Below are 131101 nucleotides of genomic sequence, written 5' to 3'. Positions count from 1 at the left end.
AAGAAGTAGTGTCACTAAGGACAAACCTTGCTGAAGAAAGAATGGGTGATGCTTTAACCTGGAAAAAAACTGCCTCAGGATTCTTGTTTTTATTTAGCAGAGTATCTTACACCTGTAAGAAAACCCTTCCTGGAAGGTCCTGTTGTCCCCCACGCTGGCTGTCCCGGCAGAGGATTTCAGGCATCAGACATTTCAGACAAAAACCACTTTGCTTCCCTAGGAGTTTCTACTCCCAAGCATTCATATTTACCTTCTTGATTCCTGTTGAGAAAGAGGTCAAGATAAAAAGCCTGTCGCACTGAAGCATTGCTTCCTAGACACCATGGATGCTCTCCCAGCTGCCCAGCCTTGCTTTTTATTTTCTCTCAGCCAGCTGTGTCTGTGTTCAGGGCCATGCAGTAGGAGATGGATGTACCTGGTCAGGAGTCTTAGGTTCAGTAAGAAACTTCAAGGAGCAAATTCTGTCCCCTAAGTGATCCCACTTGAGCCCAAGCCTACACAACACTCTCCAAAGGAGTTATGAACTTAATCCTCCCTAAAGACTACTCTGAAATCATCGGTATAGAATCCGGAACTTCTCCCCATGCTGTTGTTGAGGGGGTCTCAGTTCAGAGGAGAAATCTCGTTTGGGTTTCCAAACACGCTCCTTGTTTTCAGAACTGCCCCAAATGACAGGGTGAGGGGGATAACTTTATTGACAGGAAACACTCTGGCAGGCAGAGAGGGCTGATCTTCTTAATGGTGTCTTCAAATCGCCTTAATACAAATCCCCATAGAATAGTCTTTACTGGCTTTAATAGGTATGAAAGCAATAGTGCTGCAAGGAGACCAGCAGCGCTTGAGAAGCTGCATTAAAGGTGTTTAACCAGTAATAGAAAATGGTCATTTTCCTATAGAATTTGAGAAATCCTTAAGAATGTAAGAGAATTATCTTCCTCTTAAGGAATTTGAAATGTCAATTAAAATTGCTTCAGAAAGGTTATTATTTTCTGCTAAGCCCTAATGGACTTCTTAGGCTGGGCTATAAATTATCTGCCTTGTTTCTAGGAGTAAGCCAGTTCAGGCTCCTGTCCCTCTGAGCCTCACAGCTTGAGTACTTCATTCTGGAAGCATGAATATCATAATATCGATTTTGATTATCATAAAACTTTGCTGTCATTTTTTGCAGCCATCGGTTATTTGGCCTAAAAAGGTGAAAATCACAATTCTTTATTAGCCTGCTTGCTTAGAACTACCAGTCTTCAAAGCATTTGCACCTTCAAAAAATTAACGCGCTGCTATTTTCATGAGCAACTGGTGCAAGCAGAAGCTAAAGAACTGATTTGTTGATGGTATCTCACTCTGAAATTGTACTCCTTGGCAAAACATTATTTACAGTTTGGGTCAATCAACACTTTTTTGTTTTGTTTTGTTTTGTTTTATTTTCCCCCTGAAAAGAAGTCCTGGTAATTTTTTCAAAACCTTTTGGCAAAGCATTAAGCCAAGAAAGTAATTTTTCAAATTACTCGAGTTACAAAATAGCATTTTACAGTAAAGTCTCCAAGCAGGAACAGCTGCCTGGGTTTTGTCTTGACAGCTGCTCTTCACCTAAAAACAAGTAGCCTATTTGTGTTTACTTATTCATTAATATTGAAAAATAACACAATAGGATCAGATGTCTTGGCTGGCAAATGCCCTACTTTTCCTCTATGTTAGCAGTTCTGCCTCAGCATTGATGATACATGTATATTTTATGTTTAAAAAGCCCTCGCATTCACTTTATTTTTAAACCATTGACATAATTTAGCTTTCCAGATAAAATAATTAAGAGTCCAGGCAGGGAAGGTATCAGTTTAACTGGAACACAGCAACAGTCCAATTAGTTTTCCACATGCATTCTTGAAGTAAATGTTTTTTAGAACCGGTCTGGATGAGGATGAATCTTCTGGTCTAAAGCTCATATTCCAGGTCACCTGGGATCTCTGTGAAATCCCGTATTTCTCTTTTACACCAAGCTCTGAGGGGAAAGGAGGATGCTTAATTTTTTAAAAACAGAACCTTGTGAAATGAGGCTTTACCTGTAGTCTAAAGATGGATGCATTTTTTCAGATATCTGCATTTTCCAAATTAAACTCCCCAGGTTTGTCCCACATTGGGGGCTGCTTTTATCGCCGTTTCCAAACAGTGAGGTCAGACAAGGTGTCCCTCTGATGCTGTGGAGAGCACACGTGGCTCGCTTGAGGGGAAGGGGCTAGGGGAGCCTTGATGAAAGCTCATTAGGTATTTAAGTGCCTTTTATTTATTTGAAAGCTGGCTATCAGCCAAAAATGAAAACTCAAACCACTATCGAGTTACAGCATAGCCCTGAAATGTCATCAGCAAATGCTTCAAGGGAACCAGAGATGTTTCAGAAATGAAGGTCGTTGAAGGTTTGACCATGTTTTGCATTTCTGTGCTGCCATTTGGAATTCTGTGGATGGAAGGGGGTTTTATTCCTTTGAGAGGACAAGAATGATTGAGCTGTTCACAGGCTGGAGCAGCACGGAATTTAGAAACTCAAATCCTCCCCAGGTTCCAGCAACACCTGTCCTCATGAGATTTGGGGTAGAAGGGCACAAAGCTGTGAGACAAATACCAGAGAAGTTGTCCTGGCCCTGGTTTGCTTGCATTCAAAGCCCACCCTGAGATGGTCTGTGGATGTTCAGTGTGGTGGTGATGAGGGCAGCAATTGCTTGGCATGGAGAGATCCATTTTGTTCCATTGGGTTCTGCTTGGTAGCTACGGGAGCTCTCCTTGAAAATGTCATTTCATTGTCACTTGGGGGTTTAAATGCTATACTAGGTGGTGCTGGACTAAAAGGAATGTCACCAAGGGGCCTTGAGGAATGTGCTAGAATAAAAAAAATGGGGAAATAATGGGAGAAAATCTGGGAGAACCACTCTCTTCCAATCGAAAAGAAAGAGGCAGATGAAATCAGACACATTACATGTAAACAAAAGTTGCCAAAAGTGCTGGTAGAGTTCCCTATACCAGTTAAAAGCAGTAAAATTATAAAAAATATTTTGAGAAATTATTCAGCATTTAGTACACCTGTGGCTCACCAGTTGAATGTGATTTGGTTTAGCTGTGTCTGGAAGGAAGCCCTGGTAGCAAAAGCAGCACTCTATGATCATTCAAAAGGAACCCCCCAGACCCCAAATGATGACCTGGAGGGTTCCTTGGGGAGCGTTCCCCTGGGCTTTGTGCCCAGACTGACTGGTTTGGCAGCACTGATGAAGGAGATGGGGTAGAATTACCACAGATTTACGAGTAGAGAAGATGTAAGATCCTCAGCTAATGCAGGGAAAAGTAGCTTGTCCTGCTCTCTGAAAATTCCCAGAGCTGAGCTAGTGCTGTAAAAAAAGTTATAGAAATGTTCATTGGCATTATTTCAGTGTTTTAGAGTATTCAACAACACCTGCATGCGGTGCCTGAGCTGCAGTTGATTCTGTGGGAAGCTTTTAAACTTTTAAGTAGTTCAAAAGAAGGGAATCCATATTTGGGCTCGGTTTGAGTGCCAGCCTGGGAAGGAGTAGTTCGCAGTTTTATTGCAGTCACAGGCTGTAAGGGTGCTAAGTCATAACTCCTTAGGTGTTACCTTGTATATCACATGCTAATCCGTCTGACACAGCTTTCAAAGGAAATCTATTTCAACATAACCAGCCAGCCGCCTCGTGAAGCAGCTCTTCCAAAATTGCACAAAAGAGCGCGAACCCAAAAGTTGCGATGACGCGACTTCTTCATTCACTCATTGTGACGCTGCAGGAAAAATTACATAAGCCACTGACGACTTCTAAAGCGCTTTAGAAAACGAGCTTTAAAACTAACCCGGAGCGGAAAAAAAAGAACTTTCCCTGACTCGGGGAAGCCGTGACGCTCCACCCGCGGGGCTCGGCGCGGAGAGGCAGCGATGGCCGCAAACCCCGCTACGCGCGGTGCGGACGGGACGCGCCGCGCTGGGAGGGGCAGCGGGTCACGGCGTGGCGCCGGGGACGGTAGCGTCCTGCTGCGGGGCTGGGATGTGTTTGCGGTGATGTTTGGGGGGCTGTATTTCGGGGCTGTACTATGTTTAGGGGCTGTGTTTGCGGTGATGTTTGTGGGCGGGCCTGTGTTTCGCGGCTGTGCTCTGTTTCCAATGCTGTTTTGGGGCTGTGCTCTGTTTGCGGTGCTGTTTGCGGGCTGTGTTTCGCGGCTGTGCTCTGTTTGCGGTGCTGTTTCGGGGCTGTGTTTGCGGAGCCGTGCTGTGTTCGCCGTGGTGTTTCGCGGCTGTGCTCTGCGGTGCCGTTTGCGGGGCTGTGTTTCAGGGCTGTGCTCTGTTTGCGGTGATGTTTGCGGGGCTGTGTTTCAGGGCTGTGCTCTGTTTGCGGTGCTATGTTTCAGGGCTGTGCTCTGCGGTGCCGTTTGCGGGGCTGTGTTTCAGGGCTGTGCTCTGTTTGCGGTGATGTTTGCGGTGCCGTTTGCGGAGCTGTGCTCTGTTTGCGGTGATGTTTGCGGTGCCGTTTGCGGGGCTGTGTTTCAGGGCTGTGCTCTGTTTGCGGGGCTGTGTTTCAGGGCTGTGCTCTGTTTGCGGTGCCGTTTGCGGGGCTGTGTTTCAGGGCTGTGCTCTGTTTGCGGTGATGTTTGCGGTGCCGTTTGCGGGGCGGTCCCGCGGGCGCTGTTCCGGCGCGAGGCAGGTGCGGGGCGGGGCGGGGGCGCGCGCCGCGTGCGTGAAGTCACCTCCGCCGGCGGTGCGGGCGCCGCCCCCTCGCGCGCTTCCCGCGCGGCCCTTTCTGCCTTAAAAGGACAATGGGGCGCGCGCAGCCGGCGGGGGCTCGATTGAAAAGAACGGAGCCGTGGGAACAGCGCCTGCGCAGAGCGGCCGAGGGGCGGGGCCGGCCGCGGGCTCGCGCGCCCGCCCGCGCCGGCGGCAGAGCGCGGGGAGCCGGGGAGCGCGCGCAGCGGCGGGAGCGCCGCGCACCGCACGGGTGTTGGTGTGCGCAGCGCGGCACGGCGCGGCGGTGAGTGATGCCTTCCCTTTCTCCCGGGCGGGGGGGAGCGGCGGGCTCGGACTGAGTTTTGCGGCTGCTTGTTTCTTGTTGTTCGGGGTTCGTTTGTTTGTTTTGTTTGCTTTTGGTGGGTTTCCTTCTTTTAGCCGTGCTGGGGTTTATTTCTCTTTTCCCCAGCAGCCGGTGGATTCTGTTCACAAGTTACTCCCCGGAGCTTGCCCGTAGTTTTGCAGCGGCAGAAAGACTTTGCCTTCTTGAAACACTTTGACACGCGTGTTGCTTCTGCGAGCGGCGTTTCCCCTGGTTTGTTCTTTGGTTAATAGAGTTTTAAAGGATGTGAGAGCGGGGAGGAACGCCTCCCGCATTGTTGCGGACCCGTCCCTAGAACTCTGGCTTCTGCTCCCCCAGCCCCAAGTGCGATAAAATCTCCAATTCTGTAGGAGGAAAGAGTAGCCAATTCCCGATAATTTAACTCCGAAGGCAGTCCCAGGTGCGGAGCGGGCTTGGCAAACTGCTCTCTTGGCGGTGACGGGCTGCAGGGCGCCTTTCCCGGGCCGCGGCTGCCCTGGCTCGCCATGCGGGCGGCGTGGCCCCGCCGGTGCGGAGCGGAGCGGGTGCCGCAGGTGCGGCCCCGGCGCGCCCCGCAGCGCACACCTGTAGCGCCCGCGCACCAGTTGGTGCCGGCGGCGTGGCGGAGGGAAGGGGGACCCGCTGGCGCCCGCCATCTCTCCCTCCTCGTGTTTCACGTGGGGAGAGTGGGGCAGTTCTTATTGTTTCCAGTTATCAGTAGTAATTGCGGGGGGGTCCGAGTCCGTGCACGCTGGAGAAGGGCAAAACGTGGGGCCGTGGGCTGGCGGGACACGTGCCGTCGGTGGCACAGGTCGCGGCGTGGGGCCTTCCCCGTGCCGCTCCCCCCGGCCCTGTGCGCCGCGTTGCCGGCGTGGGGACGGTGCGGCGGGCGGCGATGGCGTCCTGCAGCTCCCGTAGCTCGGGGCCAGTTGCAAGCGGGTCCCGTCCCTGCTGCTGGCGTGTGCCCGCGTCCGGCGCCAACAAGTTTAACTCGGGGCTGCGGAGGGCTGTGCGGCGCGGGGCGGCCGGCGTGCCCCCGGCGCGGCACGTAGGCAGCGCCCGGCTGCAGGGAAAACAAAGGGCTCGCATGTGCTGCGGGCGCCGCGGCTCCCCGGCGCGCCGGGGGAAAGCGCTCGTCCGCGCCCGGCGGGGGCTCGGCCCCGGGGTGGCGGGCGTCGGTGGGGTGGCACTTGTCGTGCGCGGGAGGGTGTTTTTTAGGGGCCGCCGGCCGCTTTTGGAGGAGTTTGAAGGGGCGGTGAAACTTTGGATGCAGGCGCGCTCCGCACGGCTCCGCGCTGCGCGCACGGCGCCGGGGCGGGCGGGCGGAAGGGCTCCGCCGGAGCCCCGGGGCCGCTCCGGGGGTCCGCGTCGCCCCCTCGGCGGCGCGCCCGCGTTGCCGGGAGGTCTGCGACGGCCCTTTGAAGTGAAACTGTTGCCATGTTTGAATTACGTCAGGGCCGAGCCATGAGGAACCGGCGCGGGGCGGGGGGGAAGGACGCGGGGCGGCGGAGGGCGGCCGTCACCGCGCCGGAACGGGGGGTCCGGATCCTCGGCGGGGCGGCCTCGGCTCCATCCCCGCTTCCCCCCGCGCCGGATGGGGCGGCTGCTCCGCGACCGCGTGGTGGGGCGGCGTTTGCAGCGCGGGGGCCGCCTGGCAGCGCCCACCTCCGCGCTCGGGGCTTTCCTCCCCGGCGCGCCGCCTTCCCCTTCCTGTGCTCTTCCAATTTATTTTTAATTTTACTCGTCTTTCGGCGAGTTGAGCGCTCGGCGGGGCGGGGGGGCCCCGGCCACCCGCGTGTGCGCTCCCGCGGCTCCACCTGACCGGCGGGGCCGCCCGCGAAAGTAGGTCGTGTGCCCCGGGGGGGGTCTTTGTTCCCGGCCCCGGCCGCCGGCGCTAACGGGGGGAGCGGGGCCGTGCCCGGGGCCACGCGGTGCCCGGCGGGAGCGGCGCGACCCGGCTCTGCTTTTCGGGGCGTTTTTTTAGCGCCGTTACGTAGGGTTTGGTGGATTTTTGTTTTGTGCTAAAGTCGCGGTCTTGCGCCAGGGAAGTGCTCCCCCGTTGCGCTCTCACTTTGGTGAGGTAAAAGTTGCCGTCTCCTCCCGTGCCCCCCTGTCCGGACGCGTGTAGCTGAAGGGATTTAAAGGGACCTACCAAACCTGTTGTTTACTCGGGCCGTGCCCGCACGCAGTGAACTGGGCTGAATCCCGCCTGCCCCGGAGCCCCCCCAGTGGCGCTTTCCTGGCGGGAACGGCCCCTGTTCATCCTACGAAGAGCCTTGTCCCCGGCTGATGGCCCTTCCTTCGGACCTAAATTATTCAGTGAACATTACAATTGCAAAAACACTTGGGAGCTGCCCCCCGGCGCTGTGGCTGTGCAGCCGATGCAGGCTGAGGCAGCCGATGCAGGATGCTGCCCGCTGCTGTGCCCTGAACACGTGTCTGGGCTGGAGGCCGGGCCCTGCCACCGTCCCCTCGTGGCAGGGGAGCGGCAGGAGAAAGCCCAGCGTCCTGCATTGAGCCCACAACTGCAGCTGCTGTGGTTGTGCTTGAGCACAACCTGCGATGCCCTTTTTTTTTTTTTTTTTTTTTTAACTTTGGGTTTTAATTTGGTACTTAGGAAGGTGGCAGGCTGGCAGCCGTTCGCGCGAGTGTTTCACTCTTTGGACGAGGCAGTCGGTGAGGGTGATGAAAGCAAACTCCTTTACTGCTGTGTGCTTGCTTCCAAAGCTGAGACTGTTCCTGGCAGCCGTGTGTAGGGTGTGTGCACTCCCTTCTTGCCAATCCGCACACAGACAGATCGATTCACTGTGTAGTTTACAGCTTTTTAAAATAAAAGATTGCACAAACTCTGCACCATAGGGACAGACAACGGATGGAAACCTTTCTGCTGATAGCACTGGACATTCAGCTCCTTTGGTACACAGGTGAACTTCTGGTTTCTTGGAATCTGTGGTCCCTGGTAGAGAAGCAGCAAGTAACAAGTCGGGATTTTCAAACACACCCACAGGCATGCAACATCCAACTCCCACTGAAAGTAGGTGGAATGGAGTGCCAGAGCCTCTGGGAAAAATTCCTCCTCACTTCATTCTCTAAAAGGAGCTAATTGCCTATGTATTCAGTCTTCCTTTAAGAATAAAATATCACTGACTTCTTTGTAGGAGATATTAAAACAGCTGATAAATTCACAGAGGTTATTAAAATAAAGTGAGATCTGTGACGGTTTGTTGTCTCACTCATGCTGAACAGCTCTTTCTGTGTTAGCTAACTATACATTGATTCTTAACACCTGGTGCCTTGTACCTCTTTCATAAGGACATCAACGACATCCACAGGGTCCTATTTGACCATCAGCTTCATTCTTGCACCCCCTGTAGCACTTGCTTTTTAACACAAAGAAGAAGCCAGTGGGCTGGGACTTGACAATTGCCCGGGCAGGACTCCATTTCACAACTTAAGCCTTTGCATTTCTGTAGAATGTGCTCGGTCCAAAGTCCAAGTGAAATGACCAGTAATACTGGTTAAACACATGGAAATGTATCCTTTTTTAAAGAAGTCACTTCAACTGTTCTGCCAAATAATTACTGCTCCTTCTGTTCAAGTCCCCATCCAGGTATGTTACCCTCTTTAAAAACAACATAAAATAACCCAGCCAAAAAAACACAACCCAAAACATCAGTGTCTCATGATCTCGTGGCTGTGCTGGTTTTTCAGTAGCAGGTGCTTGCAGACAGCATCATAACAGCTGTGGTGACTGCACTCAGATAAGCATCGCAGGCTGAACTCCAGCACGTTTGAGAACATCCCAGTTTTCCTTGCTGGGCTCATGCTCAGGCTGAGCATGATGTTAGTTATGCAACAGGAGTTTCAGGCAGGGGGAAGTCATTTTTCAAGATGGAATGTCTGCAGGTGGGACAGGTTTGGAGGATTTTTTTTTCCTCCTTATGCAAATCTTACTGATTATTGTTTTCATGCTTTGGCCTATCCCTTCTGGAGCACTAACCACACGGCAGTTCAGAAGAACACCCACGTGGCATAGCCTTTCAGTTCTCTAGCTTAAATGAGATGGGAACTTCCTTCCCAGGGAAGATCCAACAGGTGAGTGGGCTTCTTTATGACTTGACTGCTTCTGAAAATGTAACTAGGAACAGCTTGTTCCAGCCAGGATGCCATGGAGACTCAAGCACGGGAAAGAAATGTCCAGTTTGATTTTTTTGGTAAGTGCTTAATAGTTGCTGCCAGGTGCACTGGCTATGCTGAGATTTCACTTCAGCGCTGAGCACACAACAGTAGCTGTGGACATCTACCAGCAAAAGAGTGAGTTACTTATTTTGTCAGAGGAAAGATTCCTGAAGATGTAGTTTTCACCTTTTTCTGTTTTGCTCAACTCATCAAGTGACAACTCCACAGCATGCTGTGACATTCGGATGTTCCTGGGCCGAAATAGCCAAATACAGCTTTCCTCTGAGTAAAATTGTTTTTGGATGGAGAGAGGAAGGAAAGTGGAAGGAAAATCTGAGGATACAGGGGACCAGAAGAGATGAGGGTAAAAAAATATTTTTGTAGATACTGAAGTTCTGTTTTCAGACAGCTCCAATTAGATTGGTCTCTTAACATCCTTGGAGCATTCTGGCTCTGTGAATGTTCAAATTTTTTTTGAGGGATCCAATTGTAACTTCTCTTCCAAGGGTTTTTTGCAACAGCCTGTAAACTCAGGGGAGGTATGTTTATGTTGAATCTCTGATACAGATCAGTCTCTCTGTTGATATACAATTCTCTGTCTTACAGTTGATTTTCAGTAGAGCTATTGCAGTTTATTTCAGCAGGGGGACAGGCCCAAGAATTTATTGTGAGACAAGCAACTCTGCTCCTGGCACTGTAAGACAGCTCTGGAAGCATTTTTCATGTGTGTGCATGTGCCTGGGTGTATGCTCTTGCAGATGCAAAAGCCAGAGCACCTATGTTCTTGCTATGTTAAGGCATCCGTTTTGTTCCTTTTAAAAGGAAAATCTTGTATAATTTTGGCTGCGTTTCTTAGTTCCAATGAAATGTAGGGATGACAGTTGTGAGATTTTCACTGACAGGGACCGGCTGCATCAGCATATGAAGGGTAGATGGTATTTTTCTTTAGCCCAGTTTCAGGGAGGCTGTGCCAAGGCTGTTGTGTACACAGAAAGGGAAATCAAATCGTTGTTCCCTCTGACAAAGGTGCTGGCAGTTCTGGGTTGCCCAAAGGGTGAATGATCCCAAGTCAGAGTGGGAGGAGAGGAGGATACTGAGTATTTGGACTGGCATGCCTCTGCTCTCCCTTAACTCCAGGGAGTGTTTCTCTTTCAGCTTTGCGAGAAGCAGGTGAGCATGTAGCCGGGTAATTGTCTTACAAAGGAGACATGCCTGTCCTCTAGGAATTCTGTCCTTTCTATTATAAAAGGTTTTCATTCTTCTTGGGTGATCAGAAAGAATGCAAAAGGAATCTGGAAAAGCAAATGAAAGTCGCTCAGCTTACTTTAAGATCTGAAAGAGTTCAGAAGGTCTTCCCTAACTTGAAAACTTAATGAGCATCTGAAGCAGTGCTTCCTTTTCACTTAGATCATCAAATTAAATTTTGCAAAGAAAACTAAGCACCAAATTCTAGTCCTGACAGGTAACAAAAACATGAAGCCATTTTCACACACATGCTTCTTTGTACCAGCCTTTCACAAAGGTAATAAGCAGGGTGTGGGGATTTTTTTTTTTTAAATTTCCCACAACTTTTCCTGACTTTGCCATTCTCTTTTGCAAGACAAGTTTCTGTTTTTGATGCTGCTTTTTCAAAAGTGAGAGGGGAGAAGAATGAGGAGAGCATTTTCTTAGAGACTTTTCTGAGTCCATTCAACTTGCTAAAGCAGTTTTATTATTGTCCTGCTAAAGCAGAACTTGAGAGGCTAGCAATTTCTGCAAGGAGAAGCTGTGGAGAGGGACACCAGGGAGGGAGGAGGATCTCTTTTCCCCTGGCTTGGGGAAATATTGCTTTCCAACTAGTGCAGATAAATCTTAATTTCTGCAGAATGACAGATAACGCTCTGCTAAGGTTTCCGGTTCTGTTTTTGGAGATCTGTCCCTTTCACTTCTGTGCAACTGCTGATACATTTTAATAACATGCTTAAATTTGGCAAATAATAACAAAGTTAAATAGCATTAAAAGCATGCTTAGATTTGGCAGAATTATGTTGTGTAGCGTGTCTCAAGTTTTAGGCAAGTTACTTAGCTTCTGCTTGCTGTCTTTTTTTTTATCTGTCCCAAATTTCACATGGTTAAAGTTCCACAGCTAAGATTCAGGTGTTAGGGCAGCCGGCATCCTTGCTCCCCTGTTCTAATTTGAGATCTAAATTGCAAAGCTTTCAAGTTAAACCTTTTAAAGGGCACAGTGATATTTACTTCTAAGTCCATATTAGCTATTAAGCTCTCCAGCTGACAGAATATTTAGTGTATAATGGTCAAATGGCAACTGTTTAGGATTAAATGTGTAACTGGCCTGACGCCTTCCATTTATAACTGCACGTGGATGCAGTTGTCAGAGAAATCTGTTTAACTTGTGGTTTTGCTACTAGCTCTTCCCCATTCAGGCATGATGTGTGGTAATACCATTGCTGACCATTCATCAAGTGGGAAACAGATGGCACTAGTTTCCCTCCTATTGAAGGATGGTGTTGAAAAGCTGCTCCTGTGAGAATGGCAGCAATGATGCAAGGCAAAATATTTTCAGAATATATGTGTTTTCCAATCTTTCCCAGAACATTGATTGTAAAACATGCATCTTATTCTACTATGGTATAAATACCAGCTGGTGACAGATCATCTTATCTCTGTCTGGATTGCTGGAAGAAATCGGATTAGAAAGTAAGCTGCATTGTTGATAGTTGTTTCTTGCCATGTAGCAGTAGATTTTCTTGCCACTTAAGTTTGGCATCACTGATGAACTTTGTGTGTGCAATTAGTCTTTGACACTCTAAAGAGAAGTACCAGACCACAGATTTAACATTGGAGTAGTCAAACAACATCTAAAATTGCTGCTTGGAAGTTGAAAATTCTCAGGTGAGCAGGCTGTTGCATCTCCAGAGGCTTGTTGGGCAATGTCCTCAAGAGCGTCTCTTGAAGAAGCACATCGGGTGCTAAGAAACTAAATACTCAGGGTGTTTGCCTAGATACTCTTGTTTATATCCTTGACAGGTCAGGAATATTTACCTGACTTGTCTGTGCATTCATTTGCTACACATCCAGCAGAGGCTGAAAGTAGTTCTGAGTCTAACCATCCCTCAGTGAGCCCATTCAGCAGGTCACCACTTAGAAACCTTCTTTTACTTACTAGATCTACTCCTGGCCTTCAGGTCAGTGCTGTACTAATACAGGGAGCAGTGTATCTCCTAAAAAGCCTGACACCATTTGGGTTGACTTTGCTGGATATTTGCACAAGTTAACCTTGGGAGAATGTAGCCCTAGGTGAGCTCCTTGTGCTGTAAATGTGAAGAAAGGAATTCAGCACTTCAGACCTGTGGGACACAGCATGTGCTGGGACAGGAGGGAAGGAAAGACTTATCCTCTCCATCTCTCTCCTAGGCCTGAAGGATCTCCTTGGCATTCAGCCTGAGCAAGCCCTTTGCCATCAACAGGCTCTACAAGGTCAAGACAAGCTTTATGGAGAGTTGAGTCTTCCTAAATGCTGGTGCAGTAGCAATTGTAAAGAGCCACAGCCTCAGTGAGCACCAGCTGGTCTCCTGTATGCTAGACTGAAATGCAAACTTGTACACTTTCAGCTGGAAACTGGTTCCTTAATGGATTTTGTGTCAGAGCATTAGCCAACAATATTGGATACAATTTTTGCTCTTCTCTTGTTCTCAGGAACCTGGGAAACTGCTTGTCTGTTTTGCTGTGCTCCTGTACTCTTGGTCTTCCCCTCTGGGGTGGGAGGATGTATTTTCAGCTCTGTGCAGGACTGTGGCAGGGCTTGGATGGTTCCCTAGCTTTAGCTGTGGTCCCACAGAAGTGTGCGGGATCTTTTCCTGTTGCACATGATCTCTCTGGCTGTCAGGTGAGCGTGATGCTGGGTAGGGTCGTTTTGTGGCAGCATGTTTCTGACCTCACCTGAACCTGCCTTTCAAAATATTTTATTGCCATAATGATGTGGCAAGTCCTGGCAGTGTAGGTGAAAGATTTCAGATAATTTTTCTCTGTGCCACTGGAGGGTAAAAGGATTACAGTCCTTACCTTTCTGAAGGTGGAAGATTTGGGGACAGATGCCTATGCCACAAACGTTAACCAGTAACCTGAGTTGGGTTACTGGGACTCGGTAGTACCTGGGACTGAGAAGTGACTGAGAGTTCCCCCTCACCACACTTACCCCACAAGAGATGGATTTGCTCCTCTCTTCAAAGTCCTTCCTGAGCTGCTCGGTCATCCAGTAGTTTTTTTGTTAGCTTCTTAAAGAATTCAGCAGCTTGGCCTTTGTTACGGAAGGAGAGGGAAATGCTGTGTGGTTTGCAAGGCTCAATCCTTTTAATTTTTTTAAAGCAGAGGTTCTCAGCAGTGGGAACCTATTCTCCTGGAGCTTCCTGCAGCCAGAGGCCAGTCCCCTCTGAGCCCTTGGTGTGTGGTGAGCAGCAGAGGTGGCTGCTCGCTCCTTGCAGCAGGTGGTTGAGGCAAACCTTGCACCAGGGTCTGTTCAAGAGAGAACATCTTGGAACAGCCCTGCCTGTGTTATGAGACAGATGCTGTGTGGCCTGTGAGGACTTGCTGTGTGTCCAGGCCCAGTGCCAGGAGAGCAGCGGCTTTGCTGGGTTGTTGGTTTGGGGTTTTGGAGCGCTGTGGGAACCCTGCTTGCTCTGACAGCGTCTCATGCAGTGTCAGACCGTGCCTGACAGGAACGGGGAACAACCAACTTAGGGGAGAACTGGTTTGGTGGGGGTCAGCACGTGTTGAAAGGCTCTTTGTCATGGAGGCAGTAGCTTGAAAGTTTCTGCCTGGAAAACGGCTCCACTCTATGATACCTGCTCTGATGGCAGATCCCAGCCTTGGTGTACTGAAAGGAACAGGCAGATCTCTGAGAGCAGGAGGGCGTGCTCTGGGCTGGCGCCAAGTTTGCAGAGCTGGTGGTAACAAAGCAGCAACTTCCCTGTAGCTGGAGTTCATCTTTATTGGCCAGGATGTGTGGTAGGCACATCTGAGATGCGCCCCAGGGTCTGCTCCCTGGCCCTTTCTTTCCTAGCTAGGTTTCCTTCCCATGGAAAGCAGGGTGGGGAAGAACCGAGCATGTGCTGACATGGAGCTGGGCTGCTCACCCAGGCCCTGAGAACAGAGAAGTGCTCCGGGGTCCTGCAGCGCAGACAGGGCCATTGAGGGCTGGGTGGGACTCCCCCACCCTGCTGCTTTCAGAGCAGCTTTTCAGGTATGTCTGCCCCGCAGCCTGCGGGTACGACTGCAGCTCATTCAAAGTGACTCCTACTCACTCTCAGCAGAGTTTGCCAGGGGTGTTTCCAAGCAGCGCTGGTGGTGGTGATGATGAAGTAGTTCAGTGACCCAGAGTTCAGCTGCCAGCTCCTTATCCGGGGCTTGGGCAGGTTGACACGGCCTGTCCTGCAGCCTGCTTTGCCACATGCACGGGGCTTTCACTGGCCAGGCTGGCTGCTTTCACATGTCTGGGTCGTGCTGCTGCAGATGTGCCCTTGGAGGTTTGTGCAGTAAATGAGCTTGTTATGGGTCCTGCTGGCTATTGCTTAATAGTCCAGCTGTTAATTATATAATTTTTTTAACAACTGTATTCTAGGTGCCTTTGTTCGTCTGAGGCAGTGTGGGATAAAAAAAAAACCTATGCCCTAATCTAGCAGTTTTTTTTCTTTCATTGTCTGACAGTGATAATTAACATCAGTTTCTGTTTGTTTTCACAGGGTACAGCTGGGAGGAAAAGATGTTTGGCTTTCACAAACCGAAGATGTACCGGAGTATAGAGGGCTGCTGTATTTGCAGAGCTAAATCTTCGAGTTCTCGTTTCACTGACAGCAAACGTTATGAAAAGGATTTCCAGAACTGTTTTGGGTAAGATTCCCGCCTTAGTCAGCAGCTCTGGCATTGATCTTTAAGCTTCAAAGGTGATGTACTGTCCTTCTTGCTCTGAAAGCCTGAAAGATTAGGTTAGCAGAGGGGAGTGGGGGGAAGAGGCTGCCTTCAGCTTCCTCCCAGCTTTCCTGGCACACCAGGAGGGGCTCTGCTGCTGTGTCAGGTACCATTTGATTTTCAGTCTGCTGGGGGAGAGCTGGTAATTCATAGCAACAAAGGATCAGGCTCATGTCTCTCCCACCTCACAGCACATGCAGGGATTTTAGACTTCCTCAGACTGCATTTCTTGCTGGTTCCACAGAGGTGTGAACACCTACATAAAATAATGAACTCTACAGATCCGTGGGGACTTTCAGTGGCTCTGAGGATCCCAGAACGTTAGATAAAACTTGATGAGTAAATATTTAGCAGTTTCAGCAGGTTTTATGCAGAGTACCCTATTACAAATATTGGTGTCTTTGTTCAAATAGGACATAGCAATGTATTATTAAAACTTTTCATTGGAAAACTATTCTCTTAGAAAGCGATTCGCTTTCCACTTAGGTAATTTTACTTGAAAACATTGAGCTTTCTTGTACCAGTTACTGTGATCTTTCAACTTTTTTGGAATACTTTTGAAGAGCTTTGAAATTTTGTGTAAAATTCACAAATTTTCCCCACTTTTTCTAGAAACACTCTTTTCACTTAGTGAACTTTAGAGTGCTTTGTATTTACCTTGGATTTTTTTTGTACACAAGTCTGGTGGTGACAATTTTCCTTATCATATTTCTTGACTACTGTCCTTGGCAGCCAAAGGCTGTGTGCAGATCCATTGCTCTTTTTTTGGTGGTTGTTGCTTTTAACTGCAGTAAAGCAGCTTGCAGTTTACCAGGACCATTGTTGTTGTGCTATCTGAAATATGTTTGCCAGGGTAAAAACGCAGACTAAACACTGGGCAAATAATGGTTTCCTGAGCCTGCTTCATTCATCTATAAATAATCCATTAAATATAAAAAGGTCTTCCTATTTAAATAGCAGAAAAATTCTAGAGTGTTTCCCTGTTATATTTCTTTTAGCATGGATTAGCAGTAGAGATGATTGAAGAAAGCTTGTTAGAGGGAGCCAGTATTGCTGTCATTCCAGTGACTGCTGCTTCTGAAACCTTATCCTGTGCTCGTGTGGGAGTGTGTTAGGTGATGTTTGTTACTCATCCTTGAAGCCCTGTGAGGAAGTTAAGACCTCAGTAAGCTTTTGACGTTTGTTTCCAAGTGTATGTTTGAATAACAGGATTATTCCTCCTGCTCCAAACTAACCATTCCACTGCAATTGTGTCTTGGTTTGGGGGGAAGAAATTCCAAAGCCTGCAGGTGGTGGGATTGTTGTTTTTAGCGCCCATCTGGAGACAGATTGTGACACCTTTTATTTCTGTGGGGAAGAGTGCTTTCTGAAAGTCAGACCTGGTCTTTAAATGGCAATGTTTGAGCATCCCAGGTGAATTGTAATGCCAGAAAAACAGAATTTTAGGACGCTTCTTATTCATCAATTTTTATACTTCTTGCTGTTAACAAGTAGGGGAGGGCTTTTATTAACTTGTTGTTAAGTGACCTTTGCTTTTGTTTTGACCAGGCTCCACGAGGCTCGCTCAGGAGATATTTGCAATGCCTGTGTTCTTCTGGTGAAAAGATGGAAAAAATTACCAGCAGGATCCAAAAAAAACTGGAATCACGTTAGTAATTTATTTTTCTTCTGCCCCAAAACTAACCCTTTTCTAGAGAGAGGAGGTGCTGGCAGGGGTAGAGGGTTTGCTCTTTCACCCACACTCTCCCTCCCCACCCTCAGCATCTCTAAATCCTTCCTGGAGTATTTACTACTATGTGGCTCCTACTTGCTTATGTGCAAATGGTGATTATGCAAGCCTAAGATGCAGTCACAGACTGGCTTACCTTGTAATTCCTTGTTTTCACAAGCTCATAACTTTGTCCAAAAGTTTCTTAGGACAGTAAAAACAACAGCAACAAACAAACAAAAACCACAGAAAACAAATCAAACAAAAACACGCAAACACATTTCAAGTTTGGTCTTTATCCAAAATTTGTTCCCTTTTTTTTTTTCCCCAAGCAAAGTGACTTGCTCAAGCAACACATAAATCAATCTCATTTAATCAGATAATTACAATGACTAATATCTTGCAGCTATTTTCGCTCATATATTCTGTTTTGATGTGTCTGATTCAATTCAGGCCTAGGGCTGGGAGGATGATGAGGATTCCTTCTGTATATAAAAAACGTTATCCAGGATGCTTTGATAGTATGGGAGCAAGAAACTATGGTTATTACTACCACTAGCTTTACTCAAAAGTTTAATTTATGATTGAAAAAACAAAACAAATGCTTGGCAGACACTCTTAACTGGACCTGTATTAGTTAGTTATTTGGTTCTAAACTGAATGTGTCAAAAAATGGGAAGATTTAGCCAGATTTAAATGAAATATAAGAGTGTCAGTGCACAGAAGTGCCTTGGATTAATTAAGGGGATTTTGAAGACCCTTCAGCTAAGTCAGTACCTGTGCCTTGACTGGGGCAATATCTGGGCATGATGCACAAGTATTCAGACATGCATTTTCTCTGTTCTAGGTGGTAGATGCCAGGGCTGGACCCAGCCTTAAAACAACATTGAAACCAAAGAAAATGAAAACTCTCTCTGGAAGCAGAATAAAGAGCAATCAAATTAGCAAACTGCAAAAGGAATTCAAGCGGCACAGTAAGTGGATCCAAAGAGATTTTGGTGATAAACTTCAGCCTCCCCTAACACAGCCCACTGTTAACTGGCCAGGCTGAATCACCCTCTGGATTTGGTTGTGCACTCACACGTTTGGGCTCTCCCTGTTTTCACAACCTCTCAGCCTCTGAGAGCTTGGGGAGGGTGTGGAATGAAAAGGAAGAGCTTGTGTGCAGGGTGGGCTGCAAGACAGAGGTCAGGAAGTGGCAAGGGGGCATGGGGAGACTGGCTTGAAAGTGCAGGCAGTTGTAGCTTGTGTCCCACACTTAAATGACATATCCCTAGAAAGAACATCTTGGGCAAAGATCTCCGTGAACCTGAAGCTGGAAGAAGCTTCTCCCTGCTTTCAGTAATGTGCTATGGCCATTTTCAGCTCTCTTTTACCAAAAGACATTGCAGTCTTTTTCTTCCATACGTACTCTTTAATATAGATTTACACACTCCCTTAAAAATTCCTACCATGTTTCCTTATACCTCCCTCTGCCCGTCTCAGTGATTTCTTTCCAGTAGCACATGGACTCTCCAAACAGATTTGGATTCATAGCTTTCCAACAAAACCATCTGCCAGTTATGCTCTAAATGTGTGTCGGTACTTAAGGCTTTTCTTCTAAAGCAAACCTTCCAACTGTTGCTGACTTGCTCTTTCTCTCTTTCAATTATCCTACCTAGTCAGAAGGAGAAGTCTCCAAAGATTCACTAAAGGCCCTGACCCAATGAGCTTTTATCCCCTCATTCAAAGCACTGTAATTAATCTGATTGTTACTGTAGCTGCTAGAGATGACAGCTGAGAGGCAGGAGAGTTAGACACTGTTAAGGCGTGTGTCTGCACTGAGTCTGTAGTTCCTAGTCTTGATCCAGCAAAAGCTCAATACTACCTAACACACAATGAGAATGTGTATATATATGTAAAAGGCACTGTTGGGAAGAGCTTTGCAGCACTTTACCTGAAAGGGTGAGAAAGAAAATGTACAGTGAGAGAAAGTCTGGAGCACAGACTAATGCTGTCTTGAGGGATCTCCCAGTGATTTCAGGGCGTGGCCTGTGTGGGCTATGCTTAAAAGCCAGAAACTGAAGCCTGATCCTGAAACTCTTTCCAATCCCTCATGTACAAGAACTCCCTCCACTTCTGAAGTGTTTCACAAATGCTGACACTCTCCATGTCGAAACAGGCAGGAGCAAGTGAACTAAATGGGTTGTCATTGTTAGGTTTTCCTCGTTAATTAAAACCCATCTGTGCCTCAGTTCCCTATACCCTAGCCAGGAGGAGGGTAGGTCGTTGGATGCACGTCCTGACCCTTGCATTTCTGCTTTGCCCTGCAGATTCTGATGCCCACAGCACGACTTCGAGCGCGTCCCCAGCGCAGTCACCCTGTTACAGCAACCAGTCGGACGATGGCTCCGACACAGAGCTGAGTGCTGGGGCCAGCAGGACACCAGTGTTCTCCTTCCTAGACCTCACGTACTGGAAAAGGTAAAAAGCAGCAGAATTTGCCCTCTGTGCAGGTAGCAAGCTCACTTTGCATGAATGCTTGCTTGATTCTGCCTCTGCATTTTTGTTTGGGCGTTATACAACACCTGTCTGTCCGTGCTTGGAAAGAAAATGCTTTGTATTTAAGACATTTTTCCCTATCTCCATGCAGTTCTCTAAAGACTAGAACAGTTGCTGGGAAATATTTTTGCTGGTTTGGGGAATAGCAGATTATATTCCTGTCTGTCATTATCTCTTGTTAAAACTATGCCCTGTAGATATGCAGTGTTGCTACATACAAGAGTGCTTTCAGCTTGCCAGCAAAACACAGCGTTTGATTTGGTTGACCTGTTATGGTAGTCATTTGAAAAAAAAAAAAAAAATCCCGGAGTGGGAGGAAAACCACAAGGTTTTCTGGGAGCTGACGAGCTTGTTATCTTTTATTGCATGTTGTGACACAGTAATCCCTTGTTTAGCTAATTGCTCAATTGAAATTGTTGTGACTTTGCTGCCTCCTCTCAAATAATGTTTGCAAGTGCATTGTAGCCAAGGTTAGTTCAGCCCAGATGGTTGTGTCTGAAACTTCTCTGGGAAGCAAAGTGGGAGACTTGGTTTTGTATAGACATGTTTGGGTTTTTTTCCTGTCTTTTTTTGTTTGGTTGGGGTTTTTTTTTTTCCCCCAAAGACCTGTTGTGGATTTTGGCAGAGACTTGTTTTCTGTTTGTGAGCAGTCTTTTTGCCCCTGTCTTCTGGGCTGGAGGCTCAGTAAAGTAGTGTCTGGGGTCATACTTACTTTTAGGCTGTTTGTGAATTCTGTATATTCTAAACAGACAAAGTATCTGTCTCCCTGACATTTCTTCCAGGCAAAAGGTCTGCTGTGGAATTATTTACAAAGGGCGTTTTGGAGAAGTCCTCATAGACACTCATCTCTTCAAACCTTGTTGTAGCAATAAAAAGTCTGCCACTGAAAAGCCAGAACAAGAAGGACCCCAATCTCCAGCAATTTCCACCCAAGAGGAGTGGTGACTTTCTTGGATAGCTGCAGAAGGTTATACAGATCCTCTTATTCTCTGGAAAAATACTAGAAAAGTGACTGGTCACTTTGGACACCTGCTATGCTGCCAAAAGACTATTCCCTAGAACTGTTTTGGGTTTTTCTGCTACAATTCCACAAACTCTGGAGCCAGTTTGTATCCTTTCAGAAAGACTGTACATAATATTTAAGATGTTATGGAACACTTGGCAAAGCTGAATGCTGCTGCAAGGTTGTCTAATTTTCCCCCACACTCACTTCCCAAGTGAATATGAGGATGGGGTTTGTATATTAAAGTATATGTAGTTCATGTTTCTGTATTGAAAGAAGCAGTGGTTGTATGCCTTTTGGTTTTTTGGTTTAGTTTTGGGTGGGGGTTTTTTGTTTTGTTTTTTTGTTTGTTTGTTTTTTGTTTTGTTTGTTTAAAAGTTGGTTGGCAAACTTCTGAAATTCCCAAGAAACTATTTCATTCTGAGACATGTATGAGATGAATTAATGAATGAAGATGAACTAATACATAGAGATGTTACAGATCACCTCTCTAGTTATATAAATATATATTTTTAAAGGTGTGGCGATTTCACCCTATACTACTGACATAAAAAAAGACAAATGTTTCACCTCTCCCATGTGACACAGACTGGTAATCTGCAGACATCTCTTCTTCAGGTGGTAGCTATCTGAGAAGGCCTCCAGCGTGAAAGTGCTCTTGAGAAGGGGTGGGAGAGCTCTCCACCTTTGCTGAGGATTAAGATTTATCTAAGAACTGAACATGGGAGGTTATTTTGTTTTAAGCCAGCAGCAGGCACCCTGGGCTTGGTGTAGTAACCTCTGGTGGTTAGAGATGGACCAAGAAACATCTTGATGCCCGGGTCAGGTGTAAATGACAGCCAGAACTGGGTAACTGCTCTCTGTTGGCCCACTGCAGCTGAAATGTGACCACAACAAACAAGACTTCTCCTGGTTTTGGACCTGACAAAGAACCAAACCCCTTGCAAAGCAACTCAGGCACTCTGGTCCAGGGACATAATCTGGTTGCAGCCTGGAGTCTGGATTCACAATAACTGTTTTGAAACCCTTCCCCTGCAGTGCTTCTCTGTGTTTGGGTTTTGTTGGGTTTTTTTGGTGTGTTTGGTTTTTGTTTTTTTTTTTTTTTTTCCCCATTTGTTTTTTTAAGCAACTGCCAGACCAACGCTTTTGTGAATACTGAATCTGAAAAGTTCTGCTAAGAATGGTGCTGTGCTGAATCAAGGCAGCAGCTCTGTTTGCATATGTGATCAAAAGATAATACTTTCTACACGGATTCCCAGACAAGCTCATGTACAAATTGTTGTGACACTCCTTCAAACTCTGCTTTGCCTGTAGGGTGGAAGCAGCTTCCTGGAAGATTGTGCTGCAGTTTTAGCTCCCAGTTGCTTCATGTTATGAAGATTTAACTTGTGTGAGTTGGGAATTCTGCTTTTTGTTTCGTTTTTTCTTGGTTTTAGGGGGAGGGAGGATTTTTTTTTTTTTTTTTTTTTTTTTTTGGAACTATTTTTTGGGATATCCTACAATGGATTTCTACATGGTGTGATCTTGGGGTGTCCTATTTAGGGCCTTCAACTCAGTGTATTCTGTGATTCTAAGCTTTTCTTTTTTGTGAGAGTCATTGGCATAATACTGTGGTGGGTAGGGTTTAGGACTGGATTTCGTTGTCTCAGTTCCTGAAACGGGAATACTTAGCAAATGAAAATATAGATAAAGATATGCAGTTTTAAGAGGAGCCTCTACCCTCAAAGCTTTTTATTTCTTTCTTTTTTCCTCTCCTGTTGGGTCAGCCAACCCCTGGAGAGAAAGAAATTCAGGGGAAACAGGGCTTTGACTTATCACAGCCTTACAGCTTAGAGCTTTCCTTGGACTCATTTTGCTTTTCCTAATCTCTGAGGTTCTTAAGGGAGGACAAAGTTTCTTACCTTGCTTTTATTCTCAACCAAATTAGAATCATTCAGGTTGGAAAAGACCTAAGCCCATTGAGTCCAGCCATAGATATAATGGATACTTGATTGTATAGAGGCATAACTAGGTTGGTCATGTCTAATAAGGGCTTGAGCAAGAGTCCTTGCTGTGTTTGCAGACACCTATTTCATGTGAATTTGTGTTTTCAGCATCAGTAATTCTCTACACCTAAGAAGGCTGCAGTGTTGGTGGTAGGATGTGCTCTGATACGGATCATCTCTTCTGTATTTATTTATTTATTGCTCGATTTCAACCACCAACTGCTTCCCCTATTCCCTCCCACCTCTTCCATTCCCGGTAGTAATGCAAAATGAGTAGTCATGCACTTTGTATTAATGTATTAGAAATCTATGGAACCTGTTTTGTACTTTTATACTGTTCAGACACTTGTAATCCAAACTTTGTTTTTACTAGGGTAATGAATAAATTTAGACTTATTTAGAAAATAAGCAACTTCTCCTGTGTTTATTTCACCTCTGTTCAGTTGATTAGATTTAGTGTTGTGCCCAGCCCAGGCAACCCGTGTTTCTATTTGTATGAAACCAAGCCTTTTTTTAAGGGGGGGGACTGAGGTAATTCCCTTCCTATTTAATTTGGAAAGACGGGTGGAGCAAGGGAAGGGAGGTGATGTTTGTTATGACAGACAGCTGTCTCAGGGCAGAATCACAGAGCTTTCCCCTGGCACTGCATGTTGTCAGGCATTCCTTCACTGGGAATGAGTGGTGCTGGCATTCCATGTTCCCAGGGGCTTTTGCTCTCTCTGCAGCTCACCAGCATTCATCAAAGGCCAGCATTGAAGGGCTGGTGCTGACAGCATTTGGAAACATCCCTTTCCAGATCCAGAGGAGTTGGTGCAAGAGGCTCGTGCTCCTCTTTTGGAGCTGGAGCCTGGTGTGTTCCCACGGCAGGCACAGGCAGCTGGATGAGCTCCAGCAGACTGGTGGGAGCAAGGTCTCTGGTCAGAGCTGTCAGAGTAACTGAGTTTAGAAGATAATGGGGAAAACATTGCAACCTTAAGCATGATGGCTTGTTGCAAGAGCTATTTTGGAGTTCAGTGGAGATGCTGATTTATTCCTGCTGATGTGCTGGCTGTTTTCTTACAAATTGAGCACGATGATATTCAGAGATACATATAGAAATCATTTCAGAAAGCTCTTCATAGACTGCCAGATTGTAGTACAATAGCATCTGGTTTTGACATATTTGCGTTATCTGCTGTAGATACCTAAACACACCTTGGGCACAATTCAGTTTACCTAAAATGTAAAGTCTATGTAAAGTCACTGAAGAGCAGCAGATGCACCAAAAGGTGGTTTAAAGCAGGTAACCTGCTGTGTAACCCATTATTTGCAGCTTTCCACCCTGTTTCAAACAATTAGTTCCTTTTCTCTTAAGACTGCTGCTGCGCACCAGTGACTACAGCTACTGTCAGGATAACCTCTGGGTGCTGAGGATATCTGTGTTGATGGATAGAGGGCTTTGTGGGGCAGAAAACCTAACAGGGTTACAGCTGGAGGAGGACGCTCCTCTGGGAACATTGGGGAGGCATCTTCAGAGCAATGGGAAGCAAAATCCTGGGTGTAAAGCCCTCCTGTGCTTCACCTGGATCAGCTATCACAGTGACAAGTGTGACATCTGCTAAAATATCTCACAATGCACACATTATAAGGGTGCTTTACAGACGATTGTAGTGAAAGACGATAAAAACACGGCATGGGACAAGAAAATATTTTGTTGGAGGTCACCAGTGGACAGGGAGCATGATTTCCAAAGCCTGAGCTGGGCATCCAGGGCAGCTGCTGAAGCATGCAATGGCAGATTCTGTTTGCTCTTGTGTGGTATTGCATGAAGAGTAATTTAATTCTGATTTGTACAATTTTGAAGTCAAGTGGCTGGAGACTTGTGACTTGTACAACACTGAACCTGAGACATGCTTTCTGAGCAGATGACTGTGTCTCATCCACTCCCGGTGATCAAAAAGTTACAGCTCTTCTGAAGTCATATAAAAACTTCATTTCAATATAATGTAGGAAAAAGAGAAACTCCTCCTAAATGGTTCTTGTATCACTTAATGTAATCTTTTAGGTTGTCCAGATCAGGGGAAAGAGCAGTTTGACATGTATTCTGCAGACCTGGTCCTGCAATTGTCAATATCAGAGACACAACTAACTCCTTTTTGGCTTTAGTTTTCTGTTTCTTTCCCCTGGACATCTGTCCATGAGGAGGACAAGGGAGCAGGTTTCCAGCCTCTGTCCAGCTCCCCTTTCTCAGACACTGGCAGTGATACCAGGGAAATGTTGCTGGCTTCCTCTATATAAACAGTCTATAGTAAAGCAACACAAAACTGGTGCTTCCTCTTCAGAAGCTGTTATGGAGCTATTTGGTTGCAATAGGCATCATGTAGCCAGCACAGCCTTTTCAGGAAACCCCATCCAGCAGCTTTTTGGTGGCATTTTTATTGGAAATTCCATGTTTGCGTTGACCATCAGCAGCTTTGAACTCCATTAATAGAGAACAGGTAAGTTAATAGTTATGTGCCTATAGAGAAGTTTCACATTCTGAGAGGAGAGGTACACAGCACCCTTGTGTGCTCCAAATCCTGAATGTGCTTCAAACGAATGTGGTGCTAACATTTCCATGGCATCTATCATCGTGAATACAGGGTTTATATCTCTTTTATAATTATTAATGAGACTTATTTGGAGAATACTTTCTTCTGTGTCTGAGAAAGAGGTTGTCACTACAGGAGTGTGGGACATCTCATTGTCATCGCCTCTGGCCCAGCAAAAGAGTGACTGGAAAGGGACAGACTGCCCCAGCTCTGGGCATGGGAAGGGACACGCTCCTGCTCAGCCCCTGCCCTCGCTGTTGATGTCTCATCACCACACTCACGGTTTCGTGCCTCGGCTGCGACCTCGGCGCCGCCTCCCCGCAGGAGCCCGGGGATGGGAGAGCGCCGGAAACGGACTGGGAAACACGCTGACGGTGAGACTTCTTGGAAAGGAACGGGGGGATCGGGCACTTTGAGAGCTGCAAGGAAAGGTGGCACGGGTGGCTCTTGCTGCCGACCTCTACAGCACGGCCTGACAATGCCAGGGAGAGCACGGACGTTCAGGAGGCGGTTGGAAGGCCTCAGTCCCCGGCGGGAGCCATCGGTGCCGCTTCGTGCCGCCAGCGGGGGCTCCCCGCGGCCGCCAGGTGGCGCTGGCCGGGACAGCGACAGCGTCCGGTCCGGCGGGACTGGGACAGGGACAGCGACAGTGTCCGGTCCCGGCTGTGGACAAGGGACAGGGACAGTGTCCGGTCCGGCGGGACTGGGACAGGGACAGTGTCCGGTCCGGCGGGACTGGGACAGGGACAGTGTCCGGTCCGGCGGGACTGGGACAGTGTCCGGTCCCGGCTGTGGACAAGGGACAGTGTCTGGTCCGGCGGGACAGGGACAGCAACAGTGTCCGGTCCGGCGGGACTGGGACAGGGACAGTGTCCGGTCCCGGCTGTGGACAAGGGACAGGGACAGTGTCCGGTCCGGCTGGGCAGGGACAGGGACAGTGTCCGGTCCCGGCTGTGGACAAGGGACAGTGTCCGGTCCGGCGGGACTGGGACAGGGACAGTGTCCGGTCCCGGCCCGCGGACAAGGAACAGTGTCCGGTCCAGCTGGACAGGGACAGCGACAGTGTCCAGTCCCGGCTGTGGACAAGGGACAGTGGCCGGTCCCGGCTGCGGCCACAGCGTCCTGGGTTATTCCGGCTGCAGCCACAGCATCCCCGGCCTGCCCAGTTGTAGTCTCAGCGTCCTGAGCAATCCCGGCAGCAGCCACAGCATCCCCGGCCTGCCCAGTTGTAGTCTCAGCGTCCTGAGCAATCGCGGCCGCAGCCACAGCATCCCCGGCATCCCAGCTGCAGTCACAGCACCCCCGGCAGGCCCAGGTGCACTCCCAGGGTCCTGGGCAGTCCCAGCCGCAGTCCCACTGTTCCTTTCCCGGCTGCAGTCCCGGCGCAGCCTCGGGATCGAGCTGGGAGTGGCCGTGGCTCAGGCATGGCCGGCAGCACGGCCGGCCCCGCTCTCCAGCCACAAAGACCGAGCACAGCCCTCATCGCCGCCCTTCCTTGCTCACAGGCGCAGGAAACTGGGGCTTTAAGTGCTTCAATTTCACCTCGACAAAGAGTCACTGGACACAGGGAAAAAAAAAAAAAAAAAAAAAAGAAATATAATAATAATAAATATATATATATTTAACCTGGGCAAAGACAAGTAATATCAGAAGCGATGGTCATGGTTGTCAGCCTCAGTAAATTAGTGTCATTGTCTCATCCAAGCCAGGTGGCACCAGATTTGGCCCAGTAAAAATAACTGGCGACTTAGAAGAGAGGTGCAAAGGAAGTGCTGCCAGCGGGATCCCTGAGCAGGGACAGCGGCTCGGTGGATGATGCAATGTCTGTCGGCTCTCCCTGCTGCTGGAGCGCTGTGTGATGATGAGAGAGCCGCTGCTACGCTCACGGTGAGCCTGGCCCAGGTGCCGCTGCTCTGAGGATGTGTCTGCTTTGCAAGGTTCTGGGAGCAGCTCTCCACTTGGCCTTCCTCCATAGCAAAGCAGGGCACAGGCCCAGCAGAGCTGCAGGCTGGGGCACATGGCAGGCAATTTTCTTAGAAGCTGGGCTAGAGATACTTCCCTGCTGCCAGGTCTGTTCCCAGGAATTTTAACTATGGAACAGCACGATGCCCTGGTGATTGGCAGTGCTGCACCTCGTACGTGTTTCATCTTCTGGCATCTAGGAAGTAACTGCTTCCTGATGGCTCATCAAGGAGCTGGATCCTGGGTGTTTGCCTCCAAGTCATGATCTCTGAGCTCCCCTTCTGCCTGAAACGAGATGACCAAGGACTGTGACCTCCTCCCCACCACCTGTGACCATGAGAGAAGTAGACCTTATATCCACCTACAGTATTTTTTCAACTCTGCTGTAGGGAGGGCACACATCAGGACACAAAGCAGTAGGTGGGCTTTGCTGCTACCTTGAGAGGCTCTTGCATTCTACATTGCCCCATAGCTGCTTGTATGCCTTCTGTGATGTTTATCTTCAATAAATAGAAGTGCAGGACATGCAGGAGGCACACATGGCATCTATAACTTGCAGAGCACAGTAAGTATCAAGGGCCAAATCCTCCTTAAAGATGCGGGCCACTGCAATTGAGTCAAAAGACCTGTTCTTTCACCTGAGAACAGGTGCAAATTAAATGGCTGTGAAATTTACAGCTGATTCCCAGACACTATGTAACCAGAATCAACAACTTCTGTTCCACTCCAACAATTTCACATCCATGTGCTCCTGCTGCTCATTAACATTGCCTTAATTAGGCCATGGCATGCCACAGCAGTCTGTTTCTGCAGCAGAGTTCTGATCTACTGGGAGGAGGTCTTCCACCTGCTTGAGAAACCTCGCTGAGTAACTGGGAAAATCAGTGAATTGAATCCAGGTGAAGCCTGAAAGGTCAGTCACTGATGGTTCCTCACAAGGACCCAGGTGAAGCCTGAAAGGTCAGTCACTGATGGTTCCTCACAAGGACTGCTTTTATGGCAAGACCACCCTGTGAGGAACTGGAGAGCAAACCACAGCATTTACAGAACCCTTTACAGAAAGGCTGCCACCTGGTAACAGTGGCACAGGGAGAGTTCCTGAGGACCTAATTAGATCTACATAAATTATTAACAGTGAATGCAGCCTTTTAATGCCTGATTTACCAAAATGCCCATGCTCCATACTTTCACAGAATGACAGAATGTCTAGGTTGGAAGAGACATTCAAGATTATCGAGTCCAACCCAGCCCTAACACCTCAACTAAACCATGGCATCCAGTCTTTTTTTAAATACATCCAGGGATGGTGACTCCACCACCTCCCCGGGCAGACAGTTCCCTGGGGCTCAGGGGACTCTGTGCCAAAGAACCCTGCCAGGGGCCTTGGCAGGGGTGGCAGTGCTGGGCAGGATGGCTGCAGTGCCGTGTGTGTCAGTGTGCCAGGGTGCACCTGCAGAGGGATGCTCCATGTGTGCACAAATCAATGTGCCTGGGCACTGCAGTGGCACAGCCAGCCCTTGGGTTGGACTGAGCCAGCCATAGGGACAGAGATAGCAGGGGAGGAAACAAGATAGGCATTGCTCTAGAAGCTGCTCTGGTATAGAGACTACTGCAGTTGGCTTATATTTTGTCCTGAAGGGGCATCCGATTTATTGTCCCCTTTACATCTCATGGAAATAAAGCAGGAAAATAGGAACCTGTTTACTCCTTTTTTATTATTATTATTATAATTATTTTTTTACCCTATTATTTTTCGTCTTCTAAAGTTACAGAGCTTCTGGAAATTTCAAAATAGTCATGAACAGAGCTCAAGGTACCCTGGAAGGAAAAACTGAGTAAAATCAACCATGGTGTATAGTAACTCTCCTAAGTAACATCACCTGCTTAGTCTGACCCTGCCCTCTGTTTTTTCCCTTTCTTTCAGCTTTGTCTCTTTTAATGTTTGTGTCATTTTTGTCTAGCCTGTTGGACACACTTTTGAAGCCTGAGTGATAACTAATCATCCTGGGTTTGCTGCTGACTCTGCGCCTTTGAGGGTAGATGGCAGTCCTGGCACAAGTTGAATGTTTGAGACAAAGATCACACGGAAAATGGGAACAGAGTATCCACACCGATTTCGTAGGAGGACTAAGCAAACGTACCTCTTAAAAAGAAACAGAAAAGAGCAAGTTTTCTAAATGAAGAAAATGTGTTTTTTCTAACTGTAAACAATAGTATAATGCGTGTCCCTATTGCAGGTGAGGAATGTGCCTTTTAGGAAGGGTCTGAGAGAACATGGAGCTATGTGGGAACATTGAATAGGAGGAGAGCCGAGAAGCATCAGAACCCGAGCAGCTTTTCAGCGGCGTTCGCGCACAGCAACCATCTGCTGTCTCTCGTGCTTCTGGAAGGTCCCTGCCAGCAGCCCGGAGTAGGAGCTGGCCCTCGTCTGCGTCCGCAGCTTTCCGTGGGAGACAGGCTGTTCGCTGGGCAGGCACTTTTCCCGCTGTGCCAGAGCGGCAGCCCAGCCGCTGTGCAGCGCCTGGCGGGTTTCCAGGAGCTAACCCCGGCGCAGTGTCGGTGCCGCTGCCGGGAGCGCTCCGCGCCGCGGGACAGCGCGGGGCTCGGGGCCGGGACCCGCCGCAGGAGCAGCGCGGGCGCAGCGGGCTCCACACGCCTCCTCCCCAGAGCAACCTCCCACCACGGGGCCGGCGGGCATTCCTCACGGCCCGCCTCACCTGCCGGCTAAACAGGAAGGAAGCTAAAGCTAAAAACGAAATCGTTTGGGCTGATTTAACATCCGCGCGGGGAAGTGTAACGCAGAGCTTTGTAGGCTGTGAGGGGCTACGGAGAAGTCACGGAGGTGAAATTTTTTGCCACGTGGTTTGGAAGGTGATTCTGGCGCTGGGATACATAGTGAGATTTGATTTTGATTTTCTAGCCCAAAAATCTCAGGCAAGTCACGCCTCCTTTCACATTAGTGCTTTACCATTTCCTCCACCTTTTGAATTAAGTTAAAAGCAGCAATGTCTGTGAGCTCTGAACCATGAGGCAGATTTCTCCTAACTTTCTGACGTGGAGATTATTTACCTATGAGCTGGCCAAAGTAAAAGGGCAGTGTTTGTATAAGGGATTATGCTTTCTGCCTGCCTGCGGCTGCAAGGGAACCCACTCCATCGCCCAGGATGGGTGCACTCACAGCTCTGTGTCCTGTAACGAGCATGGAAATGGTATTCTGAGCTGTGTAAATTATTACCTGTCTTCTTGCTTAGAGTACTTCGGCCAGTGACTGCCCAGTTATTGGCTGAACCTAATGAGAAGACTGTATAAAAATTATGCTGCCAGGTCTGCTTTTGTCTCAACAACAACAAAAAAAAGCACATCTTTTTGTTTCAGTCCTTTCTCTCCTTTATAGTGTAGCAATAGTGTAAATTAGATGTGTATGTGCATGAGATGAGGGTTTACCCAGGCTCCTTGCTAACTTTACAAAGCTGTCCCTTCCCCTTGGAATTTCCATCTAATATATAGATATATATATATATTTACTTCAGGTTTTCCAAATGCTTGGCCTTTTTTTTTTTTTTTTTTTTTTTTTTTTTTTTTTTTCCCTTTTATTTTCTTTCTTAAATAAAAACCACAAATAAGGAAAAAACCAAACTAAAAAAATAAATCTCCACCAAAGCTAAACAACAAAACCAGCATACGAAATAACTGTGGATATCGGCGGACCACTACTTCTTGTTTTCACCCATAGCCCTCATAAGTACAGTGGTTGTTGTGAGCAACACCAAGGAAAAGGAGATTTCTGGTTTTAGCACTGTCTTTCTGTCATCTCTTGTAAAATGTAAATTCATTTTAATTTGCAAGTTAGTTGAAAACTTATGTCCAATAGAATAAATATATTTGGTTTTATAAACCCCCACACATTCATCATTACTTCTGCCTGCCTTAATGTCTAGATAGCAATAAAAATAACAAGTTATTCAGTCTTCAGTGCATTCATTTAATAATTATAATCATTCACTCAGCTAAAAGGATTCAAAGGAAATTAAATGTGCAAGTAACAAGCCTCATGACTATGCAATAAAGTGGGAAATTTTCAAATCATGGTTTTAAAGCATGTGTATGAGTTCACTGTCCTCTATTATCTATTTAGAAATCACCGCCACAACTCTCTTATTGAAGTATGAGGTAGAACCCAAATGTATAATAATTTCAATCACCTTCATAATTTCTTTAAAACATTGCTTTAAAACTCTCCATTATCATATGCAAAATGGCAAAGTCAATCCCACTTAATTTATTTCATATGTTATTCCAACAGCATCACAAACAGTTGAGTGTTACGCGTCTCTTCAAATAATGAGTTCAAGACATCCTCTCCTTCCCACCACTTCACACTGCACATTTCCTGTGTAGTTGTCTGATAGAGAAGGGAAGCAGGTAGCCTGGGGCTGTGAGAAAGAAGCAGCATCAGTGAAGAAATGTTGGACACAGGTCTTATACCCTCTAAGGACCATGGAATATTTGGAGAATGCAAAAAAAAAAAAAAAAAAAAAAAAAAAAGGAAACAGGATGAAACTAATCAACAGATGATTAAAAAACATAGTTTAACTTTCCTCCCCCATCAGAATGCTATCTATCATCACAGATGTTCTCTCCTAGGATGGGAAGCTTCCAGACAACCATGAGATTCCCATAAAAGGTGCTGGATAAAATTAACTGAGCTCTGTCTGAATGCTGCACTTACAGTACTTGCTGGAACAATTAACATGAGTCTAACAAACCACTTATTATCTAATCAGTATATTTTTAAAAGCCTAAAGAAACTAAAAAAATCACATAAGGCTGCTAAATTAAATTGGAGTAAATTAATTTCTTGTGCACTTAAGCCTGTGCTTTGTTGGACTGGCAGCATAGTAATTACATAAAATTCATCTACTTAGAAATATTCCCATTTCTTCTCAATCTACCCTAAACACCCCCTGTTCCTACACAGACATACAGAGTGAAGCACATGTTCCTCTTCTGATGACTGCAATGTAAAAGTACAGCAACTAATTCTTCCTCTGTATATTTGGGGGAGCTGTTTGGAAAGCAGAGAAAACATCTGGTCAATTTGCTAAAATTCAATCTGCCGCTTGACACGGGTGTTTTTAATCCTTGATGCCAGTTTTGAAGAGAAGTTCCCATGTAAAGTTCTATTCAACTGCACGTGCTGCCTTGAATGAGTTCCTAATAGCAAGAGTAACATCAGCTAAACATGAAAAAAATATTTAGAAATGTTTTGTAGCCCATTACGTTGTTATATTTTTTCTACTTGAACTCTGTTTATATAATTTCAGTGCAAATAATCACATAATTATTTGGCTGTGAGAAGGGTCATTTGCTGTGAGGCTGGAGGGGCAGAAGTTTCATAAAAATATTTTCTTTACGTTACATTGGAAGTTTAGGCAACTAATTTAGGTTCCACTGTAAGGTCATTCATAATTGCTGGGGTTTGGTATATTGGGTTTTCTCTGCTACATCCCAGCATATAAAGCAAAGAGCAGAAGAGGAGTGAGCAGCATTGTTCTGCCCTGTGTAGAGCCATTTTACTCCTGGGGATGTTCCGGGTCTATGGATCCCCTGTGTCATTTGAAAAAGAAACCCACAGCTATTAAGTGAGTCCGAGTTTCAGCCCGTGATCCACTGAAGGAAGACAAATAGTAAGAGCCAAAAGAACAGTTACACATTATATTGGCATTTCACATGGCCATCACACATGAGTATCTTTATAAAATCAGGAGGAGTAATGCCGTTTCTAGTGAATTTTCCAGATCCTCTGAGTTTGTACTGTATGTTTCCCTGCAGAGAGCAGAAACATCCACCTAACTCCAGTCAGGCACTGTTTGATGGACTTTTTTGTAAGGGTACAAGAAACTTGAACCACACAGCAAAAAAATCTTTCAACAGGAGCAAAATAAAATGCAAACCTGAAACTGGTAAAGCTTTGGAAATGTGAAACTAAAAGCAGCATCATATGTAAGCATCATGGCAAGGTAAAGGAGAATGTGGATTATTTTAATTTAATTTTTTTTTTCATAAAATATATCCAAATATTTAGGGTGAGGGTTTTTTGTTTGTTGGGTTTTTTGTTTGGTTTTTTTTTGGTTGGTTGGTTGGTTGGTTGGTTGGTTGGTTGGTTGGTTGGGGGCTTTTTTGTGAGCATTGTAGTCAAATTTAGATCTCCACTGAATACATAAGTACAGAGGAAGTGAGGGGCAAAATACTGACTGGTGAGAAGCCCACAGCAAAATTCCTAATGCCATCAATGACGGCTGGGTGACATCTTGCAGGATTATTTATGTACTTCAACACAAACCTGTGAACAAATACTAACAGACCATGGGGCTTTTGGTTTGGTTTTCAGAGTTGCTGGACCTTTCTGGTTACTTCCGATGTCAGAGGGAGCTATAGGTGGTTCAGCATTTCTGGAAGTGCAGACTTTTAGCTGTGGAGCTGTCTGCTGGGTCTAGGGCTACCTGGGGTCCTGCCTATCCCAGGGGTCTTGGAGGATGTTAAGAAGGAATGGCTCCTGGTTCTGCATCCCAGCTCTGATCCACTCAGCAGTCACACAGGAATTTTTTTTTCAGGTTGTGTTAACAATCCTGTGTGTCATCTTGCTGTTGATTCTTGTGTCAACCCAGGGTGTTTTATTCTGTGAAATGAATACATATTTATTTATCATTGAAACATGAAGATCTGTTTGTGCTGCCTTTCAGCCTTACTGGAAGAGAAGATTTATGCTTTGTTGTGTTTTTTTATAGTTTTCCGGCTAAGCTGTAGGATGGTCACTAAATATCTGTCTCCCTCTCAGGCTCACTCCTGGCTCTGTTTTGTTATCACCAGCAGTGATGGTGTAAGACTGCTCTTCTGAGGATTTGAAGATACTCTGCTGCTGTTACCTTGTCTTGAGGCTGAAGGATCTCATTATTTCACAGGGTTTTTTATCAGTGTGCAGCCTGTTGAAAACCAGGAAAATTTAATTATTCACTTATATCCTGTTAAGATTCAGAGATGTTTCTGGTATTTTTTTAACCAGAAAATGTTCCTGGTATTCCATCAGCTCTAGGAAGTATAAGAGCAGTATGTTTCTGACAACATTCATTCATTGCTATTCATTGCAGACATAATTACATGTCTGCATGCTCAAAGTGCTGCAGAAACACTAAGGTTTTGTTTTATTTTTTTTTTTTAACAGGATGTCTGAATTGACCAGTATTCATAACCTTTAAAACACAACAATACATATGTATCTGACTTAGATGAAGGAATCATACCAAGAATAAAAAATTATTCATAAACACTGTAAGTAAAGTTCTTTCATGTAACTTTTTCATTAGCATCCTAATATTGTCCTGGAAAGCTGTCTCAATTTTTATCTCAAGGAAGCACTTGCTACTTGTTTTTAGGAAGATGAACCATCCCATTAAGATCACACCTCTTGTGAGCAGGAAAAACAGCAAAGGCAACCCCCCACCATGATTTTCAAAATGAATTTTTAATAAAAATGAAACTTGCATATAGTCTTAATCTAGTCAGTGGCATTAGTCAATTGCTCAGAGATAAACATTGGCTTATGCAGATTGCTAATAAAGGGCCTGAATAAAAAAATAATTTGCATGTTCAGCTGCAGTTTATACTCCCTGTGGTTCCATGTTCTGACGTTCATGTGAATGACTGCAATTACATCAACACAGCAAAAAAAAAAAGCCAAGTACTTAATCAAAAAGTATGAAGCATACTTAGATATTACTTAATCAAGTTGTTTCAAGTGAAAGCTTCCCTCTTGTAGCAAAACTCAATAAGGTAAGAGAAAACCAGGTCAGTTTCTATGCAGACATTTTAAGAGGGAGCTTTCTTTGTAACAGATATTGAGAGCAAATGAAAATGGGAGTTAGATGAGGCAAGGGTTTAGATCAATGGCCAATATTGAATTAATTTTAATAGTATAAAAAATACTAAGACTCAACTTGTCAGAATCCCTGGACAAATGCATGCTGCCCTCTGACAGCTTTATGAAATTGTTGGGATGGTTTCAGCTGTGTTAAAAATTGTCAACAATATTCTTATTTCTCATAAAAATCGAGGGCTATTTTTTATAGCCGTCTAACATACTGATAGATTTAGGAGCAATTTGTTTGCTGGTGAATCTAAGAAAATAATGGTTGCAGGACAAGGTCATTTTAGAATATAAATAATGAAGAGACTGGATTTTATTAAAAAGTAGAAAAATGAAGGACTATTATCAAAATTGGTTTTCATACTTTGAATTCTGCAAGGAACCATCGGAAGTCTTCAAGAAAGACAGAGCCTATTCTATAAATCTTGAATGTGTTTATTTGCACTCCTGTGTTCAGTATTGTTTTGTATTGTGACAAAATGGCCAAAATTTACACATATGCATGCATATATTTAGAAAACACTTCTCTCCTTTAAAAGTACTAGAGAGATGTTTGGGGTCTCTGCTTTGTGATTTTTCCCTATAATTTCTATTTACCATGCATGTTAAATTTTTGTCAACATTTTTCCCATAAAAACACTGTGTTATTTCATATAAAATTTAAATATTTACAGGAGCACAGATGAATGAAATAAGTGAACTGATAATAAAAATCTCTACAGTCTTTAAGCTTCGTTCACTGATAATTTTGGATTTTTTTTTCCTCCTGACTGAATCTCACGATAGCACTTCGTGAAGTTGTCAGATTTTGCCCCTCTTTTTATTCAATTACATACAGATGCACAACATTTCACATATTAAATTGCTTGGAACTTGAAGAAGGAAAAAAATGAAGCCACAGAAATTGAGTCCTGAAATCAGGTCACAGAGAGATTTCAGAAATGTCAATCATCTACCACTCATCCTTTCTTCCTAACAAGAAAAAAAAATCAGAATGTGGGGCCTATTTTTTCCTTTCCTCTCAACTTATTGGGTAATGAAGCAGAAGAAGCTACCAAATTGCACAGATAATCTGCAATGGTCTGAAATCAGACTTTTAAATTAAGTTTAATTGAGTCCCAGAATGCATCAGTGACACAGTAGGATTCAAATGGAAACACAAGTGAAAACATTTTTCACAGGTCCACCTGAAAAGCCTGAGATCAAAGGTGTTTAGGTGGCAATAAGAAGGAAATAAATCTGTCATTAGTATTTCCCTGGGAATAATAAAATTCCATTAGCTTCTCTGGAGGAGCCAGATTATTGGTTATGGAGTAAAAGACATGAAAATTGTCCAACTCATTACTATCTAAACCATACTTAAGATGATTAACTGGATCAAAAGCCCAAGGAGTCAGGCTGTTATATTTTTAAAACCTATTTAACCTAAATATTTCTGACCCAGGCACCATGGTTGTAAGGGTACAGCCAGTCAGAGATTCACGTTTGCGAGGTGCCAGGAGATCCCCTGTAACACAGAGACCAGAGCTGTGAGCCATTAAGGATTCTGCAGCTGAGTCAGTGGACAAGCAAAGCAAATTCTGGGAGAAGTAAATGTCATCACACAAGAACTTGGAAATCTGAAAAAGAAGGACCTGAGAAAGGTTTTAAAAACAATTGGGAAGCTACTTCAATGGAAGTGAAAACCATAGCAAAACCCCATAATGCTGCAGCAGGAAAATACAACATAACAGAGTAATATTTTAGTGGAGACTTGCAGTTTCCCAGGGCTCTTCAGGGCTGCAATGGAAGGACAAGGACACCAAGCAATTCATACGCACTTCTTGGGAAGCAAAGAATCCCCGGACTGTCTGGGTTCTGCCAGAGGAGCAGATGAAGGTAACACACCCAGTATCTCAGTATCGTGTGGTTAATCCCTGTGCAGAACTGTGAGCATGTGCAGTTCTATAGTTCCTCTTTTCAAGAAACTCTTTACACCACAGAGCTCTATTTTCCTTTTAGGAAAAAGAAAAGATTTTTCCACAGACTAACAAAACTAAATAATAAAGATCTGTTTCAGAGACACTGTTGGTTTCTAGTGGATAAATACCCTGAGCAGTTTTTTATCAGCATTCTTGTGAATGGTGGAAGTGGGATTATCCCTCTTATCTATGGGCAAAAGTCACAGGTACTACTAACTTTGAGTACATAATTCAAGACATAATTCCTCGATCTCCAGGATATTTGTGTTCAAAGGACTGTATTATGCTCAAAGCTTCCCCTTTGTTTATGCTAGTTGCAGCCGTGAATGCTCTGTGCCTACAACCAGATCCTAATTCATTTAGAAAATTAAGAACCCATCCATGTAAAGTTCTTCAGAAGTTTGTAGCAGAGATAGCCTAATTTAGCTTAAAGGTCAATGTTAACTTGAATCATCCATAAAAATATTTTTCCTGCAGTTATTTTGCTCATTCGCTGTAAATCGTCTAAATCCTGCAAAACCTGAGAATGCATCCTGAACTCAACTGGTTTAATGTACAGCCCTGATTTGTTCTAAGGCCACATCCATGTAAGGATGGGGATAGATGTTGTGGAGAAAACAACACTCTACACGCATTCATGTATCAATTTATCAAAAAGAAATGTTTCTGACACAAATAACTAATCTACTTTCATGGACTGGTCTCTATTTCAAAGCATTTACAGGCACGTGACTTTATTCTCACAGCAAATTAGTTGTTTTTTAAAAAACTTTTTCCTTGTGGACACATAATAAAGAAATCCCTTATGAATGCCTGCTCTGCAACATTTCCCCTTTTGCAACTGAGGTTTGATTAACTCCTAAGCAAGGACAGAGACTTTAACAGACGCAGGTGCAGCTCCTTCCACTGCTCAGATGACATCAACTTTCTGCTTAGCTGGGCCCTCTTTTTACTAAGCTTGCGCAAAACTTTTAAAATTTTCTTTTGCATTAAGAATTTTTCAGTTCCAAATGAACTCTTCCATTCTGGGTGAATGCTTCAAACTGAGTTGAGATGCACTAGGGTTTGGATTAAGTGATCTTTAGATGTCCCATCCAACCCCAATCATTTGGTCATTCCAGGTGGGAGAGAAAAAACAAGCAGCTCACAGGACCCTTTCTGCATTTTCACTGAAATTCCAGAAACCCACAGACTGGAAACAGGAATTTCAGCTTCTGCCAGTGAGCACAACTTTATTCCCTTGCAGATTTTATAGGTGTTAACGTGCACTTTAATTAAACACATGCTGTTTGGCCTGGAGCTACATGAGTGAAATTTGGCTAAGCTTGTAATAATGGCTGCTCCCAGGCACAGTAACAATTTCTGTTTTTGTTGCTCACTTTCTTCTTTCCCTTGAAAATTTTAGGAGAGTTTTTCTGATGAAAACACAAAAAGAAAAGCAAAATGAGAGGAATGGAAAGGAATCAATAGAATCTATAATTCTGGTCAGGTGAGAAGTGAGCCAGGCAACTGGAACTGGCTGGGAATTGGAAAGAATGCCTGGCACTGGTTGCATGCAAAGAGCAGGAACATGAACCAGTTTGCTGGGCAGGATTGAACATGGAGGCAAAAAAGGGGGAAAAATTTCTATGCAAGGAAACTGAAATCAGGATCCTGTACCAAAAACACAGAAGACAAGGATCTGGAGTGTAAAGGGAGAAGCATATGTTTAAGAAACATTTCCAAAGTCAGAAATCACTGTGAGGTGCAGCAGGTTGTGTAAAGCAATGGTGGACAGAGTGGAGCAACCTTTCTCTGGACCTCTTGAACAGCAGACAGGCAGCTTCAGGGTTTATATGTTTAAAAAACTCCCTGCAGCATAAAACAGCCTTGTAGCAACCTATTTCCTCCAGGTTCTTCCAATAAATTAGATGCAATTCTGACTAACAGTCCTCTTTGTGAGACCTAAGGTATTCATGTCATGTTGGATCCAAAATTCCTTAGCCTTCCTGTCTGAAATACATTCCACGACTGAAACCGGTTTCTCTAGCCCATCAGTGGATAATATTTGCAACATCTTCTGTAGAAATTTCTTCTTCACTGTGTGTCTTTCTCTCCTAAAGTTAAAAAGCAGCTGATCTTATTCCACACATTGACTTCCTGGAGTTTCACAATGCAGTAATAGAAGGGATGGCAGGGAATGAAAATGGGAACCTGGTCTCAGCTGGCCCTGGGCTGGCCCACTGCAGCTGGAGGGACACTGCTGACACTGAATGCCACTGGGATAAGGAAGGGGTTAATGGGCTGGGTAAAAAGTCAGGTTTGGAAAAGTGGAAGTCGTTGGGCAGAGTCGGAATTGTGTGCAGAGGAGATCCTCCTTCACAAAGGAGTCTGTGACTTGGACAGCATGGGAAGAAAGATGGAGCCTGGGGATCAGGAGTGGAAATTGGAATCTGAGAAAAATGAGAGTGGGATAAACTTCTGGGACTGGGAAAAATTTGGGCAGTCCCAGGTGGGGGGGATAAGCAGAATCAGTCAAACATGACAAAAAGAACAGAACCCTTTTCTTCAGCCATTAGAGTGTATTCCCCTTCTCATCCTGGAGTAAAAGGAACAGATCCCCATAGCTATGATTGATGCATGGCTAGACTATCATAACCTATCTTCATCTACTTAGAGATGATCTCACAATGGATCTGCAAAATGGCATTAAAACAATTTAGGCTGTGCTTAATCCTGGAATTTCCTAACTTCACTCGGCTTGACATCACCACACTAACACACTCTACAGTGCTCTAGAGACCACAGGTATACTATAAATGTATATAGTATTAGTATTAGTATTAGCTACTCTCTATTTTTTTAAAATGAAATTAAAATACCGATTTGGCTTGTATGAATTTTCCTTTTGATTTTTCCTCTTTTACACAAATAATTGTAAAAGTGCACAATAAAGCAGTAATTTGTCAGTAGTAATTATGACTTACAGAATAGTCCCAGGTGTATGAGTGTTAATTATGACTTATTAATAAATGCATTAACTGATAATTCATTTTATAATTACTTTTCAAGGACCCAGCCCATACATGTTAGCTTCAAAAAAACCACAGAAATCTACTGGAAGGACTCTCAGAGCACACTGCTGATCCTAGACACAAGCTGTTTCTTATTCATTAGCATTTCTTTTCAGTCACAAAACCTGCCTCACAATGCAACCTCATTCTAGGAGCCAGGGCTTTAAAAAATGAAGACTTTTGATACATGTGGTTAAAGACTTTGACACATTGAGAAGTGGCAAGATTGTGGATGCTACAGGTGGTTGCATACAACTGAATCTGAGTCTGTGATACTCTGTGAATTCTCCTTTTTGCTTGAATCATGTATCATTTGCTTATTTTACTTTTAAAAGCAATCTTTCTTATGTATAACCTTTCCTCCCCAGTTCTCTCATCCAACCCATGTACTACATAAATACTTGTGTTCTGTAAAACCTATCTTTGCAAACCTTCTTCACTGACTCATCTCTCTTTCAAAATGTCTCTATTTTCATAAAATTCACGACTTTCAGAATTGCTATGAACTTGCCATATAGTTTATTCATTCTTTGTGGTAATGGCCACAAAAACAGAAACAGAAAGCAGATTTCCAGCTTAGCCCTCTGATCTTTGGAAAGTCTGTTTTCCCTAGTCTTCCAACCTTCAATACCATCCATGGCACTAATTGCTAGGGGTTAACAGAATTTCGTTTCTGATTTCTTTGTTGTGTGTATTCAATTCACTTCAAGTGATTTTTTGTTTTGTTTTGTTTTAACTAGTTATCAAGAGTTTACGTGGTTGGGTGGCATTGAGCTGTCCTATGGAAAGTGGCTGAGGGAGCTGAGGATGTTCAGCCTGGAGAAGAGGAGGCTCAGGGGGGACCTGATCACTTTCTACAACCACCTGAAAGGAGGCTGTAGCCAGGTAGGGAATCCGGCTCTTTTCCCCAGAACCAAGGGATAGGATGAGAGGATACTCCTAAACCGTGCCAGGGAAGGTTTAGGTTGGACATTAGGAAGAAGTTCTTCGCAGAAGGGGCGATTAGATGTTGGAATGGGCTGCCCAGGGAGGTGGCAGAGTCCATGTTCCTGGAGGTTAAGGAAGGACTGGAGGTGGCACTCAGTGCCTTGGTCTAGTGTACAGTTCAGTCATAGGCTAGACTCCAATCTAATTGATTCTGTGATTATTAGAGGACATTCACATTTTTTTGTTACGTAAGATGACCCACAGTCCTGCAAGTCTCCTCCAGGACCTTTGTACGGGCCCAGAGAAAGCGTCAGCAGCACCAGCTGGTGACCCTTCAGCTGGTTTACAGACACAGACCAGCACCTTTCATGCCTCCTGGCTGCACCAGCCAAAGGGTCTGACTGAACAGTGGCTGTGACGGGGTGGAGGCCGCGGGGATGCCCCGGCACTGGGAGGACGGAGCCCTTGTCGTGAGGCTGTTCGGGGAGCGCTGCCCACCTGCCCCGGGCCGACCGTCGTGAGAGGCCGCTGCGATACACGCGGTGCAACAGCACATCGTGGATTCACAGGCCAGGGCCCCGTGCAAACCTCTCCTTCGCGGAGGGCACACGGCGGAGTGTCGCACCTCACGTCCCCTCCCCACCAAGCGGGTGGTAGGGCCGCTGTCCCCTGGCGCCCCGTTCCCCGCCAGGGCCGTCTCTCGGCTGCCCGCAGGAGCACCAGATCCCGCCCGAGCGACTGACGGCTCATTCCCTGGGAAGGCCGGCGCATCCCACACAGCTGTGGGGCGGCGGCCGTGCCGGACGAGACGCCCCGACCTTCACGGAGCCGCCCCGCGGCCCCGCCCTGCGGGCCCGGCGCGGGGCGGGCAGGTGAGGCGGCGCCGGCCATTGGGAGGCGGGCGGTGACCGGCGCGGCCCGCCCCGCCCCGCCGCTATATGAGCCGGGGGGCGGGCGGCGGGGCGGGCCTGAGCGTGTGCGGGCACCGAGGTGAGCGGGGAGGCGGGAGCGAGCCGGGCCGTGCGGGGCCGGGCCGGGCCGGGCCGTGCGGAGTGAGGGCCCCCGCAGCGCGGCGGCCGCCGCAGGCGCGGGAGGCGGAGAAGGTGAATCCCCCGGCAGGATGGAGCTGCTCCTCTCTTCCCCGCTCCTCCGCCCCGCTCGGGAAACTGTGGCGGCAGTGCCCCTTTCCCTCCGGGAGGAGCTCCCTGCCCCTCCCTGGCAAGGAGGCGGCGGAGGGCTCGCCGTGGCTGCCGCGGCGGAGGGCTCGCCGCGGCTGCCCCGGCGGCGGGGCTGCCCAGGGGGAAGGCAGGTTTTGCCCCGGTTGCCCGCCGGGGTGATGTGGTGCGGCCTCCCGAGCGGCGGGCAGGCAGAATTGTGGTGTCATTGCTTGCCAGGAGCAGGTGTCCGTAAGTAGTTGAAGATGAAGGTGGCCGAGCATCTCTTGCAGAAACTCTCTGTTCAAGGTTACAGCCCCTCCCACGGTGGCACAGGGCACAGGCACGTCTTTTGGATGGGGTGTAGGCAGGGACCACCTCCTCACGAGTAATGATGCTGTTGAACTAGGCTGGCTGGCTGCTTTCCTTTTTTTTTTTTTTTTTTTTTTTTTTTTTTTTTTTTTTAGTTGTTTTTTAGGTCTCGGTTAGATTGCTGTGGAGGTCATGAAAGGGTAAAACCGATTTAACGGGGTTGAGAAGAAATGGGGCTGTACCTTCAGGCATGCCACTTCTAAATTTTCATTCAGGCTGCAGCCCGGATGCCAGGCTGGCGGCATGATTTGCAATTGCTTGCTTGCAGTTTTTTTTCCCCTGTGGGTGATGTGTGCAGAAAACCTGCCTGGTTTTATATGGTCACTATATTGGGTTTCTGGAATCGTCCCCTGTGCTGTCTAATTCTGCCTATGTAAAGGATTTTTAGTGCCTGGATGGGTGGGGAGGCTTCGAACAACATGAAGTTTTCCTTGCTTTGAAATTCTTGCTACAGATATTTTGAAAGGGAGGGTGAAGCATGGAAAAATTGTGGTCGGTCCTTCCCGAGGCTCAGTTTTGTGGTTACATGTTCTGAGTACGCGATGTGACAAGAAAAGCTGCGATTTGAAAAGGGGGGGGCAGGACGTGAAAGAGCTAAATAAAAGAGTTTCTTTGCAGCTCCATCCATTTCAATGGTGCAGCTTTCCCAAGCCCCTTTCCATCGTCCATCATCACCTTCAGGAGGGTCGGAGGAAGGGGAGGAGAAGAGGATGAAGGCGGCCAAGCAGCAGGTGACCCCGGCAGGGGAGAGCCCGGCTCCCGCCAGCCCCCTGCAGTCCGCGCTGAGCACGGCGGCCTCTCCTTCCCAGGCGTACGAGACCTACATCGACAACGGGCTCATCTGCCTCAAACACAAGATCAGGAACATCGAGAAAAAGAAGGTAACGTGGTTTTCTTGCCTATGGCACCTATTTAAGCTGCCGGTAGTAAAGCTCGTTGCCTTTTAAATAATATTTCATGTTATTTCCGTTATTTTTAACAGATGGAATAAGGTTGTGTGTGTATATAAAGAGCAAATATGTGTTGACCAGAACTGAAGATGCTTCTCTAGAGCAAATCAGAACAAACTTGGATCTGATTTAAACGTGGTTTATAGCCTTTCAGAAATCTCTCACCAATTACATGCATCTGATATTAATTTAGATGTCAATTGTTTGTAAAAATGGAAGTTAGAACAAGTGTTTCCACTGACAGTGGAAATGTCAAATTATATTAAATATGTATTGCCCTTTACTTTGCATAAATATTTGACTTACATATTTTAAATGCAGGCATATGTTAATGACTATAAAACTTTTACACAGAAATCTTCCAAAATTTGATCTCCCATTTTGACCACTGCTTTTTCTGAGGCTGGGGGCACTGAATAGTGTTAGTAAGAATAAAAACTGAGATAATGATACACCTAAAACGTTGTGACTGTGGCTAGTCAGACTTCTGCACTCTAAGGCTTTTCATTTGATTGGCAGGTGACTGAAGGCTGAGTGCTTGGTTTTTAATTGAGAGACTTATTTTCTGTGGGATAAAAGAAATAATGATGCTGTTGCTTTCAGTGCTGGATTGGGATTACGAGTAAAGCAATTGTGTGAATGTGTTGTGCTACTCTAAATGTCTGAAAAGGTTTCAGTTATGTCTTAGGGCAAGGGGAGAGAGTAGATGAGACATTTGGCCATGTGCTTAGGGGACTTTATCCTCCTGCAGGAGATGCAGTATATTACTGCTGTCTCATGTCATGCATCATGCTGTAATTTTGAATAGCATCAGACAAGCATGTTTCCTTTGTGTGAAAACAACTGTGTTGTATTCTAATTCTGTCCAAAGAAGCTTCTTGTTGTGAATTTCAATGGTGCCTTTAACTTTCACATGAATGAGGATATGGCATCATCAGCAAATAAGTGTGACTTACTAAAATGAGTAGAAAGTATTCCTAGTCTTATGCTCCTATAGGTACTGTGTCGGTGACTCTCTAGATACACAAATGGAGTAGTATTTGACTTCATGGCAGTGAGGTCACTGTTCTTTTCCCTAAAGAAGTTTGCAATACTGAATAGTTTACTTTAGTATTGTTTACATCAGCATTTAAAGACTGCTTTGGTATATTGGAAATAAATCTTATTTCTTCCCTGAATACACTTGTCTACTTTCTTAGGGAACAGGGCTATAAATTTTTAATGTAACTAAAGCCAAATTTTTGAAAGACATAACAAGGATTATTCAAGGATAATATAAATAAATTCCAGCCTTGACTTGGGAAAACTAAATAAGCTGAACTTAAACAAGCACACTGGATGTTTTTGAAGCCACTTAAAGATCTTAGATCATTGCATGAATAGTTCTTAAATGAAGCAAAAGTGGCAAGAACAAACTGAAAGATCAGTGGTAGGGAAAGGATGGTACAGTCAAATTGCAGACTGAAATTGCCAAATCAAAGGCATAGCAAAGCTCTGTGTTCCTTTCTTCAGGAACAAGAGGAAGTAGAAGGTTTTCTATTCTATGCTACAGTATTTCACTCATATACCTTACTTAATTTTTATATTGATTTCTGTATAATGTTTACTTTGAATTTTCTGCAGCTCAAACTAGAAGACTACAAAGATCGTCTGAAGAAGGGAGAAGCCCTCAATCAAGACCAATTGGTAAGCTTGCTTTATACAGGAGTGGAAGGACTCAAAACCTTCTGATGTGGCAGGAAGGCTGGGTTGCTGAAGGAGCTGAGGGTGTTTTTACAGAAGCAGTGCCTATAGGCTTGCAAAGATATTTTTCACAAAACCAAATTAACAAATTCTTGGTAATCAGACTGAATGTTGAGCCCACAAACTCTGTCTCCTGTTTTAACCTTCGTGGTGTTCTCTGAAGTAATAGAAGATCCCTGTTTATCTTTGCTCTGTAGACTTTTAGCTTCAGTGCTCCTGCACCTCTCTTTCTTGATGAGGTATCTGTGTGCAGCTGATCTATATGGCAGTGCAGTGTTAAAACCCAAGCCTCAAGAATTCTGAGGTGGCTAATTAATCCTCATGATTTCTTCATTAGTAGCTATTACTTGAAATTGCCTGTTGTCTGCACAGTGCTGTTGGTTATAAGTAGTTGTTAATATAACTGACAGTGCTGGCTGCTGCTTTTTTTTTTTTGTCTTGTCTGGAATGGATTCTAGATCTGAAGCCTGAAAGATTTAGCAGAGCTGAGTAGCAGTGTCACATAATCCAAAGAGTCTATTGCTCTAGTAATCTAGTGGTCACATTTTTAAAATGTAGTGGAAATATGCTGAAGTGTAATTGTCTGAGGGGTACTGACAATTCAGTGATAGTGCTGATCCTGCTAATGAACCAGCTGGAAAAATATCATTGGTTGCTAACTTTATTACAGTACAGCAGTCCGAGAACACAAATTCTATTTTCTTACTGTGAATCATTTGTAAAAGAGTTAGACATAAATGGGATAAGAGGCGATAATGGTAACTTCTTAGAAGTAGAGTAAACCTGTTGGAATAAATTGTCATTTAGTACTTAACTGCAAAATCTGATGTGGTCTCTTGCCATTTCAAGTGCAAAAGTAAATTAATTAAATCCAGCGGTTTGGCGTAGGTTGATGACCTTTCAGTTCCACTCAACTCAATCTTTAATCAGGTGGGCAACAATTTTTTTTGTTTCGATCATAGGTGTTCTTCACAATCTATTTGCTGCTGTGAATAGTGAGACTATTGAACAGTGCTCTGTAAATTGGAATAGTTTTGAATATATTGACTGCTTTGGTATATGCCCTGGACTGTGAAAAGCTGGGAGGTGACTGTCTGGAAAATGGCATTAACTTGGTTACTGGATTTTAGTATTCCTGGCTGAGCTTCATTTCTTAAATTTTAGTATCTTCATCCCAGTTTCTGGAGTTTCTTAGATTTAAAATAAAGAATTAGATTCAGTCTTTGTGGTGAACTGAGAAGTGGTAGTCACTGTTTAGGTGACAACTGTAGAAGCACTCAATATTTAATTAATAATCTTGTGAAGTCCCCTGCTTCAGTGGTTAAGATGCAGAAATACTGCATTTGTAACTTTCAGATGCAAATTTGTGGTGTATATACAAATTGAAGCTGGAGTAGAGCTTATTAAATCTTAACGCCTAAAGAAACCAACTGCCTATAATACACTGGTGCTCTAATATAACTTGATGTCATCTTTAGTTTTAATTTTCTCACACCAAGGAAGACGTGCATGTCTGGTGATAAACTTGTTTTGCAAGTAATTTGGATTAAGCTGTAATTACTTATGTTGCACGCTTGCCAGACCTAATGTGTGTGCTAGCCTTACATTAGGAAACATTTGTTTCAAAAATGAGGAGCTTCCAGCAAGTTAAATGCTCTTACTGTGCAGTTTTGCAAGCTGAGCACATTTTCCTCGGTGCTGTTCTTCCAACATGCTGTTAATGAATGCTAATAACAGGTGTGACAGAAGAAAGCTATTGCTTTCCTGTGGGTTGAGGTACAGCTTGTCACGAGAGCAGTGTAGCTGTTCTTCATGTTCTCAGGTGGGGAGTTTTACTCTGCAATTTGTGTTGTTAAAAGTACAGTTAGTGTAACCTGACTACTGAATTGTTGTTGTTAATTGTGAGTCTTCCTCAAATGTGTGAGCATCGGTTTCTTAGAAGTCATTCCCTCAGTGCTAAGTGAATTGCTAAATAGTACTTCAAAGCTGCTTGGTGAATTGTGTGAAGACAACCTAAACTACCAGGTGAGAGCTTGCACTTTGTGTTGAGTGGTATTTAGTCCTGGTAGTGTCTCATATACCACAAACAAGGGAACAAAAGTAACTGAGCAATCAAACGGAACCAATGAATATAACTTGTTTTCCAGTTGCTTAGGATCACATATGGAATTTGCAGGTGTCCCAAATCTTTTTGGGACAGTAGATTAAGCTTTTGTCACTGCACTGATGAAACACTAACACTGCTGTGAAAAAGCTTTATAAGAGTGATAGGCCTGTTCTACAAAAACCAGTGATATCATGTCAGGAGCATAAGCCAAACTGAATGTAAAGCACAGGTGAACAACTGGAATTAAACTTGCTACTTCACACTTTGTGGTGTGGAGATATGGGCAGCATGTCTGAACTACAGCATTTTGCTGTCTTCAGATCTGTCAAGGGAGCCTAGAGAAATTAACTGACCCGTTAAAAATGGGGTATATCAAAATGCAATTAATAATCTACTGCAGTTAGTATTTTTGAAGACTAGCCAGTAAAATACTGGTTAAAGCCATTAGTGAAGACAGGAACATGGCTTCTTTTGTGGAAACTAAATGGGAAAGAGTTTTCCTGGAAGTATGACTTGCCTTGTGTATTTCTAAAGCTGTTATGAATTTTGTGTAAAGGCATTTGGTTAAACCTGGGGGTTAGAAGATCTGTGCTGAACTTCTCCTGTTTTCCTTTCAGACTTTCAGACCAGTCTGATTTTAAACATCTGTTTAGCTCTGATTGCCAAGACCTAAACTATCTGTCTGGTGGTGTGAGCTGGCTTTGCACTGCATCTCAGACAGTTATGGGTGAATTAAATTTGCAACTAAAGTTAAAGTATGAGCTATAGACACAGTATCTTTAAAAAGCTACAGTTTCAGAAAAGTACACAGCAAATGACTACTTCCTAATGAGAAATTAAGTACAAGGCAACTGAGTTGCAATCAGTAGTCTTAAACATGAAAACCATGTTTATCTATTCTTTTGTAGGAGGCAGTAGAGAAATATGATGAAGTGGTGCACAACCTGGAATTTGCCAAGGAGCTTCAAAAGACATTTTCAGGACTTAGCCAAGATGTAAGTATAACTGTTCTTCTCTATATTGACAGGAGGTAACTGCAAAATTTTTGCTACTTCTTTAATGGCTACACTTCTATTCCAGTACAACCCATACTAGGGCATTCCTGTCTTGTCTCTGGACCAGTGAAGCCTAGGCAGAGACTGAGGAGTAGTAGATTAAGGAGAACTGGTTGGTACTTGTTAACCAGTTGTCCTTTTCTGATCACTCGGTAGCCAAAGGCTAGAGAAGATTCAGTGACTCCAGTGGTGGGCCCCTTCAATGTCTGGGGCCTGGAAAATGTGACATGTGAGGAGAGCCTGGAACAACGGGGCTTGCTGGGCCTGGTAAAGTGAAGGCTTGCCAGGAGATGCACTGTTATCCTTCTGACAGCAAATACTGAAAGGGTGGAGCTGGGATTTTTGATGACAGATGTGGTAGGAGAAGCAATGATCATTACTTGAAATAGATGCCAACCAGGTAGGAGGAAATGGTCACTCAATGGGTGATTAAACATTAGAAGCAGGCTGCCTAGGGAAGCGGTAAAATCTGTCCTTGGATTTCTTCAACACCTGACTGAACAAAGCTTCAAGCAACCTGGTCTTGATTTACTGTAGCCTTTCTGGAGACTGGGCTAGACAGTGTCCCAGCATACCTTCCAAACTGAATTTTTTAATGTTTCTGGTGAGGGAAAGTGCTGGTGTTAGGTCACTTTGACTTCAATGAGAAATACATCCCTCAGTAAAATTTAACTGAAGCTTGTGGAGTTTGCTACTTAATCAGCCACAGATGTCTCTAATTGTGGCAAGTCACAGATTTAGTGCTTTGTTTAGGTCTTTGTTCAGGATTTAAAGCACTACATACATTGTTTTTATGCAAGCGTTTTGGAGAAACTGGTCTCCTGGCTGAGGCAAATTCTACACTTATGGAAGATTTGATCCAAGGTAGTGGCAGGGAAGCTAAACATGATTAGTCACTGCTTTGGCATTATTTCTCTGCCTCCTACAGAATGCTGAATGACTGGTACCTTGTGACCCAGTTTATCTTTTGTGCAGGTGCTTGTAGTAATCCAGCACTAGCTTCTACCAGTTCATGTTTCTTCTTGAACTTATGCTGTATTTAGAGGCTCACCCATCTTGTTTTTAATGTGGCTCTGCATCTGCTGGCATGGATTCTACAGCCAACAGCCATTACTGGAATGCTAGGGCCCATTCTGGCAACAGCATCCTTGCATCTTTTGCAGTGTGTTGCGGGGAACAAGATTTTCATAGATCTTGACACATATTGAAGTATTTTAAATTCTGCAGTTACTTGGATAGCTTTTGCTGGGCAGTTCTATTAGTGCATGATGAGATGCTTGAATGCATATTCTGTATGTGTTCTGTAACTCATGTTGTTTCTTATTTAATGAGTGCTTCAATCTTCTGCCAACAGAAATAATTGTAGGATTCTGCTGTATCTTTTAAGCTGGAGTATTCAAAAGTGAAGAGCAGTTGTCTTACTAGGAGAAACTTAGACAATTTCTTCTTCTCCAGCTCTGTGGTAAATATTAGGCCTGGCCTGGATTGGTGCATTGGTTTTAATTCTATCAATTTCTCTAAAAGCTGCTACGATAAAACAACTAGCAGGCATAATCAAGGTCTAGCTATCACAAAGGCCTATCACAAGTGAAGCTACCAGTCAGTATCCAGTTTGACTGAAAGTTAGATGTGTAGACAATTAGTAGATAAATGGGGAGCTCTTCCAAAGGAGGAGCTTAGAAGATTCTGGATATCTGAAGAGTTAGGACCTTCTGTTACCTAAACAAAATTTCTAGTTGGTTTCTGCATTGTAGGATAATCAATACTAGATCTCAATGTTTCATCCTAGAATCTTGTTACTAAACAGGTTTAAACACACTAAATTATGTTTTATTGTTGAATTCTGCATTAAAATAGCTGCTGAAAGCACAGAAGAAGGCTCAGCGGAGAGAGAGTCTATTGAAGCTTGAAGCAGAGAAGAAAAAGCTGCGTACAATACTTCAAGTCCAGTATGTGCTGCAGAACTTCGCTCAAGAGCATGTTCAGAAAGATTTCAAAGGTGGTTTGAATGGTGCAATATACTTGCCTTCTAAAGAACTAGACTACCTCATAAGATTTGCAAAACTGACGTGTCCAGAAAGAAATGAGAACTTGAGGTAAGTTCAGGGGTTTTTGTCTAATTAGTATGCTTCATTTGTTGTGATAAATGTCCTCTGTTTGACACTGCCATGTATTGGAACATTAATTAAAATTCTCTTCAGTACACTTGCTTTAGTCTGAGCTTAGGAATGTAACAGATTTACCTCACTTGGAGCATTAGAGAGAAGCTGCAGTAATTACAGCCTCAGGTGCAGGTTACAGACAGACTCTGCCACTTTTTGTCTCCCTGTGGGACTGGGGGGACATGGTCCAATACCACCCTTAGCAGGGAGCTTGGGGATGTGCTGCTTCTGAGGCTTCACTGTTCATGAACTGAAAAAAGTGCAGTAACATCAGAACTCTTTGTGTATTCCATTTACATTGATGATTCAGGTGTGCTTCTTTATTCCAGAGGAATGTCATATGGTGCTCCTGAGGTGCTCTTGCTGTTAGCTTCAAACTGGTTTTTAAAAATTGCCTGAAGTTTTTGATACCTCTACACTAAATGTCATGCATGTTACCAGGTTGTCAATGGAGGTAATATCAGTATCAGTGCTCATGTGGCACTGCTCTGGTGCTGTGATTACTCATGCTTAGTGTGACAGCCTGTCTGGTAGGGTAGTGCAGGAATTGTATTTGAATATGGATAAGTAGTTATTATATGTTATAAGTAGGTGGTAAGTTGAGACACTTTATGGATAAGTCATGTTTGAATATGGACTGATTCTTTTAAGTGCCTCAAAATTCTAGTCACTTGTCATAAAGTAGACTTGCCTAGCCTTTGCTCTTCAGTTAACTCCTACGAAAGAACAGCTGCTTATAAAAAGCTACACCATAGGAGTGTCTCATGCCAATGAATTAACTTTGTTTCTAGTTTACTCTTACTGTATTACTTCTACGAGAAGCATAATCCTTTCCTTTGGGATACTGTGTTTCATTGCAGTGGACTGCAAATTCCATCTTCTGGAGGAGGTGGATCTTGGACCTATAGCAAACCTTCCCAGGAGCCGCTAGCTAGTGAGAATGGCAGCTGTTTTTAGTTGTACCTGTGCAAGTTCATCCAGCAATTGTTGCCCTTTTTGGGAGTCCTGGCTTGGAATGAAATTCAGCCATGTGGTCTTGTGGGACAGTGCTTAGGATCTCTGTATTGACCAACAAAGGAAGTTAGGTTTACTAGGTTAAATCCTATGCAGACAGAGACAGATGAATTTCTTCCAGTGATTTCAGGGCTTACCATTCACTTCATATATGCAGCCTTGGTTTGGAAGGCTGGACACTAGTGAATGTCATAAAATGGGGGGTATTGGGATCTTGGCTATGATTCTGCCTGGTAAAACAGACTTTTTTTTTTTAGTGTTGAAGACCAGATGGAACAATCATCTCTCTACTTCTGGGACCTTCTAGAAGGAAGTGAGAAACCTGTGGTTGGAACAACATGTGAGTGTCTCATCTAGAGAAATACCTTAAAGATCTAAAATTTGTGTGCTTGTTAAATGTCTTAAAACCAGTGAATACACATGGAAGGCTACCAAATTAAACACTTGCATGTGATGCATGTATCTTGATTTTCCAAGGATGAATGGCTGTTCCTGGTTCAGTTAAGTACAGGTCAATCATGATGCCACATGCTTTCATTTTCCAGTTTTACTCTTCAATGTACTAGCATATTTTTGAGGAATAATGATGGTAGAAATTAAAACCTGATGCATGAATACCTTACAGAACAGTGGGAAGCTTTTTGTATAGTTATGTGCAAATGGGTTAAGCTTGGAACAGTTCCCAGCCATGAAATGCTTAGTTGAGTACACTGATGCATTACAAAGCTTCACTGGCCCTGGGCTGAAGGTTCCACAGCATTGAAGAGCATTTCTTGTTAGGAATTCTAGACTCATACCTGTTGTCTCCCTACAGTGCAGGACACCACACTAGGGAAAGGTAGTCATTAATGGAACTTGCTGGGATCTCTCATCATGTACAATGCAGTCTTTCTTTGATGTAATGGAAGTGTCCTTACTTTTCAAGCATACCAAAGTCTGTGGGACTCTACAGTTCTTCCATTTGTGTTATACTTCCAAAATCCCTGGTTGTAAGCCAACATACACGTTGTGTTCCTATTTACAACTTGCTTGTGAGGAAACTGCCCTTAATTAAGTTGTACTCTTTCCTATTGCAAACAACTCTTGCTTGTTGTGTTTATGCCAATCTTGTAGCAGCTGTGTGGAAGGAATCTTTCATGAGTTACTGACAACATTGCTGAAGCTGATAGAACAGAGCATTAGTGTGCCCTGTTTAACTTCCACTTACAGGTAGCTGAACTGGCAACCAGGTGTTCAGTCTTTCCATGTAGTTCTTGACGAACTGCAAGCTTGGATTACTGCAAGCTTGGATTGCTACAAGCTGGTAACCTTAGCTTTGTGTCTGTTGGCATGAATAGATTGTTTATCAGTATCTCTATCCCTTTAATGTCAGTCTTGCATCCCTTTGTGTGCAAGCTAGATTTCAGATAAAGCTGTTAGGTTGTTTTATTAGCATTCATTGCCTTGTAAGACAGTTTTTTTTTTAATAGCCATATTAAATTCTAGCTACAGTTCTTGTTTGTGTGGTTGTCACTGCTAGGAGTGATCTTTCACTGAATGTTCTTCCTGTTCTCAAGGCTGCCCTGTTTCCAGCTCCTGTGAAACAATTTCTAGAGTCACTGTTACTTCTGAGGTCTCACTCTCTACTCTTAAGCTGCTGTCTCTTGTTTGCACAGAGGAGCAAACTGGACAGTGCTTCTCAGAGTACACAGTTCTGCTTTTGTTCAACCATGTCAGCTCTGAATCTTTTCCAACTTCAGAGGAGTAAGTTCAGCCTGGGAGCAGTCCCTTGCATTTCCCTTGCTTGCTTCTACAGTTCTTAACTTTTCTTTGAGACACCATCTTGTACCAGCAAGAGTATCTTGTAGAGTAGTTCCATTGTTACTGTTTAGCTTTACCTCTGTTGCGGTCTCACGTGATTTTACTATCAATGCTGGCTAGCTTATACGTGGTAAACAAAGCCCTTTCTAAGCATGTGGGAGACCAGGTGGCTCTGTGTGTACCTTGTGGGCATTTAAACACAAGCTGCTGTCTTGCCCTGGGATTGCAAAGACGTTTTCAACTGCATTAAATTAAACAGTTTAATAATTTCCTTTACTAAAACATTTCTTTGCTATAGGTTGGTAAGATGTGTGATCCTGGACAATCAGCAGTTCATATAAAGGGAAGAAGTAACAAATCTTAATCTGTAATCTGAATACCCCTTTATTTCAGATTTTGCTAATTTAACTTTATGGGCTTTTACTCTTTAGATAAGCACATGAAGGATCTGTTATCTAAACTTCTAGACTCTGGCTACTTTGAAAGTATTCCGACTCCTCGTACCACTGTGCCAGTAAAAGAATTGGAAGAAGAAGTAAATAGAAAACCTGAGAAAACAAGACAGCTGTCAAAAGGAGAGTCTGCCAAAGAACCAGGTGGAATATTATAGGGTTCAATTTTTATATCAGTGTTGGAAAAATCTTGAACTGAGCACTGACTTTGCATAGCTTGGTGCTAAATTTAATACTTTGCTGAAGTTTACTTACAATGTAGTAACTGAAATGGAACCTGCAGGGCTTACAGCCCTACTTTAGCTTATAACACAGGAAAAACATTAAATGCATTAAATCATAGTAATAGAATGATTTTGCCTTCTGAGTGAATTGAAGATGTGGGAACTGTCTGGTGTGTAGGGAATGTTACATATTAGGATAAAAAAATTATGAATACTATAAAATGCTTCTTGTTTAACTCTAAACTTCAGCTGTAAAACCTAGTCAGAAAATAAAAGCTTGTCTACAAATAGCATGTTGAATGGCAAGCTGAAATTTCAGAATATCTGGTTTAGCAAATTTAAATGGATTTCAAGAGTTGCTACTGTTTGATCTGCTTTTATGCATTTGATCAGTTGAAAACAATTAACATCCTTTCTCTAGAATCCATTATGGAGCTTATGAAATCTGAAATACAGCCACAGGAGGTAAGATACTCTACTGTTAATTGCTTGCCTTTAGTATTGTGATTTATCAGATACATAAATGCTCTTCTGCAGCCCTTTTTTAAACTTAAAAAGGGAGTCTGAACAGCAATCTAGGTGTTGCTTGATATAGGAAGCATTAAAGACTTTGTTGCGTTCCTATTTTTAACTCCAAATTTATGGCATCTGGGATTGTATTTTGGGATAAATTGAGCAGGATTACATGAAGCAGTATAGTACTTTAATGCTCTGGCACTTTCCTGAGTAAAACAAAGCATCAGCCTTTAGAGTGGAAACACTAAACTTTTGTGTACTGTGGAATAGAGAAAATACGCATTTACTAAAGCTTTCTGTAAAAGTTAAGCTTGTTGCAGTAGGTTTGCTATTGGTGGGGTTGAAAATGATGTTGGTTTTACTCTGATTTGCCAAGAAAGTAGGAAACCCAGGACAGACTTGTGTACAGGGATCTGTAGACCTGTTTCAGCAGCTCTTCAGACTCCCGAACTCAAACTTTGACTGTCAGTAGCATAGAAATCATTAGACTTAGTTTGAAGGTGTCTTTTTCCAAGTGGAAATACTGGTTCTTAAAATGCTGAATCCCCGTTTCCTAGGTATCCCACTAGAGGGTGTTCTCTAGAACAAGTTTTTGTAACTTACTGGTTACCTGACTCTCATCTACTGTCTAGCCAGAAAAAAATCTCAGCCAGTGAGCCTTGCACATTCTTTACTTCATGTATTTACTTCCTGTTCGTGACAAAGTGGTAACTTAGAAAAACATAGGACATCATCACTGAGCTCTGACTTACTGACACTAAACACAGCCTGCAGCTGAAGTCCAGTGATACTAAATGAGAATCTGGTGACATTTTAGTATTAAAATTCCACTAAGAATGAGGATTATACTTGGTTACTGAGTCTAATGTTTTGGGCTGTTTTGTAGAATGTCTGCTAATATACTACCAGAACTTTTTAGGTGCTAGAAGAACTAACTTTATAAAAATCGCTATTGAAGTTGATGTTGTCACTGCCTAGAAACATGAGGTACCATTGAGGATAAGGGCAGTAGATTCACTCAGCTGGGTTTTACTTGTGCTATTCAGCACTGTTCCCTGTTTCTCTGTGGCATGCCAAGCAAAGCTAGTCTGCAGTGTTGTAGGATAAAGCCATGGCCAGATAGTTTCTATGACTAGTGCTTAGGCTGTCTAGGCTCTGCTTTTAGTCAGCAATTTTCAGTAGCTGGGTGACCTAATTTAACTGACCTGAACTGCAGTAGCAAAATGTGTTCTTGGGAGCCATTAAGTTTCTTTGGTCTATATAGTTTCTCAACAGGCGTTATTTGCCTGAAGCAGAATACTCTGTCAAGAAGAAGCCAGAAGAGCCCAGATCTTGGGAAGCTGAGTGTGCTAGAAAACCAGAACCTCCAAAGTCCTGGGAGATGCTTGTTGACATTAAAGAGCAGGAACAGAAGCAGAAACAAGAGACCTTAAAGCCTTGGGAAGCTCGTGTTAGACAGCAAGAACAAAAAAGACCAGACTCTCCAAAGCCCTGGGAAGCTCGTGTTAAAGAGGAGGAACAGAAGCGTGAGTCTGCAAAGCCCTGGGAGACCCGTGTGGAGGAGGAACAACAGAAGAAGCTGGAAGCCCCAAAGGCATGGGTAGCACGTGTCCGAGAGGAGCAGGAGTCTCCCAAACCCTGGGTAGCGAAGGTCAGGGAAGAGCAGGACCAGAAGAAACAGGAATCACCTAAGCCGTGGGTAACAAAAGTTAGGGAAGAGCAGGAACAGAAAAAGCAGGAGTCCTCAAAACCTTGGGTAAGCAAAGTCAAGGAAGAACCAGAAGAAAAGCGGGAATCTCCAAAACCTTGGGTAACCCAAACTAGGGAGCAACCAGAACAAAAGAAGCCAGACCCTATGAAAACATGGGAAGTGTCTGTTAGGAAAGAGCCAGAGCAAAAGAAGCAGGAGCCTGTGAAGGCTTGGGCTGCACATGTTAGGGAGGAGCCAGAACAAAAGAAGCAGGAGACTCGAGAGGCTTGGGAAAAAGCTGACAGGCAGCAGCAAGTGACATCACCGCAGTTACAGAACCCTCCGAAGTCCTGGGCAGCTGCCAGTATGGGGCCAAAGGAACAGATGGGGCCAAAGAAGTTTGATATGGAACCCAAAGAAGTGAGTTGGCATATGTAGTATTATCTGTCATAAGCTTTCACATTAGTATATTGGAATAAAGCCACCTGTTAGCAGAGGTGTCTAAGGTGTATTTTGAAGGCCAATATTTAGATTCCCATTTCATTCTTTCTCTGGGGAAATAATTCTGGTGGCTAAAGTTTACATTTGAATAGCAAGGTGGCCTGCTTTGCTTTTTACATCATCACAGTACTGCTGTTTGAACCTTGAATAACTGCTTTATGCATAAGACAGAAGAATTAACTTAGTTCATCTGTAGCTATTGGCTCTGGCCACTGTTAGCAGTACAAAGCAGGTATGACTCATCCAGGGATCAAATACTTTGTGGCTGCATGCAAATAACACTTCAGTAAATTTTAGGCTTTTGATTAAAATAGCTGCTGATTCAAGAGAGATCTAATGTCTAGATCAAGCAACACCAACTGTACAGGGGCTTAAATATGCATTTCCAGATGAATGCATAAACCATATTGCTGTCCTGGGAGTCTAACAATAGCATAGTGTTAGAAATGTAAAATGAAAGCTGTTGCATGGCTTACAGCTGAACAGGCTGCCACCCTTTGGTCACATTACTTTTTTTCACCTGTGCTTGGGTAGCAACAAGGCTGATCACTGTCAAAACAGATAAATGAGCTCTGCTGTGTCTGCCTTAGGTCACTAAGAGAAACATTAATCTAAAGGTAGACTTCAGGAAGAAAATATGGGGAGTTGAGCAGTTCTATGTACACAGTATTGTCTCCACTACTGTCTTCCTGCAAGAAAGCAGGAACCTGTACATCCCGTGTTACTCATGGCAAATGAATACGCTTATATCTTGTCAGTAAACTTGTCATAATTGCAAAACGGGTGTTCTTGTGCCTAGAGGCGGGACCGCAAACCGAAGGTTGAATACGAGATTAAAAAAGTATGTAACAATGCAGCACTGGGTAACAATGTGGGATTAAGGTGTTTCAGCTCGATCCATGTTTACACTCAAACTGAGCAGAACCTTGTGTCTGCTGCTGGTGGTGGTACAGGTGGAAAACCTGGTTGCCTCACTAAGTACCTCTGAGCACAAATAGGTGTTGTGCACCCAACTATGCACAGTTTTTCTGTAACTGAATCTATGTACTGGAATAGTCTCAAGCACTTATAAGATGCCTTGGAATTTCTGGTGTCAGATTGCTTTAAATGCAAGATACTTCCTAATGAGATGCTTATTCTTATTTTTATATGGGATGGATAGATGGATGGCTTAAGTGGTTGAGAAAACTAGCTGCAGTGAGTAAAGAGGAGGGTCTCCAGTCACCTGGAGAAACTTGCAAACTGCTTCAGAATCTCCCTAGTAGTGTGTAGGTGTGCAAAATTGCAAAAATACTGGCAAAATTAAACTAAATGCTGGAAGGTGAGGTCGCTGAAGGGGGATTGCTGAGCTAAGTAAACAAAGCACATTTTAAGGTATTCAAACTTGGATTTACATAGATCATAGGAAAGCATCAGCCAGCTTTATTTTTGCCTAGTACCTACTGAGAAATCGTAGTACCAGAAGTATATTGAATGAGTAGAAAATAGTATACTGTCATCATAACTAGTTTCCATAAACAGCTTTTTAATAAAAGACGTTCTTTGACTTGAGGTACATAAAAAGAACAATTAATATCATGTTAAGATTTTCAGGTAACAATTTCCCTTGCCCTTGCTTATGTAAGAGAGGCAATGCAGTGCGGTAGCTGGATCTGTTTGACCCTGAAAGAACCTAAAAATGCTCTTGTGTGGGGATGTAGGCATGGCAGATAAAAGACCTGTGCCACTGCTGTTGCCCTCTGAGCTGAAATTGTTAGAGCTATGAGGTCTTTAAAAAAACTGTTTTGAGATAGTAAAATGTGCTTATTTAACTTAACATACCTTTAGGTGCAATACTGAAGAAGCTGAGCCTAAGACAGCAGGGTGAGCTGATGTGTGGACTTGATTACTGTTGTTCTCTTTAAATATTTGTGCAACCTGAGGACTAGCAAACTAGATAAAATTTGTGGCCTGGTATGGGAAAGCAAAACAGTTTGGCTTGTTCTGTCATCCACTGTGGCATTTATTTCATACCTGCTGTGAATGCTGCTCTGAGTAGAGAGTGGATTTTAATTGTGTGTCTATGTGGCAATCATACCTTACAGCTTAGGTATCACCATTCCACCTCATTTAGTACTCCAAAACTAACAAACCTAAAGAGGAATTGAAGTCCTGTCTCATAGAATGAAGTTTCACTAGTAAATGAGATGGTTGAAGTGGTTAGTGTTGCATGTAAGTAGACCTTCAGTCTCTAAAAAAAATCCAGCTTTAACAGGAATCCCTGGTATATTGGCATTCTGACTAGCCAAATTCTAAAGTGGTCGTTGGTTTATTTGCAATGGTTTAACAGGTCCTAGAACAAATTCTAGATGTTTCACCTCTACTTTCAGTCAGCTCTCTGAATGTAAGTCAAGATACATTTAGCTGAATGTGTAAGTAGTGTTGAAGTTAGATTTCAGAAACATTTCTTATGACAAATTGGATTCTGAATTTACCAGTGCTGTTCAATTCTAGGGGTTCAAGCAACATTCAGATTAATGTAAGTGATCTTAGCATGTATAGGTTTGGTCAGAAGTTGCGGCTAGTTTTTAATGATTACCAGAAACAACATCTAGTTGTAGGCTAGAAAGAAAGCATCTTAAGACTGTCAAGTACCTGCTCTTCTTCAAAGCATCTTTTTTAATAAAAAGCATAAAACTTGAAATACTTTTAATTTCCTAATATCTTTCTGTATATGATCCTTATACTGCACTTAAATATTGTAGTTTTGAATCCCTAGGTACCAGAAAAGCAGCAATTCAATATGAGGTAACTTCACTGAAGCTTCTTCTGGCTGGTGTATTTTAATATCAATATGAACTAGAAAATAACTTCCATGGAATGGAAAGTCTCAGTCCTAGTTTAAAGCCCTGATATCATATACGTAACCTTGTGTTCCTGTACTTCTTGAAGTAAAGAATGCTACCAACAGAATGCATAGAATATGAGATGGCGAAGGGGATAAAAGCTCTGACAAATTGTAAAAGCATACAGGAATTTTATCATATTTGGAAGAAAAAGTGACAAGTTTTTCCTCTTTCCATGCTCTTGGGGCTTTTTCAACTATTTTTTTGTGTGTGAGTTTAATGTACAAGTGTTACTTACATAGCTAGTGGACTATCTTAAGAGCTTTAGGCCCTGCTGTACTTGACCTAGTTAGGTCACCTAAAGGTGAAAAGCTTCTGTTACCCATTTTCAAATACACAGAACCAGTTTGGTAGTGTCCTTGTGTCTTAGTAGAAATGGTAGTGAGGAGGAAGAGGGTAACAAAAGCATGAATCAGTTTAATCCATAATGGACTTACTATGACAGCAAGTGCTGTAAAATTAAGACTTTTTGTAAGCGAGTGAAAGTGATGGAAAGAAAGATCTAGATCAGTAGATCAGTAACTTAATCAATAACTTGCTGAGATTAACTTAATTCAACTGTATCTTTTGTCCTACACTTATACCCTTAAAAGCTGTAGTTACTGTTCATTATTGGAAACTATAGCATATTAGCTTGTATTTAACTGGTATATAAAGGCAGTGTTTGTGCAGCAGAATTTCTAAGATAGAGCTGTACAAAGATGCACTCTTTTAACTGTAGAATAAAGTAAAATTCCTCACAGCTTATCAGGCAGCTATCATGTGGGCCACATAGATATTAGAAACTGAATCCTCCAGAGTGAATCATGTGCTGTAAGCTTCTTGCCTGTGCATGGTATTGGAACTTCTGCTAAGGCCAGAGATTAAGTTCAGAAAACTGTTCAAAAGGAAATGCAAGAGTGTTTTTAGGCTTGTCCCAGAAGTGGACAAAGAGCACTTCATCAGCTTGTGGTGGATTCAGTGACAATTATCATCATAACACAGATATCCTTCTGCCATTTATTTTCCAATGACTTCATGCAAATACTTGATAACAATGCTATACAATATATTGAAGTTGTAACCTCCTGTTAGAAACGTAGCTGTTTGTCCTGTAGGAAAATAAAGGCATTCACATATTCCTGCATATCTCAACATCTGGGCCAGCTGAAATAATGCAACTAGATGTCTTCAGATTTGCCTCCCTCTAGCTGCACAGACAGACATAAGAACAGCAAAACTTTAGAGAACCACAAAAACGTACTGGTTTAAAATACTTCTAGTGAGCTTGCTCTTCTCCATGCTGCTTTCAAAAGATATGTTAGACTATCTAGACACTCTAAAATTATTGTTGCCCTATAAATAGCGGGGCTTCTGCTGCTTGGGGAGCTTACTATTATGATTTTTCTGTTACCTTAGGCTGACTTGTTCTCTGACAAAACGTTTCCCTCTTCTAAAGTGGAGTGAGAACCTATTGGGATGAACTCTTAAGGAGCCAGCTGAAATAATCAAGGAGTAATAAAGTCCTGCAAAAGCCCATGTTAGGCTCTTGTGTGGGAGCACAGGTGTATTTATGCCAAACTTGGATGTAATACTTTCTGCAGGAGGTGGTGCATTGAGATTATCTGGCTTTTTAGTAGAACCACTTTGGTCTCATCCTGAGTTACTTGCCTGCAATATAGGTGCAATTTCTCCAGAATGTCTGGAAATGCTCTCCTAATAAAAGATTTGTAGTTACTGGTTACTCTATTGGAAAGAAGTAAACCTGTGTACCTTGAATGATGTAGCTTTGATTTTTTTTTTTTTTAAGTTTGTTCTGGACTTCAACTGAAATACAGATGGAAGTGCCTAATTTTGTACTAGATGCAGACAACTTCTTTACATTTGACTATAAGAAACTGAAGTGAATTAATGAAGTGAAAGGTGTTCCTGCCCATGGCAGGGGGTTTGGAACTAGATAATCTTCAAGCTGTCTTCCAACCCAAACCATTCTATGAAATCTGTGGCTTAACTAGTTTTAGCAACAGGAAGCTGATTCCTGCCTAACAAAGTGAAAACTTGATTCAGAAAATATCAATAACAGCACAGAATTCCTTGGCCCACTGTGTCTGACACCTCTAGGTTACCGTGGAAGTATATTGGGTAAGGCAGCTTGTCTTGCTTCCAGTATTAGATTTAATATAATTTCTCCTTATTAGGTGCCTAAACCTGTACATCAGCCAGCTGCTGAATTTTGCTCTACTTCAACTCTTCCAAAAGATCCTGTATTGAGAAGGGAAAAACTTCAGGATCTGATGACTCAGATACAAGGGACTTACAACTTCATGCAAGTATGTTTTTCTCTGCTGTTGTAGCACAAAGCTCTAGTTCCTACTGGGTTAGGGAAAACAGCGCTGACAATGTGTGTTGGCACTCAATGAATGAATGTAGCCCCAATTAGCTAAAAGCAGCTTGTCAAGTGAGAATGTTTCATTTGTATCTAGAGTTTAATTTTTTTTCTACCCAATGGTGATCTTTTTTTGAAAGGAGTCCATTCTGGATTTTGATAAAGCTTCACCAAGTGCCATTGGTTCATCCCAACCTCCTTCAGTTACTCCAGCAAGTAGTCCTGTAGGTAGGTGATACTATAAGTGTAAATGGTATGTAAAACTTTGCAAGCACTAACAAGGTTTGCTTGGGCTGTAGATCAGTAGGCCTGGTGAAGACAGCTTGTTTAAATATAAAGAACAGGCCGTGCTAAAAGACTGGGTGGATCTTGGGCTGTAGAACTCATTTACCCAGTTTATTAATTTTTTGATATGATAAATGGGCATCTTTTCTGTGGTAATAATATTTTTGTCATTGAATACCTGTCCCTTTTTACCAAAAACTTGAATTTTCAATTGGGTGTAGTTTGCTGGTGCTCGGTTTAAATGTTTTCAGTCCACACGGTAAAAACAGTTTGCATCATCACATACCAAATTTTTTTTAAAAAATAGAACTGTACACCAAAACTATATGAAGTGTTTGAATTTAAAAGTAAATGTTGCTTAATGCATTCTATTTTTACAGCTTCAAAAGAGCAGAAACTGCCAAGTCAGAGTGATTTTCTTCAACAGTCCCTTCAGGTAAGTTGAAGTTAGGACTGCCCTGAAGAGGCAGATAGAGATTATTTAACAGCATGGACTTATACTTGAGTTGTTTTTCTTGACAGTAGTTTTGTATTTCATACAGTGTAGTAGCTTGCAAGTCTAAGATTGCTCAAATGCTGACAAAACTGGTTGCTCTTCTGGTTGAAAAGGGGAAATAAAAGCTTGAAGTTTCCTTGAAGTATGTTGAAGACATGCTGAAGTAAAGTAGTTTGCATATTTTACCTATAGATTCAAGTCATAGCCAGTAGTTGTGTGCAGAATAAGAGCTGGTCTCTTTCCCTAGGTAATGTTTTCATCTTTAAGATCCTTACACCAAAGATTGTATCTCAAGCTTTGGTAGCTGTCATTAAATGAATCTTAAATTCAGTCACTGTGCTTGCATGTCTTGTGACTTTTACTTTTAAACGTATTTCCTTGCCACAAACAAGAACTCCTAACTGACTGGTCAAAACACTTCAGTCCCTGCCTTATTCTGAGGTTTACTTGGACATGCTGAGAGTGTGAGTTTTAGTGAAAGCAAACATTTACATTTGATATTTTTGAAACCTTATCTCTGTTTTCTCTCCTTGCAAGGCTGCTGCTTCATCCATGGCGCTGCATGATTCAAGCACTTCCCTAGCATCTGCCGATCATGCTCGTTCTGGGTCTGAAACTGAAGACTTGGTGACAGCACAGGTACCACACCCTGGGGTTCACTGGCATTCAGATCTGTGTGACAGCCAGCCCCAACAGAAAGATGGGCTGGGGCCCTCCTGAATAACTGTACTTGAACAACATCCAAGTAACAGCAGTAGCACAGCCTACAGTCTGGAATACCTAGTGGGTGGGAAAAGTCTTGCTAATACTGTGTGAATGCAAAGTGAAGTCTGCTTCTTGACAAAGGAAGAGTGTGGGATGAAAAATGCTCACTAAAATGTGTAGTGCACAGTCTTTTGGGAACATGGGAGCAGCATAAATATTTGCTGTGGTTATAGTGTGGAATATTCCCTCTAATGATGACAAAGATTGCATAAATTGGGTTGGGTATTGTCATGAAATACACCTGTGTGTAACCTGAAGACTGAGATATTCTCTAAAACACTAACTGAAGAAATACTGGGAATCTTACTTCCTAATGTTCAGCTAAGACCTAAAAATTTGCTTGCTTAATTGTATTTATGTGCAGTTAAGCATTCAAATAACATTCAAATAGTGTTCAGAGCTGAAAAGTTTCAATTTATGCAGCTCACTGTCTTAAAGATATCTTGTGAATTGTGTTGCTATGTTCAAGAACACAGCTGGCTCTTTCCTGTTGGACTCTATAATTCAGAGTGTGTAGATTATAATGAAAAATGTTCTTGCTTTTACATTTCTTTTGCTGATGTACACGTTATCAGCATACTGTCTTAATATACTATATAGGGCTATTAGTCTTACAGCCTCTTGAATCTGCAGTTCTGTCCCAGTTCTTGACACCTATCACTTCTACAGCACCATGAGATTCCTTGTGCTGCCAAGAATTCAATAATTTTGCCGTTCAATATGCATCCAGAAGGCTTGTGCTCTGCTATAAAGTAGAACATTTGATTTAGTAGAATGCAGACTTACTGTTTGGAATTAGGGTTGCTTGTGCCCAGCCTACTTCTAGTCTAGTGCCTGTCTTTCTTTTCCAGGGCAAGCAGTAGTTAGGTTTTGGTCCCAGCACCAGCAGGGAATACACTCCATGGTGACAGTGCTCCTCCTGGTCTGCAAGTACACCCCAGTGCTCTCTGAGGCACTGATATGTACATGGTGAGCACAGGAACGGTAGTCTTTAGCCCTAGGCCCCATATTTAAGTATTTAGCAACTCCTAAACTTACCATTACAATGTGAGCTAACTACAGAAGATAAAGAGGACTTTACAAAGCCTTGTTCAACAGAGCTTACCAGAGGCACAGCATATCTTTCCATTTAATTCAGCGTGACAAGTGTGTGTTGCAGACTTCACTGTAAGTGCTTGAAGCAATCTACAGTTCTTAAAATGATCTGACTTTGCAGGGCTAGTTGTGCAACGAGTTGTGTAAGAAGAGTAATCTAAATCTGAATCTCTAAAGCTAATTATTTACAGCTTTGGTTAAGATGACTATATTTAATACTTTGGCTTTGGCACTAATGTTTGTCCTGGACTTTCAAAATCCATTTGTTCCAACTTTTGCACTGGTGTTTCATAGCTTTACCAGAACTCTGTAGTACTACTGGTAATAGCAGGTGCATTATGGCTTCTTCTAGGCATCAACAACACTTTCTCAAGAGAATGAGAAATACGCTTCCCAGCCTCTGTATCAGACAAGTTCGCGTGTTTCTGAGACACTGATACCTAAAAAGATTGAAATTGCCCAGGTGAGCTATCATAAGTAAGGTAAATATTTAAGTTACTGAAATAGTAAGGCTCTAGACATGTTCCTTTTGACTCCTGATTCCTATAAATATCTAAATCAACACTTCATTTTGCCATCTGCACAGCTGAGGCCTAATGCTGGTTAATACTTTGTCTGGACAACTCAGCATTGTTTCTAATCTGAAACATAATTAAATTGGAAAGAAAAAAAATCACAAACAGATGGCATAAATCTCCTAAGTTCCTCCAGAAAAGACAAGTGTTTTTTAATATCAGACAAAGAATCTTATTTTACTAAATGGAGCAGAAACCATTCTGTGGCCTTAGTGGTAGGGAAAAATACCTAATGTCTCTTTATTGTGATTTTATTCCAAAGAATGGTATGTATAGTAGCTCATAGGCACATTTCACTTAATCAGCAGAGACTGCAATAGAAGTACTGTTTGCTGAGGATGCACAGCAAGATTTGAAATTGTAAGCAAAAGCTATTTTGTAGCTCTACTATGTCCAAATGTCATCCTGTAGAAACTGCTGACTTCTGTCAGTCTAGGCTTTAGAACAAATTAACTGCTTCTGTTACTGCCTGATAATTATCAAGTGACCTTTCATTACATTTGTTCTTCCCCCAGGCAACTATTCCCCTCCCAAGTGAGCCACAGTCGCCATTGCCTACTTCAAGCACCCCCATGCCATCAGTGCCACCAGTGCAAAGCTTTCAGTCTCCTCCAGCAAGCAGCAGTTCTGTCACAATAAGTTCTGTCACAGCAGCTCCCTTTCAGGCTATGCAGACTGTAAGTATGCAACACACAGAAAGAATTGACAGCGATGTGAGTGACTTGGGACTAGCACCGAGGATCTGGATCATCTTGGAATAGTACAGAACTTGATAAATTGCTTTGTTTTAATAATAAAACCTAGATTAGTCCTCTGGTTCCTTGATTCCTTCAGAACAAAGATCCTGGTTTTGCTCTGTATAGTGCCAAGAAACTAATACTAGGATATCTTAGTAGCCTCAAGGAACTAAGAGGAAGAAGTCAGGCCTGAAATCAAGGGACTGATAGCTGTGCCCTAAAGTAAAGTGGACTGTACTTACTCTGTTATTGGGAGAGATTTCAAATACAACAGACTTCATTGGAGAAAGGGAATCCTGAAGTATATAAATATTAGGACAAAATGCTTTCAGAAGCCTGAGTTTGTTCTTTATACTGTTTGTTTCAGTGGGGTAAAAGTCCACTGGAATCATGGAAAATGTGTTTTTGGCAGACTGGTGTTGCTCATTATCCCATGTTGTTAATGAGTAGTCAGTGTACATATCTAGGAAGTATACCACACAGTCTGAGATGTTCACTGCAAGTACAGAACATCAGTAATGGTGTATGGCCTGAAAGTACAATATCAAACATTGCTACTGCCTGCTCATCTGCAGTGCAGGCTTGGAGTGGTTCAGAGGAAGAGTCTCCATTTCATTAAGTTCAAATACAGGGAAGGCAACATTATTTACTTCTCTGACATTCTTCCGAAGATGATAGAAACATTGATTTAATGTTTTTTCTCAAAAGCAGACTTTAGATTCTCCAAAGGCATTTGCCATTTTAACAGAAGTACCATTGCAGTTCACAACTTGCTGGACAATCTGTCTTGCAGTATTGAGATGTATGTGGTGAGAGCTGCAGGAAGAAAGGTATCTGACAGCCTTTTAAATCACAGGAGTTAACAACTAAAACTTCTGTAACATGCTGGTGTGGTCTGTAGTAAAATCACTGCATTGACTTTTTCTTCTTGGTTTTCTATATTTGTAGAAGAGGTCACAAAGATGTTCATTCCTCTTGTAGTGGTAGGAATATTAAACTTTGCAGTGCAGGGTTTTCTGCTTCCCTACATTGCTTAGATTCTCATTGCTGCCAGGAAAGCACAGCCATTGGACTTGAGTAGATAGCCAGGATGATTCCCTGCCAAATAGAGGTATCACAGTGACAGCAAAGGATGTATCTGATTACAGGTCCTCAAACATCCTATTGCTGCTATTGTGCTTATGGAAGCTTAAAGGCAGGCTTGACCTGTAGCCCTAGTCCTTGATTTGAATTCCACCTGTAGCCCTCACTGTAGGAAAAAGCAGACCACTTGGACAAATACTTCAGGATGTGGACGTTGACAGCCTGACTGCCCTGCGTTCTCAAATTTCTTTTAGAAAAAGGATAGCTTTAGATCACTTTATTTACCAGATGAAGCGATCAAAAATTAGGGAAAAAACAACAGAAAACCAAAACAAACAAAGCTTGTTTTAATTTACAATGGTTCAAAATGTATCATGAGGTGTTTCCAAGCTGCCTCTTAGAGGCAATACTGGGTTTCTTGACCCTGGAAAAAGTATTTATTTCTTGGTTTTCAATTAATAGGGCATCTGCAAATGGCAAGAACTGTCAAACTGAAGCTGTTTCTTGCATCATCTAGCTGTGGCTTTTGACCTTCTTCTGAGGACTGTCTTCAGAGAGTCTATAGTCTTGGGAATTGTTAAATACACCTGTAGACTCAGTACCAGTACTGCTGACAGCTCTTCATGTGAAATTTAGATCCTTTTAATCAAAACTGACTTAACCTATTTGATGTCAATACTAATTGTCACTTTTGACAGCATTATTTCTGGTAATTGTGTTATTGGCTATAAAGTAGTACAGTCACTGGAGTGACTGAAGTCTGGGTTGTTAGATTTAATTAACAGTAATATCTGCTCATCATTGTACTGCCCAGACTATAACATTTGAATGACAAGACTTACGTTAAGTATGTACTCTTGGGGAACTTTAAAGGAGTAAGAAAGATGAAGCTCCATTTACTGAAGGGGCAAATGATGTCTAATATGGTGTTTGAGTGGATAGCAGTGTTATATCAAGTTCCAAGACATGCAGAAAGACACAGATTCTTCCCAAATGTGAATATCTCATGTCAGGATAGGCTGTCCCAGCTTCGGCTTGAGCTGTAGGACAGGTAGTCAGTGAATTTCACAGTGGATTTTCCATCAAAGGAAAATAATTTGTATGGTAATTGTTCTGCTGACAGAATACAGTAGCTATGGTCAATCAAGCTGTTCCTTGGGTAGTAGCTACATAAACAGGAGTGTGTTCTGTAAGTTTACTGACAGTGAAAAGGATGGGTTGATGTGCTATGTTTTTGGTTATTTCTAAGAAACAGCCAGTGTTCTAGAAATGCACTAAAAAGCACATGGATTCAAACCACAGCACAGCAGGGTGGTGGTATTAGGCAGAGACTTTAGCTGGTAGTGTTTAAGCACGTGTTTTCAAATATGCTGTAGGTATTTAAAGTGAATGCACCACTGCCTCCACGTAAAGACCAGGAAATTAAAGAAGATTCTTCATATTCAGCGGGATATAACCAAAGTTTCTCCACAGCAAGTACGCAGACTCCTCCTCAATGTCAGTTGCAATCTTCTCATGTTGCTGAACAAACCTCTCTTTCACAAGAATCTCTGACTTCAGGTGAGAGCTGCACTTGCATCTGTATTTCAAGTAGTCTTTAAATATGTTACTTTATAATAGTATTTAAATTCATTATCATGTGCTGTGAGTACTTCTAACCCAGTGAAATTCTTAACAGCTGCTATGTAAATGTCTAATATTAAGCATACATCAACTATAATGTAGTGGATGGTATGTAAACTCAATTTCAAAACTCTTAGCAGGATGAAAGGCTGGTTCAAACTTGTTTCTGTATTAGATGAACAGATTGCTGTCATTTACATGCCTGAATTTCCCAGTAGGTGAGAAATTCAAGTATGCAGTGATACTTGCCAGTCAAACAATCATTTGCTTGGAATAGTAGCAATGATGAAATACTCTTATTTGGAACCATTAATTTGGTCTCTGGTAATAGTGCTGTCAGTGCTGGAAGTTGCTGAATGCTAAGTAAGAAATTTGGGATAAGTTTTCAATCTGACCTGAGAAATACTGAGCTAGTAAGTGGTCTTGAGCTGTTGTATTCAACACAAACCTGACTTACTTGATGTTCAGGTAGTGTGAGAGGTGGTTTGTATAGCTGACACTCAATTTGACATGAAATTGGCCCCTAAATGTCTTGAGGTTTTAGGATGAAAGAAAGTGACAGCTAGGCACCTGTATTCATAAGGCCATCTAATGAAATGGCTCAGGGTCATTTATAACTGCTGTTTTGGTGCCAGAGTGATTTTTCATGGGTCTTAGACTAGAAACAGACTGATAGTGTGTGAAGTCAATGAGCCATTAAGAACTCCAAAGAACAGTGTAAGTGTAGCAGTCAGGAAAGTTTGTTTAGCTTCAGTGTTCTTCTCAACACTAAGACTACAGGTGATAAGCCTTGGATATTTTTTTTGTGGGAAATCATAATTTTTTAATTAGCTTTTTGCAATGGCTCTGCACAGACTTCACACAGGGATTTATACTATTGTTCTGAATCAATTTTAAGCTTTTTGGATTGAAATAAAGCATGGTCTTGTAGAAGTACATTTGTGGTTGCAAGGTTTGTGTTTAAAGTTAACCACTCACCCTTGTTGAGTGAAAAGTATCCTTGAATACATTTTCCTTGAAAACTGCCTAGTATGTGGTAGGAATGCCTATTGAAGAGACTGAACCTAAATATCTGCTTTCCATAGTTATCTTATTTCTATCTAGGTGTGATGGAGTTTGTTTTGCTGTTTGTCTCGATGTTTTGAGCTTGTTCTCACCTGTGCAACTGACTCTTGTTGAATGCATTAGGGGCTTACACTGAGAGCTTGTGCTGTCTACAGTAGATTTTAACAAAGCACTACGCTTTACAAAATAAAGGGAAGGATCCAATCACTTAAATGAAGTAATGAAGGGACAGAAGAACAGAATATTCAGACCAGCTTAATTGGTCTCTGAATATCCTAATACTGCCCTTGCTTCTGTGTGAGATAACTTACTGCACTTATAAAAAGCTTTGACTTATCTGTGCCTTCTGTTTTAAGCAGTGAACTATCAACCTGATGGAGCTGTTCCTGTTAGCAATGGTAGCCTTGCCTTTTATCCAGCACAGGCTAATGTTATTCCCAGACCCCCTCAGCCTTACCTCAACAGTCGTGGCTCTGTCCGAGGGTCTGCTAGAGGTGGAAGGTCGCTGGCTAGTTCGTATCGCTCCCCTGGTGGGTACAAAGGTATGTCTGTATTTACTATCATCCTAAAGATCTAATGTACTGCCAGTAGAATGTGATTTAGCACAACACAGTATTAAATTCATGTTCTATATGTGAAATGTTTCAAGACTTTAAGGGCAATGTGCAGATAATAGGGCCCGCTGTTGTAGAATTTAAGGAAGTTCATTCTGACTTCTATTTGTGGTCCCTGTACTTGAGATGTCAGGCCAAATGGCAGAGCAATTTCATAGCTTGCCTAAATATCAAGATAGAAACTTTCACTAATAGGTTATTAGATTACTCATATGGACTTTTCTGTTGGCAATTCCACTTGCTCTTCTGAACTTTTTACCCACTTAATTCTTTCTCTTGGCATCTTGCTGACAAACTGGGCAGGCATCTTTCTCTTCAGATATTTGGCCTCTGTCTGCCCAAAATAAGGCATTTTTTCCTTAGCACTGCTCACTTTAATATTACCAGCAGGAACCAGGATGGGGGAAAGGCTCCCAGGAGTGAAGAGCCCTTCTAGATGAATAACAAACTGTTTTAAGAGGAAACTTATTTGGTCTCTGCAGACCAGTTATTCTTTTGCTGCTGGCTGAAGTACTACCGAGTTTCAGCAGACTTTAAGCTGTTACTAAATTAAAGTAGTTGGTAGCTACCAGCTGCAGATTGTGGTCTATTCCCTTTGAAGTGGAAGGGCATTTAGTCTGGGATAGGTGCTTCAGTTGTTGGGCTGAGCCTGCTCAGTACCTTGTAGGAACATGTATCAGATGATGAGTTTTATAGTTCTGACTTAACAGCAGTCTGGGGTTTGGTGGTGTCTGGTATGAAGTTACTTGCAGCTCTTCTTTGGTAGTTAAATAATAGCTTAAGTTAATAAGTTAATAGCTAAAGAGGCAAAATATTATAGTAGCCCCTAAATGTATACCAGTAATAGCTCAGTGTATGTAACAGAAAAGAAATGGTTTCTTAATCCCATCTCTGGATTTAGCAAGCTTTTCTGCTGTTCTGTGACATCCTATTAGTAATCACAGGCAATGGATAGGGCCTGATGTTAACATCTTTAAATACACAATTTTGATATAGCCACAGTGTGTGAGTAGCTAATTAAATGCATTTGCTATGGGAGTAGCAAGGTTCGTATTCAATTCCAAATTTAAGAATAGCTCTGTTACTGCATGACTTAATGTAAATAATTGCCAAAAAAAGAGCTGTAGTTATGTTCTGGACTTGTACTGTAAATCAAACAATGAATGATACTGAATAATCAACTTTATTTGAACAGGTTTTGATGCTTACAGAGGTTCACCTTCATTAACTAATGGCAACTATGGCCAGCTACAGTTTCCTGGTAGAGATTATGCTGGAATGCCATATTCGCAGAGGGTAAGTATTGACTTTATTTCCAGCAGCCTTCCACTGTACAGGAGCCAAATCTTTTAATATGGTAGTTTTTCATTATCTTAACAGGTGAACTATGATTTTCAAGCTAGAGGTTGGTTTTGTTTCACAGGCAAACCCTTTTGTGGAATGGTAGACAGCAGTTGAAATAAGTCAGTTCAGACAGGTAACATCTCTGTATGACCGGTTGATTTTAGTCTGAAAGGAATCTTTGAAATGCAAACAGATGGTAAAAAACAATGTTTGAGTCTGGTCTGTTATTTTAAGAGCTGGTTCACTAATATGCCTCTAATGTAAAATAAGGAACTCCTAAATTGACTGGCTGACAATGTGGTTAGGCCAAAAAAATCATAAATAAAAAAGGAAGAAGGCAAAGGTTCCTAGTGTGAAAAGGGTCCGTCAATGTCTTCTGTGCAGGCTGATGGACTTTGAACAGACTTGAGACTTAAGGGTAGTGCTCAGTAACCTCAACTGTGTTCACAGTTCAGAAGCCAACTTGCTACAACAGGCATCAAAGGAGATCTTTAATTTCATACAAGCTATTGTAAATTTTCCATAGGTAAAGCTGTTTATCTACACCTTGTTGCTGAACTGTCACTGTCTATTCTAGAGACTGAATTCATTGTGCAGAGAAGTCTATTTGCCTCACACTTCAGATCTGCTTATAGCTGTCTTCCAAACACTTCTCTTTTAGGATGTTAACTACCAGCAGTGCTACAAACGAGGTGGGATAAGTAGCGGTCCTCGAGCAAATTCCAGAGGTAAGACCAACATCAGGCCCCCAGTAGTTCAATATGTGCTTGGGCATTGCAGCTGGGGTGTTACTGGGTACAGTGTGAAAAGCAGAATCCCATCACTCACCTTGCAGATTGGTTAACTTACACCAAGCTCAAGCTTAGCTGGAGGCTTGAGTGCTGTTCTTCCACAGCATTGCACAGCAGATGATTTAATTTCACTATTCTCAGTCTGGAGTCTTCATGTCAAAGTTTTAACACAATGGTACTTGTGTTTGTGAAGTTCACTTACTGAACTTCACAAATAACCTGACTAGGAAAACACACGCAGGGCAGTTCCCTGTGTTCAAGAATGAAGCACTGGGTTTCTCCCCTTAATTGTGTAGTGTCTCCCCTTTTTCTAGGTAGGCTATCAGGTCACAGAGACTTTGTAAAATAATTTTTCCTATGAAAATGTATATGGTAATACAGGTTTACTCTGTATTTCCATAGTGGAGTACAAAACCTAAATAAATAAATAAGGCTAGTTGAGTCCAAGCATGAATAGCAAGTTTTGAGGAGTTGGAAACAAGAATTGTTACTACTGTATCTGCTGGAAAAAGATGGGTTTCCAGTGCTACAGGTGGGAAGTGAGATGAAGAGTAGCTGTAGATCACTATTTTAAGGACTAAAGAGCATATTGTGGAAGCTGTTTTAGGATAAAGCAGGTCATATCCTAGTTTGAGGGATGATTCATAGAATATACATCAGAAGGGAACTAAATAAGAGATCATGGTGAATTAACAGCTGATGGAAATACTCATTAGCATTAAGATCTCACAGCAACTTCTTATTTTATCATCTCAAGGTGGTGTTTTCCAGTGGAAATAACAATGGTTTGTAACTTAAGTGTGACTGCTCTAAGTTTCTCGGATCTACTAATGGTTTCATTCTAGATCCTTTTAACTTAGATATTTGAAAAGATTACCAGCTTTATTTTGGGGAGTGAGGTGCAGAAAACTTAAACGCAACTCTAGTTTGTCAAACTTAAAATATTCTAGCACTGTAAGTTGACAAGGTCTACTAGAAATGCAACTACAGAAGAACAAGCGTTGAGTAACATGAAGTGAAAATTGACACCTTGAAGATGACTTGGCTCTAACTTTGTCCGTGTTTTCAGCAATTAATTTTATTTCCTTTCAGAAGTTAGTATATGCTTTTTAAGTTGACATGACATACTAAAGCTAAAATGATTACAACCTACTGCCACTCTCCTACTTTGAAGTATAAGAAGTAATTGTTCATAGCCCAGTTATGTCTCATCTTGCTCAATGCAAGTGTGATGGATATAAGTCAGCAAAGTTCTGTTCTTGCCGGGGTCCTTTGACAGCTTGCTGTGGCTCAAAGATCAATCTGCTGCAAAGCCTGTACACTTGCTGCTTGAGATTATCCTCACAGGCTTAAGGTTATCCTTCTGTTGTAGTACTTATCACTGCTAATGGTTCTTAACAGCAGGGTGGAGTGACTCCTCTCAGGTGAGCAGCCCAGAACGAGACAATGAGACCTTTAACAGTGGGGACTCCGGGCAGGGAGACTCTCGAAGCATCACCCCTGTGGATATGCCAGTGACGAGCCAGGCTGCCACCATACTCCCGGTGCACGTCTACCCGCTCCCGCAGCAGATGAGGGTCGCCTTCTCTGCTGCTCGAACATCCAACCTGGCCCCTGGAACTCTAGACCAGCCCATTGTGTTTGACCTGTTGCTGAACAACCTTGGAGAAACTTTTGATATCCAGCTTGGTCGGTTCAACTGTCCAGTGAACGGAACCTATGTCTTCATCTTCCACATGCTGAAACTGGCTGTGAATGTCCCTCTGTATGTGAATCTCATGAAGAATGAAGAGGTCCTTGTGTCAGCATATGCAAATGATGGGGCTCCTGACCATGAAACAGCCAGTAACCATGCAGTGCTGCAGCTGTTCCAGGGAGATCAGATCTGGCTACGGCTGCATCGGGGAGCCATCTATGGAAGTAGCTGGAAATACTCCACCTTTTCGGGATACCTCCTTTATCAGGACTAAAATCCAGTGCAATGTTTACAAAAGAGCTGCTCCAAACACCTTGGTGAGGGGGGTGGGACTAGCTTTGCACTTACTACTGACTTTATAGAGGATATGTGGTTCATTATTGGGGGGAATTGGTGGTCCTGTTTTGCAAGGTGAAATCATGGAGTTGGGGTACTGAATCAGCACTAATTTGGCACTTTATCAGTTGTGATGTAGCCTTGCTAATAAAGCTGTGAATGTATATTGTTTGCACTTACCCTAAACTGTATTAATGTCCAGCTTACTACACTATTGATTGCCTCAAGTATGGGCTATTCACAATGCCTTGTTGTGCCTCAATAAAACAAGTTAATATGCATTTTAGTATTAATCTTGCCCGTGGTTTTAATTTTAAGATGTATCACTGAAGTGGGGTGTACATGAAAAGAACCGGTCTCCAAGTTTCAATAATTTTGGGTAATTTGTATTTAACTGGGATTGTTTTAGTTCCTGCTTAATGCCACTCAAGAGTGTTACCATGATCAAAATGAATTCAAGATTTAGCTACATTTTTTTCTTTCTTAGCTACCTGAAAGGCCAGGAAATTACAAGTGCAGTGCTACATATTTCATTAGAATTACTTCTTTTAAATACATAGCCTCTCAAAATCTAGCATGGTCATAGCATCAGTCCTTCAATAGTGAAGTAGCTGAAATTCTTAAACCTGCAAACAGTTACTGAAGGGGCTGGCTTACACTGTTGTTCATCTGCAATATTTTTTAAAGTTAAAATTCAACTTTATGAAGCATAAATGTGTATGGCTTCCCCCCTGCATGAGACTTGAATCAGATTTTAATACAGGTTATTTCCTCATTTCAGAGAACTAAGGAACTTGGTACTTGTAGTTGAAGCTTGCATTTTACATCAAATCTGAATACAAACACTAGGAAGCATTTCTGAAATGCCTTTCTTAAAGCTCTTGGGCTTTTTCACCAGCCTTCAGCACTCTTGTGGCCTGAGAACTGAACAGCCATGATGTAGGTCCTTGTCTAAGCTGCAGTGTCAAATACTATAAATAGTTCCAGTGTTTAAAATGGTAATTTGTACTAGTAAAAAGGTGGGTCACTGGTTCTCTCTCCTTTCAATACCTTCAGTCAATTGTTTTAACAGTAGAAAGTACTTGATCTGAGTGTACTAAAATAGCCAGTGCACAGGTCTGACTGGTAGTCCTAAGGCTGAAGCAGGATTATGCAAAGTGAAAGCAGCTGAGCTTATCTGCTTGTTTAAACACAGAAGTAAGAACCTAAACTGAATAAACTTGAGACCTGGTATAAAGCTGCTGGTTCTAGCAAAGTGGTTTCACAGCTTCAACTTCAGTTTGCCCTTGCTATCATGCAGATACCAAAACAAGTCTGGCATGACATCAGAAAGTTACTGGCATAAAGATCTTCATTTTGTTCCAAACTCAGCTTTCTTTTTCCTACAGGTTTTGAGGATGATCATATTTCAAGTCTGGGTTTAACTCCATTAGCAAATTTTGAGAGAAATTTTGGTTAGGATAAGCTCTGAGAAACCTAGTTTTTACCACTACAAAAATGTCAAGCCTTAACTATTGTACGCTGTGCCTGTATTTTGTATTTTTAAACATACTAGTTCTGACTTTAGCCAACAAAGAGGTTTATTTACAGAAACACCGACTGCAGAATAAGTCACAGTTTAACTAGATATGAGGTGAATATTTCAATTTCAGAGCTGTATCTTGTATAAGATGGTTTTTTACATTCCTAGCTAAAAAGAATACATAGTTACAGCCAGAATTGTGCACATATGGTGAAATACAAAATCTAATAATATAATTCCTTGACCATAGGTCATATAATGGAGGCTTTCTTTAAAAAGTGAAGGGTTTTAGGCTTTATCAGCCTGAATCACAATAATCTCTACAGTAGTAACTACTATAAGATAAAATGTCTGGTTTTGTCCTGCTATTTTTTATAGACAAGAATACACAACTTGGAAAAGTCTCATCCCTTAGAATAACTAAAAAATATGGTTTAATCCCATGGATTTCTCACATAGTACCTTTTTAGCCAGAACTGCTGTTTTTCAGTGTGGTTTTAGCCATATGTGAACACGGATTTTACCAACCTCTGTTACAAAAAGGAGGGTAAGTACAACTGAACAGATATTGTCCTAAAGAAGGTTCCAGACTAGAAGCAACTCAAAAGACTGTAACTGAACCTTAAATGCTAAAACTATGTTTAAAAAAATACTGCAGAAGACCCAGCCAAGTACCTTTTTTCCATAGCTGGCCAAAATCCACTGTTAGAAAATTGCTATTCTGATCTCCAAAATACCTAAAAATGTTATGCCATATGATTTTCTCATGATGATAAACACTAGGGTAGGGATATCTCGTTATTCTAGACTAATAAATGTTTTGCAAGCTTCTCAAGTTACTTCAGAATATTTCAGTGCACTTTCTCCTGACACAATTTTAGTCTAGTCAGTGTGTCCAGACCAGTGACCTAATTCTTTATTTTGCTTTTGGGCAAAGCATTTAACAGGTGAGTTTCACAACCTGGAAATACTTCACTGTGTAGTTTTCATGTAAATACTGTCTGACAGTGTAAGTTGTATTTACATTTCTTTTTCCTCAGTAATTGTTAAATGAAGTTGACTGAATGATTGCATTAGGCAAAATGCCTTAACTATAACAGGATTATAATTGGGTCTAATTAAAACATACAAAGGGGCATCACCATTCAGCTATATCTCCTATTGCTGTCTGCTGTGCAAATTGGATACCACCTAAATTCTCTGATTTACTTCTCTCATGCAGCCTGCTGAAGATAAACTTTAAAGGTAAGAAACACTATATTTTCATAGTGAGTAAATTTCTTTTTTTTCCTTCTCTTGACAATGGTGAAATATTGGAACTATGGTTTGGCTGGGAGAGAGTTAATTTTAATAAGAGTAACTGGTATGGGGCTGTGTTTTGGATTTGTGACCAAAACAGCATTTGGTAACTCTGGGATGTTTTGGTTATCGCTGAGCAGCCCTTGCATAGTCAAGGCCTTTTCTGGCTCTCACACTGCCCCACCAGGGAGTGGGCTGGGGGAGCACAAGGATTTGGGAGGGGTTAAAGCCAGGACAGCTGATCCCAACTGACCCAAGGGATACCCCAGACCAGATGATGATGTGCTTGGCAATACAAGCTGGGGGAAGAAAGGGGAGAGGGGGCCATTTGAGTTATGATGTCTGACATCTGAAGTCACCATTAAATGTGATGGAGCCCTAGTCTTTCCCGGAAATGGCTAAAAACCTGACTGTCCATAAGAAGTGGTGAATGAATTCCTTGCTTGGCTTTGCTTGAGTTCCTGCTTTAAATGTTAAATTGTCTATCTAAACCCATGGGCTTTCTCACTTTTGCCTTTCCAGTTCTTTTCCCTGTCCCATTGGAGGGGAGTGGCTGTGTGGGGCAGAGCTGCCAGCTGAGGAGGGTTCAACAGTGACAAAGGCTTTCTTAAAATTTTCAAAATTCTAATGGACTTGTGACTCTAGTGGGGTTTTTTTCCCAGGTTATGGAAGTGAGGGGAGACAATGCATAATCTCCCACCACTGCCATGGCTGAGTTCCTGCAGCTAGGGAAACCTCCATCTGCAGGCTGCAGTGGCGGTGAAGACAATGTCACTGCTCTGCCCTGCTGGTTAAGTTTAGGTACCTTTTCCTCCCTGACTGCTTTATCTATAGCTACTACAACAAAACAGTCAGCAAGGGAGATAGCTTTGGAATTTTAACTCTGATCAAGGGCTTATGTCTGGAGGATTGGAATACATTTATCTGTTGCAGATCACCCTTGCTAGCTCTTTATTAAACCTATACATGTCTTATGAAGGATATGAAAAGTCTGTTGTGTATTATAATTGGAGAGATACAGTACCATTACCAGGTAAAAATGAATTAACCCTAGTTACATGCTTGTTCACAAACCTCTGATCAATTTAATTTTCTCCAAACTATAAATAATTCTATTAAGAGTGAAAAAAACCTTGTATTTGTATTTGTGGATTGAATGTTTCCTGGCAGTGTTGTACTTCAAAAAATAATATTGTGAAGTACTAATCTGGCTGCAGAGTATTAGTTCATACAGCTTTTGGGTCCTAGAGTGAGGTTTGGGATATGGTTGGTAGGGAACGAAGGCTTTATGCTAAGTACCAATCCAATCACTTCAGTGATCATTAGTTATCATTTAGTCATTAGTTTACTACAGTGAAAAAAACCCTGCATTGGAAACAGGGGCTTGCTTTTAGCCTATAGCACATCACGCAGAGGAGTGCTTTTCTTCCTTGTGCTTTTTCAGGAGTGTCTGTTATTAACTACAACTTACAACCAGGTGCTGTCCTAAAGGGACTTGGTTGGCATGAAGAGAGGGGTTGTTCTATGCCAGCAGAAAGTGTTACGTGCAGCTGAGACCTCATCAGAGTACACTTCAAAGCCACCACAAGCCAAAGGACTAATTGCAAGTAACCTGCAAGATGTAAGTCTTTTCAAGTTTTGCCCCAAGTTCCTGAATTTAACAGAGTTATCTTTATGGCAACTCTGTAAAGAACTGGGTCTAATTTTTGTTCAGGTCGAACTGGTTACTTTGAAAATGCTTGGTTTCACAACAGAGTTTTAAAATAAGATCGTTTGTTCTAAATACTTTACAAAACTGTATAGCACACCTGGAATTCTTTGGAGCTTTAAAACCCCCACATCTTTGCTTTTCATTATCTTCCTATCTCCCTGGTACTATCACCTTTTTTTTTTTTTTTTCCCCCCCCCCTTAACTTGCTGTAGTTAAGGGAGAAAAAAAGTTAAGGGGAAAAACTACTTGCTGTAGTTTTTTAATATCTCACTTGTCCCTTTACATTGGCTCTTCCGTCACCAGCAGTTAGAGAGCTGACAAGAAAAATCTCTGAATTTTACCTGATTCTTTATTTGCAGATTAGCAGAACAGATTTAAAAAAAACATACCCAACCATTCATTGTAAGTAGATTAAACCCCAAATATTAACAGAATCTTTGCTCTAACAAAAAGGCATATGGGTTCTTGCTTACCAGTAGTTACTTTAATCCTGAAGTTTTTGAAGTCACATAAAAATATTTCAATTAATGACTAAACTTATTTTTAGACTAACATAGTCACTGGTATCTATGAAGTTTCATGTTCTACAGAAGGAAGTATTGAGCATCCAGCAAACCCAGGAAACAGCAAGACTACAATGCTTGCAACACTAAAAATACCATTTTAAATGCAAGTGGCAAGTGCAATAAAATTCTGAAAAACATTTTAGGAAGATGTTATAATACCTTTCAAGTATATTCTGTTCCTTATTGATATATTTTACATCACCAGCTCTACAGAAGCCCTTCAATAAATAAATTTAATAACTTTTAAGTTTACCTACCATGAATGAACACACAGAAATGGAATGAAACAGGACTGCTCTTAAACTGTCCATAACATGCTAATTTGGGAAAAGGAATAGACTAGAATATACACCACTACAGATCTTTTAAAGCAATTTGGATTTGCTTTGATATGGAATCCAAGATTTTAAATGGGCAGTTTTCCCTGGATAATTTATTACCTTAATCAAAATGGGACAGCAACAAAGAATCACCGTAGTTATTAATATATACTTTTTACACTAACATTGTTTTTGTTTGGATTTTATGATTACTGAGCATAGTCTCATCTGCTTTTAAGAAGAAATGGAAAGGTCAATGAAAGTGCCTATGGTTTCTTGCTAGATGCTGTAGAGCTGCATCACAGGAGAAAGGAAAGATAATGATCAGGTGTTCTGCAACACTTCAAAAGGTGATGAAAACCACAAGAGAGCGCACAATCTCCACATGCCAGCTAGGTGCAATTTATTGTGGCAGCTAGATTCCTTTTTAATTAGAGGAAAAGTTACTAAGGGACATTTTTAAAATTATTATTAAATCACTATAGTGCCAGCTGCTTTAGCATTTTGGTTTATACTGTAATTACAATGAACAAATGATATATTGTCCAACTTTGTTATTAAGGCACCTACATAATGGAATGATCTTGTATTTGCCGTTGGGTTTGACTCCTCCTAAGCACAGAAAAGAGTCTTTCTATTCTTCCTACCAGTTAATCACATGTACCTGTTTTGTAAATGTTATGTAAAACATCACATGCAGAAGTAACCAAAGGATTTGGCTCACCAAAACCGTATTAGTCAAGGGGATTTTCTGGTCTGTTTACCTGAGAATTACACGTTTGACAGACATCTTTCTTACACCTGCACGGATGTTCCAAACTTTGGTTCACTGGCATGTTTTAGGGGGGGAAATAATACACAAGAGGTGAAGAATCAGGGTGGGGCAAGTGTTTCGAGTTTTGAAGTGTTAGAGGTGGTGTTTGTATATTCCTGACAACCTGAGGGGTAAACATCTCCCACCTCCTCTCACACACAAACAGCATTAAGATAAGCAAACCCTTTTCAGGTTCTACTAACCTACACAATGATGAGGACAAGTATCACATAGAAACCTGCTCAGAAGCAGGAATTACGACGTGTGACCCAACTGTGCATTTTAGTAAGCTCCTTGGAGCAAACTTCTGTCTTCCAGTATGTTGTCAGTGGTTCTTGTGCAGGACACGTCCCTGAGGCAGGTGGCTAAGTGGGACCAGTGTCAGTTCTCCTCCATGGACCTGACCTCACCACCCACCTCGTTCAGTCCCCGTGTTCTCACTCTTAATGCCAGCGCGAACGACTCGCGGGGTAACAAATACAGAACACGCAAGCCTGGTATGAAAACTGAAGCGCTACCTAGAAAAACAGAGTAAACTATTCAGAAAGGAAAATGGATCTTTTAAAATCCTAATTTAAAAATACTCCGGCCCGGCGCGGCGGGGGTCACCCCCGGCGTTCCGTACGGAGGCATGGCCGCCCCCATGGAGCCACGGCCCGCCAGCCCCGCCCCCTGCGGGCCCTCCCGACCGACTCCTATCCGTACAACAAGATGGCGGCCGCCTCTCGCCAACCCCTTCCCGAAGCCAGAAGGCGGCGCCGCGGCCGTAAAGCAGCGCCCGTTTCCCGATATCCAGCTGTCGCAAACCGGTGAATGGCTGTGGAGAGGGGCCGGGGGGGGTGGGGGACGCGGGCCCGCGCTGGTGGCACGGGGGGGCGGCGGCGCTAGCGGCGGCTCCTCCGCGTCCTGCTGTCCCGGGAAAGCGCTGCCTGCCGGCAGGCGAAGGCCAAGATGGATCCCAACAGGATCATCCAGGCGCTGAAGGGCACCATAGACCCCAAGCTGCGCGTCGCCGCCGAGAACGAGCTCAACCAGGTAAGGGGGGACCCGCGGGCAGCCCGCCCCACGCGCGGCACGGGGGCGTCCGCTCCCGCCGGCAGGGGCGGGGGGCGACCCCCGCTCCGCGCCGGGACCGCCCGCCCGCAGCGGGGGCCCGGGCCGGGGCCGGGGCCGGGCGGGTCGCTGCCCTCGCTCGGCGGGGACCGCGGTGCTCTGACTCCGGGGCAGGCGCTCCCGGGTGCGGCAGCCCGGCGCTCGGCGTGGCCGGGGCGCTGCCGCTCGGTGTTGGGAGGGATGACATTGATGTGGCCCTGCGCGGGTCGCGCCCTGGCGCTGGCAGGGGACGGGCGGCAGTGACGCTCGGGTGGGCGTTCTGTCCCGTCCAGCGGCACGGCAAGAGAAACTTCGAGGAAGGCGCGTTAGGATTCATGGACAGTGGGTGTCGTGGCATCCTGCAGTTAGTCATAGAATTATAGAATATGCAGAGCTGAAAGGGACGCATCAGGACCAGCGAATCCGACTCCTGGCCCTGCCCAATGCCGTCCGCAAGAACCCCACCATGTGCCTGAGAGCGTTGTCCGAAAACTTCTTGAAGTCTGTCTGGCTTGGTGCTGTGACCACTTCCCTGGGGAGCCTTTTTCAGTGCCCAGCCACCCTCTGGGAGAAGGACCTGTTCCTAGAGTAGCGGCAGTATGGACTGAATGAAACTGACCCCAACCTCTGAACGTTCGAGAAAAGAAAAAGTTCCCATGCACAGCATTAATAAAGCTTTAATTTCGATGCTTTCATGGAATATTTGATCAATTCTCTTTGAGGGCTCGGGATATTTTGGTTGTGTTGGTGTGTTAACAAAACAGTCAATGATAATTGGCTGTCTGGAATTCTGCTATTTAGGGTTGCTCCTCCAGCTTAGCTTTATATTTAGGCAACTTAAAACTCCTTCTGAATTAGATATAGCTAATCCTTGCTTTAGCAGTTGGTAAATTCCTTTAGTAAGTCAGTGGATTAGATGCTGGACATTGAGAATGCTCTCGTGAATATTTAGATAAGGATGCAAGGCTTCTTTTCTCTTTTCTCTTTTTGGCATAGTTACTTTGAAAATCCGTCAGTATCTGTTTTTATCCCTACTGGTAAGGGCTGAGAGGAAAATGACAAATATTTGTCAGCAGCCTGTTGCACAGCAGTCAAAACATCAATGCAAACTATTGCTACTACAGTGTTCTGTTCAGAACAAAGAGTCAGATTCTGGGTTCCTGCGTCCTGCTCCTAACGCTGTCATCACCAGTAAGTACTTTGAAGCTCAGGAACAGTCTTGAAAGCATTTTAAGACTGAGAGCTGAAAGTGTTGTAAGTTGAAGTGATGGATAGTGCAATTCTCATGAAAGACACAAGTTTTAGATTCAAGAGTGCAAGTAGGCTTATTGAGAACAGGTTGATATGCAGATTTTTCTTTTAAAATACTTGATGCCTTTTCTTTTTTCTAACTCTTATGAAGAATGAATCCTGGAATCGAGGCATACCTATTTTTGTGTAGGCTTCCTGTCACTAGGTGAAGCATGATGTATCTGACATAATGTGCTGATGCAGTGCTGGGTTTGACACGACTTTGGATGAGGGGAACAAAAGTGCTCCTGAGCAATGTTACTTAACGTGGGACTTTGACATCTTGAAGCTTTTTAGTGCTTTTGAAGCGAGGCTTCAAAGCGATGTGTCAGACTCCCCTCCCGTGTATCTTACGGTGGTGTTGACATGTCCCTGTGTTCCTGCAAGTGCTGGAATCCAGGTGCTGTTCTAGCATTTATCTTGTTCTAGCAAAGGGACCAATCCACCAACCTAACAGAAAATTCTCTAGCAGTAAGTACCCGAAGTGGTGGCAGAGCCTTTGGCTGAGCAGAGCAGGAGTCACCTTTATTCTGTGTCATAGTTACAGGGATGCTGCTCTTGAGACAGGTTTGGGAGTGTTGAGGTAAAACTTGGCTGTGTGAGCTCATCTGCAGTGTACGTTGGCATTCAACTTTGAATCCAGGTAGTGCCATGAGCTTCCCAGACACTGCAAATCCTGCTAGTGCACCAAGACAGTGTCTGGCTGTAGGCACCTCAGTGCTGTACTGGTACAGAGCCTTTTAGAACAATATCCTAATAGTCCTGACTCTACAGTTTGCTTTCAATGTAGAGCATGGGGAGTAGAGTTTACATGAATGAAAGCTTTTCTACCTGTAAGAAGATCCAACATGTTTGAAAATGCTTCTTTCTCCTCTGGATGTTCCTGCACCTGCATACAGATATACCCAAATCAATGAATTTGCTGTCTGCCTTCTGGATTATCATCTAACTGCATTCAGAAATGGAATCAGGATTCCTTTTTTTTTTTTTTTTTTTCCCCCTTTTTATATCTATTAGAAGGCTGCTTGTGAATTTTCTTACCATTGTAGCTAGAAACAAGTGTTTTTCATCCAAAATTTGTTTATGGTCAATTTCTATCCATTTGTGCCAATCTTACTTCTAAACTAGAACAGGTTTCTTGGTACCCTCTCTGACACATTTGTCAAAGGCTGATCCCCTAGAGGCCTGTTTTTCTAGCCTCAGCAGGCTATGTTTCCTTTGACATATCATAAAACTGAATTTATGAAATCTAGTAATGGGAGCACAGCTCTTCTCTGCACTGGTTTTCCTTTGAAATAATCTTTCTTGTGGAGTCTGGTCATTTGTATTTGCAGTGTTCCAGAAAGTCTTGCTGCTAATACCTCACTAAATACTAAATCTACAATTGTCTTCTTTGTGTCCAGCATCTAAATGTTCCTTATCACGCAATATGCCAAAGTCCCTTGATCCTTTGTTGTTGTTGTTGTTCTTCACTCAGAAATCTCAAGTTTTTAGGAGAAATTCTGTCATCCTTGGGTACCTGACTGTGTACTTTGGCCTCTTACCCTATTCTGTTTTTTTTGGTGCAGTTTTATAGATCATTCAGTTCTTAACAGGATTTTTCTGATCTTTCTCCTTGGTTGATGCTACTTCCAAATCATCAACAAACTTCACTGCTCTCTATGATCTGAACACAACTGTAAATGTGGGATTTATTTGAAATCTGATTCTTGCTAAACTAGAGCAGTAATTTCCTGCCAGGTCAGTGTCTATGTCATGTAATTGCTGTCATTTCCCTTTTAGCCTCTTGGGTTTCTAAGTGTACACTTCTTTCCATCCCCCATTTTTTCCTTTTGCCCCCCTGCCCTGCCTTTTTTTAGTTCAGCTCTGTGATGTAATTAGTGTGCACTTGATGATATTTATCACTCACATTGTACTTAGTAGAACAGTTAGTTATTCTACCAAGAAATATACTCAGTTTGTCGGTATCTGCTCCAGGCTGTTACTCCTGTTACATCTGTCTCCTGGATTTCAGGGACTTTTGCTGGGTTTATTTATTTATTTATATTATGGTTATATACTGGTTTCATGTGCCAGTTCTTGCAGTGCTGTGAAACATACTGTCTGATTACTGAACATAAAGAGTCATTCTAATTCCAGTTCAGATAGGATTTCCATACAGTTTTTATGCATTATTCTTCAGTGGCTCATCATGTTGCAACACATTCCTTTGGCATGTAGCAAAGAAGAAAACAAGAACTCAATTGCAGAAATACAGTTGGGCTTTTTAAATGTTGAGTAGGAGTTACATAATTTGGCTTTGACAGCAACTGAGTAGCAGTGCTGGAAGAAGTGTGAAAAGATTACCCAAAAGCAGAGAAGTCCAGAATAAAGTTTGGCTTTTTTCCATTTCTTTCCGTGTCTTTGTTGAGCTGGCTGCCATAGTAGGCAGGGATCTTAAGGCCACTCTCAAAGTGCCAGTGAGCACCTCATGATACCTAGAGGGAGAAATCTGAGACCAATTTGATGAGGAAGTTGACTTGGATAATTATAAGTTATGTGGAAAGTGAAGTTTCTTTGATACTGGATGAATTTGGCAGCAGATCCCATACAGGGAAGAAATTCGGGTGGATTCTTACACAAGCTTATTTTCACCCTGTGAAAACACTTTGTGTTTTCCCTTCCCCACATAGTACCTTTGCATATAGGCAGGGCATGAAAAGTGTCCTTTGAAGTTCTGGTTTGTTTTAACGACTGTCTGTGACTGACAGTATTTAAAAAAACCAAGAGTGAAAATGCTATTAACAACGGCAGAAAGTTTGCCGATGGAATTTCTAAGTATACATTTTCAGTACACAGAAACAGAAAATAAAACTTGGTAAACCAGGTAGGTGAACATTTGGACCAGATGTATTTAAGCCATGAAATTATCTTTGTAAAAAGTTAATTGCTCATGAATTCAAGGCACAACTTTCTTCTGTGTATTTGTTTTTGCAAAGATGCGGTGCCTTGTTTTTTCAGTGATTTTTATGTGCTGTACTTGTATTCAGAGGTATAAAAATGATGTTTACGAATGGTAGAGTAGGATGATCTGGGCTTGCAGAACCTGAAGGAGACCTTCCAGATTTCCCATATCCATTGTCCTGATGTTTTGCAGGGGAAGAAGCACCTTTCAGTGCCATTCTGCACTTGGGTGCTGTGGTTGCCATCAGTACAGGGGAAGGCTACTGACTCTTGTGGTTCTGGATCAGTTGTGGTCTTCAAATGTGACAGCAAGCAAGACACAAGAATAATGCTTCATGAAGTGGTGAAAACCTGGGAGCCAAATCTGAACTTTAGATGTGAAGAAGTATTTGCTTCAGTAGGGTTCATTTGGGGAGATTTTCATCTATTTTTTGCTACTTATCTCTCCTTGTATTCTAGCCCTTTACAAGTGATAGTCTTCATCTTGATGTTTTTCAGTGGCCCATCTGAGGCTCACTTGGCTGTCATATGTTCTGTATCTAATCAAATGGAAGAGGAGATAGGCAGATAAAGATGTGTTCTCTGATCTTTTGAAGCCTGGAGCTGTGATGGTGACGCAGTGAAGGATACATTAGGCCAAAGGTGAAGGAATAGAGTGCAAAAAGCCGTGCGGCTGCAGTGCACAGATCCTGAGACAGTGGACACAGATGGAGTGACATGCATGGGTCATACGCATCTCATCTCCCTGGCTGTCAATTTACCCAGTTATGCCTTCCCAGTATTCTGTGCTTCTCCCAGTATAACTGCTAGCCTTGCACACTGCTGTATCCCATCCTCTTAATCCCAGTGGAAATGAAATGAGATTCTCTTTTAACGCTGATAAATGCTCTGATCTAGGATTCATACAAGAACAGCCTGTGTTTGACACAGCTTTAAATGAATTGCTCTTTGTAAGTACTCAGTGAAAGTTTGTTTTTCAAAAACTTTCATTTTCTCTTTCAAAATAAACATATGCCCCAACGGATCAGCACTTTCAGAAAAAGTTGTACCAGATCGCAGCAATGTGGGTTCAGGGCAGTGTAATTATTCACCAAGTGCACAAAGCACCGTGCTGTGTTGTGGGAGTTGTGCTGAAGGTCTGCTTCAGCCATCTGGTGCCTCCCTGCGGCTCCTGGGCATGGCTCTTCAAAATCAGCAGATAGTTTTGTGTTCCTTCTGTGGCACTGACAGTATTCCCGCTCTCCTTTTGTTAGGATACAGCTTCAGTGACATAAAGAACTGACTTTTTGAAGTCATGCAGCTCCAAGGTCTCTTTTTCTTCCATGTCCATTTCCACATTGCAGTGTATACCTGACAGTTGCTCTGCACCTGCTCCTCTGATAGGTTCACCTTTGCTGATGTCCGGAGCAATGCAGGGAAGGGTCACATCCCAAGATCACAGTTAGCATGACAACTAAACAAATGAGAATGTGCTGGTATAGGAAAAATGTTGCTGCATGCAGCTTTTTAAAAAGTCCTCTGTTCTAAAAACTGCAAACAGCATGTAATTTTCCTGACCCGGGTTTGTTGCTGCACAAATGAGCAGGATGTAATTTGAGCTTCACAAATACAACAGAATCGTGTGTCTTGTTTCTAACGTGGGCTCACAGTCTCTGTTGATCTCCACAGTTTTCTTGTTTCTGATAATGAGTAGTAAAAAGAGCCATGTAAAAATGTAAATTACGGGCATGACAATAATAGGGAACAGAAGGATTTAATGGGCCCGGCGATCTCTGTCGGGGCGGTGGTGGTGAAGTGTAAAGACACGCACATAGCGCTGTGCTGGTGGGGATGGGACCCCCTCGGGGATACTGCGCCTTCCGTCTGCGTAACAGCGCTTTTGTCACCGCGGGTGCCTGCTGAGCGGATCTGGCACCGAGGCAAATGACCATATTTGTGTAGATCCTGGCAGAACTTCAGGGAGAGCAGTTGTACGCCGGCACGAGTGGTACCCATAAAGCTTCCTGAAGTAGCAGTGATTTTAATGTAGATTCAATAAAAACTGTGTGGACTGGGAAAGGGAAATAATATTGTTAGCACTGTGTCCAGCCTAAATGTGGTACTGGTAGGATTGCAGCAGGAAACCAACACCAACAAAACAACCCCCAAAGCTGCATTTTTAATCAGTGTGTTTATAGTAGTAAAGGCTTTGTAGATTGGGTCTGAGAACAGTATACAGGCACTGTTGAGAACGGAAAGGACAGTCAGAGTTCATGCATGGTTTTGGTTTTCTGTGCTGCTGAGATTTCTCATGCTTTCCTTATATCATTGCAACTTGGGTGTTGAGTGCTGGAGGATGCTGCAGTTGACTGTGGTCCCGTCAAAACCCACCAGTGTTGTCCAGTCACTACTGAAGGGCAAGCTTTGTACTCCAGGGTACTGGATTAAAAGGTGGTATTTGGAATCCAGTATGCTTCAACCAGTTCAGCGTGTCTGTAGATAAATGGAGTTCCTGTGCTGGATGTTACAGCTTTTACTTTATTTGGAGCATTTCTTAGGGATAATTAGAGTTTATAAAGAAGGAAATTGTGGGAGAGTATGCTTTTGATTTGCCACTACTGCTTTTATCTCAGATCTCAGATTACTCTATAAACATCAAATGAGTCTCTGAGTTAGAATTACACTATCATTACAGTGAATAAAATGAAGGCCAGAAGTTAAGTGATTTGGTAAAATTAGTGAATGATAGTGTCGCGATGCAGCTGGGACGCTTCGAGATCATGAAAGCAGTGTAATTTTACCTTGTTACGGATATGGTAGATCAAAGGACTGGGGACATGAAGGGCAGAAAATATCTTTTATTTTACAGCTTTCGAATGTGGCAGAGTTTATGGGAGGTTGTTTTATACTTGTGTTTAAAGCCCAACTCTGGGAACAACCACAGAACTGCCAGGCATAATCTAGTGGGAGGATATACTATAAAAGGAGAAATACAGAAAGCTGCTGCCATCTAGCCCCAAGAAACCGCTCCCTTTGAACATAAAACACATGGATCCAAGGGATGAGAGATCTGACCTACCAGTACTGATCTGCCAAGGCTTAGTAGTAACTGCACCATGCTGACTCAGTGATTCCTCGCTGGAGGAGCCCTGGTGGATGGCAGCAGGATAATGCTATCGGATTGTCACATCTTTCAAATCTGGTGTGCTTTGCTTAGAAGTTCACTGAACATTGTTTTCTCTTTGAAATTCTTCAGCTGCATGGCTGATGTTGTGTTTGAAAAGTTCCCATGAAGGCTGTGGGTTTTGAAGTATTATCTGCCTGCACTTGATTTTAATTAAAAATGTTTGTCCCACTGTTTCCCCAGTTTTTATTGAGATACACTATACATCTAGTTTGCTAAAAGATAGTTGTCTATGGCTAATGCACATGGTGTTTACACTTGAAAACAATTCTAAAAGGTTTTTTTTTTTAAATCTCTTTACTATTGCTGTTCTGCCATGAACTATTTTGCAAATAAATGGCATGTATTGGTGAAGCATGTTAATGTCTGTTTGACTTTCAGAGCTAAGTTGAATAATTCAAAGACAGGTATCTAGTGCTTTCCTCTACATATTCTTAGAATTATTTAAATATTCTTTATCACTAATCTGTAATTGAGAACCTTTTAATTTAACTTATTCTACCCATGTGCTGTTACATGCTTCGCTTTTACAAGTAATTATTTGGATTTGTGCAGATCTGGGTAAATTCAAGTCCTGAAACCTTTCATACATCCATGAGAAAGATGCAAAAGCAGTGCAAAATCCTTAGTTTGTATTTCTCATTCAGCATTTGCTAATATAGTGTATTTTAAACATAGTGACATACTAACTGTGTTGTCTATGTATTTCAGTCCTATAAGATCATCAACTTTGCTCCAAGTCTGCTGCAAATCATAGTATCCGATCAAGTTGAATTTCCAGTGCGTCAGGCAGGTGAGATAAAATCCCTTGTTCTGTTTTCTTTCAGTCAATCTGTTACTTGAACAGACTCTTGAAATATAAGTCATTTCGGGTTTGTTCTGAAGGAGGAAATGAAAAGGATCTCTTTGCTATTTCTTTCCATCATGAGGGTCAGATAAAACCATGGGTATAGGACAGAGTATGCTTTGGCTTTCCCTGTGTGTATAGTGATCCCTACTGGATTGCTGTGATACTAATATGAAAAAAGCATGATTTCTACTCAAAACTGAGAACCCTTATTATTTTTCCTGTGGTGCAGAAGTAATGATGCCAAGACAAGTGTGAATTTAAAAATAGAAAGGGTATCACATTTGAATATATGTTTCTCTATTTGAATCTCTTTTCCCTGGAAAGTGAAAATTTCTGAAAAATGGAAATAACTCCTTAATTCATAGATCAAGGGTAGCCACATACACTTAGTCAGTATCTTGGTGACTTAAGTAGATACGAAGGAAGGTCACATCACTGCTGAGTTGCACAGTTACAGTCTGAGCATGTCTGGAAGGATTGCTCAGCTGTGTGTGCGAGTTCAGGTATAGAGGTGCAGTTAACTTTAGGCTATGCATTTGTGGAAGATCAGATTCTAAATTCTCATAATCCATTTTAACTACTCCTGTATAATATTTTTGTCAGATACAGAGACTGTTCAGGTATTTCAGTAAATTGATTAATATTGTTACATTCACAGTTTTGTTTTTATCATGTGGAACAGAATTTCCCATAGAAGCACTGTTGGGTTTTTTTTGGTACAGATCCCATTAATCCCCTGAGTGCTTTGGGGTGTGCTGACATATTCTGTTTGTCATGCTGGCCTTTTATTTTTTCAAAGATAATCCAACTTTGAATGGTGTTGTTAGTTCATTCTGTAGTAAAGTTTGAGGCTTAATCTAAACTCTGTAAGGTCATTTTTATAAATTAATCTGTCATTTCAGTGTCATTCGGCAAAAAAAAACCCCGTGTAGAATGTAATTATTTTTACAGAGTAGGGGTGTAAAATGGAAAAGTACATTTAAGTCATATTTGCAAGTCAACAGATTTCCCTGGGAATTTTTTAAAAGCCGAGAATTTGTATAACAACAAGATCTATGGACAAAATAGATTAAAGTCTTGGGCTGGTCTTTCACGACCTGTTTTCTTGTCTGTCTAGTCTGGCATGTCATAGACAAAGAGCTGTTTTTCCTCTTGCTCCTATAAAATGTTTTACACACACGTTTTCATACTTTGCAATTTGTTATCACCAAAAGAAATGATTGTACCCAAGGATATCTTATTTATATTTTAAAACCCTAGCTAGTAATCAACCAAAGTAGTGTACAGGCATAAGAGTTTATTGAGAACATTTCTTTAATGCCTCATACCATATTTCCTATGTTTCCTGAAGAATGCCTTCAGGCATTTTAGTACTGATGCATAAATGCTGCTTTATTTTCTGTTGAAGATTAACTTTATTTTTCTTCTTTTTTTTCATGTGAGACAGAAGGGAACAATTCAGAGGGATTATGGGAAATCCTAATAGTGAAATAAAGCTTAGGGAATTCACAACAAACATTTCTCTCTGAATAGAAGGTAGGCCACGTGCCAGTTTCATACTGGGCATTTCCCCAAGCAGAGTGTCCCATCTGTGTATGCAGTGATTTGTTTACATGAGCCTTCCAAAACTTCACTTACTGAGCTTGAGTCGTTGTTTTAGAGAGGAGTGAAAACACAGATAAGTACATTTTTGTTGGCTTGTTTAGGATGATGGGATATTATGTTCATATGGAAGGCTGCTGGAGTAAAGAGAGAACTTTGATAGATGTGGATGGAAATACCCTGTTCTGATCTGGTGCTTGAGCCTGATCTTGTGTGAAATCATAAGAAAAACGTTTTTCTAACTCAGCTGTGCTCAGTGCCCATAATTGTTAAGAATTCAGGTGATGTTTTTCAGTTGCCTGTTCACCTCTGTTCTACTTTTAGCTGTTCTACCTGTTGAGCACTGAGCAATGTGTAGTGTTAAACTATTCTTTCTCCACTGTTTGTACTTAGCTGCCATTTACCTGAAGAACATGGTGACGCAGTACTGGCCGGACCGTGAGCCACCTCCTGGAGAAGCGGTTTTTCCGTTTAATATTCATGAAAATGATCGTCAGCAGATTCGGGATAACATTGTAGAAGGAATAATTCATTCTCCTGACCTAGTGAGGTACCTCACATTGCACAGAGGTGGTTCTATTGGTCAGGTTTTCAGACCTGCTGGTCTGGATGTTGTTAATGTGGCAATCTCGATGTTTTGGGAGATGAGACAAGTACTTTTTTTGCAAAAGTAATAATAATCTGTTTACAATTTTTCATGTGTGCTTGTTTTTCAGAAAAGTAGTAACCTGGCAGTGAGCCCTGTGATGTGGTTTATCCTCTAAGGGTGCTGTTCAAAGTGTCTTGTAACACTTGCTGTAGTGACAGCTGTCTGTTTGGCTGATTCAAGGCAGAGAGTACATACACGGCTGTCTGCAATATAGACAGGGAAACACTGTCCAAGAATCCTTTTTTCTAGTAGCCCCTTTTCTTAAGTATTTCATCAGTTTTTTTGTGTGTAACCCCAGTATTTAACTATGTATTAGGGTTCTTGATTTTAAGGTATTAAAAGAATGAAGAATTGCGGTTCTGCTTTTGCTGGAAGAATAGTTAAGAATCACAGGCACACTACAGTTTAGGATTGTTCACTCCTTTAATTAAAGTGAGGCTGATAGGATGGGAACTGATATTTTCTGCAGACTTTGTTTTTTCATTGCTTAGCAGAACTAAAAGTATTTCTCCAGAGGTTTTCTAGTTCATTGCTGCTCACTGACTTTTTTAGTCACACCTCAATTTAGTCAGTCAACAGTTCTGCCTTGCCTCACCATCGTGAGTGTCATCTAAAGGTGTGTGGCAGGAGAGAAACAGTAAGATGTTCTTTTAACTAATTGGCTCTCCCATATTCTTTGGATGTAGAGAAAGTGCTGTTGTAGAAGATCCCAGGAAAATTATAATTTCTTGAGGAACCTGTGTGTTGGATCATAACACAGGCCATTCTTCAATGAAAACGTAGAAATTTATGTTTTTGTGGTTGCTTTCAGCTTGATAAGCAAGATTCATTTTTCAAAGCACAAAGCTAGCTGGTTTCATGAGCAATTAATTTTTTTAAAATACTGCTTGATACATGTGAAGAAGAAGGAGGGAGAGAAAAAAGTAGCTAAAATGTTCTGAAATTACTTTATTCCTTAAAGTTTAATCTTGTTGGATTTTTTCCTTGCTTTTCCTCTACTACTTCCCAGAACTCTTTGAGTGCTGTCAAAATATATACAATACTTATGACATGATATAGATATTGTAGCCAATAAACCAAGATTTGGGATTTATCCTTTAATTTACACTATGCTACCACCTTATTGACTTATATTTTTTCTCCCCTGCATTAGAGCCCAGCTGACAATGTGCCTCCGTGCTATCATTAAACATGACTTCCCTGGCCATTGGACAGCTGTGGTAGACAAGATAGGATACTACCTGCAGTCTCCAAACAGTGGGAGCTGGCTTGGGAGCCTCCTGTGCCTCTATCAGCTGGTGAAGACTTACGAGTAAGTTGATGTTCATCCCTAGATGGTACTTTCAGTCTGAGTTGATTACTGAAATTGACATTCTCACCAGCACTGGTAGTTCTACAAGGGAATTCAGAGAGAAAATGGCAATTAGTAATTATCTTATGCTTCCTTTCCTGCAAATAAGTGAAAAGTATTCATCATCTTTGTATCATTAGTGAATTGAAAGCAGAGCTGCCAGCAGTAATCTGTATGAATTTACTGAGACTTTTTTCTTGAGGCTTTGTACTTTTGATCTGGCTGTAAAAGAAATCCTTACGTTTATAACTTCCTTTGTTTGAAGATACCCCAAATTCTAGATGTATGAATGCAAATTATTTTCTGCTTGTATGTCATGAATACAGTACTGTCATTGGCATATACTTCTATTGCATATTGTTACCTGTAGCATCTTCCTGGTAGTCTAAATCTACAAAGCATAAATTAGGAGCAGAGTAGTGGGGCTTATCACTAATTTTCGTTTTTAATTGCTTATTGTTAGAAATATATGTATAAACCACACAAAAGGAATGTAAATGGAGAAAGATAATCTTTTCCAAAGTGAGGAATTGTCTTTCCCTTTCAATGGCTTTTCACTCCCATTTGTTCAGCACCCAGCTTGGGTTTGGCATTGATATGAAAAGCAGAGAAGTTCAAGTCCCTGCTCCTGTGAGGTGACAATTCAGTAGTATAGAACAGTAGTTCTTCTCAGTAACTGCCTTTGTGTAAGGCAACATTTGTTGTTTTCCATTTTTTTATTTATAGGTATTTTTAGTGAATTTGCACAAAGGGTTCAGGTGGGGGTTAGAGGAGGGGGGAGTGATTGAGCGTGTCCTGGCTCTTATTTTTTTATCTTTTTTAAGGCACAGAAATTAAATTGTTGGTGGGGAATAGGCATTACAATCTCGGGTGTGTAGATCCTGGACCAACATTTTTGTTTCCTTTGCAGGTACAAAAAGGCAGAGGAGCGAGATCCTCTCATAGCAGCCATGCAAATATTTTTGCCTCGGATTCAGCAGCAGATGATCCAGCTTCTGCCTGATAACTCCCATTACTCTGTACTGCTTCAGAAACAAATCTTAAAAATATTCTATGCTCTTGTTCAGGTTGGCATCCGTGTAGGGGAAAAACAAACTTTTACTTTGCTGGGTGCAATGACCCCTTCCAGTACATTCAGAGGTGTGATTGAATAAGAATACCCTTTTGGATGGGATAAGTCATGTACAATAAATAGCTGTTACAGAAATAGGATATTTATAGATTTTTCTACTTTGAAGCTGCTCACATGATCGCCCAGATTAAATTTTTAATGAATATAGGGTGCTTCTGCACATCATATCTGTAAGCTCACTAGGGAAGGATTCCTATTTTTATAGAGCTGCACATAGCCTGATATGAACTGTATGGATATCTAGACTGTGTGGTTGGCCTCTGAAAGTGTCAGTAATGAATATTGTAGTGTAATTGTCAAGTGCTGCACTTCACTAGGAGGCTTTTCTCGTTATCTGCTGAAAATCTGGCAGATACTATGTATTGAGGTGCATACACTTCAGAGAGATGGGTTTGGCTTTTACTGAGATGAGTTGGGTGGAGTACTTACAGAGAATCAGAAACCGAACCAGATCCTTCATGAGGAACAGCCTGAGAATTCTTACTGTGTGTTAAAAAGCTAAAATAGTTTGTTACTAAATGGATGGAGAATTTAAAATACCAAGATCCTATTTTTCTTTTCAATAACTTGCCTGAATATCACCACTTCTCTTTGGATTTTGTAGAGAGGTGAGGTTTACTGGATAGTAGCCAGTTAGTAGCAAATCGCTGGGTTGGAAGAGACCTTCAAGATCATCAAGTCCAACCCAGCCCTAACACCTCAACTAAACCATGGCACAAAGTGCCACATCCAGTCTTTTTTTAAGCACATCCAGGGATGGTGACTCCACCACCTCCCCAGGCAGACTGCACCAGTACTTTATCACTCTTTCTGTAAAAAACTTTTTCCTAATATCCAGCCTTTACTTTCCTTGGCACAGCTTGAGACTATGTCCCTCTATCAGTAGTGGGTACATTTTGCTTGCTAAAATGTTATTGGTTTGCCCAAACCCTGTAGTACTGATACTGCTGTGGTCCTAACAGGTACCCGGGCTGTTGTGAAGAGGAAAAACAAAGAGAGTTGGCAAATTCTTAGACCAAGGAAGTTTCCTCAAATTATATCTGCTCAGAAATTCCTCTTCAGATTGTACCAAGAGAGATGCAATTAGAGTAATGTTGATGTGTAACCTAATTGGTTATAATTTTACTTAAAACTTCATCTTCCTTACAGTATAACTACTGCAGAAAGAGACACCTTTTGTAGAAAAAAATAGTATTTCATACTTTCGTTTTTTCCCTTACTGCAGTATGCATTGCCCCTCCAGTTGGTGAATAACCAGACTATGACTCAGTGGATGGAGATCTTCCGGACCATCATTGACAGAAATGTACCACTGGTGAGTTTTAGCTTTGTAAAGACCTCTGATACTCGTGTGTTGGCATTTGAGGAGCAGTCAGTGTAAAGATTTTCTAAGTGTTCAACTTAAGTTCTTATCCTTGGATTTTTGAGCCAGAGTGATGTAGTATTCAAGTGTATCTGAGAATTTGCATTTTTAAAATATGCGTAACTTTGAAATTAAAGTACGGGCATTGTGCAGGTATTACACATACACATTATACTGGCTAATTAGGATAATTGAAAGCTCCTGAGTGTCATATATAACTATTAATGGGATCAAAGCTTTAGTCCATGCTGTGTGTTTATATTAGTTTACTTAGCAAGGAATGTTTAAAGCATAATTGCTCTCAACAAATGACATAACTAATTTAAAACAAGTGTGTTTGTTTGTAGGAGACTTTGCAGATTGATGAAGATGATAGACCAGAGCTGGTGTGGTGGAAATGCAAGAAGTGGGCATTGCATATTGTAGCTCGTCTCTTTGAACGGTAACAAACTGATTAAAACCTAGATTTGCGTTACGAGTCTGTACCATTACTTTGCATGCAAGTAGAGAAGACATTTGACCAGTTAAAGTCACGGAATAGGTTTTCCTGCTGCTGTGCTTTGCCTTGCACTGGCGCAACCACTCGTCTCAACTTAGTGGAATGATTTGACTCCCTTAAAATGGCAAGAAACTTGCCCCACAGGAAAAGTAAATCTGTCTAACTATGTATTTATTTTGCTACCCCCAGCTACAAGTGTTTATATTCTCAAACATAAAGGCAGGGGAAGGTTTGAAAAGAAATCCATATACATGGAAGTTACAGAGCTTGTGACAAAAAGTCAACCATGTTTCCTTGAGAATAATAACCATAGGATAATTTAAGAAAAGGGGACTGAGGTGTTATATGGGAAAGGATGGCATAGAAGGAACCTGTGGTAAAGTTTTCCTTCGCTGAAGTGAGACCACTCGGGGTCCTTTATGGCTTAGAAAATACTGTATTTTCCTGACACTACAGACTTCTCACAGTGCAAATATCTGTGTCCTTTTCCTTTTAAAGATATGGAAGTCCTGGAAATGTGACTAAAGAATACTTTGAGTTCTCCGACTTCTTTTTAAAAACCTATGCTGTGGGCATACAACAGGTAAGCACAGTTAATTTTTTATGAACTGCATTTTTTTTTGACTGAGGAAATGTATTACTTTTTAACAGTATGCTTGTATTGGGGTTCATTTATTAAACAAAACTGAAGAGTCTGGCAGGTTTTCTATGGAGTGACTGAGAAGTTCTTTAGAACTCAGTGCTGTACAGCTGAGGTATAATAACACAAATTTTGAGCAACTCAAAAAACCCTGCAGGAAAACTCTCAGAAAAGGTGAGTGCTGATAAAATGGTATTGTCGTCGTGTATAAGCACTCTAGATACAATTGAGAGGAACACTTTTGGTGCAGTGGCCTCATTTCATAGAAGGGTGTATTTCCAGGCCTGTCTTTCCCAAGTGCTTTTGCTGCAAGCAACTTAGGCACACTAATCCAATGATACTATTTAATGTAGGAAGATACATCATATTAGTTGTCTGGAGAACAGCAATGAATGTTTATACCTGGAAAGCATGTTAGATGAAAATATAGCCTAAATTCACTGTTTGCAAGGAAATTACTTTTGTTAGGGAATGTTAGCTATTTGTGTTTAACATGGTGTGTGGAGACAGTTCAGTTCTGATAAAGTTGCTGAACAAAATTACTTCTCTTCATCCAGTCTGACAACAGACTAGTTTATCCATCAGGAAGAGCTAAGGAGCGGAATGGTTGTGGTAAGGCTGTAAATTAAAAAGGGAATATCAGCCTAATATCTGTTCTAAATTCCTTGCAGTATGTAACTCCTGAGTGGAAAAACAAACTCCCATGGGCAATTATAATTTGAAATACTTAAAGTTTGTCTGTTAAGGTATTAAACTATGTTGCAGAGGGGACAATTTAGCTTTCAAGATAAATGTTCTGGATGATCTGCACGTTTTTTCAATTTCTGGCTCTTAAATAGTGATTTATCATGATTCCTTGCAGAGTTAGTAAGAATTCTATTGTGAATATTACATTACTAAGCTTTTGTTACTTATTCATCAGTTGGTAAGTGCTGACATTGTGCTGGAGTCTGTATAAGGCAATTCTTGTCTTTGGAGCATTTAATATAAAAGACTTAACATCAAACTTCGTATTCCTAATGGAGGAGCTATATTCAAAATAAAATTTATTCTAATGTTGTGAAGAATTACAAAGCAGAATTGTTCTGTTGAAAGCATATTGACTTAAAATTTTGTTATGCATTGCCCTTGGTTTTTGTTGTTATTCATGTATATGCCACTTCCTTACACTTACTAATAATTCACCTGCCATTAGTGCAGATTAGTAGCTTTGTACTTGTGTTTTTTTCTTAGTAGAGGAGACTTTTATACCAAGGAAGCTTTGTGTGAGTTTATAATAGCATGCCAGGTGATACTATCTGATGGTTGCAATAGGTAATTGAAGTTCAAGGGTTTGCAGCTCTTCTGGTTCAGAGGCTTAGGTGAATCTATTTTTCTTTCTTGGTTTAGTATTTCTATTCTCATCACTGTTCTTCCAAAGTAATTTGCCTTCTTTAGGGACCTGTCATTTTATATGAATGCAGATGCCATGTAGCAGGTATAGAAGCCACCAGTTTGAAAATCTCACTGCCTTTTCCTTACCTATTCCAAATTTTGCTGAAGCCTTTGTATAGTGTGAGGCTCTCACTATTGAAGTATATCTTTTGTTTATAATCACAAGTGATCATATGGTAGGGCTAGTAGTAGAGGTGGATGTCTGCATAAATGTTTGCAGGATTAGAACCTTGATATTTAAATTCTTTATGGTTTTTGGTTCAAAGGCATTATAATGATTTCTAATGCTAGAACATCTGCTGTAAAACTACTTTATCTGTTCATGTATATTCACTAAGGAAGTGCACTGCATGTTTATGCATGAGACAGAATTTTCAGTCTTCATTTAAAAATACCAATTTGTCATGTCTTTAGGTTCTCTTAAGAATCTTAGACCAGTACAGGCAAAAGGACTATGTTGCACCACGTGTTCTTCAGCAAACATTGAATTACCTGAACCAAGGGGTGATTCACTCTATAACGTGGAAGCAAATGAAGCCACACATACAGGTCAGTGCTTAAAACCCAGTCATAAACAATGCATGTCATGAGAGGAATTAAAAAACACCCTGCAGCCTCCCAAGTTTTGTGTTTTTAAAGAAGGTTTAATGAATCATTCAGCAATTAATCTGGAAAATAAAATAGCATTTCTACGCAAATGTGGTTGTGTTATGCAATATATGATTACCTTTTATTGCAGATAATGTTAACTCAATCAAACATTCTGTTCCATAAGCTCTTTATTTTAATTTTTACAGTCTGCTAGAAACTGTAAAAACCAGTCTGTTCTGGCTTTTATTAGTTACTGGTTTTCAGAATTGTCCTAGATTTTTGATTTTACTGCAAAGATATTGCACAAAGAGAATATTCATCTAGAGGAGCTAAACCTTCTTTTAAGGACACGTTTTATAAGTGAATTAAGAGCAAATGAGAAGTGATCTTCCTGCTCTTTTATTTTCATATATCATAAGATCCCTTTTGTAGTTAGTTAATTCCTTGACTTTTAAGGAGGAGGACTCCGAAATGCATTCTCATGTTAAGTATTGCGTTGGTGATTTCCTTCTGCAGCATGTAATATTCTGCTGTGTACAGACTATGTCCTGAAGTGTATTTTGTGCACAGTAATGTAATATTATAAAGATTGATTGTATAATTACTGCTGTTGTCTGGGACTGTTTCAGAGAGAAAGTACCTATAATACTGTGAATTTGTTTCTGGTAGACAAAAGAGTGCTGCTTAAAGAAATGTAACTCTCTAGAAAAATAAGTCTAATAAATTAGTGCATGGTGGAGGGCGGCTGTACTGGAATTTGATTTTATGTGTACTTACGTGTATTTGGCTTCTCTAAAATTAGACTATAACAGAAGAGGTGATATTCTCTTTGATGTGCTACAAAGATGAGGATGAGGAGCTCTGGCAAGAGGATCCATATGAATATATCCGCATGAAATTTGGTAATTTGGCTTTATTTTTATTTTTCATCGTAACTGTATCCTGTAGTTCCAGTGATCAGCATGGCCACTGTAATGTTTCTCTTCACCTGAACAATAGCAAGAAGAAAACTTTTTTCTTAAATGTCACCAATCTGTAGTTAAAAGCGGGTCAGATCAAATCAGATCAAATGAGTTTGGGCCATTTCGCTGGTAGCTTTGAAGTAAATGATTCTCTCAGGTTTTTTTCTACTTCACATGTGCTCAGAGCAGCCCAGACAAACTGGCTTGATCCCTTGTCAGTGGCCGTTTCAGACTCCTGACTTGCAGGTGTGCCAGCTGTCTGCAGGTTCCTGCAGCTCTCTCTCTGACCAGAAGAGGCCTGACTTACTCTTTCCCTGTTGAAAACTGCCAAAGCCTTCGGTGTTTTTCTGCCACTTACTGCTGCTCAACTGTGAGATAATTAGATATATATTCTTTCAAAAGACACTCTGCAAAATCTTGGTAATAACACGTAGGTCCATATTATGAATAATTACATTTATTAAGAGAGTCATGTCATTGGAAAGGAGAAGTGTACTTTAAAAGTACAGCAATTTTAGCTGGAAAACTCCTGCAAGCCAGGCACCACAGAGATATATATGCAGCATTTGGGAAATTTTAATTAGTGGATTTGGGATTAGTGTATGTGAAAACAGAATTTAAATATTCATAGAATAATTAAAAATTAAAAATAAAAATTAATTACAATATGGTATTGATCGCTAGTGTATAAATACATCCTTGATTTTTGGTGGGTGAATTCTGTTCTTTCTATGTAAGCAGTGAATCATATTTTTATGTGTAACTGAGGCAGTTAAGTACAGATTCAGGCTGTATCATGGAAGGTAAAAAACCACTCAAAGTACATTACACTCAGGTGTCCAAGCACATTAAATGGAAGTTTAGTGAGGCACATTTTAGTTTGGAACAAGAATTCCAGTGGTCTGGTAGTATTTCCTAATGATGTTTTGTCTTAAAGTTTTCAGGAAAAGTTAGTGTGTAATTTGAGACACATATTAAGATAGCATTTTAAGAGCTTTAAGTTTGATTCGATTTGTGTGGGGATGTTTGGATTAGAGCATGTTTTCAGCACAGATCTTTTTTTTTCAAGATTTAAATTATACTTTCAATATGAACAGAGGAGGTTTAGTTACACTGAATGAAACTAAAAAATTTGACCTTTCAGCAGATATAAAACTACTCCAGATCTAAGTAGATTTTATGTAAAAAAAAGTTTCCCATGAGGTTTTAATAAAATGAAGTCAAAACTGTGTACACATGGTATACAGATGGTACTGGAATGTATTGTTGTTCTTCCTATAGGGGTTTTAATTAAAAAAAGAGACAGGATTTTTCATCCCTTGTATATGGTCTCAAAAGAGCTAATGAATAAATAGCATATTCTTAATTAAGGAAATGAGGAGTGGCAGTGGTTTTGGAAGGCAGGAGAAGTAAGGTGTGTGACATAAGCTTGGGTCTGACTCTTTAACCACTAAGTGAAGACAATCGTGTCAATAGTTTTGAGGTTATACTTTCATCCAGATCTTTTGATATCCCAAAACCAAGATGGTTTATAAAAAAATTATTATTCAGAAAAGAATTTTTATGCTTCTTTCTTCCCATTTTTTAGATGTATTTGAGGACTATGCATCCACAACAACAGCAGCACAGAATCTCCTTTACACTGCTGCGAAGAAGAGAAAAGAGGTATGAAATTAGTGGCTTTTAATTATTTGAATGTTCCTTAATAATGTTATCTCCCCCTTAGATTTGAATAACGTTATATTCCCCCTTATGCCACAGGAAGCTAGTCTTGATAAATATACTTGCTGCTCCATAGTCAAATGTTTCCTGGCTGAACGGTGTCAATTTGGGGAGAGTTAAATTGTGGTGTGTATAGATACTATGTGGATTCTTCTTGCAGATTTAAAATGCATCTGCCAGATATAAAATGGGTTGGAATAGATCTGTTGGAATAGATTTTCCCAGGTTTACAAGCAGCCTTTGTCAGAGCTGTTCCCAGCATCACAAACTATAGCAAGAGGGAAAGTGGACCTGATCCTTATTAATTTTCACTGATGCTATATAAAATCCTCCTTAACAGCAATGAAATTAGCAAGGACAAAACCCATTTCATGCAGTTACTCTTTAAATGAGGATGTAACTTTTCTGTAGATCTTTCTGTATTTACAGTGACCTGTACAAAAATATCCAAGCAAGCTCTGGAAAGCACAGTTGGCTAAAAAGGCAAATGTTTTCCTAGGTTCCATATTAACATGTAGTGATCATGGAGCTCCATTTCCAGGTGGATTTTCAGAGAACGGTTTTTACATTAGGTGGAATATGACCTTTCTATTTTTTTACTGTCAAAACAGTTCTTGTCCACTGATCTTCCTTCTCATTTTCATCATTTGTATTTAGACTATCAAAATGGCATGTTGGAAAAATACATAATGGATGTGGAAATCACATTCAGCCGTTGGTTTTGCCAAGAAACTTTCCTAAGTCTAGTCAACTTCAGAAACTACTGCCAAAATCAATAGATCAAATTAAGTTTATGATGTTTTAGTCCAAGCTCTCCTTGAAAAAAATGCATATATTTTCATACATATATGTACATACACATATGTATTTATATTTAGGTGTGAGACAAGCCAGAAAATAACTTTGGGGAAAAAGTGGGCGAGGTGCTGTTTGAGCCTCTAGCCTTTTCATCGCCTTTTTTGATTTGCCTCAAGACAGTAACAAAAATGCTTACTGGCTATTAGTAATGTGAAATTTCAAGGAGATTAATCTAATTTTGACCAGTTTGGCTAAAAAGTTGAAAATTCTGAAGTTTTATAGTTTAACTATTGAAAGATGCTACATTTAATACCTCACATTGCTTTAGCCAAGACAAAATTTCTTCTTGAAAATGTAATGAATTTTTTTAAACAATGCCATTAAAATAACTTTACTGAAGGGGATTGTGTGTTTTCTGTCCTGCATAGGTATTACCAAAAATGATGGCATATTGCTACCAGATTCTGACAGAGCCAAACATTGATCCGAGGAAAAAAGATGGAGCTTTGCATGTTATAGGATCCCTAGCAGATATTTTACTGAAAGTAAGTGGGTAAAGAAATTTAAAAAGCTTGTAATTCTTGCTATCAACTGTGATTTAAGATAAAATAGTCTTACTTTATGAAGTATGACTAGCCCTTAGCCATATTTATAAAATCTGTAGAGAAATTGCGCTCTGATTGCAATCAGAATATGAGCGTCTGTTTATTTAAAAATATTAACATTCTTTCCTGGGTTTTATATCACAATTTTATACACAGATTTTCCTTCTCATGTTTTTCCAAAGCTCTGTTTGTTTGTTACACAACAGTCCCTTGGTCCCCTCCTGCTTTACTAGTAAAATGGAAGTGTTAAGAAAGCAAACATGCATTCCATCATCAACACTGCCTATGATTCTTTATGAAATTCCCCAACAGCCTGTGCTGTTATGGGCTTCTTCTGGTTCCAGGAAAAGGTTTACTTAACATGTTGCAGGAATGTTCTGTCTAGCTTTCCAACTTTTTCACTCATCAATATGTGGCTTTAAGTCTTATTTCATCTGCCAGTTGGGAGTTTTGAAAGAAAAGCTGGAAAGAACAAAGAGCCTTCCTCCATTTTTTTATAGACAAAATCTTCAGAGTTTTGGGTATTTTTCTGGAATCTGAATACAAATTTAATGCATGCTGTTGCTCTCTAATTGATATTGATTACAGTTTGCCTGGTGCTTTTTTAGATGGTAGAGTCCAAAATATGCTTTTGCTTCATGTCAAAAGTGATTGCCAAAATATTATCACTTTTAGCACGAGAATGGTGATCTTGTGCTGGGGGCTTCTTTTAAAAAATAATTTATTATATTTTATCTAAATTGTCTCGCTGTGCAGGATGTCTCTTCATATTACAAGCAACATCTTACCAGCATTTACCATCTGTTTTTTTTACCAGTCTATTTTCTGATCTTAAATCCTGAAACATCAGTAACTTTTGCAGAATTTTTTAGATTATTTTGGATTTTAGTTGCCCTTCCTCATGCTGGAGTATAACAGTGAAAGACGATGACATTGTATTGTGAGGAGACTTTCATGTTAACGTATTTATCTCTGTCTTCAGGGAAAAAAACAGGATTTGCTCCAGAATGCTGCTCCTATTTGAAATTTTCAGTCCTGAAACATGAGGTTATGTTGTACTTTATAAAAGGATAATAATGCCAAACACTGCAGAGCCCTTTAAAATTTGAATTTCTTGTGTTTGGAACTTGACACATTGAAACATTCCATCAGCTGTTTCCATATAAAATCTGGATTTGTAAGTGCTTTCTGGCTTTTCTTGAGCTGAGATACAGAGTCTAAGGAGCTCATAGACACAGTGATCTTGCCTGAGCCACCTGGCTCCCCACAGGAGCTCCAGTTCAATGCCTGCAAACTTCTGGCCAGTGTGCACAAAGGAACAGCATTTTCCTTTCTCTCTGTTTTTTCTCTGCCCAGTTCTTCATCCAGCTTTGCAAAGGTGGGGGAATGAGTGTTGAAAAAATGCTGTGTGCATTGGTGAAATAAAGTGTGATCACATAGGATTCATGTTGTATTGAGTGTCCCATTTCACCCCCTTCTGTCTCAGCCACTGAATTGTTCCTCTGCATGGTAACAGCATCCCTAGCATGTATCTTTTCTATTACTCTGGGACTGTAAGGGAAATCTCAAATCTCTGTGTGGGATCTAGCTTCCTGTGAGTATCTTGGAAGTTGCTACGGTTGGAATAATGAAGAATAACTCTCATCCAGTATCATTCTCCAGTTAAGGAAATTTCTGTCACAAAGGAATTAACTTCATCCATTAATAAACATGAAATACTGATGTAGTGTCCAAAATAGTAAGTTTTGATACTGAGAATAACAGTAGGTCTTTTGAAACTCAGATCTGTTCCATACTAAGCTCTTATTTATCTTCAGGTATGTATGTACTCCTTTGTAGGAAGAGTGGAAGTTCTAGTTTATTGATCCTTGTTAGCTTTTAAGAAAAATCAGCTAGAATTAATTGCCTTAAATAACATGAAAATTCCAGTTTACATGTTGTAATCAGTAATGCCAAGTTGAATATTATATGCACAGTTCTTTCACTTACCTGGTTTTGAACTTGCTGTGCTTTTTGGGTTGGTTCTCTTCAAGGTAAGGGATCCAGTTCTCTTTGTGGGAGGATACCTTTATTACATAGACAAATAATTGTATTTCCCATGGTTGATATTTGAAATGCATTATGGGCTAGAAAGAAGTATGTAAAATGAATGGTCTCCAAAATTAATTTTTCCTTACTCCAACAGAAGAGCGTCTTCAAGGATCAAATGGAGCTGATGTTACAAAATCACGTGTTTCCCTTGTTCATGTCTAACCTGGGGTACCTCAGGGCTCGAGTAAGTTCACCTGTTACATCAAATCCAGTATGTGCCAGGATCCCTTCCTTTGTGGTTCGATTTCATTCTGAAAGTTACTGAAAGAAATTAGGTACACGCATAGTAAAATTTAATATAACATTCTTGTGCAGTGTTTTTTTCATAGCTTTGATTTTAAAAATGGTTTTTCCGTTAAATGAATTGATGGAGGGTCTGTGTTTTATTGATGTTCATGTCTCAAATCAAACTTGAGAATCTGAGCAGCAATTGTGGCCATTTTTCATTAGCAGAGATGGCTCTGAAGTGTAGGCAGGATTTCCACAAGTACGTAATGTCAATCTGAGTGTTGCTTGAAGAAAATCCCCAAGTGCCAATATCAGTCATGGACAAACAGTTTTCATTGGTTTTTTTTCTGACTTGATTTCCCCCAGAAGGACCAAAGCTATGAATGCAAATTATGTGCACACTGAATTTATTGGAATTTGGAAAAGTATAATAAAGAACTGCTTGAGTGCAATACATGTGTTACAGTTAATGAAAGGACATGCCATAATCAAGATCAAGAGGAAAAGAAAAGCAATGCATGCAAACATGGAGATAGCTAGCATTGGTTTTGACTCAGTTAGAAATGCTTAAAATTACCATTATCCCTAACTTGCTTCTCTTTTTGCCTTGCAGTCCTGTTGGGTACTTCATTCATTCAGTGCTTTGAAATTTCACAATGAGCTAAACTTGAGGAATGCAGTAGAGCTGGCAAAGAAGAGCCTGATTGATGATAAGGAGATGCCTGTCAAAGTAGAAGCAGCCATAGCCCTTCAGACCTTAATAAGCAACCAAGAGCAAGGTATGTGACAGTGATTCATCACCTGTATACACTGACCTATTGATTTTTTGTCGAGACAAGGAGGTTGGTGCAGATTTATCTAAACATTTCTGTCATTTAAAGACACAGGTTTCAGAATATTTTATCATGTTTAGACAGATTCACTTGCTCATTACATCCCAGAATTCCAACTTCAAGTTTTTATGGCACAAAAAAAGTTAGAATCAGCATGTTTGTTTTAATAAAGTAAATATCACCCATCTTTGGCTTTTTTTTAGTGAAGTTTTAGTGAAGCAGTGCGCATGTTTAAAAATGAGCACTGCTTATAGATGAGAGCAAGTCATATATATATATATGTGTGTGTATGTGTATATATATATATGAGAGCAAGCTTTTATATGAGAGCAATCCAGCAAAACTGGATTTTTGCTGTCGGTGGCATTTCAATATTGCACAGTTTATTTACTCTTTCTACAAGTTACGGGCTATAAAATTGCCTTGGGTATGTTTTTTTGTCTTTTTTATTTCTTTAGTGAATTGAAATTAGAAATCTCGTTTTGTTCAAGAATAGTCAGCTACCTGGCAGTTTGGAGATGCTGTGTATTTATGGATAGTGGATTTCACCCAGTTTCTATTGATCTTTTAGCCAAGGAATATGTGAAGCCTTATGTAAGGCCAGTGATGCAGGAGCTCCTGCACATTGTCAGAGAGACAGAAAATGATGATCTCACGAATGTCATCCAGAAGATGATCTATGAGTACAGCCAGGAAGTCGCTACTATTGCTGTGGATATGACTCAACACCTGGTAAGAGGAATAGTAAAATACCAGTCCAGTCAGAAACCAATGCCTAGTTTGGTAAACATTTAGTGAACTCTGCTTGAAGCACACACTGTTTAAAGTAATCTTTATAAAAGTCCACTTGTAGTATTTGCAGTATTTATGTTTTTTTTCTGTATAAAGCATCTTTAAAACCCATAGATTTTTCAAAGATACTGATTTGTGTCACTGGTTTTAATGAGCCAAGCTCAAACTATTTAGCATTTCAAATGACTTAACACAGACTTGTAAAAGAAGAGATTTTAATTTGCTGTGTTCCCCTTTCAAAAGTAGCAAGCGTATTTTTCAGTGTTGACAGCTCTTACAGATAAGGCATTGCTGCTGCTGCATTGACTGCCTTGGTTTTGAATGACAAATTAGAAACACGGGTTTGCTCTTGAATGTCAAGTTGGTTGGTTTTGTTCACAGGCTGAAATATTTGGTAAAGTACTTCAGAGTGAGGAATACGAGGAAGTAGAGGACAAAACGGTTATGGCTATGGGCATCTTGCATACAATTGACACAATCCTGACAGTTGTGGAAGATCACAAGGAGGTGAGATTTTCCTTTGTGCTTGCCTCCTTTCATTAAAGACAGCAAACACTCCTGTGTATGTTGCATCACTTGGCATGAACATGCATTTACTACAGCAGGATGGTACCAAGCCATCTCTGATGGATTTAAAGCCTGGTTTGCTTTTATGCTTCGTTAATTGTTTAGTTTTCAACTTCAAGGGAATTTATGTCCCAAGGGTAAAATTGTTAACCCTTACTTGGTAAACACTTCATTGGAATGTGCTGGTTTTGGTTGTGGTAGGGTTAATTTTCTTCACAGTGGCAAGTTGTATTACAATGTTAAAGTAGAACTTAAGAAAAATATTTTGCATAAGGCTAGTTTTTTACAATGATGACCCATATCTCTAGTCTACCCAGCAATTTCTTGACTAGAATTCCTAGGAATTGGTCTCCCAGATCTGGCACAATATATGTCCACATATCACTTGTTCAGGGTAAAGAGGTTCTTTCCGCATCAGGGAGACTTTATTTCATAATATTGTGATTGTTAATGCAGCATTGAAAAAATGATGAAAGCCTTTTTGATTTGAAGAACTTCTCAAACTGAATTAGTCAAATACATTTATTTGATTGCTGTATTTCTATTTTTTTAAATTGACTGCTCTATGTTTTTATTTCAGATCACTCAGCAGCTCGAGAGCATTTGTTTACAGATCATTGGCCTTGTTTTGCAGAAACAAGTTATAGGTATGTTTTAGAGATATGTAAAAGCATGTAAATTAATTGTTATCTTCCAGAACAGAATTTCATCTTTTTGTGTGTGTTTCTTTAAAGGAAAAAGTCATTATTTTATTACTGTAATTTGTTTCTCCTGTTTCTCCTTTCTACTCTTGTAGATCAGGAGAAACAAATGATTCAGATTGGCTATTGTGTTTTGGAGGTCAAAAGCTGAAGATTGTAAAAGCTGTTCTGATTATAATTCTGGCTAATTTTGTTAAAGGACAATGTCTACAATTACATTAGTCTCTTATGGACATGGTCTGAAATTAAATTACTGCTTTATCAGTATGCTACACTAAAAGTTACAGTTTTGTGATAAGGCCTTGCAGAAAAAACAAAGGCTGAGAAAAAAATATTTTTCAGTGAATTGATAAGAAGCATTGTCTTTAATATGCTGCTGATGTATTTTTTGGTGTGTATTTATAGCGGAAAACTATGCATATTATTGTAACTATAGCCAACATAAGGCCTGTCTGAAAGAGTCTTTTACAATTTGCTTTATTATTCTATGAATGATTTAGTTTCCAATTGCTGTCTTCTAGTTGTTAAATGCCTCAGGAGTCAGTTTCAGATTTCAAGGTATTTGCAAGTTAAATTTATTTTGTAAAGCACCCTGCTTCAAATTGTTTACCTTTTGCAGAGTTTTATGAAGAAATTCTGTCTTTGGCCTTCAGCTTAACATGCCAGATGATTTCACCTCAGATGTGGCAGCTTTTAGGTGTTCTGTATGAGATTTTCCAGCAGGAAAAGCAGGATTCCTTTGAATACTTTGCAGGTAAAGTCACTTCTGTTCTAATGATGTTTTTACTGTTTGAGAATTCATCTCTAAAACCCACCCTGATAAAGGGTTGCTTCCATTTAGTGTCTTGGTTTAAAATGATCATGTATTTGAGTCATGCCCTGACCGTCTGTTCAGTGTGGGAGTGTAACAGGAGATATTTAAGTAGGAGAAGCATGTTCAGATCTGTCGATGTGATCAGTTGTTGTAGGGGTCCTGAACTCAAAGTTAAATATTCAAAGCTAATGTGAAACTACAAATTGATTAATTAAAATGTAGTACTATTCTAGTTCCAAGAATTCACCCTGCATAGTGCATTTTATGAAGAGTTCTTTCAGAAAAGACTTTCACAGAGTTTGCATTTCCAACCATATCCAAGAATCTAAGCTAATGAATTTCCCTTTAGGACTACCTCTCTGGTTAGCACTTTTTGTAACTTTTTTCTCTTTTGCTCTCCCTGTTCTGCAGATATGATGCCTCTCTTGCATAATTACGTGACCATTGACACTGATACTTTACTGTCTAACCCAAAGCATTTAGAAATCATTTACTCTATGTGTAAAAAGGTAAGACTTCTGATTCTTACTGTTGTGCTTATCACTGGTACATAACAATTAGGGGAGATGAGTGATCTGAACATGCCACGTGCTGGCCAAGCATTTCAGAACTGAGTGAATTTTGATCTTGACTCAGTTCTGAGCACACACAACACCTTCACACTTTTTAAGTGACATACTTTAAAAAAATTACATGCAAAAATCTGTGTGGGAGAAAGTTGCTGTTCGTCTTGACTCTCTTCTATGGAGAGCTATTTTGGTATGTTGGGAATTAATGAAGCCTGATTTCCTTGGGTTGTGTATCTTGCAGTTGGGCTCTCTGGTTGTCAGCTAAGGTGCGAACTCATTTGAAGTACTTCCTACATATATCTTGTTTCCCTTTATGCTGAGTCTCTCATATATAATAAAGTATGAGATCATACTGCAGTCCTGTGATTTGGGGCATTAGAGAGTGTTAGGCATCTAGCTACCTGCTTATTTTTAAGAAACTTTGTGTATTTGAATGTGAAAATTTTGCTTCTTCTGTCGGGTTGGATTGTCAGTGACCATGGGGTTGAAATGTACTGAGATGAAGCACTCGGTTTCACATGTATGTGCTTACACGCAGAATGATTGATACATCTTGTTTTTAATCAGAAACTACCCTAGAGATAGCACTTCACTTTGCCACATTGTTGATCTGCCTGCAGCTATTAGAATTGAAGTGAAAAAATAGAAACGCACTGTGGAAAATGTCAGTGATTCTTATAAGTGACATTTCTTTCTGAAAAAGTGAAAGTGAGGACATATAAAGAGTATAACCTTCTTTAAGAACTATGGCTTATTTTTCTAGTTTTTAAAATTCACCTTTAGCCACTTATCCTTGTTTATGTCCTGTAGAGATGAATTATATGTCTTAATTCCTCACAGAATTTAGCATGAATACATATGTATATGCTGTGCAGAGATTTTTGGGTGTATGCATATACAGGAGCACTTGCTTTCAGTGTTGTCAGTGACTACTGGTGAATTAAGTTGTTACTCTGTTTGTTAGGTACTGACAGGAGATGCAGGAGAAGATGCAGAGTGCCATGCAGCCAAACTCCTAGAAGTGATTGTCCTTCAGTGCAAAGGACGGGGTATTGACCAGGTGATACATATTGAACAGGTTTTCTCTTTTATTGCTTTCTAATGATCCATGACTCCCGAGAAAAACAGTTGGAATTAGAGCATTTGAGGGAAATGTTGGTAAGGAGAAAGACAGAAATAAGTAAATGAACTCAGGAAAGTTTGTAAGGTTGGGTTTTTTTTGGTTTTGAGACCTAAAGATATTAATGGGCATGAGCACAAAACGGATATGGACTGAATTACAAGGATATAGTATGTTGTGCAAGATTGTCCTTTTTTACTTTCTCCCAATAGAATTTTCCTTTTGATGCAAAACACATAGTTAAAACTACTGTGGGTGAGAGGTTAACTGTACATATCCAACTGCTGTTGTTTCTCCAAGCTATAGGAGCTTTTCAATGTTTTAAATTACTTGGTGAATTTGGAAGTGCAGATTTTTTAACATGGCTGGATTGTGATTGCAAGAAGAAACATAATCACAATTTTCCAGAGTTTCTTAGAACACCTTTTTAGAAAGTAGTCTTTTTCCTGTTAAGGGCCAAATTCTAGACTCATGTAATCAGCCTAAATTACCTTGACATATCATGTTTGATGTTGCCACAGTGCAATCCATGGAATTCAGTCATAAATTTTCAGTTAATTTCACTGAAACTGATATAACTTTACTAGTGTAAATCTGAAGTAATTGAAGATAAAAATGTTCTCTGGAGGATTTGATTTTTAAAGGAAATCTGGAAGAGTTTAAAGTGAATTCAATGCATTTGCATTGAAATAAGTGTGTGGTGGAAGACTTACTTGAGCTGTACAACTCTGTGAATTAAAATGATTGCACACTCAAGTGAAACTCAAACTAAAACTTTCATAATGCTTCCCAAATTTTTGTAAAGTATAAATTTGCCCACTGAAATATATATGTGTTTAGAAGATGCTTATTTAATTGTTTAGAAAATTTTGCATGTTTGCTTTTATCGGAATAAACTTGTTTTAAACTTTTATAAAACATCTAATATCACTTTACGTTTATTAGGAAAAACTTCTTATGTTACGGATTTAGGTAGTTTAATTTCTAATGCCTGTTAGTTTTGAAATTGTTTGGTGTCTTTCTTTAAAGATGAAAATGTCTTGAGTTTTTCTCTGAAGCTTTTCTACATGCTAGAACAAACTCCACCAAATGGCCCCAAATATTCTCCCCTGTGCTCAGAATAACATTGCAATTTTTAGCTCAGAGAAGAGTGTTTTGGGGAAGATTTATAAGCGTGTGATCAGAGGCTAGAAAGTGAATAGAATGTGTTCCTTTCTTCTATAAGGTGAACTTCAGATAACTCAGGATGTAATTCTGTAAAAGAATTATAGAATTTTGTATAATCTAGCAACATGTCTAATGACTGTTTTTTTTTTTTTCCTTTCCTTTTTTTTTTTTTTTCCCCCTCATTATGTGCCCAGTGTATTCCCCTCTTTGTGGAGGCTGTTCTGGAGCGCTTGACTCGAGGAGTTAAAACAAGTGAACTTCGTACCATGTGTCTTCAAGTTGCCATAGCTGCACTCTATTACAATCCTGACCTGCTTCTGCACACCTTAGAGAACATCAGATTTCCACACAATCCTGAGCCCATCACTGCACAGTTCATAAACCAATGGATGAATGACACAGACTGTTTTTTTGGGCAAGTATTGAGGGTTTAGGGTATTTTTTTTTACAGTATTTGGAACTGACCAGCTGGTTTTCAACAACATGTCAACTTTTTATCTGAAACACTGTGTACGTACCTTCTGTTCTGTATTTTGTAAGTTATTTTTAACTGCTCCATTTAATTTTAAAACAGCATTACTCTTTCCAGTGAACCCCACCTCTGATTTTAAATGAATTTTCACAATCAGCTTGCATATTTATTATTGTGCCATTGACTGCTTAGCATACTGCTGAACTTAAAAGTCACTGTGACCTCCCTTGAATGTGTGTATGCTGCACTGGTGTGCACTCAGGCAGGAGCTGAGCATTTGTAAAGTTAATGAAGGGGAACAAAATCTGTCATCACCTAGCAAAGCATGCACTTGATGTTGAGCAGAGGTGAAGGCCAGTGCTTGCCTCTCAGCTGAGATGTGGTGTCTTAACTGTGAGATTTAAATCCACTTAAGGGTGAAGCAGACAGATGTAGTTAACAGCTGCCTCTCACCTTTCTGCTCGAGTTTTGTTTTGTTACTGGAGGCTGATGTCTGCCTGCAGGTGTATGGATAGGCTTAGGCTGTGTCTTCCTTAAGTTGCTTCTTCCACACCTTGTGGTAATATTATTGTTAATTAATTATTTTTATATCTACCAACTTTAGAAAAGAGCAAGACATTTTAGTATTTCCACGTACCAATTTTCTTTTATGGCTGAAGTGAAGCTCTCGAGCTTCATCTCTTTGCACTCTCCTGTTTTTCTACTACATATCACATGCTGAGTGCATACAGAGATGCTAGAAGAGAAGATATTCCCTACAGATGGTAAACTGAAAGAGATTTGTAGCCTGAAGCAGTTCATCCTGGAGCATTCAGTGAGGAACTAGTCAGATTCAGAGAGGAAAAATGTTGAGGGTCTGACTAGGCTCCAGTCTCAAATAGTACTGTGAGCTACAGCTTAATTTTCAGTTCTGTGTTGCTCTTCAAAAAACATCAGCTACTGAAACTACTGTTCAAATAAACTTGTATTTGGAGCTGAGACAAAGGTTAACAAAGCCTGTGAAAATGAAAAGTTAAACACGCGGTTGTCATGCCCATCATTCTGCCCAGACTGCACTTGAATGGCAGCAGAGGATTAAAAATCTCTCTATTTGATCTGCTGCTACCAGCAGAGAAATAATTTTCTGTAATATTGCTTAAATCTGAAAGTCCCTCTTCCTTCTGTACTGTCTTCTCATATTGTGCCTTCCAAGTTAGGGTAGGGCTTTTGCTGGTGAGACACTGTGATGTGCTGTAAGGGACTTCGCTTTCTTTCCCTCAGGAGAGCACTGCTTCTAGCAGACCATTTGTTTTCTTAGGGGTATTAAAGGAGCCCCAGATTCAGAGGCCTAACTGAACAGGAAAAGACAGCAGTGCAAAAAAAAATCTGATGTTTTTGAAACCCTTTCTTGGGTCCCCCCCTAAAAAGCCTTCATCAGAGAGCAGTGGGAACCCTTATTTGTACAGTGCTTTTTGTCATCAGCTGCCATTTACTGCTTTAGTTTACACTTAGCTTACTTTCCATTAAGAGGCAGTTTGAGGCCCAGATTAAAATAATTTGGTAAACTCACAGATCCTAGAGAAACTGGACAAGATCAAAGTAAATCCACCTCCAGATGTGAAAGATCTTGCTGTCATTTCTTTATCAACCATGCAGGAAATCAGGAACATGGTGGTCACAGTGGCTGTTCAAGATGCTTTGTCCACATAAATCTCACACTTACGTGTGGACACTCCATCCCTGGAAGTGTTCAAGGTCAGGCTGGATGGGTTTTGAGCAACCTGGTCTAGTGGAAGGCGTCCCTTCCAATTGCAGAGGGGTTGGAGCTAGAGGGCCTTTAGGGTACCTTCCATACACACAGAATCATGCACAGAATCACTGGGTTGGAAGAGGCCTTTGAGGTCATCGAGTCCAACCCAGCCCTAACACCTCAACTAAACCATGGCACCAAGTGCCACATGCAGGATTTTTTTAAACACGTCCAGGCATGGTGACTCCACCACCTCCCCAGGCAGACTATTCCAGTACTTTTATCACCCTTACTTAAAAAAGTTTTTCCTAGGATCAAACCTGTACTTTCCTTGGTGCAGCTTAAGACTGTGTCCTCTTGTTCTGTCAGTTGCTGCTTGGAGAAATAGACCAACCCCCAGCTGTCTACAACCACCCTTCAGGAAGTTGTAGAGAGTGATAAGGTCACCTCTGAGTCTCCTTTTCTCCAGGCTAAACACCCCAGTTCCCTCAGCCGTTCCTCACAGGGTTTGTGTTCCAAGCCCCTCACCAGCCTCATTGCCTCCTCTGGACACGCTCAAGCGCCTCAAAGTCCTTCCTAAACTGAGGGGACAGAACTGGAGACAGCACTCGAGATGTGGCCTGACCAGTGCCCAGTACAGGGGAAGAATGACCTCCCTGCTCCTGCTGGCCACACCATTCCTGATCCAGTCCAGGATGCCATTGGCCCTCTTGGCCACCTGGGCACACTGCTGGCTCATGTTCACCTGCTGGCACCAGCACCCCCAGGTCCCTTTCCTCCTGGGCACTGTCCAGCCACACTGTCCCCAGCCTGTAATGTTGCAAGGAGTTAGTGTGGCCAAAATGCAGGACTCGGCACTTGGACTTACTAAATGTCATCTTATTGGATTCCAAACCAAACCATTCTATGATTCTATGTCTTTCTTCTGTTCCTGTGAAGTCTTAGTCCCTATAGACCCTGCTCTACCAGCAGTAGGGTTGTGCATGGCTGCACGTGCTCAGGCTGGAGCCAATAGTGTTTGCCAAAAGAATGCAATATTTCTGGAGCAGCACTTGTAAACACATGAGATGGAATCCATGGGAAAAATGGAGGGGGAAAGCAGTTATGGTAAGATAAGTAGCTGTTCTTCCTTGTTATTAAAGCCATGGAAACTATTGAAAAAGTGTTACAAAGCTGGCATATTAAAAATTAGCCAGGCAAAGAGAACTCTCAACTCCTTGTAAGACTGTGCATAAATTCAGTATGTCATAGTGGATATCAAATATCTGTGGTTGTGTGCTGATAGTGCCTATATGCCATGGGATATTGTATTTATTTCTAAATGTTTGCTACAGTAACTTCACACTGGAAAGCCTTTTGCAGAAACATTTGCTCCTTGCCACTTTCTACCTTTTTCCTGACAGCTGAGGTTTGGGTGAAACTTCTGCATGACTTATGCTTATTCTCATACTAAAAATTCTTCTATGGTAACTAGGGTGAGAGAAAAATCTCACTTGCTTCAAAACCTTCAGTAAGTAATTTTGGGTATTTTGAAGCTGAAGAGGGTTATATGTGTGATAGGAGTTTGAATAGTTAAAAATCCTAGGTTTCTCAGAGTTGTACATAACAATCCCAATCTTATGTTGGTTCCAGCTTTGCAACTAGAAGGAAATGGCTAATTATTTGCAGTTTGTCCAGGAACTGGATTGATGTAATAGAAAGAAACTTGATTCTCACATAAAGGAGCACAGCAAACCAGTAAAAGGAAAGACTTAGCGATTTTTCTCTGAAATACTTTCAGCTTGGTTTAAAATACAAAAGATTTTTAAAATCCTTTGTGCTGTATTAGAAGAAAGTGTGTTAGCAAGAGGAGGTCTGCAGATTGAGGACCACACACAGCTTGTTAAAAATAGACTTGGCTTGGACTCGTGCATTGCAGTGCTCCGTGTTGTGTGTTTAACACTCCAGGCTTGATAAACCATTGAGGAATAAGCAGAGTCCCTGATTGTTATGGAGGGCTATTGTGTGCTTCTGAGCAAATAAGTAAAGATCTCAAAGCACAAATTACTAAGGAGAATCATATCCAGGCTCCCTTGAGCAGATGGAAGGGTGCTGAAATAATGAGCCTTTTGATAGCAATGGAATCCTCCTGAAGCCATTCTTTACTATTATGAAAATATATAAAACTCTATTTTGCTTGTTCAGTCCTATGGGTCCTTAAGACAGCTGGGGCATAGTAGAATACTGAACTTGAGGCAAGGCAGATGCTTTTCCTGCTGTTTGTCTCTCCTGGCAGATGAAAGAAAAGTCTCCTTCTGGCTCAGGTTCACTAAAGATGGCTCGATGCCTGAATTTCTGCTGTCCTGCAGGGCCTTCTAATGACATGAATATTCTGAAGACATGTGTTCATTTTTGCAACTTCACTGTTTAGCAGCTTTAAAGTGGAGCATGACAAATATGCTGTGGGTTTTGGTCATTTGGGCTGCTTCCCAATGATGACTCCTTTTCAAACAGCAGGCCTTCATTCTTGTACTTTGATTTTCTGTCCCAAAATGGTAATTTAATATGAAGCTAAGCCATTAATTACTAAGATTTTTATTTTGTTTTTAAATTTTACTGTTGCATTTTGCAATTGGCATTGTGCAATGGTATCTTTTTCAAATGTATGATAAAAAATAGTGCTCAGAGTTGTTAGTTTACTCTGGTGCATGTGATTGAAAATGGTTCTTTGTACATTTGTGTCCTGAAGAAATTTCATGGCTTCCCAGTGTCAAGATGCAGAATAGAAATCTTGTGCATACATCACAGTGCTTTGGCCACACTTGGATCACAGTGCTGACATAAAGAGGAGGCAGAGAAATTTTTTCCATTTCTGCTTGCACTGAGCTATCCTTCACTTATAGGTAGGATTATCTTTTTTAGCTTGGCTTTTGGTCTGCAAAGTGTCAGCATGAGAGCAAACAGCTTGTTTTCAACATTCAGGAGTAAGTCATTTCAGCTGAAAGGAGTAAGGGATTTATGTTTTTTTTTTTCATGAAAGCAGACCCTGTTCCTCTATCTCAGTCTCCCTGGCTGGTTTGTATGCCCTCTTTTGTGTCCCATTCCATGTGAAAAGAAAGGATTATGGTTACAGGAACGCTCTGTTCCTGCTTGCGCTCTGGTGTGCTTTTCAGCACGTGTAACCAAGCAGCCAAACTCAGTGTGACAAAGTGTGGCATTTGATATGTTGGTTGACTTTGTTGTTCTTGGAATGTCTGCTGGGATCATAATGCTCTGCATGGTCATATATAATTTATTTTTGCTGTCAACTACTCTTGAGAATTAATCACTTCAGTAAATTCTAACAGGGCTAACAACGTGGGAGGTGTCATGAAATCCCTCCAGATCCCTAATCTGGTTTAACCACAAGTAAAGTTTAGAAAGCTGCAATACAGGATCACTTGTGTTGCTTTAAGGATATAATATTTCAGTAGCATGTCATACAGGAATTTTGGTAATAAAATTCTAAGCACTTAAAAGCTATATTTCTGTAGTGATTTTTTGAAGTGGTGGCTTGAGGAGGTTGTCCCCCTGTTAGCTTTGTTGCAGCTTTTGTGCCCATCTTATTTCTTCACTCTCAACTTTTATTCTCTTCATTCCAAAATAAAACTGGCTCAGTAATGGAAGTATCCCAAGAGTTTAGAGGATGGCCATTTTCTGACAGCTCTGGAGGTTTGCTTGGATTCTCTAGGTTTTGCTGGCACCACTTGTCCTGCAGAAGGTGTGCAGAGAAACTGTCAGCATCGAATTGAATAGTTCAAACAAAAAAAGCTCCTCTCAAGCCCAGAATAACAGAATACTGTAATGTTAGCTCCAAGTTGAACACTTCTGATTTACTGTTTCCAGTAAAGGAGAACCAAAGAGTGTCTGCAGAGGCATTCAGAGAATTTTTTCCATCTTATTTGCAGAAACTTCTGTTTCTGGAAGTGAAAATCAATTCTTATGTTTAAGAGCATAGGTTCTTACCTAGTTTCCTGACTATGGTCACAGAAAATTCTTTCTGCTACTTACTAAAATTATTTCTTTCCCTTCAATTGTGTGCAGTTTGTTTTACTGGAGGTCTAGTCATTTGCAAGTTCCCAGTTTGAGTATACTGCCAGTTATTCTTGATGAGATGGAATTATTTCCCTGCTTTCACCAGAGTTAGCAATGTGTCTCAAGTTAGCATTAGAAATTGTATATTGAAATATGTATAAGACAGCCATTCTGATGGACTTTTCATTATTTAACTTCAGCTGTCCCTGGGGCATTCCATAAATGCACCCTGTGAATCAATGCATTTCTGCTTATCATTGCTCTTCACTAACAGTTTTCGCCAATTTCCGTCCCTGAAACAGGACTGCTATCAAAGCCAAGGCAAATTAATTTTCCATCCTATTTAATAATGATAATCTGTATCAAATGCTTTATTAAAGACAAGATAGTCTACATAATTATTAAACAGTATTTATTTAGCATTACTAATTTTGCACTTGGTAATCAGAAAAAGTTGCTCCAGGAGTTTCAGTGCTTGAAAGATGTTTAATTGTTATCGGACAAGTACTTTCCAGTGGGAAACTTGCGTTCAGAACAAAGAAAATAGTTTGTGTAGGATGTTTGAACATAGACTTTGCACATAGCCTCTGAGACATTGTCTTCTGCCATGTCAAACACCAGGATTTTAATATTCTTTATATATGTAGTGAAAATCTGGGTTTTGTCTAACAATTGTGTCTTGTTTCAGACTCCACGACAGAAAGATGTGTATAATAGGACTGAGCATCCTAATGGAATTGCAGAACCGACCACCTGCAGTGGACGCTGTGGCTGCCCAGATTGTTCCTTCAATCCTCCTCCTCTTCTTGGGCTTAAAACAAGTTTGCGCCTCACGAGAGCTCACAGAACATGAGGATCACGCTAAAGATGAAAAACACTTTGCAGAAGATAATGGTAAAATCTCCCCTTTTCACATTGTGGATTTTGTCTGGATTTAATTTAAAGGGGGTAAGAAATTGCAGTTTGTTTTTAAGACTCATTAGTCTGCTGAAAATAGCTCGGCTTACTGGGTGCTTGAAGTACAATCTTAGGAGTTGAGTTTTTCTCCCAAAGGGTAATTAAAATGTTTCAAGGTGTAACAGCTAACATTTTGTGAAAGGGTAGCATTGGTTCAAGAATAACTTGCGGGTCTAATTTTCTGGGTTGTGAATATGCCCTGTCTTCTCACATAGGCAGCAGGAGTTTGCCAGAACTCCACTAGGTGTATTCTTAATTCCTGAAATGAAGCTGTTCCACTACCCAGCTGTTTGAAAGACCTTTTTGACTGAATTTTGAAGGAGATCCTGGCAGGTCACCTTTGTCCAAATGCAAAATTGTTTTCAGAGTGGGGTTTGAGGCAGCTGAGGTTCCTTGAGCCCACAGGCCTCTAACCTCTGTGTCTGCCAGAAGAGAAAAACCATCAAAGAATGCCTTACAGAGGGAATTGTGGGGAGGGAATTATACATAGCATTGCAGGCAAATGTGTTTGACAAGGAGTAGATGTTTTGAGGTCTGAAAATTAGATCGGCTGTAGGCAGATTATGTAATCCACTCACATTTCTCCCATGATTGTTCTGTAATGGAATCACAGAATTCATCTCAATACATAGGAATACAGTATGGAAACAGCACAGGAATGTTCAAGTCTCTGTCCTGTGATTCAGTCCCTGCATCTGTAGTCATCTTTATTCTTTCTAAACTGTTAACGCAGGAAGAGCTGCAGGTTTGGAAATGAAGGTTTTGGTTTTTTAAAATCTTGATCATAAGTCAGAAATACTTTTCCTTAAATAAGAAAGAGCAGTATTTAGAATTGCAGGTTGTCACTGGATTTAATTCAGGGGGTCATAGTTTTATAAGCAGAATGGAAGATAACACCAACTTAATGTGTTGGTTTAAGTTGTTTCAAATAAGGCAACACTTGAGAAGCAGACAATTGGTCTACAGATGGATTTCTCATGGGTTTATGTGCATTTGTGAATTCTGTGCAAGTCTCTGTAATCTAAAAAGCAGAGTGATGGACCATTCTATGGAAGACATTTCCTCAAAAGTTTTGGACCCTATAATTGCACAACGACTGCATAAATGAAAGAAGAAAAAAGATGGCAGTTTCACATTCCTCAGGTCTGCGTAGAAACAGAGGTTTAACTGATCTTGAATGTAGGAAATGTTTTAACTGTTTCCTTTTTCGAAGACTTTGAAGATTTTAGGGAAGGGGTGTCAAGAGATGGTCCCCTTCCCAGCCAAAACCTTGATTTACTAATTGTTTTTAATTCATGTCATTGTTTCCTTGTAGTTTTAAACTTTTTTTTACAAAATGTATCAATGCTTTTGCAGAAGAGATACCGAGTGATGAGGATGAGGCAAATGAAGTGAGCCAGGCAATGCAAGAGAACCATGGTGGAGGAGGAGGTGGCAGTGCTGGAGGTGGAGATGAAGAGGATGAAGATGATGATGATGATGACTGGGATGAAGATGCATTGGAAGAGACTGCACTTGAAGGGTTTAGCACACCTCTTGACCTTGAAAATGGTGTTGATGAATACCAGTTTTTTACACAAGCACTTCTAAGTATGTGTTTGCTGTTTGGCAGAATGATAGAACATGATGAAATAATTTGGAGATGTTTATGGTCATCACTGGGGAAAATCCTTTTCTTTGTTATGAGTAATAGTTTAGATGACTGAAACTGTAAAATATGATCTCACTTTCTAATGTAAGTCCTATGATTTTTTTTGGCTTACTAGTGCTGCAAAAAACAAATGGTAGCAAATACAGCCAGAGATTAATTCTCTTCACGTTCTCTCTCAGAATTTTTCAATCTAATCAATTTTTCAAAGCCCAAATAAGTGGGGCTTGGTGACTAGAGGGACTCCTAGGTAGAGAAATATTTGTCACCTTCTAGATGTTAATGGAAAAATTATTTTCTCCCTTTCCTCTTTCACTAATCCTGTTTCTTTTAGTTTTCATGAGTTTTAAACAAGAAGATTCAATTCACTTTGTCCATGAATAATGGCCACATGGTTAATTTTCTATTTCAGAAAGCAGAGGATGTAATTAAGTTCCTCAAAATGGATTGCCTCTGTTAGAGTGGGAATTATGTGCAAAGAAAACCAGCAGGAATGCTGATCTTGTTTTGCAGTGCAGATCCAGTTTTAAAACCAAGCAGAATTTCCATGTGTTTCATTTTGTTATTCTGCAATGAGCTTGTATGGAAGTTGGCGATCACTTTTCCTCTGTTGCTGCCCTGACAGCGGTGCAGAGCCGGGACGCAGCCTGGTACCATTCCCTGACCGCGCCGTTGAGTGAGGATCAGAAGAAACAGCTGCAGGAGATTTACACATTAGCAGAGCACCGGAGAACTGCTGCAGGTGAGTCACTTCCCTGGGCCCCTTTCAGCTTTCAGCTGTTGCAGAGATGTTGGAACTGCTTCTAATCTGTAACAACAACCTCTGCTAATTAACGTTTTCTAGGAAGTGTGAGCAGGATATCATGATTACCTTATTCCTTGCCTGGAAGTGTGTTATTCAGAGTAAGTTTACTGTTGTTTCTAATTAATTGCCTTCTCATTGACTTGTGCTGCTGTTTGAACAGGGTATGAACTAGTTTTACACAATCTGACATTTGAAATAAAGAACAAATTAGGCAATATCTATCTGCAGCCGGGCATTTGATGAAAATTACTATAAATTATTATGTGTTTAACAGTTTTCTAACTTTTTAACTACTTATATTACCTTTGCAGTTAGTGTGAGGTTTTAGATGTGTAGAAAGCTTGCATCATGGAAAATAAATTCAGATTTAATCAAAAAGAATGCAGAATAGTGTAGCATAGACTGATTTGGTAGAGGATTAATCTCTCAAGTCTTGTAGAGGTGTGCACATTTATGCCTTTAGAGAATACCTGAGTGTAATTTATTCCTGTCATTGCATTTAGAGAATGAAATTTTGACTCAGCTGAGAGTTTTTTTCCATAACTTTGCATTCTTAGCAGAGCTATATTATCTCTGACAAAGGTATTCTCTAGAGTTTATTTTTCATTTTCATTTTCTTTGAATTCTAGAGTCTAAGACAATAGAACAACAAAGTGGCTACACATTTGACAACAAAGGATTGATCACAGCATTTAATTTTGCTGGAAATACTCCCGGTGGCAACTGAAGGATCGACTACAAAGGTCAATGGGAAGGGTCTCATCATTACATTTTCTTGAAATCATCGTGACTTCTGAGTGATAGGGGAGGGTAATTTAATGCTGCTGAAGGTTTCCTGGAAAATAGCGGTGTGCTTCCCCCACCAGAAAGCTCTTTCTAACCAGCTACTGTAATGTACAAATTCTTGTGGTGTTTTTATAAGTTGATGGACTGAAAGGAAACGTTCGTCCTCGAGGAACCTGGACAACCGGGAGGGGCCAGGCTGCATCTAATTGAGTTGCACTTCTCAGGTTTTTGCTGTGCAGAATTGATAGATTCATATGGATAACAGTGCCTTCTGTTGTACATGGATTGCCTGAACAAATGGATTTTGGAGTGCATTATAATTTTTTAAGTGTAAGGACATTTCTCGATACACTGTAAGCCTTGGTTCCGTGTTTTCCAAACACCTGCTTTTTACTGCTCAGTTTAATTGTTTGTTGGATGCATACAAATTGCTGGATTCAGAATATTAGCACACCTTCCCTATTTGGTGCAGACCAAATGTGTAGAGGGAGGTGTCTGTTGGAGTTGCAAAGCATACACTGGTTTTGTCAAAGGGTCTTAACAAAACGGCAGGTTTACCCTTGATGCGGTAGTCTTAAATTATTTCTCTTAGCCATGAATTCGACTTGCTTGAGTGACAATGGCTTGCCTGGCAGGTGGCTACCCTAAATCTACATCAATATTGGCTCCTGCCTGGACAAGTGGTGTGGCCCTCTCATGTAGATGTTCTACATGACAATTTATTTCTGCTATTATTGATGAATATTGGATTATACGTGGGATAATCTCTTCTGGTTTTATTCATTCATTACCATTCCAGTGGTAGTACTGAAAAATGTGGTACAAAATATTTGCAATATTTTATTTATTTTGATAGAAGACGAACAGCTTCAAACTTACTTCTTACTATTACACTTTGTGATTGTATTTCTGGTCTGCGTTGCAGTTGATTATTTTTGTTCCATGCTGAAATTTCTTTATCTGATTTTTTTTTTTTCCTGAATTTTGAAGACTACTTTCACCAATGGAGGTTTAACCTAGATATTAGGAAAAATTTCCTCATGGGAAGGGTGGTCACACATTGGGACAGGTTGCCCAGAGAAGTGGGAAGAATCAACATCCCTGAAAGTGTTTAAACAACACATAGATGTGGCACTTAGGGTTTAGCAGTGAACAGGGGGTTAACAGTTGTACTTGATGATCTTAGAGGTCTTTTCCAACCTAAAGGGTTCTATAGAACAAGGTGTTTGTGGAAAAGTTCATTTCAGAGGAAGTGATAGCAGTACTAATTTGAATAGGTGCCCCTCCTTTAGGTCTGTTGGGATTCACAGTGGTGTAGCAAATAGCAGTAGGGGTGCTTTAGAATGTGAACTTTGGATTGGAGATAAAATGTTTAGACCAGATTTTGTCTCTATGTGTTAATTTCTTTATGATTTAAAAATATTCACCAATCAACTTTAAACACATACTAATAATCTATTTCTTTACAGCAGTGGCCCAAATAAAAAGTCAAAGCCTTTTCCATACCCCATCAAATTTTCCACAGCTACAGTAAATTACAGACCGCTGGTCCTGTGCAGTGCTGAAGCTTTCATTTTTGTAATTCTGGTTGAGTCTGATGAATCTGAAGCACTCTGTGCCTTGGCTTCTGGAAAAGGCCAGAGGATGTTTGCTGTTCCTTCTGGAATTTTCCTAGCCTGGCAGCTGTGGGAGAACGTTCCCTACGCTTTCCTGTTTCCTGCACCTTTGTGTCAGATTCTAAGGCTGTTTCTGTGCTGCTGCTTCCCCTTTCTTTTATTTGCCTTCCTCTCCCCAGCAGCTACAGAGTAAAGTTGTCCTGTGCAACTTAGCGACAGTGAAAATGTCTCATTTGTAGGCCTGTTGTAAATACGGGAAATTGTGAGAATTCCAGGGTCCGTATTTCCAAAAGGGAACAGCCTGTTGAGCTACATTGGACAGGCTCTTTAAGTTCAAGCAGCAGAGGGCCAAAAATATCCTTTATTTTGAATGTCAGATTTTGAAAAGTACAGGTCACTTGCTAATTTAGGCCTGGGGGTGTATTGACTGACAGTAAGTAGAAAAGCAATACATCCAGTTTGTTGGGGAGGTTATCAGATACAACAGAAGTTTTGTAGCCATTCACAAATTTAAGAAATTATTTTGGAAGTTAGGGGCACTGACGACTTCTCTCTTACCTGTCAATTGAAGTGAGGTATTAGTCAGGTAAACTCAGTTTAAGCCTTTATTATTTTATTAAAAGAAACAAGATTGTCAAGTTGGGTTTCTTTCAAAGCCCATTTGCCTTCTCTATACTGGCATGCAGATGGATTTATTTTTCTTCTGCTAATGAGGTTGCTTGCACAGTCACAGGCTAATATTTAGGAGTTGATGTGTTCAAGGTAAAATCTGCTTTTGTATAGCATCATCTTGGTGTCACTCAGCTGAACTATGGCTGCTCCCTAGTTATGCTTCTTGTATACTTTTCAAATCAACTGCCAAGAAAATTTCATCCAGATGTTTCTTACAAGAGTTTAATCAGCAGTGTGGAGTCGGGAATCTTTGTTGTCTATTTTGCAGTGGGGTCAGAGATGTCTGAGGGAATGGCATGTAAAAAGGTTAAATGCCTTTTCCTTCCCAGAAGATTCATGAGCAAATGTTTCTGCTGGCAAAAGCAAATGTTAATTATTTTATTCCTTTTTTTTTTTTTTTTTTTTGGAAATGTTTTTCATCCAAAAAGATTTATTGGGCTCTGGCCTCCACTTTAACATATGGTTCTTTTTTAACATGATAAATACCCATTTGTACATGGTCTTAAATAGGTAATGGATTTTAGGTGTTTCTTTCTGAGCTGTGTCCAGCTTTGTACTACATTAAAGGGAGAGTAACACAAATGTGCATTTACTGTCTCACTTTGAAGCCGAGGTAATCGTGGAATATCAGATACCAGCACTGCCAACCAAGCATGATGTATTTGCCATTGGAAGGACAGAGAATCATGAATGTATTGCAGAATAAAACAAAGGCTGATAACTGGTGAGTTATGTTGCCCCATGCCCATATTCCCAAAGTGTAAAGATGATCCATATGGGCACCACAGTGGCTTTACATAGGAAATTAGTGTTATAGGGGTTATAATCATAGCAAATGGGAACTTACATAAGCTGTTTTTCCAGATAAAATTAACTGATCCTGGGTGTTGAACTGCATATGCTGTTTTGTCAGTTGTGAAAGGAAAATAAGAATCACCACATGTTCTGGCTGCCTCTTTTTGCTGTCTCTCTTTCAGCATTGAAGTACATTGCTTGCTTTCATTACAAAGCAGAATCTTTAATCACAATAGACACTTTGAGAAAGAGTGAAGACTATCAAGCTGAGGAAAAGGTTAAAAACCCCAAACCTCAGCAATCCTCCAAAACCCACATGTGCACAATCTGACTGAAATGAATGTGCTTTGGGAGTGTTAAGTCAAAATATCTAAAGAATGTCACACAAAATGATATTGTGAGATTCTTTGCTTTAGGGAAAAAGGCTGCCTGTGAGGTGTCAGGGAGCCATGAAATGCTCTGCTTTAGGACCTGTCCTTTGCCTGTGAAGTCCTGGCAGTTTGTGACTCTGGATTCCATCATACATTTTAGAGGAGAGATGGTAGGACAGTGGAGGATTTTTTTTTTTCCTACTACAAAGCTAGAGTCTGTCTTGAGATTATCTTGAGCCAAAGGAATTGTAGACAACATGAATGATTAACTGTCCTGTTTCCAGAATACTTTTCTGTCTTCTTCTTCCCTCCTTTTCTTCTTTTGTCAGCCACAGTGTTATTGGATATTTCAGGGAGTTTTCAAAATACCTGAAAAGGTAAACCTTAAACGTTTTTTATAAAATCTTTTTATTGAAGCAATGCAATTTAACAATTTCATTTCTCTCTGTAGAACAGTCTCTCATTTGACATATACAGATGATTCAGAACTTCAAAAGCCCCTCAATTGTGCCTGTGGTTTGATGAACCTCTCTGTGATTAACTCCTTAATATGGGCACTTTGAAATCCCCATACCTTGTACTGAAATTTGCTCAAAGGATAGGCAAAAATGCACTATGTAATGGAGTACCCAATCATCATTCTGAGATATGCCCCAGTCAATCTTTGCTTAATATTTGGCAGTCTGGTGGTCAGTTCCTCAAGGATCTCTCTCACTGATTGAGGACATTCTTCAAGTCCGAGAGGCTGTCTCTGCAGGTAGGCAGAGAATCGATTTTCCCTCACTGCAGAAAAGCATACAACAGGCTATGAACTTCTTGATCTTAGGAGTAAAAATAGCATTCTTTTCTTTAGGATATCAGGTTTTAACCCAGATGGGTGGGTTACAGTAGAGATGCATGTTCCCATTGTGTTTAAGGAAGCCAGACACTATTCCAAATACCAGAAAGTCTCAGCATAAAACCATATCAATAAAGAGGATGTGTGAACAGCCCAAGCTGCTTGCTTTGGACACCTCTTTCACTGCTACGACTTCTGTAAAACCAATCAGGGAAAACCAGTGTAAAATGAAAGAAAATTAAAGCAGTACTTGGGCACTAGACAGCAGAAACTTTCCTGGTCTGTGGATCTATTTCTGATACTCACTGCAAATACAAGCAGATACTCTTCAAATACAATATACATCATCTGTATGGATGTCAGTTCCCTGACAGCCATTAATGAAAGATGAAGACTTAATGTGATTTTTCTCTGGCAGAAATCAGATGCATCCCTTTAAAAAGTCTGGAAACTGCTTGTCCTGAGTGATATGCAATCACTAATATGAGACAGTCAGTGGGATTACAATCTTTCTTAAAGATTATCAGCATACCTCCTAAAGGGCTACTGAAAGTGCTCTTTGTCTAGGGCGCTGGCGGATGAACCTACTGTTGGACTAGAAGAGTTCTGGAGAACACCAGAGAGAATCTGCAGGCATATGTGCTTGTGATGAATTGGGAAAGGATCAGTCTAATTAGAGGGGATGCTTTTGACACAATCTGAGTTCTGCAGCTTTCCCAATGTTGCCTATGTCTTCTAGAGGAGTGTCCAAGAACTTTGTCCCATGCCTCCCTTTGGGAAGAGAATGTGCTTGTGCAGCCCCAAATTTGGTGTGGTGCTTTGAACTTGAGATCAGAAAAGAATTTTGATTTCAAGCGTTCATAAGAGAAAAATTAGGTGGAAGTGGTATGTTAATGCTAGACTTCTCTTTGTAGGCTGTATGGAGGTTCATAGTGTAAGTGACTCTCTTCATGGTGGGGTAGGAGTTGAACTTTCAGGTACATGGTTTTCTCCAACATGAATACAAGTGTCAGCTGCAGGATTCACTGGAGAGTGTCAGTCAGAGGCTACCTGCTGGACCATCCAGATTATGTTACGTGAAGAGAAATGCAAAACCTGTAAAATTACTTGATAGTTAAAGCTGTTGAGCAACAAAAATTTTCTTGAATTGAGATTTTGATATTATTCTCAGGTATGTTTTAATTTTCATGTTCGTGCCCTCACACAAAATGCAAAATTTCTGCCTAACATAGAGGCCATTAATTTCCCACAGAACTGTTTACCATTGAAGGTGTTTATCCAAGAACTGTTCCTCATTTTTAGGTATTTTTAACATGTTTGTTAGTGAAGATACACATATCTATCTTTCACCACTTTTCATGCACAGAGATCTTGGACATGAACTTAACAAAAGGAATAACAGTGCTTTGAAAAAAAGATTATGCATAAGCGGGTTATTTTTAGAAAACAGTAGAATTATGGCTTCTGAAGAAAATATGAAACCGTAAATATTTATACAAAAGTGCATGAGGTAAAGAAATTAATGTAAGACAATATAAGCAAGACACGTTCTTTGATCACAGCTCTAATGTTTATTTTTCATTGCCAAACAATGCGTGACACTTGTTTTTGATTGCATGTGCTGTTGGAATAATGCCTAACATAAATCACATGAAATGTTTTGGGGGCTTGAAAAGAGACCAAAGAGGCCATGCACAGATCTTTTGATATTAAAGCAAAGAGATGAGCCCAGGACTGCTGTGACTGGAGGGAGCTTGCTATGTGCTACATTAGTGGATTGAATTGCAGGATCATCACCTTTGTAGAAAGCCTGAAACACTAAACTGTGGGTTGGCTTTGAGGGCAAGAACTGACAAATGCAAAGCATGCATTGGTGACAAGAAGAACCTCTTCCTAGCTTAAAGAATTCTGTACAGTGTTCTCTTAAGCTGTGCTGAATTTGCTTTAAAAACAGTAATAAATCTTATTGCTTAGGTCGAATGTTACATCTGTTGTGCGTTTATATGGGAAGAATAATATTTCTTTAAAAAAATGTAACATGCCACCTACCAAGGAGCCAAATCTCACTTTATGGCTGTTTTTCATACAGCCATAAAATTTCTTTGCAAGAGCACCCGAGAATTAATTTTAAACAAATGTGTGTGTTATCCAGAGTTAATATGCATTTGTCTACCAGCGTGTTTGTTAATCTCTGACTCGTGAAGGCAACTATTCACTTCTGCGCATTGTCTGTGAAAGAACATAACTGGTGTTTGACACAGAACGCCGGAACACAATTCTCCAAATATCAAACTAGTGAAGACAGTCATCTGCACCAGAGCTTTGGCCAGTCTTCTGTGTGGAATTCATAAAGAAGACACTTTCACCAGGCTTCCACAGGACAAGAAATGAATTTTCCAGGCTGGAACTGCAAAGCCTGGTATTTATATCAGGGGTGTATTTCTCTGCTGGTGAGTTACTGACGTAGCCTGTTTGCCAAGTTGCATTGATTGATAATGCTTGCCCTTTACTGTATGGGCCACTTCTGTGTATCCTCCATAGTCTGTCTCTCTAAAAGCAGTGCTTAGTGGTCCACATTTTTTAACTAGGGAGGCTGAATTAGTGTAGCTTGCCCAAAGTCATTGCAATGTGTTGCAGCTGGCATGAGAAATCAAAATTCCGGCTCTGTGTAAATACCTGGGAGTTTTGCCGTTGGCTCTAACAGAGCTATGATTTTACCCATGCAATTTGCTAGGTCCTGGTGTTTGGATCACTGCTAATACCTTCCAGAGAAGCTCTGCCAGAACATACTTAATTTATGAAATTGCTCAGCAACAGCGAGTTCCACTATTGAACTGCAATTTTGATCTGTCTGGCAGTGACACTGTTTAATTGTGTTTTGCGTGGATTGCTTGGTATGACAAGCTCTCCTGGAGAGAGCAAGGTGATGAATGACATCCCAATTGCTAATTCCCCTTGAGGCTTTGAAGTGAACCTCATGGATTGGAAGCAGAACTCCAGATTACTGGCAGTATCACTTGTGCCATGTGTGAGGGTGCAGGTTGGGAAGCTCCTCTGCAGGTAGTAACAAACATCCCGGACTGGTTCTAAGGTTGTAGGTTGTGATTGTCTCTTGTAACAGGCTGTAAAGAAGTGTATTTGTTACCAAGTAAATATCTGGCTCCTGTGGTGCCCTCTGACAGTGCTGATCTTTTTTTGGACTGGAGTCACATTCTTAACCAGAATTCTAACTCCCAGTCTCTTAAAATGGTAACTTGCTTCATTTGGTCCCCAGCAAGGGTGAAATAGGATCAGTGTTTGCTTTCTCTTGTTGCCAGGTATTTTAAATTAACAATTTAAATAATTTAATTACCTGTTTGATTAAATTACTGGGACTTTACCCAATGTCATACAGTTTCCTGCTGGTGATTTTTTTTTTTTTCCCCCTGGCAGAGCTCAAGCTACGTGGTATTGTGTGCACATCAGGAAAACTCTCCATAGGCACATAAATGAGATTCCAAGCAAAATACAGACTATGGAAAGGTCATATCAGTATATGAATAATGGATTTTTTCCTTTTTTATTAAATACATTGGCCTTGTATCTCTCAGCACCTTGTAGAGCAGAATGTGCAACTACAACAACTAAGGGTACCTTAAGCAGTTTCTGTTACATAGAAATACTCCGTACTGTTCCTTTTTACACAGCATACCTTGCCTTGCACCTGCCTGCCCTGAGAGGTTGTTGTGCAAAGTGTGGTAGTGAGCCCAAATGTCTGCACCTTTGTGTAGGGGTTTAAGCGCAGCCGTGGGGCTGGCACTGAGTTCTCAGCAGCAGTTGTGGCTGTGCTCTGCAGGAGCTGGGTCCTCACAGGGAGAGCACACCCTGTGCCTCATGTTCCTCCCGCCGTAAGGATTTTCCTGGAGGATGCAGGGGGTTAAAACGGCAATGAGAGTAATCGGAGAGCACCGCAGTGCATCTGACTGTGCACTGAACTGAACCGGTTTTCACCGTCCTTTGCTATGTATAGACCACTCAGAAATGTGTCAGCGTGAGGTGAGATTAAACAGAGACGTGGAGTCTAGTTCCTCAGTGTGACAAGGATCATAATTCTGCCAAACAAGAATCAACTCAGTTAGGGTGAACAGCGTGATTAGCTCAGTTTATATTACTGTTTTGAAGAAAAACTGACAAGGATCTGTCTGCACCATTGTGATGGAAGGAAAATGAAAAGCC

At 41.4% G+C, this 131101-nt stretch overlaps 3 protein-coding genes across 21 annotated transcripts; all 3 read left to right on the top strand.

Annotated features, from left to right (window-relative positions):
- The first annotated feature begins 4946 nt into the window (after positions 1-4946).
- Positions 4947-22853, top strand: SINHCAF (SIN3-HDAC complex associated factor). 3 transcript variants are annotated; one of them, XM_040063245.2, is made up of 6 exons: positions 4947-5015; positions 14990-15137; positions 16764-16863; positions 17771-17897; positions 19236-19386; positions 20247-22853. In XM_040063245.2, exons 2-6 carry the CDS (start codon positions 15010-15012, stop codon positions 20407-20409), a joined length of 669 nt encoding a protein of 222 aa, XP_039919179.1. In that variant the 5' UTR covers positions 4947-5015; positions 14990-15009; the 3' UTR covers positions 20410-22853. The 3 variants fall into 3 exon arrangements, with proteins under 3 accessions (XP_039919179.1, XP_039919180.1, XP_039919181.1); XM_040063246.2 differs by lacking the exon at positions 4947-5015 and adding an exon at positions 12712-12728; XM_040063247.2 differs by lacking the exon at positions 4947-5015 and adding an exon at positions 13121-13137 and having other exon boundaries at positions 20247-22847.
- Positions 22854-41809: 18956 nt separating this feature from the next.
- On the top strand, positions 41810-74633 carry CAPRIN2 (caprin family member 2). Of its 16 annotated transcripts, none has more exons than XM_040062126.2 (21): positions 41810-41839; positions 42994-43256; positions 44949-45011; positions 48084-48170; positions 50088-50326; positions 51664-51746; positions 53638-53802; positions 54304-54347; positions 55663-56508; positions 57389-57430; positions 61652-61783; positions 61980-62067; positions 62505-62560; positions 63158-63259; positions 64833-64943; positions 65571-65732; positions 68252-68435; positions 69920-70105; positions 71373-71473; positions 72183-72249; positions 73717-74633. In XM_040062126.2, exons 2-21 carry the CDS (start codon positions 43008-43010, stop codon positions 74280-74282), a joined length of 3573 nt encoding a protein of 1190 aa, XP_039918060.1. In that variant the 5' UTR covers positions 41810-41839; positions 42994-43007; the 3' UTR covers positions 74283-74633. The 16 variants fall into 16 exon arrangements, with proteins under 16 accessions (XP_039918060.1, XP_039918062.1, XP_039918063.1 ...); XM_040062131.2 differs by having other exon boundaries at positions 41811-41839; positions 69983-70105; positions 73714-74633; XM_040062124.2 differs by having other exon boundaries at positions 41811-41839; positions 73714-74633.
- Positions 74634-81457: 6824 nt separating this feature from the next.
- On the top strand, positions 81458-128866 carry IPO8 (importin 8). Of its 2 annotated transcripts, XM_040061789.2 has the most exons (26): positions 81458-81611; positions 89776-89857; positions 91910-92066; positions 93319-93477; positions 94427-94583; positions 95874-95963; positions 96359-96453; positions 97009-97093; positions 98999-99133; positions 99978-100077; positions 101726-101802; positions 103086-103202; positions 105448-105537; positions 106195-106360; positions 106986-107146; positions 107588-107713; positions 108354-108420; positions 109094-109228; positions 109700-109797; positions 110822-110917; positions 112339-112559; positions 119087-119292; positions 120712-120945; positions 121629-121745; positions 121848-121906; positions 122438-128866. In XM_040061789.2, the coding sequence occupies exons 1-25, from the start codon at positions 81528-81530 to the stop codon at positions 121868-121870; spliced, it is 3078 nt and encodes a 1025-aa protein (XP_039917723.1). In that variant the 5' UTR covers positions 81458-81527; the 3' UTR covers positions 121871-121906; positions 122438-128866. The 2 variants fall into 2 exon arrangements, with proteins under 2 accessions (XP_039917723.1, XP_039917722.1); XM_040061788.2 differs by lacking the exon at positions 121848-121906.
- Positions 128867-131101: the final 2235 nt, after the last annotated feature.

This window comes from Hirundo rustica, chromosome 4 (genome assembly GCF_015227805.2).
Source record: "Hirundo rustica isolate bHirRus1 chromosome 4, bHirRus1.pri.v3, whole genome shotgun sequence".
Taxonomy (NCBI): Eukaryota; Metazoa; Chordata; class Aves; order Passeriformes; family Hirundinidae; genus Hirundo; species Hirundo rustica.
Note: the sequence above shows the minus strand (reverse complement) of the source record. Positions and strands in the feature narration are given on the sequence as shown.

Excerpts from the sequence above, each read along its gene's own strand:
- IPO8 (XM_040061788.2), top strand. The coding sequence starts at position 81,528 with ATGGATCCCAACAGGATCATCCAGGCGCTGAAGGGCACCATAGACCCC. Across the intron at positions 96,454-97,008 it reads GTAGCTCGTCTCTTTGAACG|ATATGGAAGTCCTGGAAATG; the intron begins GTAACAAACTGA and ends TTCCTTTTAAAG. Across the intron at positions 106,361-106,985 it reads AATAAGCAACCAAGAGCAAG|CCAAGGAATATGTGAAGCCT; the intron begins GTATGTGACAGT and ends TTGATCTTTTAG.
- SINHCAF (XM_040063245.2), top strand. The coding sequence starts at position 15,010 with ATGTTTGGCTTTCACAAACCGAAGATGTACCGGAGTATAGAGGGCTGC. Across the intron at positions 15,138-16,763 it reads GATTTCCAGAACTGTTTTGG|GCTCCACGAGGCTCGCTCAG; the intron begins GTAAGATTCCCG and ends TGTTTTGACCAG. Across the intron at positions 17,898-19,235 it reads AAAGGAATTCAAGCGGCACA|ATTCTGATGCCCACAGCACG; the intron begins GTAAGTGGATCC and ends TTTGCCCTGCAG.
- CAPRIN2 (XM_040062124.2), top strand. The coding sequence starts at position 43,008 with ATGGTGCAGCTTTCCCAAGCCCCTTTCCATCGTCCATCATCACCTTCA. Across the intron at positions 53,803-54,303 it reads AGAGTCTGCCAAAGAACCAG|AATCCATTATGGAGCTTATG; the intron begins GTGGAATATTAT and ends TCCTTTCTCTAG. Across the intron at positions 72,250-73,713 it reads TCCTCGAGCAAATTCCAGAG|CAGGGTGGAGTGACTCCTCT; the intron begins GTAAGACCAACA and ends GGTTCTTAACAG.